The 144179-nt window shown below is 44.7% G+C and overlaps 1 protein-coding gene across 1 annotated transcript; it reads left to right on the top strand.

Annotated features, from left to right (window-relative positions):
- The first annotated feature begins 45160 nt into the window (after positions 1-45160).
- LOC311237332 (glutathione hydrolase 5 proenzyme-like) lies at positions 45161-127220 on the top strand. Its single transcript, XM_084325152.1, has 12 exons — positions 45161-45394; positions 82221-82348; positions 84390-84485; positions 89541-89736; positions 97176-97336; positions 105726-105872; positions 107087-107217; positions 108178-108362; positions 110306-110397; positions 110957-111066; positions 121223-121333; positions 125621-127220. The coding sequence occupies exons 1-12, from the start codon at positions 45219-45221 to the stop codon at positions 125765-125767; spliced, it is 1680 nt and encodes a 559-aa protein (XP_084181278.1). The 5' UTR covers positions 45161-45218; the 3' UTR covers positions 125768-127220.
- The last annotated feature ends 16959 nt before the right edge of the window (positions 127221-144179 follow it).

The following is a 144179-nucleotide window of genomic DNA, read 5'->3' as shown; positions in this document are numbered from 1 at the left end:
GTGTTGATTTGACATTAATTCCATGATTTTACTCAAGTAAATATCTGTTACAAGCTTCAGTCTTAAGTAGAAACATGCCATTTTTAATCTAGATTAATCTAGATTAATTACAGAAAATTGTGAGATTAATTAGTAAAAAAAATAATGTATCTATTGACAGCACTAAAAAAATACATCATTGTATAACATAATAATATTGAAATGCTTTTTTACAAGTTACAGAGTAATATTTAATAACAGTTTGCAGTAGAAATACATGATATTTGCCCCCCCCCCGGCAAGAATATAGGCTAGTGTATCTCTTAGGAGATCAAGAGTTAACAGTGAGTATTCATGCTACTGCTGGTGAAGCTTGTATCTGTTGGTATGACTGGCTGTATGACCTCCCCTTTCTTAGGTTGTGGGGGTTTGAGTTTGTAATAAGGGTCTGGATTAGTGGGCTAGATTTACACAGAGATACTGGTATTCTGTTCTGTGTTTTGATCACCTGAGGTTGTAAAACAATAACATTTCCCCGTTTGTATTTCAGGACATCAGTATGGAAGGGTTGACAGAGGATGATTATGATTCTTATGATTACGTGCCAGACAACAAAACGGAGGACAACTCTTCTGGTGGTCTGGCAAATTTCACCAGTAGGCCTACTAAGTCCCTTCTATACACTCTGGTGACAATCAACATCATTATAGCTGTGCTGGGCCTGGCAGGAAACGCTGTGGTCATCTGGATATGTGTCTGTAAGATGAGGAAAACGGTGAACACCACCTGGTACCTCAGCCTGGCCATCTCAGACTTTCTGTTCTGTGCCTGTCTGCCATTGGAAATAGTCTATGCGATCACCTCCCACTGGCCCTTTGGCCTGGCGCTGTGCAAGCTAACCTCCTCCGCCCTGTTCCTCAACATGTTCAGCAGTGTCTTCCTGCTGGTCCTGATCAGCGCAGACCGCTGCCTGATGATAACGTTCCCTGTCTGGTCTCGGAACCGCCGGACGGTACACAAGGCCTCCGGGGCGGCAGTCCTCATGTGGGTCCTCGCCGCCGTCCTGACCGTCCCGTCGATGGTCTACCGCCAAACCAAAGTCCACGGCTCTGTCACGCAATGCTACACTGACTACGTGAAGGACTCCAGACACAAGGCGGTGGTGCTGACTCGGTTCACCTTTGGGTTCCTGGTTCCCTTCTTAGTGATCCTTTTCTGTTGCTCCATCCTCTCCGTCAAACTGAAGAGGTTGACCATCAAGTCCACGAAGCCGTACAAGGTCATGGCTTCTCTCATCCTCACCTTTTTCATCTGCTGGTTGCCCTATCACACCTTCGTCCTGTACGAGTTTGACTTCAAGAAACACAGCCTGGAGGTGGTCCAGGCAGGGCTGAAAATAGGGGGCGCGCTGGCCGCAACCAACAGCTTAATTAACCCCATTCTCTACGTGTTCATCGGTAAGGACTTTCAACGCACACTGAAGAGGTCTTTCATGTCGAGGATTGAGAATGCGATGGCAGAGGACGGCCGGACAGGAGGACAAGACCCCTCCCGAGGCTCCCGGTCCAAATCTATGGATATGTCTCCTGTAACATCAATTTGCACCGAGAACGATATGAAAAGGATGGGGTGCAGTACCCCAGTGTCCGCGCAGTAGAAGTTCAATACTGTGGTAAAGGGGAAGCCAGTTTCCTTATCCTTCTAGCCTTGCTTACTGAGTCAACATTCTCCAACAAACAGCTACAGTACATCCAAAGTTGTCAGTCTTTGGTTTTAAAATTCTGCTGGTTGAGGATTTGACTATACAGTGGTAATAACGACCAGCCCTGTGGCTGGTTAGCAGAAAAATAATCACAGAACAGCAAGCAATGTGAAGAAACTGTAACGTAGTGGCAGTAGGTGTAGTAACATTATATTTGTTTATGTCTTAACTTAACATTAACGTAACCGGGAAGCCTTGTTTGAAGCATCGGTTAGCCAGTAGCTACTATACACTCGCTAGCAGCTGAGCTCCCATGAGTAGTACAGAAGACGTCAACATTTTATAAAGAGATGGTCGCACTCAAATCATTCACAAAACATTTTCGGCCATCCGGCCTTCATCAGAGTGTACATTACATTAGTACAGAAGTCAAGTCAACAAACTGCCCGGATGCTAAGATTAATGCTAGTTAGCATTGAAGGTTGCTGCTACAGTAACTATTAGCAGGCCGAGCAACAAACTGCACGTTGATCCAGATGTGGCTTTTATTGGGATGATTTCTTAGATGGTTAAACATCATGACATGAGGTTGCCATTTTTTAACTGAGCATATTGTCACATCCCTAGTATGTACAGTATACTGTATTCACCAGTCAAGCTGATCTCAGACCAGTGAAATATGTTGAGTTTTTCATTGATGAGACTGAAAGGTCAGATTATACAGGATGTCCACTCGAAGGAGTATCACCTTCTTCCATCTGTACAACCAACTTACTTACTTGCGGATGACCTTAGATAGAGGGGTAAGACTTTCTTTTAAGACTACTTAAACTTGACAAGTACTACTAAAGTGAAATGTCCCTTTAAAACCTGGAATAAAAAAAAACTTGAAAATGAAGTGAAACAGCATATCCCTGTACAGTACAAACAGACTCAGTCAAACTGGCCAATACGATGTTCAACGTTCTGATCTTATACCTTTTCTCCTCTGTCACTCCTTCTTAATTATATAAGACAATGGGGAGCATTTTGTTTGTTCAGAAATCTCTTTTCAAACATTTATTTTCGGTATTAAAAAAATACAAAATACATGTATTTTAATTAAGTACATTCATTCTCACTTTTTTCATTTATTTTGATACATTTGTTGAATGAGTATTTTGTCATTTGTAACAAGATACATTTTCATGTAATTTTGCCCATCTCTGCTGTCTATATATAATATACCCGTTATATATTTTTGTGACATTGCTTATTTCTAACAATAATTTATGAATTGAGTGAGCCATTTGAGTGAGTCATTTGAGTTTATAGGGTCCACAGTTCCAATCCAGCAACATTGTGATGTAAGCTGGTATTGTTCTCTTTTACCCAGAGGCTTTTGAGGAGGAACTGAAAATTAATGAATGCGTCAGGTCATGTTAGTCATGGCATGCTGTCAAAGCAAAAACAACGACATCTGTTCCTCCTCCAAGTATCACAAAAAAGTGATAAGTTGTCTCAATTTATATTTTCAAGTAACCTTTTTGCTTTGCTTTAGTTTAATCAACTAAACGAAAATACGAGATGAGACAACCTTTTATGGTGTATGTGGTGAAATATCCAAAAGGTACTATAGAAACCTACTGTAGTACGGTATAGCCACTTGATCTCAGTGAGGAATAATTAGCCATTTTAGGTTATAAATGAAGAACAACAGATGAGGATTTCTTTCTACAAGGTTGTGGCATCTGGTGAAAGAATACATACATTTAAAATCCCTTAAGTATTTACGGTAGCTATTATGCAATTGACTAAACTCCATGTACTCATATCTTAACTTCCTCTACTGCTGTTGTGAAAGTGACAAAAGGTCAATATGGATAGAATATTGTGAAAGAGTGTCACTAAATTGACCTTCACAAAAGAGTATCATGGTATGTCCATCATTTGTGGTCACTATGAAACGATGCCACAGTAGCATTTGGTATCGTGGTTTAATGTTTGCAAAATAGTCTCAGTTTTGGCAGCATCTATTGGTGATCACGATAATTGCTATTGCATTTTTTAATTCTATTGACTTTCTTTCCATCTTGAAGATACATGCTAGCTGAGTTAGTCTTCTATTCATTCCAAACAAACCTCTGTTAATGCTGGTGATGTTAAACATATCACTTCCCATGTCCTACCAAACACCAGTGTTTAGAACAGCCAAGAACATCAAATGTAAAAACATTAATTAACTGGGTATAGGTAGAACCACTATTGTATTATATCAGTTGGCAATAGAGAGTGGAAAAATAGACATGTATTAGAGATTATTACTTTAGATTGGATTATATCATGGTATTGTTTAAGTACAAAAGTGGTACTATGGTGATACATGACTTTTACCATGGCAGTACCATGGACAATTATTTAAATAATGGCCAGCCATAGTAAAACTGATTTATTTTTTTACATTTTACATTATTAATAACATTTTACATTTTTGAACTGACCCCTAAACCTGTAACCTAATCAAGTGATTAAACCTAATTAAAACACTAGGCAGAGGTTTAAACAGAAGTAGAATGCTTAGTATTTAGCAGTTTATGTGAGAATACATTTTATCCACAACTGGTGCAAAAATCTGGTCAGCTTTTTCTTCCTACCAGGATGTAGAAAGCCAGCATACCGCCTCCATCTAGTGGTGAGGTTTGGAACAACAAAGAACCAGGACTGGAGAGAGGATGGAGTGATCTGACAACACAACATACCATGTACTATCCATACCAAGAGTGTTATATTCAGACTCAGTGCCAAAACATTTATGGAAGTGATTGAGGAGCCTGACACCTGGAAGGAGTGCTGGTGTTGACAGCGGACGACAGGGACAGCAGTGGTCACTAGCTTACTTGTAGATGCACTTACATAGAGGGTAAGACCAAAGTCTTTCTAAAGAGTGTCTCTGGTAAGATTGCTGAAATACCCCTTTAATCTCAGCTCAGCTACTGCTATGCCATGCTTATTATGGCATTTTTATAGCAGAGCTTGCTAGATCTTTGGTTAGTGTTAAAAGTATATTTCTACCCATATGTACTTTCATGAGTGTGGTTGCAATTAATTATTGGTACTTTGTATGTGCTTTCATGTACTAATTCAAAGCAAATGTTTTGTATAATAGTAATGTATATGTTATCATATTGTAACGTTTTACGTTATTGACGACTCTCGAGGCAGGTGTTATTTCTCACTCTTTGGTTAAATTCAACACTTCAGTTACAGGTTGCAGTATAAGTGACTCATTACTTCCCATGCCCCAAGAGAGCACACCATAGGTGCCACATCCTCTTATACCCTTTCCAGGTCAGCCCCTGCCCCCTCGCCTCTGCCTATCCCCGGCCTGCGCGACCAATAGCGTCGCCGCCAGCCCCAGGTTGGCAGAGTGCAGAATGACAGCTTGGCTGACCAACCGACCCAAATTCCAGGGTTGCTACATTATTAATATATAATACTTAAAAAGAACTGAGATGTTTACCAAACCTAAGTTGTACTTTAGTAGACTTATTAAAAGTGTACTCATTTGGTAGGCAAAAGTAACCAAAAATACATAAAAATATATAATTTCAATATGTTTAAGTACATCTTAAGTACAGCTTTTAACACAGCAAGTACAATTCAAATGTGTTATAGATAACATTTAGCCATTAGATGTCACACTAGAGCACCAATCAGGTGGATTCCACATGGGACCTGCACAGAAAAAGAAGAAAAAATATGAATTAATTAATCAAACCTATTTTGGAGGGAAAAGCAATACTTTTATTCTGCACCTTTCTAAAAGCTCTGTGGATGTATTATATAAATAAAATAAAAACAGATTACTCTACATAAAATGTTATCTATAGCACCTTTAAGTGGTTTCAATTCAACACAACTATAGCATACGCTCTGAATACATAAAACGTATATACAAAGTATTCTTCCAGAAAAAACACTTAATATTCTTTTTGTTTTACTTGGTCTGAAGTCAAAAAGAGGTTTCTGAAGCATCTACAAGTCCTCAACTCTAACAACCTCTTCTCTGTGTCATTGACACAGATGTCAAACAGCACCCTCTGTCAGAGCAGAGCAGAGGCTGCTCGTTAGTGACCTCTCTCTCTCTGTTCTGTACGGAGACCACTCCACAGATCAGTGAGATTTTCCATTTTTTTCCCCCCTATTTTTATTTTTTACGAATATTCGTGTCAAGGTTTTTTTTATTTTGTGTATTTATTTGTAATTGCTCTCAGAGCCCATTAGTTTCAAAGGAAATTATTGACTTCATGTCAAGAAGGAGGAATAACCCCCCAGGGGTCCTTGAGGGGGTTCCAGGGGGTCCTGAGAAAAATGGGGAGTATTTTAATGTCACTATTGTACACAATAATACATAATGTCACTATTATTACATTAACTTGAAGTTATAGTCCAATGAGCAATGTATAGTAATGACTATTCTGTTAGGTTTCACTCTCTTCTCAATGTGCCCCCCTCTACAGTATAAACAGTTATGGAATAGCTAAATCTTCTCACATGAGGGTCCCTGAGACAACATATTATTATCAATAGAAACGGTGCTGCATTGACATCACTGGACGTCACAGACAGAGGACGCTCTTTCTTTCCCAATGTTTTTAGAGTGGAGCTGAGTTTGTAACATGATGATGGCTTTGTGAATTAGAACACTTTCCACCTTCCAGCTTAGAGTACAGCTTAGAGTCTGACTTTAATAGCTACTCAAAAAGAGAGAAACGTGTTAGAATGTAAACACACTTAAAGTCCCGGCATGCTATAAATCTGCCATAGTCATACCTGTGCCCAAGAAATCTAGCACTGCTTGTCTGAATGATTACAGGCCCATCGCTCTGACCTCTGTTATTATGAAGGTGTTCGAGCGGCTTGTCTGTGATCATTTATCTAGTATTGTTAAATTAGACATGTATCAGTTTGCTTATCAGCCCAACAGGTCTGTAGGGGATGATGTATCTATGTGTTTACACACCATCCTGCAGCACCTGGAGGCCTCCGCCACTTATGTACGAATTTTGTTTATTGATTTCAGTTCAGCGTTTAACACGATTGTGCTTTTTAAACGATTTGAAAAACTTAAATTGCTAGGAATTGACGAGTCTCTGTGCTATTTTATTCTAGATTTTCTCTCAGACAGAGAACAAGTGGTTAAAATAGGTAATTTGTTCTCTAGATCCAGGACCTTGAACACCGGGGCCCCCCAGGGCTGTGTCCTCTCTCCTCTGCTCTACTGTAGATACACTAATGACTGTGCCTCCCACTCTGATTTTTTAAATACGCGGATGACACAACAGTAGTGGGATTAATTAAGAACGGGGATGAATCGGCCTATAGAGCTGAAGTTGATAGCTTTGCTGTATGGTGCAAGGAGAACGACCTGCTTTTAAACATTGATTGATTGATTGAATTGATTGATTGATTGAAAACTTTATTAACAGATTGCAGAATGGGTACAGTACAGTACAGCTCAATACATACAATTGTTAAGGGGATGCAGACCAGAGAAAGACTTTCGTCTTGTTTACATCAGGGTCCCCCATTTTCAATTCATCATAACATGACACACACGACATACAGATACACTGTACATTGGAATTGTCAAACCATAACAGGAATACTGACAAAGCCATACTTGGTAATTTATTGTACAACTGAGTTAGGACATTTGTGGGGGCCAGTTTCGAATTGCAGTCTCCTGTAGGTGTTCTTTGAGAGTGTTTTTGAAAGTGGGTATCTCTAAGACAAAGGAAATGATAGTTGACTTCCGGCACGGGAAGGCAGTCCACCCTCCTCTGTACATAAACGGCCAGCAGGTGGAGAGGGTAGACAGTTTAAAATTCCTTTGCATCACCATATGTGATAATTTAAAATGGGAAGTTAACACTAGCCTCATAATTAGCAAAGCCCACCAGAGGCTCCACTCCCTGCGCCAGCTTAAAAAGTTTGGTGTGTCCAGGGAGGCGATGCTCAGCTTTTATAGAGCCACTGTGGAGAGTGTCCTTACCTTCTCAATGACTGTGTGGCACTGGTACGGAAACACCACCGTCCATGATAGGGGACATCTAGAAAGAACTGTACGCACAGCGTCAAAAATCATCGGCTGTGATCTCCCCTCTGTGGCCTCCATTTATGCCACACAAATCAGGCAGAAAGGGGAGAAGGTAATCAGGTACCCTTCTCACCCTGCTTACGACCTCTTTAACCCCCTTCCCTCTGGCAGAAGACTCCAAAGTCTCAGGTGCAGGACATCCCGTTTTAAAAACAGTACATATCCCGAGGCTGTCCGTCACCTGAACTCAAGTACAAATGTACAGGCACTTTGCACCACAAGGGCTAGCACCAGCCGACAGGCACTTTAAGGCAAATATGCACTTTATTTTTTATTTTTTTTTATATATTTTTATTTGCGTTTTTTTTTATCGCTTTATTGCTACTGGGCAGTCCAGTAGAGAGAGACAGAGGAGGAATGGGAGACAGAGTGGGGGGAAGACATTCGGCAAACAACGACGGGTTTGGGAGTCGAACCCGGGTCGGCCGTGTCGCGGCTGAGCGCGCTATGTGGTTCGCCACTGGGGCGCCCCGGCTATATGCACTTTAAACTGGAACACTGAGCTATTTATTTTAGGTACTGTAGAATTTTTTCTTTTTAATTGTTTGTGTAAAAGTTTTATTGTGGGGATTGTATTGCATGTATTCTTGTGTTTTTATATTGTATGTTTTTATAATGTATGTACTGTATGTGCTGGCACCAAGACAAATCCCAATCAACCATGTGTTGAAATGGCAATAAAGTTTTCTATTCTATTATACGTATTTAACATTGAATGTAAATGTATAATATAACTTAATAATTAGGGAGGAAAGTAACCTTAATGTAATAACTTTGTTATTGTTATTGCAATTCACTACCTGCTTAAAATGCTGTCAAGACTCATTCATTAAATAGTGCTTTAACTTGTGTGGCGTTTTTTCTTTTACTTACCCAAAGTTCACAGGCCTGATGGACCCACAACATTATTGGAATTATAAAACATGCCATAACAATTTATGTAAAAAAACAAAACAGTTAACGGATGTTAACTTTATCTCAATTACAAGCAATCTAGACAATATATACTGTATGGTTAATATTTCCCATTTACCTCTGCTAGATCACATTTATCAATACAATGCTATACATTTTTGTGATGAACTGTGATATCTGTAAAACAAAATGTATCCACTATAATCCAGACATTAATGGAATAAATCACGTTCATCTTGGAAAAATATAAATTAAACAAGGTGGAGACATTGAAGGTACACAGTGAACCGTTTAGAAAATAATTTACCATATTTACTCGTTTTCACCTACAATTTACACACTTACATTACAGCACATGTATACATGTGTACAGTGTGCACTCAATGAAAATGTTTTCATTTATATGTTCTTCATATAAAATGAACCAAGGCCAACGAGTCTCATTGTATCATCTCTCTTGAACATTGAACACAGGTCCCACAGACCCAAACACCACACAAAGGGTTAAACACACAACTTCCAGATTGCATTCCAATGTTCATAAAAAAATTAAAAAAAAAGCTGGAAAACCAATACTCTGTAATCTTCATAATCTTATCACATTACGTTCGGGAAAAGGATGAGAAGGTAAAAACAAGCTGTAGCCTGTAGAGTAGTAGAAGATTATAAAAAAGAATTATCCACTTTTTCTTCCCATTTTCTATTTTTCTCCCATCCCAATTTCGTATTGTCCAATTCCTCCGTCCCCTGTCTTGAACGTTGCTAGACTATGCCTCCCACAGGTCGGTTGTAGTGAGGACAGAAGCCTTGCATCACGTGTCCCCTCCGGTACACGAGGAGGCAGCCTGTGCGCATCTTTTCACTGCAGCAGCTCAAGCTCTCAGTGGCGAGGAGTAACGCGTGGGAGGCTCACGCTGCCCCCGTCACTTCCTGCTACTGTTGCACCGGCGTCACCAAACCGACCTGTAGGAGTCGCTGTCCACAACGTCAAATCCCCACCCACCAGCTTTCCCACCCTCTAACACTTGCCAATTGTGTTAGTATGAACAACCGGCCAGCCGGTAGCAACGCCGAGAGCTGGGCTCGAACCCAGCGTCTCCTGCGTTAGAGGCGAGCGCCTTGCCCACTGCGCCAATAAGCCGCCCAGTAAAAGATTATTAAAACACCAACATGTTGCCTTGGTCTACAGCAGGGGTGGCCAACCCGCGGCTCGCGAGCCGCATGCGGCTCTTTGCCCGTCAATGTGCGGCTCTTCCATCCATAAAAAAAAATAAAAAATAATATTTTTTTTTTTTTTTTTTCCTTTTTTCTTTTTTTTTTTTCCTTTTTTTTTTTTTATGTCACTCATTCCATAAGGACGTAGAATAAACATTTACAATTTTTTTTAAATGGTCCATTTGCATGTTCTTGGTATCTGAATCTAGGGACATATATGGATCAGTGTCAGAAATAGTGTGTCTGTTACTAGGCTTGAGTAAATTGTAATGAACCAAAGGATAATATCAATTCTATTTAAAAAAAAATTTTTCTTTGACTGTAAATAACACCATGCTAAAATTGACCAGACCTGAAAAATCTAAGCAAATGAATAAAGGGAAGATGATTAAACAGAAGGTTTTGTAGATACAGTACTGAATTCTGCCATCTTTTTTATAATGTAAATTTCTCCACCATTTTTCATCATATTGCAACACCGTTTTTTGCAAGACGTTCACAGAAAGGTAGAGAAACTAACTGCGTTCTGTTTTATGGCAATAACGTTCAGGTTTGTGGGAGATAATCCCAAAAAATAAGAGAAATTAAAAAGTAAATCCAGAAGTCAGATGATTGACAGGGGCTGGTGTGAGCTGGGTAGGGTAGTTTTTCGAAATTTGAAAGCCCTGAGTCTCTTCCTTCAAAAGACTACACTCACTTTTGGCTGTGCCACTTCCTCCTGTCAATATGCGCCGGTTTCCGACTCAATGCCCTGAGATTTCTATAATCTTATATTTCACTAATAACAGTTAAAATAATTGGTAAACAAACATAATGCTGAAAATATACACTTTTACTGTATATCTCGGGCTTAAGAGGTTAACACTGTGAGGCCCAAATTAAAAAGAAATTAGCAACTTCAGAGGCCAGAGGGTGGGACATATAAACACATTTACTATCAAATAGCATTGTGAGGCTGAACAACAGGACCAATTGACTATACATGTGCTTAAAGGGGAACTATCTTATAAATGGCTTTTTTCAGTGTTTACCATTGTTTCTTAGCTATGTGGACTTATATTAATAGGATATATGTCTCTAATTCTCATATTGGCGAATTCTTCCAATTCTCCTCTCACAATATTCACCCTCACTGAACTGAGTCATCTGAAAATGTGCATATCTGTGATGTCAGAGATTTCTCAGCTGCATAATAATGTGGCAGTTGATGTGGCAGTTGGCACCAGGCCACACAGTGGTTGGAGCCCAGCCTCAAAACGGCTTAAGATCTTGAGGTAGAAAAATGCGGTTTTTAGTACTTGATTAGAAATACAAAACAATGCATTTAAAAAAAAAAAAAACCTAGGTGTTCCATAGACTCACAGGAATTGTGTAAAAGTGCCCAAATAGTGAAAGAAATAGTAAAATAGTTCCCCTTTAACATTTTTTAAATAAACATTATTTTTTTAAATGGCTAAAAGTGATTTTGTAATTTTGCAACCGTGGGTCTCACAGGGTACTTTTAACCCTGTGAGGCCCAAATAAAAAAGACATTAGCAACTTCAGAGGCCAGAGGGTGAGACCTATAAACACATGAAGGGTGCCATGACTGAAAAAAAAGTTGAGAAACGCTGGTATGGTGTGGCTCTTTGTGGTACCACAGTCATTTTTTGTGGCTCTTAGTCTCTGACTGGTTGGCCACCCCTGGTCTACAGTATGGCTGTCAGAATACCATTCCATTATGTTCAGCTGAAATTTGGCTAATAGAAATTAAATTTGAATATTAATTATAAAATGTACTTATTATTACCACATTAACACATTGACTGCCACGCTTCTATCCATCAATGTATGATCACTGCCACCAGTCTAAGCCTATGGAGATGTTCACCTTCTTTGCAGGGCTATAACTTTTTAAATTGTATTGCTAAATTGACTGTTATGGTTTGTAACCGACCCCAATCGCACAACACAAGACAGGTATGAGAGTAAGCCAAAACAGGGCAAATATTTATTATAGAACAAAAAACGGCACAGTCCCTTTAAGGGAAAACACAAAAACACAAGAGTCAAGGAAATATGGAAAATGCGGCACTGTGCCTTTAAGAGGCGAACAGGCTAAGGGACTAAGGCTAAGGGCCAGGGCTAAGGACCAGGGCTAAGAGTCAGGGCCAGGACCAGGGGCACTGGAGAGGGGGACAGGGACAGAGGCCCGGAGAGGCGGGCTGGAGACAGGGACAGAGAACAGGGTTAAGGCCTTGGACAGGGCGAGGGCCAGAGCTGCTTACAGGGATGAGGACAGGGTTCCGACGGCGGAGGCCTGGCACGGGGACAGGGGCCCGACGGCGGAGGCCTGGCACGGGAACAGGGGCCCGACGGCGGAGGCCTGGCACAGGGACAGGGGCCCGACAGCGGGGGCCTGGCACGGGAACAGGGGCCCGACAGCGGGGCCTGGCACGGAGATCCTCCTCCTCCTCTTCGGATGCTGCAGACGGGCAGCGCAGAACAAAGGGGGTCCCAGGGGACCGGGATGGGAACACGCCGTCCTCCCGTGGAATACTAGGGAGCGACAACGAGCCTGGGTCCAAGGGGAACGGGATGGGCACCAGTGCATGTGAGCGGATCGGAGCGTGAGCGGCGCGGGGCGCGGAGCGGCCGGTTTTGACGTGAGCGAGGAGTGGGTTTTAAAATGAGTCGGCGCGACGTCCGGAGCGAGAGTTCTCCTCCGCTCCAATCCACTCCAGGCCGCTCACAGTGGTTTAACACTGATGTAATATATACATGCAGTACAATGCCAAAGCAACAGATGGCGATGTACAAACATGAAGGCCATTTTCAACCAATGAGAAGGGTGAACCTGTGATAGGCTGTTCGTTCAGGCTTTGTCACTGTAGAGACGCCCACACTCACTCCAGTTAGAAAAAGTATATCGACGCCATTGTTGTTGACGTTAGCTTACATGCTAACGTTAATGGCAGCGACCATAGCATTGTGGCTCGGCTAGCCTATCATCGCTTAATAGAGATAGTGAATGGATAAACAACGTTATTTAACATTGCAGAATGGCTACAATTACAATGCGGCTCAATACAAACAATTGTTAAGGGGCCCAGGGGGTGTAGACTGTTGTAGTTTGAGCTCATTTACACCATGCTCCAAAAAAAGAAGAAAAAAAACTGCCGAGCGATCTGGCGCGGGGAGCGGGGAGCGCTCGATTCAAGGTGAGCGGGGAGCGAGCGGAGAGCGACTTGGGGGCGGGGTCAACATGAGTGATTAGCGGAGCGGACCAAGCTTTAAAGAGCGAAGAGCGGATTTCTCGGCCGCGCCGATCCGCTCACGTGGTCTGATGGGCACACACCGTCCTCCCGTGGAATACTAGGGAGCGACGACGAGCCTCACCCCCAGGAACGAGGATCACGAAGAGACGCCTTCCTCCCGTGGAATCGGGAGCGATGACGAGCCGGCTTGACGTCTGGAGTGGGAACACTGGAAAACCTCCCGTAGAGAATTAGAGAGCGAAGACGGTGTCCCACTCCAGGCAAACGGCGACAGGTGGTGATGGCTGGCACGTCGTCTCACGCCGGAGACGCGGCAGGTGATGGTAACGTACAGGATGGTAACGTACAGAACTCCATGAACACAGAGTGTACACAGATACAGATACAGAACGAACACAGAGTCCAGAACACAGAACGACCCGACAAGGACTGGAGGGGAGTCTGCAACCTATGTACTCTCCCGAGGTGATTGCAAACTCCCAACAGGTGCGTGAAGGTAGAGGATCAAGGATGTCCAAGGGTGGGGGCTGGTGAAGAGTAGAGGAGAGTAAATCATCGCAAGGGTGGGGGCTGTTGAGGAGAGTAGACAGGGAAAACACAGGAAAAAGGGTCCAGGGAACAGGCGAATCCTCACAGTACCTCCCCCTCCACGGGAGCCACCGGGCGACCCAAAAAATCAGACAGCGGGGCAGGGGACATGACAAAGCAACAAACAAAAAAAAACTGGGCCATGCTAGCAGGGGAAGCTACACCTAAAGTGGGGCTAGCAGAGGGACTGGGTAGCTGCCAGAGCATTGCTAGCTACAGGGCCTATGCTAGCTGTACTGCACATTAGCATAGAGGCTGTGCTAGCTGCCGGAGCTAGGCTAGCAGACAGGGCTGGACTAGCAAAGGAGAACAAGCTAGCTGGAAGGACAGTCCTAGCTGTGGGGAACAGGGTAGCCAACAGGGGAGCTAACGAGGCTAACAGGGGAGCTAACAGGGGAGTCAACAGGGGAACTAACAGGGGAACTAACAGGGGAACTAGAGGGAGCTAGAGGGAGCTAGAGTGGGTTAGAGGGAACTAGAGGGAACTAACAGGGGCTAACTCACATACACTGTCTGTGCTGACTAGGGTCGTCGACTGGTCGGGTCGTACTGTTATGGTTTGTAACCGACCCCAATCGCACAACACAAGACAGGTATGAGAGTAAGCCAAAACAGGGCAAATATTTATTATAGAACAAAAAGCGTCACAGTCCCTTTAAGGGAAAACACAAAAACACAAGAGTCAAGGAAATATGGAAAATGCGGCACTGTGCCTTTAAGAGGCGAACAGGCTAAGGGACTAAGGCTAAGGGCCAGGGCTAAGGACCAGGGCTAAGAGTCAGGGCCAGGACCAGGGGCACTGGAGAGGGGGACAGGGACAGAGGCCCGGAGAGGCGGGCTGGAGACAGGGACAGAGAACAGGGTTAAGGCCTTGGACAGGGCGAGGGCCAGAGCTGCTTACAGGGATGAGGACAGGGTTCCGACGGCGGAGGCCTGGCACGGGGACAGGGGCCCGACGGCGGAGGCCTGGCATGGGAACAGGGGCCCGACGGCGGAGGCCTGGCACGGGGACAGGGGCCCGACGGCGGGGGCCAGGCACAGGAACAGGGGCCCGACAGCGGGGCCTGGCACGGAGATCCTCCTCCTCCTCTTCGGATGCTGCAGACGGGCAGCGCAGAACAAAGGGGGTTCCAGGGGACCGGGATGGGAACACGCCGTCCTCCCGTGGAATACTAGGGAGCGACGACGAGCCTGGGTCCAAGGGGAACGGGATGGGCACACGCCGTCCTCCCGTGGAATACTAGGGAGCGACGACGAGCCTCACCCCCAGGAACGAGGATCACGAAGAGACGCCTTCCTCCCGTGGAATCGGGAGCGATGACGAGCTGGCTTGACGTCTGGAGTGGGAACACTGGAAAACCTCCCGTAGAGAATTAGAGAGCGAAGACGGTGTCCCACTCCAGGCAAACGGCGACAGGTGGTGATGGCTGGCACGTCGTCTCACGCCGGAGACGCGGCAGGTGATGGTAACGTACAGGATGGTAACGTACAGAACTCCATGAACACAGAGTGTACACAGATACAGAACGAACACAGAGTCCAGAACACAGAACGACCCGACAAGGACTGGAGGGGAGTCTGCAACCTATGTACTCTCCCGAGGTGATTGCAAACTCCCAACAGGTGCGTGAAGGTAGAGGATCAAGGATGTCCAAGGGTGGGGGCTGGTGAAGAGTAGAGGAGAGTAAATCATCGCAAGGGTGGGGGCTGTTGAGGAGAGTAGACAGGGAAAACACAGGAAAAAGGGTCCAGGGAACAGGCGAATCCTCACAGTACCTCCCCCTCCACGGGAACCACCGGGCGACCCAAAAAATCAGACAGCGGGGCAGGGGACATGACAAAGCAACAAACAAAAAAAAACTGGGCCATGCTAGCAGGGGAAGCTACACCTAAAGTGGGGCTAGCAGAGGGACTGGGTAGCTGCCAGAGCATTGCTAGCTACAAGGCCTATGCTAGCTGTACTGCTACATTAGCATAGAGGCTGCGCTAGCTGCCGGAGCTAGGCTAGCAGACAGGGCTGGACTAGCAAAGGAGAACAAGCTAGCTGGAAGGACAGTCCTAGCTGTGGGGAACAGGGTAGCCAACAGGGGAGCTAACGAGGCTAACAGGGGAGCTAACAGGGGAGTCAACAGGGGAACTAACAGGGGAACTAACAGGGGAACTAGAGGGAGCTAGAGGGAGCTAGAGTGGGTTAGAGGGAACTAGAGGGAACTAACAGGGGCTAACTCACATACACTGTCTGTGCTGGCTAGGGTCGTCGACTGGTCGGGTCGTACTGTTATGGTTTGTAACCGACCCCAATCGCACAACACAAGACAGGTATGAGAGTAAGCCAAAACAGGGCAAATATTTATTATAGAACAAAAAGCGGCACAGTCCCTTTAAGGGAAAACACAAAAACACAAGAGTCAAGGAAATATGGAAAATGCGGCACTGTGCCTTTAAGAGGCGAACAGGCTAAGGGACTAAGGCTAAGGGCCAGGGCTAAGAACCAGGGCTAAGAGTCAGGGCCAGGACCAGGGGCACTGGAGAGGGGGACAGGGACAGAGGCCCGGAGAGGCGGGCTGGAGACAGGGACAGAGAACAGGGTTAAGGCCTTGGACAGGGCGAGGGCCAGAGCTGCTTACAGGGATGAGGACAGGGTTCCGATGGCGGAGGCCTGGCACGGGGACAGGGGCCCGACGGCGGAGGCCTGGCACGGGAACAGGGGCCCGACGGCGGAGGCCTGGCACGGGGACAGGGGCCCGACGGCGGGGGCCTGGCACAGGAACAGGGGCCCGACAGCGGGGCCTGGCACGGAGATCCTCCTCTTCCTCTTCGGATGCTGCAGACGGGCAGCACAGAACAAAGGGGGTCCCAGGGGACCGGGATGGGAACACGCCGTCCTCCCGTGGAATACTAGGGAGCAACGACGAGCCTGGGTCCAAGGGGAACGGGATGGGCACATGCCGTCCTCCCGTGGAATACTAGGGAGCGACGACGAGCCTCACCCCCAGGAACGAGGATCACGAAGAGACGCCTTCCTCCCGTGGAATCGGGAGCGATGACGAGCCGGCTTGACGTCTGGAGTGGGAACACTGGAAAAGCTCCCGTAGAGAATTAGAGAGCGAAGACGGTGTCCCACTCCAGGCAAACGGCGACAGGTGGTGATGGCTGGCACGTCGTCTCACGCCGGAGACGCGGCAGGTGATGGTAACGTACAGGATGGTAACGTACACAACTCCATGAACACAGAGTGTACACAGATACAGATACAGAACGAACACAGAGTCCAGAACACAGAACGACCCGACAAGGACTGGAGGGGAGTCTGCAACCTATGTACTCTCCCGAGGTGATTGCAAACTCCCAACAGGTGCGTGAAGGTAGAGGATCAAGGATGTCCAAGGGTGGGGGCTGGTGAAGAGTAGAGGAGAGTAAATCATCGCAAGGGTGGGGGCTGTTGAGGAGAGTAGACAGGGAAAACACAGGAAAAAGGGTCCAGGGAACAGGCGAATCCTCACATTGACATTACTATGGCCCATTCAACATCGATTATCTATCGTTCAGGATGTAGGAACGTTATACTTTTTCATTCATAGATTCTTCCAAAAATACCGTCTAGAATATAAGTATGTTTTTATCGTTTTCTGCAGTAATTCCTAGAACGTGAGTTATAGGCATAAACGCATATATAGATTATCAACTGCCGTTTGTTGCCGATACACGCTATATTAAAATTTTCAACTGTACATGATCCTAAACGTTATGACTCATCATGCGCAGATGAAAGGGGGGGGGGGTCATTTATAATTACGTGATCGTCAGTAAATGCTTTATGTAGTATGGGTTGATTTATTGATCAGATGGTTTGTAAATAAAGAAATGTACAATCGCCTTGAAAATAACGTTACTGTCCTCTTACCGTTCGCCGATGAGACTGGAGGAAAAAGATCCCACTTATTTGATGTCGATCGACTGGATCCATTTCCGGTTTGAATGGCACAATAAATGGCCAAATCATATCGATTATTGAGATATGGCAGCGATCCATATACACGGATGTGTGTCTAGAGTCCCGCAACAATATGTGACTGCCGGACGGATTTCCCAGATGCACCGAGATCACCAGATCCATTTCCGGTTGTAACTCGCCCGATCATCCACCAGGCGGCGGTATTGAAGCGTTGCACTGTTGTGCAGAGTCCCACTGTCTCAGCAGAGGCTGGGTGGCGGAATTATGAATACCATGGCGAAAAAATGAAATATGATCTCAATAACGTCGTACGCCGTGGCTTGGCAGAATTCGCATGACCAGCAAACCCGTCATACTGGAGGTCGGGGGTCAAGGACTACAGCCCCCTCAGCATCGACGGGGCACCGGTTGAGAGAGTCAACAGCTTTAAGTACCTCGGAGCCTACATATCCGAGGACCTGACATGGACCACACACATTGACAGTGTTGTGAAGAAGGCACGACAACGCCTCTACTTCCTCAGGCGCCTAAGGAAGTTCCAAGTCAGTCAGAAGATCCTTAAGAACTTCTACTCATGTACAATAGAGAGCATCCTGACTGGCAACATCACCTCCTGGTTTGGGAATAGCACTGCACAAGACCGAAGCAGACTACAAAGAGTGACACGTTCAGCCGAACGCACAATTGGAGGGGGGCTCCCCACCCTCCAGAACATTTACAACAAGCGGTGCAGGGGCAAGGCTAAGAGAATCATTAAAGACTCCAGTCACCCGAACAACTGCCTCTTTGAACTGCTGCGGTCAGGCAAGCAATACCGGAGTCTCAAGGCGAGCACAGAAAGACTCAGATGAAGCTTCTATCCCCAGGCCATCAGGCTGCTCAACGAACAATGAACACTACACAACAACAACCATCAAACGCACATAGCACACACATCCACACTCACTTTAAACAAACACACTGTAGCACCCACTCCCCACACTTTATAGCACACACTCACTTTAAACAAACACACTGTAGCACCCACTCCCCACACTTTATATTTATTGATGAAGGATTGCACTACAACTCGTACACCTTACTGTAAATTGTACCTAAATTGTACCTCATCCCATTTCTGCTTTGCACTATATAGTATTGTACATTAGTACACTGCATAGTATTGTATATTATATGGTAACTCAGTTACGTCTATTCTGCATCGAACATTGTACATATGTCTATACTGAACACTGTGACCTCATTTTCTATTTCTAATTTACATGCTATACTATGTTATTTGATACTATCTTGTCTAGCACAGTCTCTGGAGCGTAACAGTAAGAATCATTTTGTATGAAAGTATTCTGTACTTCTGTATGACAACTATTAAAGAAACTTGAACTTGAAACTTGATACAACGTGATTGGCGGTCAATGTGTTAAAGCAGGCATTAAATGCTTAAAGGTGCTATAGATAACATTCCGCCACTAGATGTCGCACTAGAGCACCAGCATGTGATTCCAATCAGGTTTATTTTTATTTGTTTATTGTTATTTTCACTTACAAACATACATTCTGGAATAAAAAGAAGTAAAAGAAGAACAATTCAAATGTGCAGGAAAGGTCATAAAGCCCAAGCGACTCCCCCTCTTAAACCTATAGAATAACTACACCAAAAATCCCCCCCACCCCTCCTGCCCACACACATTATGCGCAAACACACATGCGCATATACCTCTCATACACAACAGATACATACAATACAGCATTATACAACAATTACAATGTTAAAAAAAAGAAAAAGAAAAGGCTACTCACAAATACACAAGGAAACTAAAGACTTCATGGGATCTGTAGTTCTTTTTTAAGCTTGCTTTTAAATGTATTTAAAGTTAAACATGTTTCTGTTAGATCTTTTATATCATTCCACATCGCACCTTGATAGACAAATGAGAATTTGGCAAGATGTCCTACAGAAAGGAATGCGTAAGTCATTATTCTTTCTTGTGAGATGTGCATGATAATGACAATTAAACTCAAAATAACTTTGAAAGAAAATAGGTAAAGATGAAAGAAGACCAATTACTTACATAAGAACCCCTGTTTGGTACTTGTTGACCTCATAAATTGTGAGTAGTTGCAGTTGTTTAAATAATGAACAGGTGCATTCCACATGGGAAAATGGAAAGTAGGGGGGGATACATGCACGCAACGTGTAAACAACAACATTCATTTTGGAATTAATGCACCTTTCTGCACCTTTCTAAAATCTCTGTGGATGTATTATTATTATTTTCTTTTTTATTATTATTACTGTAAAATAACGGTATTTATAGCACCTTTATGGTTAACACGTTAATTGTGTGTTGTATCTGCTATTAGTACCAATAAGAAACAATCATCAGGCATTGGGCTGTGCTTTGCCTCATATTGCTATACTGACAATAGGAGTAGAATGCAAATAGGCTGCATTTAAAACAGATATTGAGAAGTTACAACTCAATTTAGAAAAGTTACTGCGTTTAGCTTCTGCAGGGCAGTATAGACCTGGGGAGTCACATGATCATTTTAAGACCCGCCTGGTCAATCTTTTTATATTGTCTTTTATCATAGGAGTTATATATCATCTGGCAATCGCGTCTCGCTCTAGCCATATTGAGATATCATCTCCATGCACCTATTGTGCACGTGAAAAAGTTGACACATGCACGTCACTTGCACATGACCACGCCTGCTCCTGTGTTTCCCTACAAAACACAGGGTGTGGTCACGCTCACGCCCTTCCTTATCTTTTTCCATGTGTGAGCTTGTTCATATGCACTTTCAACCAGTGGAACGTTATTATGAAGCGAAGGGAGAAATTGAAGAATATTGGACTTTCGCCGGAGTTTCTCCAGCCCCCGGATCCTCTTCGGCGCGTCCAGACGTTACGGCGGTCCTATACCAAACGTTCCTCGCATGACAGTGGACCGATGGACTTCGCGGCGCGTTCGGCGGTTGAGCCGAGCCGCGCACGGGTAGGGCCGGCATCGGCAATTCATAGTACTAGCGTTTTCACTACCGCTTGTTGTCCCGTGAGACGACCGGGCGGTGTAATAGCGCGGGGGGCTGTGTATTTGGGTGAATGTGGTCAATGTTGTTAAATGTTTTTCCAAATATCATGGCGCGTGCAGCTACTGCTAATTCGATTGCATTCGGGATGCCGCTCCCATGTGTCCCGCCTGGACTGTGTCCAGTTTCCCCCCCGCTTAGCCATTACATTACTGAAGGTCAAACGGTGTCTAATGTTGCGGGTTTGGCTGAGGCTTATCTACCCTTTACATGGGTGGACGGTCTGATGGCGGGGCTCAGGACAGGTGTGCCGTGCTTAGAGAAGCAGGTGGCATCGGTCCTTCGCCCTGACATGGTAGAGCGGTATCCCGCCCGGAAGCCGACGCCAAGGGGCGAGTCGGCCCGGCAGGTGGCTGAATGGGCTGATAAGGCTTATATCGCCACGGTACAGAATTTAGCAGCAACTAATAACATTGCTCAATTGGCTGCTTTTCTGTCAAAAATGGTGTCGGCGATGGGGTCAGCCGACGTCAAAACCCTCGCTCAGGGTTTTGAGGTTAATCAGCTTTTGACCCAGCCGCAAGCTATAACTGCAGGGAGGGTTAGGATGCTGTCGACTCTTATTCACAGACATCTGTAGTTAGAGCAGTCTCCCCTGGAAGAGGAGAGGAGAATTCTCCTCCTCAGGGCCCCCCTCTCCGTGGATGGACTTTTTGGTTTGTCAGCGGAGGTGCGGGCGGCCTTTAACCGGGGCCCCACACTGCCCCACACCTCACAGCCAGAGGTGAGAGCACGGTCTTGCCAGCGGCTGCTGCGAGACCCCCGACTGGTGGCCATGTGTCCCCCGCCCAAGATAACCTGGAAACAAAGAGACAGGCTCTCACGGTGCCGACAGACCTCGGCGGCCGAGGGATCGGCTGAATTATATGGGCACGCCTCCGCGAGGAGTAACCGTCGCCATCTAGCTGTGTCTAGCACGCTCTCCGTTCATTCCCCCCCGCTACACTACGGGATTCAGGGCTCTGTTGTGTCCCCTCTGGCTGCGGGCCGCGTTCTTCCAGTGAAGCGCAAGCGGCCCGACATATCGCTTCTCATGAAGACAGGGGCTGACACCCAGCTGCTAGCTAGGCCTGGGTCTGTCCATGAGAATGCTGTACTGTCAGGAGGCTCCCGCACCACACGTCCAGCGTGTGTGTTTGGTGAGCCTGGTGTTGTATGTGACGACGGAGCAGGGTTCCCTGTATCTAAATTTTTTTGTCAGAGTGGGAACCCTAGGCCCAGGAGGTCGCAGCGTGGGTTCCCCCAGCCCCGCCCTCGCCAGGCCGAGTATTACGTTGGTGCCTCCCCCGTCCGGACTACCAATCCTAGCAGCGGTAGTGAGTCAGACACGCATAATTTGGGTGGTAGTAATATCACTACAGGGCTACGGTGTGTAGGGGCTCACCCTAGACAGCGTGAGGACCACACACCATGCATGTCCAGCCGCAGAGCAGGCCATCCCCAGCAAGTTAACTGCTTTGCAAAAACGGGACAATGCTCAGCGGGGGAACTACCTCATTCACCAGGAGTGTTGACTGTCGTTCCCCCCGTTTCAGACCGCCCCTTTCTGTTGGGGTCCCCCCTTGGGTGCAATTGCCTCGTTGGTAGAGTCAGGGTGCGAAATCCCGACTCCGCAAGATACCTTGCTCGCGCGGTTGGCGAAATCAAGGTTTGCAATGCACATCGGGAGGGACCGGGCCACCTATCTACGATTCTTAGCGGGCCAGCACCAGTTGGCAGCGAGGGCGCTTGCGATTTTTACCACGTATGGCTACAGAAGTGCCATATGTCGGTGTGGATGGAGAGAACGCTGAGAGCGGGGCTTGTGTTACAGTTTGCACACCCCCACCCTCCGTTTTTGGGTTTGATACAGACTCTATTGTCAGAGTCCGCGGCAGTGACAGCCCTGGCCAACGAGATCCGATCTCTGTTGGCGAAGCAGGCCATCGTCGTGGTCCCATGGGAGGACGCAATGAGTGGCGTTTACTCCAGATATTTTCTGGTGCCCAAGAAATCGGGGGGTGTCAGACCCATACTGGACCTGTCCGTGTTCAATCGGTTGATTGTGGCGAGAAGGTTCAGAATGTTGACCGTCAAACACCTGTTATGCGCTGTCAGAGTGGGAGACTGGTTCACCTCCATAGACCTGAAGGATGCGTATTTTCACATCCCGATCTTCCCTCCTCACAGGAAATACCTACGCTTCCTGTTTCAGGGAATAGCGTACGAGTACCAGAGGCTGCCGTTCGGCTACTCTCCGGCTCCTCGCACCTTCACCAAGTGCGTGGCGACCGCACTGGGACCTCTGCGTCGTCAGGGGATACGAATTTTATTCTACCTAGATGACATTCTGGTCCTGAGCCGGTCAGAGGAGATCGCCAGGTCTCATACCACGCAGGTGGTGGAACACCTGTCACCAGACCCCAATGAAAAGCACCCCAGTCTACAGCTAGGAAGTGCAAGCGCACAGGTGTACCCGGGTCGGCCGTGTCGCGGCTGAGCGCGCTATGTGGTTCGCCACTGGGGCGCCCCATAATAATGGTATTTAAGCAAAACAGGCAATACTTTAATACATAATATACAAATTCATAAATCTACCTAAACACTATTAGACTAGATTAAAATACCCACGCCCCTAGGCCTAGGGTAATTAAAATGAGGAAGCGCTCAATGCACTGACGGCCAACCCCCAGAGCTATTCCCAATTGCCCACCCACACTTCCTGTCCCCGCCCCTAAGGCACTACACACGTGAGGAAGAGTACTCACACTGCACACAGGTCTGGGACTTTCACACAACTAGTCCAGAATCACACACACTACACCTTAAAACACAGTTCACTGCAAATAGCCTGAAATATATATATCACACCATATCTCAGGGAGTTACGGCAAATGATTATAGAGAACACATGTTATGGCAATACACACTGGGTGTCACACAGCAAAATAAGGGGGCTTGTATAGGGTAGTGGGTGCTGTTCACCACTAGGGGTTATGGCCAGGGCTAGAATGCTCCTCTCACATCCTAACCTAGGTTTTGGCAGTGGAAGCGCCAAAACACAGACAATACAAAAAGGTTAATTATGAACGGAGCCCGAAGGTGAGAGCAGGGAGGACTCCTTCACCTCCCTCTCTCGTAGCCCCTCAAGCCTTCGGGCTAAAAAAGAGTTCAGTCATGAAACGGGGAAGCAGTGCCTTCCAGGCACAGGCCTGTAATATTGTCCTCCTGCCTGCAAGGGAGAGCACAGTTCAGAACAAGCCACACTCCCACGTCCGTGTGTTAGAGAGAGTCAGAATGCGCACATTCAATGCTCTCCACAGAGAAGGGCAGTTCACAGAATGAAATGTGTTCAGAGCACTGCACTCCAATCCTCCACCATTCAACTAATACTGTTCATATAATTCACAGTTCCAATAACAGTTCATATGAATCCACAATTCCAATGCAATCACAGTTCTTCTATTCCTCCACTGACAGCTCTGGAAACAGTTCACTTGTCAGGCGCTGTGTTTGAATATCCGATACAATGTATATCCACTCACCCTGGCGCACAGTGTTGCAACAATGTATCTAAATGGCCCGATGCTCCGTTCGTTCCGCAGCCCCGTGGGCGCTGTCTGCAAAGGTTCGGTAATGACAATCCCACTGGCAGGAAGCAGCAATAGCGCTGTGTGTACCAGCAATATCACCAGTCGGCGTCCTCGGGTTTCTCCTTCCTCCTCTGCTCCGGGTTTCGTTCTTCTGTGTCTCGCGCCCAGCTGTGAATATTCGCCACCCCTTTGAGCATGTTCGCGGGGTTCCAGGGCACCGCCCCTATGCGCCAGCCAGCCAATCAGCTTCCTGCCCCCTCCAGCGGCACACCCCGGCTGCGTAAGAAAGAGGGACCTCATGTGTAGACTGTACGACTGAAAAATCCCAGTTGCAGTTAAAACGGCCAGGTAAGCATCTAGGTCCTCATCAGGACCATCACTGGGCGTGTCCTCCTCTTGGGGTCCCGCAGGTACATCACCACACATACATACAGACACACACATACCCCCACCCGCGACACACCTCACCAGCCTGGGTTTTGCTGTGAACTGGGAGAAGAGTACTCCTCTTCCCAGTCAACAGGTGGAGTACTTCGGCTTAATTCTAAGCTCAAGGTCTATGAGGGCAATCCTCTCAGAGCGGCGGCGAGAGGATATTCTCGGCACGCTCGGGAGGTTCCGTCCTGGCAGGACGGTTACGGTGCGTGGTTCGTGATGCGCCTGCTCGGTATGATGGCATCTGCTCAATCTGTGGTCCCACTTGGCCTCCTCTTCATGAGGAGGATACAGAGGTGGTTTTTCAGTATGAAAATAGACCCTGTGAGAGGCAAGTGAAAGCGGCTGAAGGTCCCCACGTCAGTACTGTTGGAATTGAAGGCAGTGCTTCTAGTCCTCAAACAGCTCGGCCATCATGTGGTGGGCAAGCATGTTCTGATCAGGACGGACAGCACGGCGTCTGCGTCGTATATCAACAGCTCGAGAGTGGTGTGAGACTGGGGGCCTGGACCCGGTGTCGTGCCCCCTGAACTCGGTTCTGTCCTTCCTCCAGTCTATCCTGGATAGGCTGTCGGCCTCGACAGTGAAGGTATACGCCGCAGCTATATCGTCTTGTCATGTGGGCTTTGAGGGCAGAATGCTGTTCAGCCACCCTCTCGTGAGACGTTTCCTGCTGGGCGCACGGCGTCTCAAGCCTGTGGAGCGTGCTCTGTCCCCGAGCTGGGACCTCCAACTGGTCCTGGAAAGGCTGTTGGGGGCCCCGTTTGAGCCTCTTGAGCGGGCGCCATTGGATCGACTGTCTTTCAAGACCGCGTTCCTTCTGTGCTTTGTTCACAAGCGGTCCCACTTGCGCTGTGCGTTCTAGGGTGGTTGGACCTTTTTTCGCACATTGGTCAGAGTTGACTGCCTCCCCCCCCCTCGTTAGGACGGGGCAGGTGGACGGGGCTCCCCTCCTCCCTGTTCAGGGGCTTATGGGCCCTCAGGGGGTGCATTTGACATGGCCACACGTCCGCTCTACCCCTTTTGATCTCAATATGGCTAGAGCGAGACGCGATTGCCAGATGATATATAACGAAGGTTATCCTATAACCCTTTATATGAATACTGGCAGAGCATCTCGCTCTTCAGCGACCTGAGGACCCTTGGATGTTTTTCACGCATGAAATTCAGACTTGGAAGGGCGTGAGCATGACCACACCCTTTGTTTTGTAGGGAAACACGGGAGCAGGCGTGGTCACGTGCAAGTGACGTGCATGTGTCAACTTTTTCACGTGCACAATAGGTGCATGGAGATGATATCTCAATATGGCTAGAGCAAGACGCTCTGCCAGTATTCATATAACTAGGGTTATAGGATAACCTTCGTTTTTCAAGGTAGCAGGTTTAGGATCCACTTATTAAATTAATCTGACAATTGACGGGAGCAGAGTTGAGCATAATTAACTGATCTACGTTTTTACATTTGACAAAAACAATGAAAAAAAAAGTACAAGACTGTGTACATAATGCAATTCAATCTGTACTTGTTTCCATGGTAACTACAGTACCCATATGCCTCGGCATTTGAAGACCTGTCTCAAGTAAACACTGTGAAGCTGAGCAAATTACCAGAATAGTCAAAACAACAGACAGAATACACGATTGGAATTATACACTCATGATTACTTGACTTGTTTGTTTTTGAACGTTGTACGTTTTATTCATAGCTACAGTATAATAGCTATAATGAAAACAAACATGGCGGCAAATGCTGCAAAAACAAACGAGAATGACCGAGAATGACACAAATGTCAAAGTATCCTCCTAGTTGTGTTCTTGTTATCGGTACAAATCTGCTGAGGCATATGGGTACTGTAGTAGTTACCATTGAAACAAGTAAAGATTGCAATATAAAACACATTCTCTCAAAGATTAAGTTAAAACATTTACCTTTATTGGTTGTAACAGCATAAGAATGAAATTATATATATCTCCGTCAAAGATTATGAACCTAGACAATACATTTAGGCTGTAATACTTGTAGTTTTGATCTTTAATGGGTGGCTACAATGGAGGAAAACGACAGGTGGAACCTCACCCTTAGCCTGCAGCTATTCATGAAGTTCATTACCCCAGACTCAGCATTATTCACAGAGTTCTCTATTCCAAATGGTTCCAAATTCCAGTACAGTGGTTCTTGCCTGGTTCTCCAAATCTGTTGAGAGAGTTACAAGCCGATACACAGTGGTCGAAGATCATACTTTTAAATGCAGCAATAGAAGGAAGAACCTCCAACTTCTGAGTCAGTTGGAGGGCATTCCAGGTGTTGGAAGCATCAAAGGAAAACAGTTTTTCCTAGTTCAGAGCAAATTCAAGGAACTCTAACAACCAACCAGCTATTTAAACGTGTAGAATAGGTTCCAAATATATATACAGAATTAAATTCCAACAGTGTTGTGATGTAAGGGGGAAGCTTATCAATAAGAGCTTCACAAATAAACAAATACCAATGATATAGTGTAACACCAGCAGACCAAGATGGCGGTGCAATTGACACGTAAATTGACAGTTTTTGCAAATTAGCAGTAATAGCCCTACTTGCAATACAATCGTTAATGGCAACTGTGCTTTTGGCTCACAGAGCATCCAAATAAGACCAGACAATGAATCAGAATGAATAATGAATAGTTATAAAAAAGCTCAATTTATATAAAGCTCAATTGGAAAAATACTAGTAAATGGTAAAAACTACAATTGATTAATCTAATGTATAAAGCAGTGGCTCACACACTTCAGTCAACAATAAAGCCTACCCCACCAGACATGTTGTGCTTCTCCACAACTTGCACGGTGAGAACCCCCCGCCCCCACATAATCCCATTGCCTGTCAGATGTAGCTGAAGATGCAGGCCCAGCTACTCGTGTCCCTGCATATCAGTGGTAATGCAAACAATGGATTCTTATCACCAAAACTCAGCTGCCAGGGTTCTCACCCGCACCAAGCCCTGGCAGCACATCACCCCCACCTTCATCCACCTCCACTGGCTCCCCATCAAATCCTGCATCACCTACAAAACCCTCCTGCTCACTTACAAATCCCTCCACGCTCTGGCACCTCAGTACCACACTGACCTCCTGCACCCCTACACTCAGTCACGGTCCCTGCGATCCACAGACACTGGTCAGCTCTCAATTCCCCGAACCAGACAGCGGACTTTCGGGGACAAAGCTTTCAGTGTGGCAGCTCCCACCCTCTGGAACTCCCTCCCCGCAGAACTCCGCAACACCCCCCAAAAACTCCTCAAGACCCACCTCTTCAACTTGGCATGTAACCCCTAATTTCTCACTTTGTCTGTTGTGTCTACTATGTTTGTTACTTTTGTTCTTTTTCCCCCCTATGTAAAGTGACCTTGGGTCTTCTGAAGGTTTAGGATCCACTTATTAAATTAATCTGACAATTGACGGGAGCAGAGTTGAGCATAATTAACTGATCTACGTTTTTACATTTGACAAAAACAATGAAAAAAAAAGTACAAGACTGTGTACATAATGCAATTCAATCTGTACTTGTTTCCATGGTAACTACAGTACCCATATGCCTCGGCATTTGAAGACCTGTCTCAAGTAAACACTGTGAAGCTGAGCAAATTACCAGAATAGTCAAAACAACAGACAGAATACACGATTGGAATTATACACTCATGATTACTTGACTTGTTTGTTTTTGAACGTTGTACGTTTTATTCATAGCTACAGTATAATAGCTATAATGAAAACAAACATGGCGGCAAATGCTGCAAAAACAAACGAGAATGACCGAGAATGACACAAATGTCAAAGTATCCTCCTAGTTGTGTTCTTGTTATCGGTACAAATCTGCTGAGGCATATGGGTACTGTAGTAGTTACCATTGAAACAAGTAAAGATTGCAATATAAAACACATTCTCTCAAAGATTAAGTTAAAACATTTACCTTTATTGGTTGTAACAGCATAAGAATGAAATTATATATATCTCCGTCAAAGATTATGAACCTAGACAATACATTTAGGCTGTAATACTTGTAGTTTTGATCTTTAATGGGTGGCTACAATGGAGGAAAACGACAGGTGGAACCTCACCCTTAGCCTGCAGCTATTCATGAAGTTCATTACCCCAGACTCAGCATTATTCACAGAGTTCTCTATTCCAAATGGTTCCAAATTCCAGTACAGTGGTTCTTGCCTGGTTCTCCAAATCTGTTGAGAGAGTTACAAGCCGATACACAGTGGTCGAAGATCATACTTTTAAATGCAGCAATAGAAGGAAGAACCTCCAACTTCTGAGTCAGTTGGAGGGCATTCCAGGTGTTGGAAGCATCAAAGGAAAACAGTTTTTCCTAGTTCAGAGCAAATTCAAGGAACTCTAACAACCAACCAGCTATTTAAACGTGTAGAATAGGTTCCAAATATATATACAGAATTAAATTCCAACAGTGTTGTGATGTAAGGGGGAAGCTTATCAATAAGAGCTTCACAAATAAACAAATACCAATGATATAGTGTAACACCAGCAGACCAAGATGGCGGTGCAATTGACACGTAAATTGACAGTTTTTGCAAATTAGCAGTAATAGCCCTACTTGCAATACAATCGTTAATGGCAACTGTGCTTTTGGCTCACAGAGCATCCAAATAAGACCAGACAATGAATCAGAATGAATAATGAATAGTTATAAAAAAGCTCAATTTATATAAAGCTCAATTGGAAAAATACTAGTAAATGGTAAAAACTACAATTGATTAATCTAATGTATAAAGCAGTGGCTCACACACTTCAGTCAACAATAAAGCCTACCCCACCAGACATGTTGTGCTTCTCCACAACTTGCACGGTGAGAACCCCCCGCCCCCACATAATCCCATTGCCTGTCAGATGTAGCTGAAGATGCAGGCCCAGCTACTCGTGTCCCTGCATATCAGTGGTAATGCAAACAATGGATTCTTATCACCAAAACTCAGCTGCCAGGGTTCTCACCCGCACCAAGCCCTGGCAGCACATCACCCCCACCTTCATCCACCTCCACTGGCTCCCCATCAAATCCTGCATCACCTACAAAACCCTCCTGCTCACTTACAAATCCCTCCACGCTCTGGCACCTCAGTACCACACTGACCTCCTGCACCCCTACACTCAGTCACGGTCCCTGCGATCCACAGACACTGGTCAGCTCTCAATTCCCCGAACCAGACAGCGGACTTTCGGGGACAAAGCTTTCAGTGTGGCAGCTCCCACCCTCTGGAACTCCCTCCCCGCAGAACTCCGCAACACCCCCCAAAAACTCCTCAAGACCCACCTCTTCAACTTGGCATGTAACCCCTAATTTCTCACTTTGTCTGTTGTGTCTACTATGTTTGTTACTTTTGTTCTTTTTCCCCCCTATGTAAAGTGACCTTGGGTCTTCTGAAAGGCGCTATATAAAACAAAGTTATTATTATTATTATTATTATTATTATTATTATTATTATTATTATTATTATTATTATTATTATTATTATTATTATTATTATTATTATTATTATTATTATTATTATTATTATTATTATTATTATTATTATTATTATTATTATTATTATTATTATTATTATTACCTGTGGGAATCAAAGAGTTACATGCGCTACAAGCACCCGCTACATGCAGGAGGTGTGCTAATTAAGGAATTATAAATCTGAGGCAAGGTGAAAACAGGGAAAAGCAATCAGGAGGAGAGTATGCAAAGGCAAAACTCTGTCAAACTGGCAATGCCTATGGGATTAAAACAACAAGCAGTAATTGTTCCATTTCATTGCTGATAAAGTTACGGAAATTAAAACGCCAATATAGTCATTGTGACGAAGGGGGAAGATGCTGTTAGCAACCAAGCTGCTGCTAACATGGATGCAGTAGCCCTGTGTAGTCATGAAGAGGCAGACACGCGTATTTTCCTTCATGCCCAGCATGCAGTGAAACAAGGAGACAAATCCCTGATGATCGATGCCAATGACACAGACATTGTAATCATAGCCACTTCTGTTATGCCCTGTTTGATGCAACTTGGCCTTGAGAAAATGTGGGTGACTTTTGGCAAAGGAGAGAAGACAACATGAGGTGGTTTCAGCCATAGGACCAGATAAAACATGTGGTATCCTCTTCTTCCATGCCTTCAGTGGTTGTGACATTGTGTCATCCTTCCATGGCAAATCAATGAAGTCTGCCTGGAAAAGATGGGACGTGTGTGATGAGGTCTCAAACACATTCGCAACACTCAGCGAATGTCCCTCTGCAGTGGAGGATAGTGACCTGCAAGCTTTGGAGAGATTTGTTGTGCTAATGTATGACAGGTCCAGCCATGTCACAACGAGGCCAGGCTTGATCTCTTTGCCAGAAAGCAAAGACAATAATGACTTGATCCCACCCTTCTCAAGCAGCACTCAAAGAGCATGCCAATTGTGCTTCTCATGAGGCTGGATATGTGGGGGAACAGGTATTGAAGTGACATCCACAAATGCCGAGCCCATCCGACTGGGGCTGGGTGGACCAGGACGAGGAGTGGAAAGTCTTCTGGACTCCACTTCCACCTATTGCAGAGAGTTGTTGGGAGTTCACCAAATGTGGGTGCACCAAGGCATGTACTGGAAGTAGGGGTGTAACGATGCATCGATTAATCGAAATTCATCGATTATATTGTGACGATTCAACTGCATCGATTTGAAAATGTTAGAATCGATTATAATCGAATATTTTTTTTTTTTTTTTTTATCTTTTTCTTCAGTGCCACTCACGAGATTTCTCGGGTTTTTTATAGGTGGTTGCATGCCACTCACGAGATTTCTCGGAATTATTATTATTATTTTTTTTTGCGATCTGAAAAATTATTGCATCACCCGAGCCTACCCGAGTATAGCCGAGCTGCGCCGGTGATCACTGTGGAAAAAAGCGCCCCCTGTCGTCTCCCAGATGACATAAGTGATTTTGGAATGGACTCAATGAAAATGAATGGGGAAAAAAATCCGGTACTCCACATTTTCCAGTTCACTGATCCAGCCGGGGTTACCACAGTTCATTCTGGAGCCTCAGATCCCCGCGGATCATGGAGATCTACTGTGTCGCGTTGGATCCATACACGTATCGATTTTTTCGAATGGTGATCAGGAATTGGAATATACCAGTTGGATACCATCTGATGTCAGGTAAGGACTCTATGTTATCAGTGGTAGGATAATCGGAGTAAGTTTGATGAAGTTATAAGCTGTTTTGTGAAATGTCTTCTTTCGGTTTCACTGTAAAAGTCTGTGAGGAAATCAACAGAGCGATTATCAGTGCGCGGCCGTAATGTGCTTGCGTGCACGTATAATATTGATCATCTAGCGTTTATTTGAAAACGATTCATAAAAAGGCCGACTGTAACTGAGGGGTACAATTCCCTGACTGTATTGATAAGTATGGTATCATTAAACCACTACCGCTTTATGTACTTTAACTACTGGCCACACAGTACATGATATAGATATGATGAACACTTTCCCACCTGATGAAACCAAGTCCACACAAATGTATCCGTCGAATCTTTAATATATAGCAAAGGGTATATACAACGTTCACGTAATGACATTTATGATTTGAATGCACTTGTAAGGCAAATGAGTATTCGTAGGCAAATCAACATTGAATGTCCAATCTCTGGTTACGCAGGAAGCAAGTATACAACCTGGTTCTTTAGGGAACTATAGCGATGGTACTTAATGATTATAGCTGGATACACTAAAGGGGGTCCCGCTGGTTGTAAGTCAGTAGGGGGGGGGGGGGGGGGGTTAGGAGAGCCGCTGGCGATATCCCATCTGGCCAACGATTTCTTGGGAGAATTCAGAGTGCTGAACACGGTGCCCACAGAACCTTGGTCCACAGATGAATACAGTTGGGCCCTCTTGTAGACGGTAGCTGCCGGTCCACAACGAAGAGACGTGAGGCGACCTCACTCGGGTTAGAGCGCCGTCTCACCTGGACTCCTCTCGGGGGTAGTTCCAACACTTACCAGTGTTGGCTGTTATCCATGGCATAATCAAAGCACCCAAAGCAAGTAGATAATCCAAGCCGTGTAGGGCTCGCCGTCGTCCGGGTAAGGTAATCCAATGTGCAGGTCCAATCGTCCTTGCCCAGAACTCCTCGGATGAAAGCACCACACGTGGTCTGCCCAGCCTGGTTAAGACTCTAGATAACGCGAGGAAAACGATGGGGGTACTGCTCACTTTATAACTCTAACCGAACGATGCACCATACATAATAGACTATTATTAACTTAATAGAAATACGTCCCACTCGACGGTATAGTGCCAAACTATGACAATTCAACTATTAATCCACACGATGTCTCAATGCCATTCTGAGGCCAAGTTGACCATACTGCACCACACGTGTATCGTGGGTGAGGCTTAACGTCTTGCCACTAGGTTGGAGGGTAAAGAACTAAGGGCTAAGGGAAGTTCTACTTTACTTGCGCCATATATATATATGCGCTGTGAACAAATAGTACCATTCGTATTTCGGCAGACGTATTCCTACGCGGAACCGGGGCTAGTAACGACATGTTCGTCGGCACGATTGAACTTGAACCAAGGGGCTTGGCTGCTGGCGCCAAGTTCTTGTCCAATGAGAGAATGAAACTATTATGGGCTGTTAGTAGACCAAAGGGATATTCAGTGTATATGTACAAGGAATATACAAGGGATATCAAACGATATACAAATACTATTAAATATATATCCATAAATAAATATATATATTCGGTTTAATCTGATCCTTCACAACAGCCGCCCCTAATTAGTCCCACCTAATTAGCTAAGCAGAGACAGATTGACCGCACTGTCTACCACTCAAGGTCCGCTGTAAGGGTCAGTCAACTCACAAAGTCATGGGGTCATGGTCGTCATCGATAGTGTCTGGGAGTCTGGGCAGTTCTATTAGCCTCGCCACGGGTCGTGTGTAAGTTCGCCCTTGGACGAGCACCTCAGCTGCTCGGACCTTGCCATCGGCACCGGCGATCACTTTGCTTACGCGGCCAGCCGGCCACATAGCTCTGGGTAGTGACTGGTCGATAATCATGACGACTGTTCCTTCTGTCAAATTGTCTCTCTCTTTTACCCACTTCTGGCGGGTCTGTAGAGACGGTAGGTAGTGGAGTAGAAAGCTGTTCCAAAACTTGTCAGCTAGTACTTGACTGTACCTCCACATTCTTCGGCCGTTCGCTTCTTCAGGCCTGTACATTGTCTGGGGTAGCGCGGGGTCCAGCCGCCCCATCAAGAGTGTGTTGGGGGTGACTGGGTCGACATCTGCTATTTCACTGGAGACGTAGCCGAGGGGCTTGGAGTTCAATACTCCCTCGATCTCCGTGAGGACTGTCATTAGGACTTCTTCCGCTACAGTCTGGGCCCCAAGCACGGCGTACAGGGCTGTCTTTATAGAACGTACTTCTCGTTCCCAGGTTCCACCGAAGTGGGGTGCGTTCGGGGGATTAAACTGGAAGTCAATCTGGGATGGAGCGAGGTGGGTCTTAAGTTCTGGGCCCATAGCTTGGAAGCTCTCTCTCAGCTCTCTTTCTCCGCCTTTGAAGTTTGTCCCGTGATCAGACAACAATGTAGACGGTTTTCCTTTCCGTGATGTGAATCTTCGGAAGGCCATAAGGAATGAGTCTGTGCTCATGGTTGGAAGGAGTTCGATATGTATCGCTCTGGTGGTCATGCATTTGAATACAATACCCCACCGCTTCTCGGTTCCTCTTCCTTTCTTTATATACAACGGGCCAAAACAGTCCATGCCTGTGGAGTGGAATGGCTTGTCGCCGAGTCGGAGGCGACAGGGAGGTAGGTCAGCCATCCGGGGTATGCTGGGCTGCGCGCGCCACTTTCGGCAGTCTAGACAGGTTCGCTGGAAGCGTCGCACTGCTTCTCTCCCTTGAAGTATCCAATAGCGACGTCTGATCTCCGCGAAGACTCTCTCTGCTCCTGCGTGGTGTACATCCTCGTCGTATTTCTTTATGATCAGCTCTGTGACCTTGTGTCGGCTGTTCAAGACTATCGGGTACTTAACGTCATCCGGTAGATCGGGGGCTCTCCGCAGACGACCACCCACTCTGATGAGATTATGGGCGTCACTCTCGGGTGCCAGGTGGAGCAGTCTGCTGTCTGATGGGACGGGCTTTCCTCCCTGTAGACAGTCTAGCTCATCGGGGAACGAGTCTCTCTGGGCTCGTTGTAGTAGAAGAAGTTCTGCTTCTTCGTAGTCAGCTGCTGAAATGTCAGTGGTGGGCTGAATCTCTGGGTGGTGCCACAGAAATGTCTTTAGTTGCGCACTCTGTAGGGTGAGGCAGTCATCTATGTTGGGGTCTGTGGAGGCGACTGTGCTCAGTCCACAGAACATAGGTTTCTTGTTCTCAGCCTCCTCTTTACTCGCCTCCCGTGGGGTGGGCGTAGGCCACTCTCCTTCCGGGAGCTTGAGGAACTCTGGTCCGTCACTGTAGATGTTGTGACGGGTGAGGTCATCTAGGGACATTCCCCGGGTGATGACGTCAGCTGGGTTGTGTTTGGTGTCCACATACCGCCAGCTCGCTGCTTCTGTTAACTCTTGAATCTCGGTGACTCTGACTCCCACGAAGACTTTGTATCTGCATGAATCAGACTTGATCCATGTGAGTACTGTCGTGGAATCTGACCACAAGATTGTTCTGTGCACCGGAATGGTGAGTTCACGTTGGATTAACGTGGCTAGATGCGCTCCTGCTAGGGCTGCGCAGAGCTCTAGACGTGGGATAGATTGTTGCTTTCGTGGGGCTATTCTTGAGCGAGCCAGGATGAAAGCGGTGTGTATCTCTCCTCCCTTCTCTTGGGCACGCAAGTAGGCCACAGATCCATAGGCTACTTCGGAGGCGTCGCTGAAGACGTGTAGATCCATCTTGCATGTCTCTGGCCTCACTGTGGGTGGGAAGTAGCTGCGGCGTATGTTGACGCCTGGGAGTGAGCGGAGTTCCGTCTCCCACTCTCTCCATGTGGAGGCAAGGTGTGCGGGTATTGGGTCGTCCCAGCCCTGGTCCTTGTCCCATAGTGCTCGTACAATCATCTTTGCCCTGGTGGTGTAAGGTAGAATACATCCCAACGGGTCATATTGTCTGGCGAGTGTTCTGTACACACTCCGTCTGGTGGTCGGTATCGCCGTCGACCTTCCCTGCTCCGTGGTCAGGGGTTTGTGTCTATAGTGGAGCGAGTCTGTTTTGAAGCGCCAGACTAGTCCTAGTGTCATTTCTTGGGCTTCTCCTGGGATGGTCGCCATCCAGGTCTCGCTGCTGGCAGCCTTGTCCGCGGGGGAGAGGCTGCGCAATACGTGCGGTCGCTGCTGGCCCACTGCCTGAGATCAAAGCCGCCTTTGATCAGGGAGGCGCGTAGCTTGAGTAGGAGAGCCTCGGCTTCTTCTTGGGTCGAAACGCTTTGTAAACAGTTGTCCACGTAGAAACTGTTCTTCACACTGTGTCGGACCTCTTCATCTGCTGCTGGGTCCTCTGCGACGTGTTTCTGCAGTGCAAATGTAGCACAGCACGGGCTGCATGTGGTTCCGAAGGGGAGGACTTCCCATTGGTAGATGGCTGGGTGCTCATCTCCGATCCTCTCTCTCCATAGGAACCGCAGTAGGGGCTTATCCTCCTCCACTAGTCTCACCTGCAGGAACATCCCTTTGATATCCCCGCTGATAGCCACCTTGTCCTGGCGGAAGCATAGTAGCACGCCTAGTAGAGAGGGGCCGAGTGTGGGGCCGGGCAAGAGCTCTTTATTCAGATTCTGGGATCCGATCTGGTAGCTGCAGTTAAACACAATGCGATCCTTGCCGTTGTGGTGGACCTTGTGGTGCGGCACGTACCATGATTCGGTCGTCTGATCGGCCTCTTTAATGTCAATCTTCATTACGTGTCTCGCTGTGATTAGCTTCTCAATCTCAGCGCGGTACACACTCTCTTGAGCGGGGTCTTTGGCTAGGCGCCGCTCTGTGTTCAATAGATACCGCTCCGTAGCTTCTTTCGTGGCGTGAAAGGTGGGCATTCCCTCTCGCCTCAGGAGTGGAGTTGCGTATCTCATCACTCCGCCGACTGTGACTCTCTTTGTCCCTTGCTCGAGGAGGTTTATGGCGTAAATGTCTTCTTTAGAACGAATGTCTTTCTTTTCGTTCTTAAAGGGCATTGTCTCTAGTGTCCATAGCCTCTCGACATGCTGCAGGAGAGTGGTGTCTTCTTCTGTCACTCTGGAGTGGAGGCAGCTAGTGGCTGCTGTTCGGTTAAGAGATTTAGCGAGGGGGCCTTGTAGTGTCCATCCTAGGCGGGTCTCGACTGCTGCAGGACAGCCTCTGGGTCCTGTATGGACCCGGTCTATCGGGACTATGAGGTCTGCATGGTCGGAGCCTATCAGCAGGGTCGGGGTGGCGCCGTCTATGAGCGGGATAGGTAGTTGACGCAGGTGCACATATTTATCCATCAGCTTGGCGATGGGGTAGGTGTACTGTGATAGTCCTATTTCTTGGCTGGTGAAAGCATTTGTAATCCTATACCGTCGCTCTGGCTGCCCGCTTGCTGCGATAGTGAAGGAGACATTCTCGCCTTTTATCGTCTTTAAATCTCTTCTTATTGTCCGAATCGTCATTTGGTTCTCGCTCCCCCGCAGTCCCAGCTGGGCCGCAGCGGACGCGAGCAGAAGGGTCTTCTCTGACCCGTCATCAAGGACGGCGTAAGTGTCCATGACTTTATCTTGGTAGCTCAATGTTACACGGACTACCTTTAAGAGCACTTGGGCGCCGCTGCTGCTGGCGGGGTCAATGTACATGACACTTGCCTTGGTGCTGCTCGATGGTGCAGGTGCAGGCTTTCTTCTGTTACTGTCGTGTAGGACATCTAGGTGGGCTCCGTCACACCGACTGCACCTCTTCTTTAGGCGGCACTCGGCTGCCATGTGACTGCGCGCACATCGGTAACAGCGCCTGTTGGACTTTATCCATTGACTCATTTCTTCTGCATTCATCTTTGTGAACAGGTCACATTGTGACAGCCAGTGTTCCTTCTCGCAGTACGGGCACACCATCTTCCACTTCTCTTTTCTCGAGGGGGTACTGTGGTTCTTACTGCTCGGTACTGATTCTGATTGGTGCATGACAGTCACCGATCTTCTTCCATCGTTTATTCTCCTGGGTCCCTCTCTGGAGCTTGGTGTGCTCCGCACGAACGTATCCAGTCGTAAGCTGCTGACTTCTCTCGCCAGGAAGTCGGCTAGATCGAGGAGGGATGGTTCGGGACCGTTAGGATCACGGTGGTCTCTCTGCCGCCTAAAGCGCTCTTGTCTGGCGGGTGGCAGCTTCTCTAAAATCCTGTCGACGTTAGAGTTGGCGTATAGCTCGTGCATACCCTTTTCTCGTTGCGCTCCCAGCATCCCTACCAGGGACTGCACTTTTATAGACAGGTCGTCTAATGAGCGATTGTCTGTTGCTGGGGGTAGGCGGTCAATATGCCTTATCTCTTGGATTACGTAATCCCATATACGTCCATATCTCTGGTCCAGCGCTGCTAGAGCCGCGGTGTATGGGGTCGTAGAGGTGGCATAGGCTAGCGCTATATTGTGAGCTCGGGGTACTTTCAGGTGCTTCAGTAATATTGCATACTTGTGACGTTCATCAACGACATCCACCATCATTGTCTCTAAGCACATTCGGAGCTCCGTGTACTGTGCCCGATTCTCATGGGTGAAGTCTGGGATGGTCGGTGTGGCAATGTATGACGCCGTGGATGGCTGATACATCGGCGAGCGTTGGGGGAGAGGCCTCCTAGGCGAGTCTCCTCTTGCGCCTCTCTGTGGGCTGGTACCGGCAGGGTACCATGGCCCGCTGGTCCAGGTGCTATTCCTCGGGGCTGGTCGTGCGTCATGCTCACCCGTGAATAGAGTCGGGGGTCTGTAGCGCAGCACCGCGGGGGTATAGCCTGGGCTGTACTGGACCTCCTGGTCCGGTGGAGTACTGTGCTGTCGTCGGGCTTGGTTCTCCTCCTCTCCCTCTTCTTCTTCTTCTATCAGGTCCTCTAGATCCTGTAGTCGTTTATTTAGCTTCTCCGCAGTGTATGCTGCTCCTTCCTTGTAGCTGGGTCTCGCTTGGACCGGTCGGGGAAGGGGGTCTGCGGGGGGTATAGGCTTGGTCTGTTGGTCAAGTTCAGGGTCGCTTGCTCGGTTAGGAGACGCTGCCCTTGACTGTTGTCTCGACGAGTTCCTTGAACCCCTGGCGGAGGGAGAGGGTGTTGCCTTGAGGATCAGCTGCTCCATTAGTTGCGCTTGTAGCTTGTCGCGCTCGGCTTGTAGTCTGTCGCGCTCGGTTTCGCGCTGGATGAGAGCGAGGTCGCGCTCTGTTTCTCTTTGGGCACCGGCAGCGGCACGCTGGGTGTCTGCTCGGTCTCTTGCCATATTCTCTTCCGTCTGAAGGCGTCTCATCTCCAGGCGTATGCGCTCTTCTTCGCTCCGTTGCTGTGTCTGGAGTCGATCGCGTTCACCCTGAAGTCGATCGCGTTCACCCTGGAGTCGATCGCGTTCGGTAGAGGCTGTCAGGCTGACGAGGAACGCCTGTGATAGCATCCTCTCCGCTTCGCTGGGGGAAGACGGTTGTAGAGGTGAGCCGCTCCTGGCGGTACTCGTTGGGGAGTCCTGGAGCTCTATTTCCTCGGCGCTCTCCTCCTCTTCTTCCGTGCAGAGTTCTCTCTCTGTAGGGTTGTCTTCCTCCCGGGGCTGGTCGGGGACTACTTCTCCGGTATTGGTGGGGGGTAAAGGCATGTCAGCTCCCTCCTGGTCCCCACCGTGAGCTTGGTCAGTTACATTAGAACCCACTAGGGCCTCTGTGGTCGGGGTAACCTGGTTGTTAAGGTCAGACATAATTTTACTTTCTACTTTTACCGCGTTTACCGTTTGTAGAAGGCTAGGTAGTTGACTGACAGCGTAATCCTCTAAGTACGGAGGTGGCTGTCGTCTGCGCCGCGGGCGTTCTACGTTAGGAGGACCGTTTCGTGGAGTGTTCATCATAGGCCATTTCAATATTAATAACACTATATTAATATTACACTAGTTACCATCCGGCTCGAAGGACCAATTGTAACTGAGGGGTACAATTCCCTGACTGTATTGATAAGTATGGTATCATTAAACCACTACCGCTTTATGTACTTTAACTACTGGCCACACAGTACATGATATAGATATGATGAACACTTTCCCACCTGATGAAACCAAGTCCACACAAATGTATCCGTCGAATCTTTAATATATAGCAAAGGGTATATACAACGTTCACGTAATGACATTTATGATTTGAATGCACTTGTAAGGCAAATGAGTATTCGTAGGCAAATCAACATTGAATGTCCAATCTCTGGTTACGCAGGAAGCAAGTATACAACCTGGTTCTTTAGGGAACTATAGCGATGGTACTTAATGATTATAGCTGGATACACTAAAGGGGGTCCCGCTGGTTGTAAGTCAGTAGGGGGGGGGGGGGGGGGGTTAGGAGAGCCGCTGGCGATATCCCATCTGGCCAACGATTTCTTGGGAGAATTCAGAGTGCTGAACACGGTGCCCACAGAACCTTGGTCCACAGATGAATACAGTTGGGCCCTCTTGTAGACGGTAGCTGCCGGTCCACAACGAAGAGACGTGAGGCGACCTCACTCGGGTTAGAGCGCCGTCTCACCTGGACTCCTCTCGGGGGTAGTTCCAACACTTACCAGTGTTGGCTGTTATCCATGGCATAATCAAAGCACCCAAAGCAAGTAGATAATCCAAGCCGTGTAGGGCTCGCCGTCGTCCGGGTAAGGTAATCCAATGTGCAGGTCCAATCGTCCTTGCCCAGAACTCCTCGGATGAAAGCACCACACGTGGTCTGCCCAGCCTGGTTAAAACTCTAGATAACGCGAGGAAAACGATGGGGGTACTGCTCACTTTATAACTCTAACCGAACGATGCACCATACATAATAGACTATTATTAACTTAATAGAAATACGTCCCACTCGACGGTATAGTGCCAAACTATGACAATTCAACTATTAATCCACACGATGTCTCAATGCCATTCTGAGGCCAAGTTGACCATACTGCACCACACGTGTATCGTGGGTGAGGCTTAACGTCTTGCCACTAGGTTGGAGGCTAAAGAACTAAGGGCTAAGGGAAGTTCTACTTTACTTGCGCCATATATATATGCGCTGTGAACAAATAGTACCATTCGTATTTCGGCAGACGTATTCCTACGCGGAACCGGGGCTAGTAACGACATGTTCGTCGGCACGATTGAACTTGAACCAAGGGGCTTGGCTGCTGGCGCCAAGTTCTTGTCCAATGAGAGAATGAAACTATTATGGGCTGTTAGTAGACCAAAGGGATATTCAGTGTATATGTACAAGGAATATACAAGGGATATCAAACGATATACAAATACTATTAAATATATATCCATAAATAAATATATATATTCGGTTTAATCTGATCCTTCACAACACCGACGAATATCAACGTTGTGGAATATTCCACTAAAAGACGATTTTCATAGAATGCTCCAGAATGAGCTGTTTTTTATATCAAAACGGGGGCTTTTCTAACTGCTCTGAAACGGAAACGACGCGATAAAAAAACAATCTGTCTTCACAGCACTGACTGGAAAATAGTCTTTGATAATGCGATGGGCAGAGTAGACACATAGCCATAATTTAAAACATAGATTAGGCGATATTAACGTTAACATTGGCGCCGATGGTGGCATTCAAGCGGTAAAACGGAAAACCAGGCGTGGCACTGTAAGAGTTAATGTTTTTATTTTTTTGGGTATTGTTTTTATTGACCTATAGTCCATTCATGCTGAGTGAATCAGTTCCCCCAGCCACATTTGTGTATTCAAATTTGTTTGGGGAATTAACTGATAGAAAATTTTGCGAAAATTAATCGAATCGAACCGTGGTCAAATGAAGAGATTTCATGATGCGTTGAATCGTTGCTTGAATAATCGTAATCGAAATTAATCGTTGTGAGGTCGCATCGTTACACCGGCCCCTAACTGGAAGGTGTAAGTGCCTCAGATATGGACTCAGTTGCACATGCCTATGTTGCCCCTGCTAGAACCTATTTGCATGTTTCTTTTGCCAGAGTTATTCCCTGTTGTCCTCTGTGTTTGCAGGTGTAGGCCTATGGCTCGGCTTCCCCTCGCCACATCATGTTTTACTTTGTCACCAGCCTATTACTGTGAAACTTTCCGTTGTTTCATTGCTTCCACTGCCTATCTAACAGTGAAGCACATTTTCAGTTTAGTTCCTTAGTATTGTTTGAGATATATTTCTGTTTGTCATGGTTCCGTGGCTGTGTCAGCCAGAGCTGCTGTTGCCTCTGGATCTGTCATTATTGCCATTCAGTATTAGCCATTGCTCAATTATTATTTTGGAGCACTGTCCATTCAGCACCACAAGTGTGCTAATTTATAAATTACATTTTTTTGTTCCCCCACCCAGGGGCGGGGCTAGGGGGTGGCTACTTGGGCTCAAGCCCCGAATGTTTTCTGAAAAGCCATGAATATATTTAAAAAAATAAAAATAAAAATATCATAATTTTTTTTTGACAATTAATCATTGTTACATGAAAATATGTTTGCAGCAGATTTAGCAAAAGCTAATTTCCATCTCTAGTCTATCCAGCTGCTAACTGTATTTGAGTGAGTTAAGTCTTGGTGTTATGGTAGACTCAGACCTAAGCTTTAAATCACAATCAACAAGTTGACAAAAACATAATTCTTCAACCTTAGAAACATAACTAAAGTACGGCCATTTATAAATCAAAAGGACGCTGAAAACCAGATCCATGCCTTTATCTCAAACCGACTCGACTACTGTAATGCACTCCTTACCGATGATAACCATTTTATTGCAATGCACTATTGCATTATTTTATTTTATTCTATTTTACTAACTATTTTATTGCACTGCACTATTTTACTTTGTATCAGTGATAATCAAACCGTAAACAAAGACGCATATTAACACTTTCAGCGCCAGATGGCGCTGTTTACTGTTACTGTTGAAAGGCCAGCGCCTTTTAACATGGGGATACGTGGCTGTCTTTGCAGGCCTAAAGCTATATTATATATTATATGGATCTAATAATATAGTCGATTGTCATTGAGTTTCTTCCGGTCAAGATGCAAAAAACAGATCATTTTCCCATCCATACATTTCCGTTTTATACCGTCGTGAATATGAGTGTAGTTTCAGGGTGGTCTGGTGTCATTTCCAAAATGACAGACACCAAGCCACATCGTTTCAAATGGAGTGCAATATCGGCCGCAAGGTGTTAGGCGGCGGTATTGGACTTTTGAGATCTCAGACCCATCCCCAGTGATAACACAGGCTGCCGGCATGTCTTTATGAATGGAAATATCGAATAAAAGAAACAACGATGAAAACCCGACTATACTCTGGTTTTCGGGGGTTCTGGAGCTCAGCGTTCGGCGAGTTAACCCTAGATCTTAGATCCTAATATGAAAAACGATGTGATTTAATGTTCTATGTCTTACCTTGACTTTGTCTATTTTACTGCTATCTATTTTATGCTTTATGTCTGCACTTTATGCATTGCTCTTGATCTGCCAATGTTGTGCTCATTTTATGCCTGTCTTTTTGTACTGCTGTGAAGCACTTTGAGCTGCAATTCTTGTATGAAAGGTGCTATACAAACACATTATTATTATTATTATTATTATTATTATTATTATTATTATTATTATTATTATTATTATTATTATTATTATTATTATTATTATTATTATTTATTTATTTATTTATTATTATTATTATTATTATTATTATTATTATTATTATTATTATTATTATTATTATTATTATTATTATTATTATTATTATTATTATTATTATTATTATTATTATTATTATTATTATTATTATTATTATTATTATTATTATTATTATTATTATTATTATTATTATTATTATTATAAATTATTATAGTTTGCTTCATTAATTAAAGGGTGTGAATTTAAGTGTTCTCTAGTGCCTTTTGTCCGCTTTAAGGTGGTGGTATAACTAAGCAGGCATGCGTTGTTCATGGCACGGGGTACCACGGTGTGGGACCTCACTCGCTATTTGCATATCAATAGCTCCGGTCGTCAGGTGTGTTAAATACGTTCTCAGACACATTCACACCTAACCTTGTTGTGAAGACGTGTTACATTCCATTCGTAGAGGCAATTAGGCACTGTCTTTAGTCTGTGCCCAAGCGAGGGGACATTAAATGCGCATTCGCGGGAGCGCGCGCACGCGCAGGGAGCGCGCATGCACGTGGTGCGTGTCACCCCAGATGATTTCAATAACGCACCACTGGGTATAAGTTAAAGGTTGTGGTGTCGAAGTAAAACAAATTTGTGCCCGCTGACGCGGGGACCTATCTGGGCTAAGCCCCGGATCTCCTACAATCCTAAATCCGCCCCTAATATTTATTTGCCTAATTGAATGGCTGTTAAAACCTCCCTTGTGACTGTTACCTGGTAAGGGAGCTGTATACCTCAGTTATTCAAAGAAGAATCAATATATATAATGAAATGGACACGACCCAGTACCGAACCTTGCGCACACCTTTAGTTATGGACAAAAATTCTGATTGAGCGATTTCACACACTGTCTAAAAGATAGATAATCCTGAAACCAATCACATGCACCCAAGCCAATAGGCCTACTAATTACTAGATAACATTTCTAAAGCAGTGTTTCCTCTTTATCTAAAGCCGAAATATATCCAATGAATGTGGTGGCTGAAATTGTGGTGGCTGAAATTGTGCTGTGATTGGCACTGAATCCAGTTAGATGTAGACTTAGTATTGAGTGATTTGAGATAATAAAAAATAAAAAAAAACGTGAGTTGATTATTTACCATTACCATTAGCAAGGCCTGGAAATAGGACGAATATTATCATTCCCTATGAATTCCCCACATACCCTCCTCCAAAGAGGGAGAGAGATCCACAATTTATCATCCTGAAAACGTGAAACTGAAACTGTAAATTCAATCATTCTGAAACCCCCACAGCGTGCACGCTTGGTTTCAGTTTACCGATAGACGAATTACACATTTCCCTGGGGACGATTTTGAAAGCTGGACCCGCATTTACTTTCACTTTATCGCTTAGCGGTGATGATGGAGAGGGCGGAGCTGTATGGGGCTCAGCGCGCCGCAGGTTTGGGCCACTTGGACTCCAGTGAGCGCACTGAGACGCAGCAACAGTTCCCTCCGCTTTAGTGTTCTTGGCAACGTTTCTGATATTTGATGATGGCAAAATATAAGCCGTGGCAGGTCGGCTGCCTCCTTTCTGTCGGCTTACTTTGTGTCGTGGCAGCAGTCTGTCTGTGCGTCGCCGTATTCTTCGACAAAGGATGCCCCCACGGTCACTTCAGACACGCGGCTGTTTCTGCTGACTCTCAGATCTGCTCCCAAATCGGCAGGTAGGACTGTTGACTGGAACACATTCATCTGATGGGAGTGGGACAGACAGTAATGTAACAAACTGTGACTTTGTAATGTGTGCTGTCTGATATATAGATAGACATACAGATTGAGCAACATTGTATACCACATAGAACCCGGTAGTAATAACTATTATTATTATTATTATTATTATTATTATTATTATTATTATTATTATTATTATTATTATTATTATTATTATTATTATTATTATTATTATTATTATTATTATTATTATTATTATTATTATTATTATTATATTATTATTATTATTATCATTATCATTATTATCATTACACGCACGCACACACACCACACACCACACACACACACACACACACACACACACACACACACACACACACACACACACACACACACACACATTGATTGATTGAAAAGTTTATTAACAGATTGCAGAATGGGTACAGTACAGTACAGCTCAATACATACAATTGTTAAGGGGATGTAGACCAGAGAAAGACTTTCGTCTTGTTTACATCAGGGTCCCCCATTTTCAATTCATCATAACATATATGACATACATGACATACAGATAGACAGTACTGCTACATCTATACATTTATGACATATCAGATTTGCAAATACAGTACTGTTTGTGATACAAAAGTGTCCAGAAAAAGAGTGTATATACATTTGACGTAGAAACTGTACATTGGAGGAGGTTGGGTGGGTGGGGTGGGGTTGGGTGGGTGGGTGGGGGCTGTACATTGGAGGTGGGGGGGGGGGGGGGGGGGGGGGTTGGGTAGGGGGGACACACACATTTTACACTGTACATTGGAATACTGACAAAGCCTTACTTGGTCATTTACTTAACAACTAGGTTGAGCTACAGTATACGCTGGAGTGAACAGTGCCTAAGCAGTTTAAGAGATTTGGTCGTCTGCGAAATGCAGACTGGAGATTAGTTGTTTCTGTCCCTTGGTTAAAGTGTAGTCTAATAATAGATAATAGTTTAATGTACTGTTAAGAGAGATGCATTGAAATACAACTATCATCACGTTAATTTCACGACATTAACAAGTATTATCAGGAGACATACAAATGTTTAGGCCATTTTTGGCATTGAGAGTGACCCATTTTGGAAGTTATTATTTTGAGTATTTATGGGTTAATTTACTCAAGCCTTGTTTAAACACGTACGAAAAAAAATATCATAGTAGTATGATGGTGATTTCAGTTTTACCATGGTACCGGCCATTGTATAAATACTTTTCCATCATGGTAAACATTAGCTATCTCTGGCCGCTATGAAAACCAGAGACAAAAAATGCTCTGAGTTTCGTAAAAGTCAGTCAAAGCTTACTAAAAGCACGAGCAGTGAACTCCAAGCCCACGTGACTGAACTCAAACTAGAAAGAAACAGACTAAGAAACGACGTAAACTCCATGATCAAAACTGCAAAAAAGAATTTCATCAATGACAAAACTGAGGAAAACAAAAACAAACCACGTGAACTTTGGAAATTACTCAATAATCAACTAGGATGCAGTAAAAAACTTAAAACCAGATTCTCAAACATAAACATAAAAACGGACAACACGCTCATCACAGACAAGCTGGATGTAGCCAATTACTTAAACATTTTCTTCACAAACATAGCCACAACACTGGTAAACAAACTACCCTCCCACTCAGGGCTTTATGGGGTAGAACACATAGTAGCTTACTACAAAAACCTAGGGGTCCGCAAGGACGACTTCAAGCTGGAAATGGTAACAACAGATGAGGTACTCAATAAACTGAGCGCCCTCCAACCTAACAAGGCCACTGGCCATGACAACATCCCCTCCAAATTCCTCAGAGACTCAGCAGCAGCCATCACCCCAATCATCACACACATAATAAACCTCTCCATAAAACAGGGACACGTCCCCAAGGACTTCAAAATTGCGAGGGTGACCCCTCTGCACAAAAAGGGCAGCAAATTAGACCCAGGCAACTACCGCCCTGTTTCTATTCTCACCTCCATCTCGAAAGTCATGGAAAAAATAGTCTACGAACAGGTCGAAAAGTACCTAGCGGAAAAAAATCTAATCTACGAATTCCAATCTGGCTTCAGAACATCCCACTCCACTGACACATGCCTTCTCTATTTGAATGACCACATCAAACAAGAGGTGGACGCAGGCAAATACTGCGGCATGGTCATGCTGGACCTACAAAAGGCCATTGACACGGTCAATCACTCCATTCTGATTGACAAGCTAAAAGCAATTGGTTTTGATAGTCTATCAGTGAGCTGGATGCAATCCTACCTTGAGGGGAGGGAACAGATGGTGGAGGTAAACGGTACCCTATCCCTAGAGCCATATGGAATCCGCGATCACGGAATCGCGGACGGAATCGCGGAATTGAGCAATAAAAATGGAATCAACTATAAAAAAAAAATTAATTAAAATTTTTTTTTTTTTTTTTTACTTTTTTTTTTTTTATGTTGTGGGACTTGTACAGCACTTTGTTCAACTTTGTCAGTGCTGTAAAGTTTAAACCTTTTTAAATCTTAGACAAACAAAACACTTTGCTTTCATGAAATATTGTAAGCAGTCATTTGAGGCTTCATAAAAGCAGCACAATGAACACAAATCTGTCAGTGCCGAGTCCGACCTCATCTTAAATAACAAACGGCATTGCTTGTTGTAGTTAACAAAGAGAGGCAGAGTTGATTTTGCTAAAATATATATACCTTTTTATTTTTATTTTTTTTAATAATCGAATTTTATTTTCATATTCGAATGAAATAAATGAATGAAGCTTCGAAGTATTTAAGACAGCCCTATTAAATGGACTGTTATATCTTATTAAATTGTGGACATTTATTCATTCCCACTTATTAGACACTATTTCTGATGGTAAAATGAGCGTACAAAGCAAAATACAGAATTCAGAAATATTAAAACGGAAAAAACGGAATTTGGAAAAAAATAAAATGGAATTTGGAAAAAAATAAAACGGATTTCATATGGCTCTACCTATCCCCCCCCCTCACAGTGAGCTGTGGTGTTCCACAAGGAAGCATACTAGGACCGCTACTGTTCCTAATTTATGCAAATGACATGTCGTCAGCTTGTGACTGCAACTTGTTCCTGTTTGCGGACGACTCAGCCCTGCTGGTCTCTGACAAGAACAAGTTACAGGTTGAAAAAACCCTCAGCTTGGAACTAGGCAAAATCTGCATATGGCTCGCCGACAACAAACTATCATTACACATGGGCAAAACAGAGTCCATTCTCTTCGGTTCAAATAACAAACTCAGCAAGACCGACGGCTTCTCAGTTACAGTGGGTGACAATATTGTCACAAGGAAAGATGAAATTACCTACCTGGGTTCCATCCTAGAGGCTAATCTCTCCTGTGACAAAATGGCATCCAATGTAATAAAAAAAGTCAACCAACGAACTCGATTCTTGTACCGGATCTCCTCTCTGGTAAACAAGAATACCCTGAAGACTCTGGCAGGAGCACTCATTCAGGGGTACTACGACTATGCTTGCACCTCATGGTACCAAAGCACCTCAAAGGCGCTAAAAACAAAATTACAAACATCTCAAAACAAACTGGTCAGACTACTGCTTGACCTTACTCCTAGAACCCACCTCACCCCTGCCCACTTTGACAACCTAGGATGGCTTAGAGTAGACGACAGAGTACAGCAACTTGCAATGGGCCTGGTCTACAAGATACACTACACGACCAAGGTACCCATGTACATGTCAAAATACTTCCCAAAGGTCAGTGAATACCACGATCACAACACCAGAGGGGGCTCCACAAATCATGTTAAACCCAGATTCGGCTCAAATAAGGGACTAAACACGTTTTGCAATTATGCCACATCAATGTGGAACGCCCTACCCAAAGCTGTAAAGGAATGTGGATCACTACCCACTTTCAAAACCTCTCTCAAGGGACACCTACGGGAGACTGCAATTCAACACTGGCCCCTGTAAATATCCTAACCCCCTCCAATGTACAGTCATTTACCTAGTATGGTTTTGTCAATAGTCCAATGTACAATTTTGTTTGTTTATACAGTGTGCCCCCCCCCCCCCCAACCACCTCCAATGTAGATTACCCAGTATGGTTGTCAATATCCCAGTGTACCCAACCCCCCCCACCCAACCTCCTCCAATGTACAGTTTCTATGTCAAATGTATATACTCCCTTTTCCTGACTCCTTCTGTATCACAAACAGTACTGTATTTGCAAATCTGGTATGTCATAAATGTATAGATGTAGCAGTACTGACTATCTGTATGTCATGTATGTCATATATGTCCTGATGAATTGAAAATGGGGGACCCTGATGTAAACAAGACGAAAGTCTTTCTCTGGTCTGCATCCCCTTAACAATTGTGTGTATTGAGCTGTACTATTGTACCCATTCTGCAATCTGTTAATAAAGTTTTCAATCAATTCAATCAATCAACCACTTTTGCACTTAGATAACACCATGGTATAATCCAATTTAAACCATGGTACCAATGGTAATGTCATGGTATTTCCATCATATTTCTGTTTGCTCATCGTAGGTAAGATTATACCATGATACTTTTTCTCAAGGGAGATGTTACTCACAATGTGAGCTTTTTACACCCATACTCTCTATTTAAGTGGTGTTGTCTGAACCTTCAGGGCACGTTTGCCCCACTAACTTCCTACTCTGACATATAGTCTAATCCAGTACAGAAACGTCTGGAAAGCATAAAAGGCTGTTACCAAGAGACTTCTGTTAGGAGTAAGGATAAGTTTGTTGACTGCGCGCGACAGCTGAACAGAGATGTTGAGACAGGAGTCAGAGGTGGAATTCAAGTTGGTAAAAGCCAACAATGGTTTACTTTTGAAGTCTGAAGCAGATGTAGAGTAAAAACAAGCCTGGACCAGTCACCAGAGCCTCAAGTGGAGACTCACGCAAGAGCACACCACTCGGCTAAGGTCCAGAGATATGATACAGACAGAGTTATATCCATTCTTGAATCACATTCTGATCATTGGTTGATGACTGATGGTAGATAGGTGGTGTCTAATGGTCATGAGTCTTATATGTCTCCTTTGTGCCCTACTGGCTAGTGATACCTTGTTGTTTCCCTTATGGGTATGACATCATTGCATGCATGTTTAAGGGCCAGTCTGTGAACTGGGGTCGAACTATGCCCCAGGGACATGGGAGTTGTTTAGGTCAAGCGATATAGAAGGGGAGAGATGAGGTATGGAGAGAGAAACAGACAGAGAGAAAGAAAGTGGAGAGATGCGCATGACACCATGTGAGCTGACATCATGCATGATATCATGCAAGCATGATCAGGACACGATACAGAGAGACAGAGACAGAGGGAAACAGAGTGGAGAGATGCGCATGACACCATGTGAGATGACACATGGTGGTAAACCCAGATTCGGCTCAAACAAGGGACTAAACACGTTTCGCAATTATGCCACATCAATGTGGAACGCCCTACCCAAAGCTGTAAAGGAATGTGAATCACTACCCACTTTCAAAAGCACTCTCAAAGAACACCTACGGGGGACTGCAATTCGAAACAGGCCCCTGTAAATGTCCTAACCCAACCCCCTCCAAGTATGGTTTTGTCAATATTCCAATGTACAGTTTTGCTTGTACAGTTGTACAGTTACCCCCACCCACCCACCCCTCCTACCCAACCCCCCTTTGTGGTACCACAAAGAGAAACACAATATATACCAGCGTTTCTCAATTTTTTTTTCAGTCACGGCACCCTTCATGTGTTTATAGGTCCCACCCTCTGGCCTCTGATGTTGCTAATGTCTTTTTTATTTGGGCCTCACAGGGTTAACCTCTTAAGCCCGAGCGGTCCGGTACTGGACCACAAATGACATCAGGCCATAAATCCATCTCTACAGAATGTATGAATTAATGTTGCGTTTTCATTTCAAATGTAGCCAAGAGTAAAGACCCTAACCCTGTCAAACCAGCAGTCAAAGTCTATATTTTCAGCATTACGTTTGGCAGAGACACAGTGCAGCTTGATGTGGAATGACGGAAAGGAAATGGAGGAGGACATGGACAGAACGGAGGTTGTCAAGGTCACAGCAGTTGTGTAGTAAAGGAAATGGGAGGTAGAGAGCGATGAGCTGGTGGAGTGAGGTAGAGAGTGATGAGGTGGTGGAGGTAGAGAGTGATGAGGTGGTGGAGATAGAGAGTGATTAGGTGGTGGAGTGAGGTAGAGACTAGTGATGAGGTGGTGGAGGTAGAGAGCGATGAGCTGGTGGAGTGAGCAGTGAGGTAGAGAGTGATGAGGTGGTGGAGTGAGGTAGAGAGTGATGAGGTGGTGGAGGTAGAGAGTGATGAGGTGGTGGAGGTAGAGAGTGATTAGGTGGTGGAGTGACGTAGAGGCTAGTGATGAGGTGGTGGAGGTAGAGAGTGATGAGGTGGTGGAGGTAGAGAGTGATTAGGTGGTGGAGTGAGGTAGAGACTAGTGATGAGGTGGTGGAGGTAGAGAGTGATGAGGTAGTCGAGTGAGGTAGAGAGTGATAAGGTGGTGGAGTGAGGTAGAGAGTGATGAGGTGGTGGAGTGAGGTAGAGAGTTATGAGGTGGTGGAGTGAGGTAGAGAGTGATGAGGTGGTGGAGTGAGGTAGAGAGTTATGAGGTGGTGGAGTCAGGTAGAGAGTGATGAGGTGGTGGAGTGAGGTAGAGAGTGAGGTAGAGAGTGATGAGATGTTGGAGTGAGGTAGATAGTGATGAGTAGGGGTGGGACAATACATCGATCCAGATCGATATATCGATCTATTATCAATAATCAAATAGGATCGATGCAATGTAAAAAGATCGATTCATATTGCGATACTCTTATTTTAAAAATCCGGCGACGGCGACGTCATCGCCCCGCGCCCAGTGTTGTGAAACTCCGTTTAACATCAACAGCACACAGCAGTAGCGTCTCTAGAGCGTCACTAGAGCAAGACTAGTGTGCCTATTCTGTGACCCAAAACATGTCCCTGCTGTTTTATTCCACAACGGGTCCAATGCATCTAACCTGCTTTGCAATCCTCGCCACTCCATTATGCCCACGTCGCGTTAAAGATCGAAGATAACGTTACGTTAGCATAAGCTAACAAGCTAACCCAGAGCCATAGACCACTGCAACACTTCCGGGATTCTGAAATCAGGGAGGAGATTGCGGGGGGGTCAAATGAATGAATGTGGACGAGAGCCGTGATGTAAGTGGTTGCCGATACGGCTGTGGGGGTGCTAGAGACATGATCGAATAGACGTTTATGCGCCTCACTCTCCTGAACACGGCGTGACCCATAACTAATCGATCAGAACTAAATCGGCAGAGAAAAAGGCCATTTTAAAGCACCTATTCCGCATGGACATGCGCAGAGTGCCCATGGAGTCTGGACGACGCGAGATGACGCTCGAATGAATGTGGACTGTTCCATCAGAGGGGGGAGCTTCGATGGTCATGTAAGTGGCTACAGACCGCTGCACTTAAATATAAACATTAGTCTACCTGGAGACTCAATGAGGTAATTGTAGATGTCGCCATAAGACGCGTCTGGCCATTTAGTGGGATAATTTTTTCATTATCCTGTTCGGCTGAAAGGACACTGGCCACCGAAGCTCCCCCCTCTCTATATATTTTTTTTAATCAAAAAAATGTTGGCAGGTAAGAAATATGCTTGGCGGGTAGACTCTTCCCATCTACCCGCCACTGGCCGGTGAGTCAAAAAGTTAATTTCGCTCCCTGGGTACAATACAGTACAGCTCAATAAACACAATTGTTAAGGGGATGCAGACCAGAGAAAGACTTTCGTCTTGTTTATATCAGGGTCCCCCATTTTCAATTAATCAGGACATAGTAGGAGGGGTGGGTGGGGAACACTGTACAACTGTACAAGCAAAACTGTACATTGGAGGGGGTTGGGTTAGGGCATTTACAGGGGCCAATTTTCGAATTGCAGTCTCCCGTAGGTGCTCTTTGAGAGTGGTTTTGAAAGTGGGTAGTGATTCACATTCCTTTACAGCTTTGGGTAGGGCGTTCCAAATAGCGGCACGGTGGTGTAGTGGTTAACACTGTCGCCTCACAGCAAGAAGGTCCGGGGTTCGATTCCCGCTTGGGGACCAGGTTTCCATGATGCCAGTTACCCAGGTGTGGTATCTCCCAGGCCTTTCTGTGTGGAGTTTGCATGTTCTCCCCGTGCTCGCAAGGGTTTCCCCCCCGATAAGATAAACCCAATGGAAAAACATGCACAACAATAGATCGCTAACGCTGTGGCGTCCTTGACGAAGACGGACAGGAGCACTTGGATTGGTCCCCTGGCACGGCTCACGTTGACGCCTGTCTGCTCCCGGCTGCCCTTGGGGGGGAAGGACGACGGGATGGGTTAATCGCAGATACGAATTGCATGCATGCATCGCATGTGTGCCGATTGATGACCTCTGAGCAGGTCCTAAATTATTATTATTATTGATGTGGCATAATTGCGAAACGTGTTTAGTCCCTTGTTTGAGCCGAATCTGGGTTTAACATGATTTGTGGAGCTCCCTCTGGTGTTGTGATCGTGGTATTCACTGACCTTTGGGAAGTATTTTGACATGTACATGTACATGTACCTTGGTTGTGTAGTGTATCTTGTAGACCAGGCCCATTGCAAGTTGCTGTACTCTGTCGTCTACTCTAAGCCATCTTAAGTTGTCAAAGTGGGCATGGGTGAGGTGGGTTGTAGGAGTAAGGTCAAGCAGTAGTCTGACCAGTTTGTTTTGAGATGTTTGTAATTTTGTTTTTAGCGCCTTTGAGGTGCTTTGGTACCATGAGGTGCAAGCATAGTCGTAGTACCCTTGAATGAGTGCTCCTGCCAGAGTCTTCAGGGTATTCTTGTTTACCAGAGAGGAGATCCGGTACAAGAATCGAGTTCGTTGGTTGACTTTTTTTTATTACATTGGATGCCATTTTGTCACAGGAAAGATTAGCCTCTAGGATGGAACCCACGTAGGTAATTTCATCTTTTCTTGTGACAATATTGTCACCCACTGTAACTGAGAAGCCGTCGGTCTTGCTGAGTTTGTTATTTGAACCGAAGAGAATGGACTCTGTTTTGCCCATGTGTAATGATAGTTTGTTATCAGCGAGCCATATGCAGATTCTGCCTAGTTCCGAGCTGAGGGTTTTTTCAACCTTGAAAAATATTAGGGCTGACCTTCGATTTTTTTTTGGAATTCACAGCTTCGGGCCGAGATTCGATTTTATTTCGAAGCTTCGAAATAAAAAAAACAATAATTTTCTTTTATATATTTTCTTTTTTAATAATTTTTTTCCACATTATTGTGGCATAATGATAGCAGGAGCCGTCGGCCAACAAAGATGTTGTTTCAACAAATTATCATCCAAACGTTATTGAAGCCTCCCATGACCAGTAAGTAGGTACTACTACTCTTAATAACCGCAGCAATATGCGCATATGCGCTACGTTATATGCGTAAATGTGCGCTATGTGCCTAAAGTCAAGACTCGACAGTACCAGAAATATTATTTAGGAGCAAATATTTTGCATGATTAAAAACGATGGTTCGAAGGTCCGTTCGAAAAGCCCTGGCGAAGTTTGAATCCCAAAAACAGGCTTTGGGGACAGCTCTAGTGGTGGAGATAGAGAGTAATGAGGTGGTGGAGGTAGAGATGATGAGGTGGTGGAGGTAGAGAATTAGAGATGATGAGGTGGTGGAGGTAGAGAGCGAATGAGCAGTAGTGTTGATGGTGGATGAAGATCAAGCAGGAAGTGTGTGAGGAGCGTGTCTGGGGGCTCGCGTTGTTCACTTTCTTAAAGGAAGTCGCCAACATTATGGGACATGTGCTTACTCTTTGGCCAACAGCTACGCTAGCTGGTCCGTATCCGCTTCCATTAATTTGTGCTAAGCTAGGCTAGTTTGCAGCCGGATAGCTTTCTAATGAACGAAAATTGGTATCTATCTTCTTGTCTGACTCTGGAGAAGACGATAAGTGCATATTTCCCATAATGTTGGTGTGTTCCTTTAAGGTTTGAGCATGTGTCATCGGCCTGACCCGGGAGGTGACCCTTGTGGAAGAAAGCGTCAACATTGGTAGTTGATTTTAAGATCAGCGGAATGTCTGTTGTTATGGTAAGAGAGGGGTCTTGAAATCTGATGCTTTGTAGCAGTAATTGCCCCAACGTGTGTCGCTTCACTTACCTTCCACTCCACCAAACCGGTTGTGTTCTTGCCACAATGTTGAAACACGTTTTATGTGTGGAACTGATGGACAGTTTTCTTAAAGGGGCACAACGCCCTTTAATCTGTGGAACATGTTTGTTTATATTTTTTTTGGCAAAGAAGTATTTATTTTCAAGCACCTCTTTCTTCTCTTGAATTGAAACATTTCAAATTAACTATTTCCTTCCCTGACTAGCTACCCCACTACCCACAAGTAAAGTACTGTTACAAACTGGGCAGTACATTAGGTAAGCAGTCTTCCTGGCTCTAAAAAGCACAACAAATTGATTAATTAAGCTTCATTTATAAATGTATATATGCGTGTGTTTTATTTAGGTGAAGTGATTCTAAACAGCTTAGCATGTTGATCTGAAGATGTCAAACCCTGGCCAAATGGCAAGGAGTAGCCTACAGTACATACATAATTTTTCACCAGCACCTAAATAATTCTGGTAAAACCCATTTGACAAAATATGTCCCTTTTCAAGTAAGTTCAAACGGCGGAAAACATCTGTTTTTCAATTGGTGTCAAAGGTCATTTAGTCATTTCTCCTAACTTGGCATCAACAGTTTGTACATTTGAGGGCCTTTCTGTGTATGTGCCTGGATTTCATGTTTGTCAAGTTCACATAATAGTATATTCAGCTCTACTTTAAAATAAAAATAAAAACTACAAGTCAGAACTTTCTAGAAGGAGAACATGCTCATACAGGGGCAACAAGAACTGTTTGGAGGTGGCTTTCCTGTTTCACACAAGTGACAGATTATTGCTTTCTTATTGGATGCACGATATGAACACTTTGGCCAATACCGATAACCGATAATACATTTACTGTTATCGCCGTTGACCGATATTTACAGATATCAATATAATGTGGTCTGTATAAAATAACGTTTTTAACAGTAATGTGATAAGACATGAAAACACTGTGAAATGGAAAATAAAATATAAATGTATTTTTGAACTACAGTCTGTTTCAATGCTATTGTGCAAAAGCAAGTATGCAAACAACAAAAAACAACAACAATCTGCACAGCTAGACAGAGAAATAATCTTTGTTTGTTCACATCTGCCCTTTCTGCAGATCTAGAAAAATCACTATCATCAGCTGATATATGTGGTGAGAGGCTGAGAGGGAGACAGAGTAGGGGAGACACATGCGTGAAGGTTCTTTTTAGAGATGGTAGGAAGCAGGGGAGGAAATTAGGCCACTTTACTCGCCAAATGCGAGTATTTTTAACGTTTGGCGAGTAATTCATGAAGAGCACTCGCCAGTCTGGCACAAGCCGAACTCTGACTCCCCTCTTGATTCCTCCCATTTGCGCCTCAATCCAACCATAACCAATGAACATCATCGTTGTACAGATGCGCTCTAAGCTCCTCCAATGAACACTCATTTTCTAGAAGATGCCGCCCATCTAGGGGAAGTGGACAGATCACTGCGCGCGGACCTACAGACTCCTGCCACCGGCTTGACAACGTAGACAAACTTAGACAAAAACACATCAGTGGATGAAAATAATTGCATGTAGAGTCGTCGCTTTCGGATATCAGTGCGGTCTGACATGGAGGCGAACAACAGCATGCGACGCGTCTCCTTCGAGTCGGATGAGAATGACAAGTCAACCAGCATTAGCCGGCTAGCTACCTAGCATGTAACAAGCTACCATAACGCGCGTTCAACAAAGTGGACTATACTGAGCGGCTTTGCTTAAATGCAGCCGAGTGACATTTTATTATTACCGGGTTTTCCCCCATATCACCACTCGCCCATATGCCCTTCACAACGGTGATGTTGTCATACTTGGCATTCAGAATACACCTGCTGAACCCCTAGCGTTGTCGATTCGGTTCCAATGTATTGTCATCTTACAGCACAAGTACAGTACAACCAGAATACATTTGGCATACAACCAGAGTGCAAATGTAACAAGTCAAGTTGTTTTATTTAGCTATTACATTACAGTGAAATGCTTGGTTCTTTCACTGCCCAACTCAGTCCAACCTAGACCAGTCCAACCTAGTCCAGTCCAGCCCAGCATCTTTCACTGCCTAGTTCAGCCCAACCCAGTCCAGAATAGTTCCCTCTTTCATGTTAATATGTGATATCCTAATATTTTGAAGAGTAGAGACAGTGTGATTAATACATGTTGTATGCTAATATTGTGAAGAGTAGAGACTGTTATTAATGTTTTATGCTAATAAATATTTTAAAGAGTAGAGACACGGTGTGATTTTTACTATGATTGAAAATCAATTTAGACAAAGACATACAAAGAAGTAATTATCACAATTAGCGATTTTTTTTGGCTGGTAAAAAATCAGTTTGTCTGGTAAAAAAAATCAGATACTCGCCAGTTGGCTGGTAAGCCAAAAAGTTAGTTTCCTCCCCTGGTAGGAAGGCTGAGAAGGAGACAGAGTAGGGGAGACACAGGAGATGAGATTCTTTATTGAGACAGTAGAGAGGCTGAGAAGGAGACAGAGTAGAGGAGACACAGGATAGCCCGTTCTTTATTGAGACAGTAGGAAGGCTGAGAAGGAGACAGAGTAGAGGAGACAGGAGAGAATATTCTTTATTGAGACAGAAAGGCTGAGAGGGACCGAGTAGAGGAGACACAGGAGATGAGATTATTTATTGAGACAGAGAGGCTGAGAGGGACAGAGTAGAGGAGACACAGGAGAGAAGGTTCTTTATTGAGACAGAGTAGAGGACAGAAGGTTCTGGTGGGATTCGATTCTAGTCCAGCAGGGATACATGTGGTTCCAGATACTGCGCTCTTAATCACTACATCATCTCTGGGCAACAAAACTAAAAGTTTTAAACATTTCAGAAATCAAAGTAAAGTGACTTGATTTATGGAATTGTGGCACATGTTGTTTCTAACAAGAATGTTAGAAATTAATTTATTTCAGCTGTTTTTAACCAGTAACCCCAAACTAATGGCAAAACACTGTACACAGGGAGCGAAATTAACTTTTTGACTCACCGGCCAGTGGCGGGTAGATGGGAAGAGTCTACCCGCCAAGCATATTTCTTACCTGCCAAATTTTTTTTGATAAAAAAAAATATATATATATATATTTTATATAAAAAAAAAATTTAAATAAAATATATATTATATAATCATACTTGTAGTTGTATTATCTGCGAGACATAGCCACCACGCAATAAGTCAAAATGCTTGCTATCTGCAAACAGCTCCACTGTCTGTGTGTATACTAGAGTTGTGCCGATACCGATACCGGTATCGGAAATGCCGCCGATACTGGCTAAAATGGTAGTATCGGTATCGGCGAGTACACGTAAATTCTAGCCTCCGATCCCATGGCGTCATTTATCACGCGCAGCTTTTTTTTTTTTTTTTTCACAGGTAAACAACACGAGCGGCGCTAGCGGTGTGTAACATGAGAAGCTAGAAACACGAGCGGCGCTAGCGGTGTGTAACATGAGAAGTTAGAAAAATGTCAGTCATTTGGGAATATTTTACACTGGAAAACCCCACCACTAAAACGGCAACGTGTAAAATATGCAAGACTTTAGTTTCGAGGGGTGGCACAAGTGTTGCCAAATTCAATACGAGCAATTTAATCAAGCATTTGAAGACTCATCACGCGAACGAGCATGCGGAGTTCATCAAAACAAAGGGGAAAAAAAGTGAAGAGCTGCAGCAACAAACGCTGGTAACCGCATTCCAGCGACGTGAAAAGTACCAAAAAGACAGCCCAAAAGCGACAATGATAACCGACAAACTCATTGAATTTATTGTTCTGGACGACCAACCCCTGTCGGTCGTTGAAAATGTGGGATTTCGCCGCTTAATGGAACATTTGGAGCCACGGTACAATTTGCCAGGTCGCAAATATATCTCTGAAACTGCCCTCCCCAAACTATACGAGACGGTGAGGGAACACATTTCAGCAACGCTAAAAGACGTTCATGCTATTAGTTTCACAACTGACATTTGGAGCTCCGACGTGTGCCCAATGTCTTTGCTCAGCTTAACCGCACACTGGGTGGACACGGCTTCGACAAGTTTTGCTCTTAAAAGTGCGGTGCTGCAAGCTAATGAATTCCGTGGGTCACACACTGGCACTGCAATTGCTGAAACAATTGAAGGGATGTTGGCCAAATGGAACATCCCCAAGTCCAACGTTCATGTTGTTTTGCGCGACAACGCAAGCAACATGAAGAAAGCGATGGACGAGCTGGACGTGTCAAGCTTGGGATGCTTTGCCCACTCGATCCAGCTGGTGGTGCATGAAGGGTTACTATCCCAGCGAAGTGTGAGCGATGCGCTGGCAAATAGTAGGAAAATAGTTGGGCATTTTAAACATTCGCCACTGGCTACTACACGCCTGGAGGACATCCAGAAAGACCTCCAAGTGCCCACCAAACGTCTGCACCAAGACGTAGCGACGAGGTGGAACAGCACGTTCTATATGGCCCAGAGTCTACTGGAGCAGAAGCGGTCTATTTCATCGTATGTAGCTGACTACGACCTGCCAGCGACCCTGACAGCCAACCAGTGGGCATTGCTGGAGAAAACCATCGCTGTTCTGGCTCCATTTGAAGAGCTGACGAGACAGGTTTGCTCCTCCACCTCCTCTGCAGCTGAAGTGATCCCCTCTGTCACAGTGCTGAAAAGGCTGCTTGCTCGGGAGAACCCGGAGGACACCGGTATAAAAACAATGAAAACTACCCTTCTAGAGGCTGCCAACAAAAGATTCCGAACCATAGAGGATGAGCCATTGTATGCAGTTGCCACTCTCCTGGACCCGAGTTTCAAAGACAGGTATGTCTAATAGTATGCTTATTAAATATAATAGTTCTTGTGTTAGAAATGAATGTGGATGTAAATATGAATATTTAAATAACACAAGTAGTAACAGGGCTATATTTTGGCTAGGCTAGAAAACTTGCTAGCTAAGTATGAAACATGACATTTGTGTAACTGCAGCTGTGTCCTAGTGTAATTCAAGTTAAGCTTCAGTATGATGTCATAGTAGCACCGGTTAGTAACTTAGAACAGGCTAGAACGTTCTGGAACGTTGTGATGTCATAGCAGACCCTTCCAGACTTGCGCTCCACAGTGTTTAAATAAAGACAAGTGTTATTGTTGTTTGAATCACATCTATGTCCATACACTGGCCATGTTTTAGATTCACTGTAGGCTACACAAACAACAACCTATAAAAATGTTGCATCATAGTCTACTCTATACAATAACAACAATAATCCTAGTCTACATTTAGAAAACAAACAATTGTAAATATTATAAACAAAAGTAAAACTTAGAAATGGTGTTCTAGGTAATAGACATTGCATTGTTATTATTTTATGCACATGCATCATTCATATACATTACTATTTATTTACTAGTGCATTAACCTATGTGTCACCATCAAGAGCTACTGGAGGAGGTTGTTGTTTATTTTTGACATTTATTTAATTATTAATTATGTTTTTATATTATTTCAGATACTTCACAAGTGCAGGCAGCATCCAGCATGCAAAGGAGGCACTGAACCAAGAGGTTGACAAGATGGAGGCGTCACTGAGGACGAGGAGGACCACAGCTGAGGCAGCAGAGCCAGTGGAAAAGGCCCCACGTATGGAGGCACAGCCAAGCAGCAGCTTCAAGGGCCTGTTTGAGGAGATCCTGCAGGAGCATGATGATGAACGTGGGGGCAGGGCAAGTACTAGCTCAAGCACACAGGTTCAAATACAGACATATTTGACAGAGCAAACTATCCCGCGCTCAGACAGCCCATTCCAATACTGGGGAGGCAACCAACTTCGGTTTCCCACCCTGGCTGCAACTGCTGCAAAATTTCTCTGTGCTCCTAGTACCAGTGTGGATAGCGAGAGACTGTTCAGCACAGCCTCCAACATTGTAGATGCAAAGAGGAACAGGCTAGGAGGAGAGAGAGCAGAAATGCTCATCTTCTTGAAGAAGAACCTGCCATTGCTCTTGAAATTAAAATAGTGAGCAACACTGAGCATTGCAATACTCAGTTCAAGTGCAATGTGAACTTATTTTTATTTTACTGTGTAACTGCTGCACATTTGATTTGATTTGATTTAACTGCTGCTATTTTTTTTAACCAGACTGTTATTGAGGAGGTGAGAATGACCCCCAACCAGACTGTTGTTGATGTTGCACTACTGTTTTATACTGTTACTATAAAAGAGCCATTGCTCTTGAAGTTTGTGAGCAATGTGAACTTATTTTTTTTTACTGTTTAACTGCTGCTCTTTTCTTAACCAGACTGTTAATTGAGGAGGTGAGAATGACCCCCAACCAGACTGTTATTGATGTTGTACACTGTTAGTATAAAAGAGAAATTGCTCTTGAAATTTTAAATTGTGAGCAATACTCACTCAGTTCCTACTCGATGTGAACTTATTTTTTGTTTACTGTGTGTAACTGCTGCTCTTTTCTTAACCAGACTGTCTGTTATTGAGGAGGTGAGGATTACTGATCAGACTGTTATTGAGGAGGTGAGGATGACTGATCAGACTGTTATTGAGGAGGTGAGGATGACTGATCAGACTGTTATTGAGGAGGTGAGGATGACTGATCAGACTGTTATTGAGGAGGTGAGGATAACTGACCCCAACCAGACTGTTATTGACGTGAGGGAAATTTATTTTACACTGTAATTGTAATTCGTTTATTTTGAACGTTTTGTTTTTAAGTTGATGTAGCACTACTGTTTTACTGTACTATTTAAATCTTATTTTACAAAATTGTGGCTGCACTTTAACAGTTTTTTAAAGGAATTGTTATTCCTATTTATTTATGTTCTTTTTAGCTGCGACCGCAGCTCTATAGCTCTGTCAGTCGGTTTGTCCACAAAAGTGTCCCTGGCACATACGGGTACATGGTCGCAACTCGCAACTTATCACGTGCTAAGTGCTAACATGCTTGTTCATTTATGACTGACTGTCAAACTTGATAATAAAAGAAAGTTCTATCATGTCATTCATTCTCTGTATGTATTTGTTCATGTTTTACAAAGGGTTTAACTGAGCCAGGCCATACAACAATGATGGCAATCATATCACAGGGTTAGTAGTATACTGTAAAAAAAAACAACAGTATATGTAGTAGTGTCTAGCTGTAAAAAAAAAAAAAAAGAAGTACAAAAAAAAATTTACAATTTTTTTTTTTTTTTTTTTTTTGCACTGGTATCGGATTAGTATCGGTATCGGCCGATACCCAAAACTCAGGTATCGGTATCGGATCGGAAATGAAAAAATGGTATCGGAACATCTCTAGTGTATACTTGAGTAGCCTCCAGCTCCAGCAAGGATTCTCCGGCCCTGCAGCTAGACCCTATATTCAGCTAGACCCTACATTCAGCATGCAAGGATTCTCCGGCGATGCAGCTGGACCTCATTTTAACGTTACGGTTCTTTTGTCAAATCACATTCAACATGCCCTCAGCTAGAATACGCATTCAATCAATGTTATAAGACATTGATATCAGGAGCTATCTGTAGCTACTGCTAGCCCGGTAGATAACGTTAAGACAATTTAGTTTACTGGGACAGGTGGATCTACCGTGAGCTAGCTAAGCTAGCTAACGAGGGAACGGAGGTATTATGCACTCGAGTAGACTATTGCTGGAGCATTTGTTGATATCAGCAGCTATCAGTAGCTAGCCAGCTAGATACCGTTAGACAATGCCTCGTCATGTATTAAACTAAAAGTGAATAGTTGACTGGGTCATTGTTTAAACAGTAACGTTAGTTCATGGAGGTCCGATATAGACTAGAGCAGACGGAAGTAAACAAGCCAAATGATAGCTTCCGATTGGTCATTTGCTTTTTTTCCTCATGAAACCAGTCACGTCACTCTACTGTGATTGGACCGTTGACTTGAGTGAGATGTGGGACTTGTAGTTTTTTAACGATCTCGCGGCGGAGAAAAAAAAGACGAGCGGCTATAATCTGTACTCGCACAAGAGTATCATTATGAACTACACGTCTACACGCCACACGGCGGGGCAGCCCTCTAAGTGTCATGCGCCAAAGGTAAAAACAGACCGCCCCTGGCGGGCGGCGGGCTTTAGTTTCGGCCCCTGACTGTACAGTAAAAGTAGTGGATCAGATCTGATCTCTGTATCAGCTGCTCTATGGAAGACTGGCACCTTGTGGCCGTGAGATGTAACTGCACCATGTTTAAACATGGAGTATAAAAGAAAACAGCAACACAAACTCATGTGGTGACAGACAGAGAAAGAATACTGAGGAGTAACTTTATACTGAGTAGTCCTCACAGTGTACTGTTGACAGACACAGAGCAGATTTATGAGGAGTATCTTTATACCCAGTAGTCCTCTCAGTGTAGTGCAGACAGACACAGAGTAGAGTTAGGAGAAGTATCTTTATACTTAGTAATACTCACAATGTACCACATAGAGACAGAGTAGATTTATGAGGACTATCTTTATACTCAGTAGTACTCACGATGTAAAGCAGAGACACCAAGAGCGTGTTTTGTTTGTTTTTCAGTCAGGCCAGTGATTCTAGTTGCGACGGCGTGATAGTGATGATGAGTTGGTGGACCTCTCAGCAGGACCTCTCAGCAGGACCTCTCAGCAGGACCTCTCAGCAAGCTCAGACCTAATCTGCTAAATGGCCTGCAGAAAAAAGAATTCTTCCCATGCTTAAAAAGTGGCCTGACTGGTGCTATGTTTCACACTATATTTCCCGGCCTGATTTTCTCAGTCCATAGGGAGCTGACTTTTCAAAAAGCTTGAGAGAAGCGACTTGGTAAATTCTCCTGAAGTAACACTTCCTTCTATCCTTTTTTTTCTTTTCTTTTTTGCTCCACCGGTTTTTATCCATGTTGAGCTATTTGAGCTAATTGCACCAAATCCGACGATGGTGTCCTTGTCCTGTTTCCTTCCATTGTTCTTTAAAAATAGGAAAATGTCGGGAGATCTGAAGTCACACACACACACACACACACACACACACACACACACACACACACACACACACACACACACACACACACACACACACACACACACACACACACACACACACACACACACCTACACACACACACACACACACACACACACACACACACACACACACACACACACACACACACACACACACACACACACACACACACTCACACAGACACACACTCACACAGACACACACTCACACAGACACACACACACACATAACTTTTCACACACACATATGTACACATGAAACACATACACATGCAAGCACACACACATCTAGAGCCTTGTTCATATGCACACATAGAGCTGCCGCGGTTACCGCATTACCGCGGTATCGCTGTTACATCACGCCCACCGCAGAGTTAAGCTGAATACCGCATCACCGCTGTTTTTTATAATAATAATAATAAGAAGAAGAAGAAGAAGAAGAAGAAGAAGAAGAAGAAGAAGAAGAAGAAGAAGAAGAAGAAGAAGAAGAAGAAGAAGAAGAAGAAGAAGAAGAAGAAGAAGAAGAAGAAGAAGAAGAAGAAGAAGAAGAAGAAGAAGAAGAAGAAAGGGTCGGGGGGGGGGGTAACCGCCGGGCGCTACAACCCCTGCCCGCGACACCGAATGAACGGCGCACGACCAGAGGGGAGACTTCGAATCCCCCCCGCCTCTCCCCTTGAGGGAGAGGGGAGTTGGGAACCGCGGCGGCGCGCGAGGGGCTGAAGCCACACCGCGCTCAGGTTTTATGGTTCTCGTTAAGTCGGGCTCGCCCGGTCTTCCCCGGCCGCGGCTTACCCATCCTTTCGGGGGGGATCCGGACACCGGTCGGGAGTCTCGGGACAGAGCCCTGGGGACTACAGGTATTCACTCTTGGTCGACGGGAAGGGGAGAGAGGCGCGCGCCTCAGCTCCTCAACAGACCCGTCCACCGTCTACCTCGAGAGAGCCTCACGTTGTACCTCACTGCAAGTGTCAATAAACAGTGTTCACTGTTCAGTAGCCTATGTTGTCTGTGTTTCACTTTCAATAACGAATGCATGCTTGCCGAATCCCAAACAATATTCATGCTGCAAAGTCATCCTCTAAAGATAGACATTTAGACTAGAGGCAGGCTATATGCTATAAAGAATAGACTACTAAAAAAAAAAAAAAAAATGCATTCAAACTTTTCTTTTTTTTGGTTACCGTGGCGGTTTCAATAGCTTCGCAAATTTGTGTGGTAAGGAAAAAATCAATACCGCGGCAGCCCTATGCACACATACTGTATACACACATACAGAATTGAATGCACTCTCACATACACACACACACACACACACACACACACACACACACACACACACACACACACACACACACACACACACACACACACACACACACACACACACACACACACACACACACACACACACACACACACACACACACCTACTAAAATGCCTCAGCTTCTGCCCCAGGAGGCTGAAATTTGGCATGGAGGTCAAGTGTTTGTATGTGTGTGTGTGATTGATTCAGGTTTCTCAGAGGCTTATCTGAAGCATAATCTTTTTCTATGCCCTAACTGTGGACAACTTGACTACTGTATTCCACCATAAACCAGCAACTATGCCCCCTTAATGCCCCCCAACTCTCAGGTGCCCCTGGCCTCTGCTCCAAGTTCCTGGACTTCTTCCAGGCCTCAGGGTGTCACTCTCTCTGCTGCACACCTGCCCATGCTGTCTTTCTTCCTTCTTCCCTGTGGAGGCTCCTAGTGGCTAGACTGGTCACTATATTGGTCAGATATTTTAGACATAATGGAACAGATGTTTGAGGAAGTGGGTATAGAAAAACATGATATACTCTTAGGAACACGCCCCAAAAACCTACAAAAAGAAGAACTATACCTTTTTATTTTTATTTTGAGAGCTCCAGCTTGGAAGAGCTTGGAAGAGCTTGGAAAAAACTTGAACCCCCGAAAGTAAACAAATGGTTAGAAACTGTAGAGGACATATATAGTATGGAAAAGGTAACCTACAAAATCAATAAGAATGAAAATATGCTGGGAAAAAGATGGGGTCTCTTTAAACTATGGAGGGGTACTAGATGACAGACAGATCAGTCTTTAAGGAAGATTTTAAGTAACATGAAACAGTGATGATCTACTGATCAATTGTTGGGGAACACCCCTTGGGCCTACAGCTATACCTACAATGAAAATTCAAGCCTTTTTACTTATTATTATTATTATTATTATTATTATTATTATTTTATAAATTTTTTTAGTTTTTTGGTTGGTTTCCTTTTTCTATTAATTTCTTATTTGTTTGCTGTTATTATTGTTGTTGTTGTTTGTTGTTTTTCTTGTGTGTGTGTGTGGGGACGGGTAGGGATGGATGTTGGATGTGTGCCGGTCCGGGATCTATGCTGGTGCTCGCCCCTTTGTTTGTGTTTTTGTCTCTTGTTTTTTGTATGGGTGATGGGTAAAAAAAAATTAAAAATTTCAAGATTTGGAATATGCGTATGTACATTTGTGTGTGTATGTACGTATGTAAGTATGGACAGGTGCAGTTGTGTATGTGTATGTGGGTACACATACTATACCTAAATGTAAAATGATTTTCTTTGACACAATAAAGTATAAAAAAATAAAATAAAACATTTCCAAAATACTCACCCTCAAAAAACAGATCTGGAACAACCTCAACCACCTCCGGCTGATCTCCAACCTTCCTTTCCTCAGCAAAATCCTGGAAAGAGCGGTTGCCGCCCAAATCCATCAACACAGCTCTTTGAACCTCTTCAATCTGCCAGACCAATGCACGCCCTCATCAAAATCACCAACAACCTTCTCACTCCCGCTGACTCACACACATCAGCATCCTCCACAACCTCTCTGAAGCCTTCAACACTGGATTCCTGTCTGGGGTACCCAGTAACACCCTGGACAGGCTCCAGTATGTGCAGAACTCAGCTGTCAGGGTTCTCACCCACACCAAGCCCTGGCTGCACATCACCCCTCACCCTCATCCACCTCCACTGGCTCCCGGTCAAGTCCTGTCTATCATATAAGATCCTCGTCCTTACCTACAAATCCATCCACGCCTTTGTCGCAAAAAAAAAGCCTATCTGACCTCCTCCACACTTACACCCCTTCCTCCCGGAGGCTGTGATCTTCTGACATGGATCTGCTCTCCATCCTTCACACCGACTACAAACTTTTGGGGACCTTCAGCGTGGCAGCCCCCACCCTCTGGAACTCTCTCCCGGCTGAGATCCGCTTTGCCACATACTTGAACTCCTTCAAGACAGCCTGAAAGCCCACCTGTTCACAAAGGCATATGGCCTCTAGTCATCTCCCTGTCATATATTGTTATTATTATTTATTTTGTTTATTCCTTATGTGTCTTTTTTAGTTGCCTGTAAAGTGTCCTTGGGTTTCTTGAAAGGCGCTATTAGGAGGAAGGCTAGCTCCTATATAGGTGAGGAAGGCTAGCTCCGTGGTGGGAGTCGAGCTGGTCAGACTAGAGGTGATGGCAGAGAGGGGGATGAGAAGGAAGCTGGCTGCTATCCTGGAGAATCCCTCCCACCCCCTCTACGACGAGCTAGTCAAGATGAGAAGCACGTTCAGCCACAGACTCATACCCCCCTGACACTCAACTAACCGCCTCGGACAGTCCTTCATACCAGCGGCCATCAGGCTCCACAACAGTGGGCAGGGACTGCTGCCAGACATCCAACTAGAACTAATAGGAACCCAAGGAGGACAATAACACCACCCTATGCATACTGCATCTTATGTGAATACTGCACCTTATGTGAATACTGTGATACTGTGAATACTGTATATTTCAGTTAGTTAGACAGTAAATTATAACACTACCTTATGCATACTGCACCTTATGTGACACTGTGAATACTGTATATTTCAGTTAGTTAGATAGTAAATTATATTGACTTATTTGTTTACACAGCTTGTGTTGTTTTTACTACCTGTTTTACTAGCCTGGTTAAATACGCCTGTGCTCTTAGTCAACTAGCCTGGTTAAATAAGACTGCTCTTAGTCAACTAGCCTGGTTAAATAAGACTGTGCTCTTAGTCAGCTAGCCTGGTTAAATAAGACTGCTCTTAGTCAACTAGCCTGGTTAAATAAGACTGTGCTCTTAGTCTGAGACTGGGCTCTTAGTCAACTAGCCTGGTTAATACTAGAGGTGTTCCGATACCGATACCAGTATCGGAAATGCCGCCGATACTGCCTAAAATGCTGGTATCGGCGAGTACCCTCTAATTCTGCGCTCCGATACCATATGACGTAATTTATCAACAACACTGCGGTTTACTGAGTGAGCATTATAAAACAAACGTGTTTTTAACCGACCGTGAATTAAAGTGTCAATGCTGTTTGTCATTTTAACAGCAGAAATGGGATGTGACGTCAGAGGATACGATCCGGTCAGTGTTTCACAACACAGACTGGAATGTGTTCCGCGACACAGATAACATTAATGCCTACACGGAGACAGTGCTGGACTATGTTTGTACTAGGGTGAAAGAAACAATCCCCACTACCAAAATGAAAGTTTACCCAAATCAAAAACCCTGGGTAGACAAATCCGTCCGTGAAGCTCTGAGAGAGCGCACCAAAGCATACAACGACGGCCTAGAGGCAGGCAACATGAATGACCACAAGGTGGCGCGATACAACGTAAGGAGGACTGTGTCAGAGGCCAAACGACGCTACAGGGATAAAATTGAACTCCAGTTTGAACAAGCTGACTCTAGAGCTATGTGGCAGGGGCTCAAAACGATGACAGACTACAAAGGCGCCTCCCTCAAACTGAACAGTGACATCTCCTTAGCAAATGACCTCAATACCTTCTATGCAAGGTTTGATGCTGGTAATAACAACACCAGCTCACAAGCCTCGGCAATGGGGGGGGGGGGGTCGGCTGCTGATGGAGGCGCAGTGTTCAGGGTAACAGAGCATGAGGTGAGGCGGACCTTTAAAAAAGTGAATATCAGGAAGGCAGCAGGTCCAGACGGCATCCCCGGCCGCGTCCTAAAAGTCTGTGCCGACCAACTGGCCCCAGTATTCACTGACATATTTAACCTGTCCTTAGAACAGGCTGTCATCCCCACCTGCCTGAAGAAGTCCACTATTATCCCTGTACCCAAAAAATCCAAGCCTGTGACCTCATTTTCTTCTTCTAAATTCATGCTATATTATGTTATTATGTTATTTGATACTATCTTGTCTAGCACAGTCTCTGGAGCGTAACAGTAAGAAGCATTTTGTATGAAAGTATTCTGTACTTCTGTATGACAACTATTAAAGAACTTGAACTTGAACTTGAGATACTTTCTTAAATGCCATCCTCCCTACAGAGCGGTGTTGACGGGGAGCTCTGATGCGTTCGCTTGGTGGTGTTATTAGCATTGAACAGCTAACCGAAAGCTAGCGTTAACTAACGTTAAAGGTTTAGCTTTAACGTTACCTTGGCTAAAGTTGGGGCTATTCATAATCCAGCAATAATGGCTGCAGACCTGCAAGCAAAGTACAGCAAGTTGGCAAAGGAGTATTCCAACGTATATCACATTTTCACCAGTAAAGTTAGTCTTTCCATCTACCGGTAGCCAATGTTCCCTCTAATTTTTTTTCGGTCTGAGCAAACACTCAAACCTCCTGAGCAGACATCAGCAACTACTGAGCAACATACGTCACCTGCCGATTAACTGGTTAGTTGATAAGCGGCGGTTTGTAAAAAATCTGAGAATCTTAATTTCCCTCAATGTCTAACATAAAAATATATACATTTTGCTGATACACAGAGAAATAATACAAAAAGGCATATTATATTCCTTAATCAAATATTTATTTGACCATTGATTGACGATAAAGAGCAAAATCCTTACTTTGGCGGCGGCGGTGTGAGTCGCGTCACTAACTTTTGTCTTTTTAGGAGGCTGACTCGTCATTATTTTAGTGAATTATAATGCGACTTCAAGGGTGACCATATTGTGATTTTTTTTTAAGAGGACACTCTGCCTTCAGCCTCAAGATACTTAATCAAAGTTTACTCAAAGATGCCTTATCATTATAATATATTTAAAGTATGCCTCCTCTGTATGGATATACAATTATTGTTTATATTATTTTATATAACAAAATAATATCTCTCTATAACCAAAGTTACTCAACATGCTGTATTATGCCTAAAGTAATCTATGTGACAAATCTCAAGAAAATAACTAAATCAACCTATGACAAAATAATATATATTTTCAAGTCTTACTGGACAAAATAAACAACAAGAAAAATATGAAGCAATGTTCTAAATAATACTTCTTCTGTATTAGAAAATCCAGCTTAAAAAATATATCTTTGTATCTTTTCAATGTAATGTAAATTATAAAACAGTAACCTCACAAAGATACTAATTTAAAAGTGCACTATGCAGTTTCAGATTTGTTGCAATTAGTGTACTAAACTAATTTATTACACACATAATCCTTAGAATGATTGTATCATAACAAGCAAACCAAAACATCATTTTAAGGCATCAAAATAGTTTTCAATTATTTTCTTTCTCCCTCTGTATAGCTGCATACTTCAATCAATTCGGTCAACTTTGCCATCAAACTCTCGCCTTGCACTGCTTTGTTTGTAATGTTTTTCTGTGTCCATGTGAGCTTTGAGATCGCCACCACTTTTATTAGACACAGAAACATATGGTCAAGCTTTGCACGCGTTGCACTCCGCTTCCAATTAGTCTCGACCGGGACGATAACTTGGGAATTTTCTCTGGAGTTAATCTGTAATGTACATTTTCGCGTTGGCATTGGAGGAGCCAGTGATGCTGGTCGGATCTGTCCACTTCCTCATCTGTTTTGTGTGTCTGTGTGAGCGCGCAGTAGCGACGCCCACAAAGCACTGAAAGCGAGGCTTCTCTTGGTGACGTCACACACAACAGGTTACCGTAGTATTCGGTGCAACGCGCCAGTCAATTTAACTACATGCATATTTTACACAAACGCTTCTGTGCGCGACAGATCTCAGATGTGCGCGGGAGCATTTTGCCATGTGCGCGCGCGCACGGGCGCACCTTAGGGGGAACATTGCCGGTAGCTCATGCTAGCTAACCTAGCTCACGTTAACGTCGTCAGTGATCGACCACCTCGCGTACACAATTAATGACATGTTGCGGACAGCCATATCGGTGACAATGTTTAGCTTTTAGTGCCAAATGATAAGAGTCTGAGGCGGAGTCTCAAAAGAGAATGTTGAATATTTATTGTGCAAAAATCACAACAGATCCTCTGCTACTTAAACGGAGCCTTGTGGAAGCAAGTGCAGCAACGAATAATGTCCGTGTGAAACTAATGTGCCAACAATTTTTCCGTGGGTGAACTCATTGAGATAGTTTTCAATTACTGATACTAATACTAATAGGGCTGTCTTAAATACTTCGAAGCTTCGTTCGATGGCACAAGCTTCGAACATTAAAAAAAAAATCGAAGTTAAAAAAATAAAAAATAAAAAATCAATTTTTCTTTTCAATTTTATTTTTATTTTTTATTTTTACTTCGGTGTGTGTGTGTGTGTGTGTGTGTGTGTGTGTGTGTGTGTGTGTGTGTGTGCATGGGGCCATTGGGTGGGGCCGGGGGACAAATACACTGGAGGAAAGTAACCCAGCTCAGCACTGCCCAAATTATATCATCACTATTGCCTGTTTGAAGGATATCATCCTCAAACACATATACACCACCTACACGCCTATTCTCAGTCCTTGCCCCACAATGGTGGAATGAACTACCCACCCCAGTTAGGACAGCCGAATCCCGTCCAATCTTTCGCCGTCGACTAAAGACGCACTTCTTCAACCATTATCTGAAATAAAATTAAAAAAATCTAACCCTAACTAACCTTACTGTCATGCACTTGTCCTAATAAACTAACCTACACTGTAACACGCAACACTTTGATGAATATTGTTACTCAGCTGATAGAGTTGTATCCTTCCTGATGACCTGTCGTACAGAACTTGTAAGTCGCTTTGGATAAAAGCGTCAGCTAAATGACTAAATGTAAATGTGAATGTAAATGCCTTGTAGAATTCCACACATAAGAAAGAAAGATACTGGGATGAATAAACAAAATAGGAAATAAAATGTAGAAATGCATGCAATACATAAATAAATATGAATCTCCATATATGAAATAGAACATTTAGATAAGGTGCTACTGAGATGTTTTGGTGAGTTCTTTGTTTTTTTGTGGAAGTAGCCCTTCTTAAAAATGCATGAACATTCACTGATAATTGGTCTGTAGTGGAGTCTACAAGGTCTACATTGCCGGACCATGTAGAATCCGGACCTTGTAGACTGACATAATTCTGTGCATAGTTTAGTCTACACAGGCCATATTTCAAATAATCAAAATCTTACTTCATTCATCTTAAACATTCTTGATTTGGGGGATTGGTAGTTCCCATGAAATCTGAAGTTGTTCAAACGACAACAGCGATCCACCTTGAATTAAATCACACAGCCGTGTTGGCTGTGTCACAGTCACGAAAGGGGCTACTTAATTCATTAATCCAATCCACTTTATTTATAGAGCACATTTAAAAACAACAAAGTTTACCAAAGTGCTGTACAAGTCCCACAACATAAGATAAAAAAAAAATATATATATTAAAAAAAAATATTAAAAAAATTATAATAATAATAATAATTAAAAAATATTTTTTAATTCGAAGCTTCGAATTAAAATCGAAGCTCGGCCCCAAAGGTAAAAAAATTTGAAGGTCAGCCCTAAATACTAATCTATACAATCACCTGTTGTTGAATAAATACCATTACTTTATAGTTATTACTAAAAAACAGTATATAAAACAGTAGCTGTATACATTTTATCTTTTTTTCTTTTTTTTTTTTTTTTTTTTTTTTTTTAATTTTTTTTATTATTGCAAAACAAAACTTATTAAAAGTCAGTACTCAACACACAATGTATAATGAAACTTTCAGTAAAGGTGGTTAAAATATATGCAAGTACAGAAACAGGATAAAACAAAAATAGTCAATAATAACATTTTAACCGTATACAGTGTATATCCAGCGAAGTTACAATTATATAAATGTTAGTATATAATATACCCCTAATACCTATTTTCTAAAACCCTACACACATATGCTCCAGCTCAAACCCCCCCCTCCCGGACCCCCTCTTGGATAGTACCTCCATTATCCCTCACTCCTAACCAGACACCACCATTATAGGCTAGCTTTTATTCTCTCCACCACTTCTAACCACATTGACATTTTGGATTCATTGAGCCCCAGAATTCTTGCTGTAGATATTTCTTGATATATCACATCGAGATATGTAAGAAACCACACTTTCCGGCACATTTTTTCCGGTTGAAACCAACGTGATGCGATCAGTTTTTTAGCTACTGTGATACCCGATCACATTTTATCTTTTAATTTTTTATAATTTATAAAAATATAAAATTATGTATGCACTGGTATCGGATCAGTATCGGTATCGGCCGATACCCAAAGCTTAGGTATCGGAATCGGATTGGGAAGGAACAAATGGTATCGGAACATCTCTAGTTAATACGACTGTGCTCTTAGTCAACTAGCCTGGTTAAATAAGACTGCTCTTAGTCAACTAGCCTGGTTAAATAAGACTGTGCTCTTAGTCAGCTAGCCTGGTTAAATAAGACTGTGCTCTTAGTCAACTAGCCTGGTTAAATAAGACTGTGCTCTTAGACAACTAGCCTGGTTAAATAAGACTGTGCTCTTAGACAACTAGCCTGGTTAAATAAGACTGCTCTGTTGATCACGTTGTCGGCATGCAGTTCAGCGAGGCAGCCGTCATGCTGTCTGTGTGGACATAGCGTTATGCTTGACAAGGGAAAGATACTTCATTAATTTTAAACTCTGCTCTCAAACTCTTGACCTTTTTCCATCAATAATAGGCATGACTGGGTGCCAGAGTGGCGCACCACGTAACGCACTGCAGTGCAACGTGGCCGTCTCGGGTTCGACTCGTGGACCCGGCCACCTTTGCCGAATGTCCTCCCCCAATACCTTCTCCTATCCTTCCTCTCTGCCGGTCTGTCCAATAAAGCAATACAAAAAAAAAAAAACGAATAATAGGCACGACTGCTGCTGAGCTAATAATGAATAGGCCCATTCAGATCATTACAGTAGACCTAGAATCCTAGATATGACTTCATCTCGTGTGACTGAGTTGGATAATCCAACCCGTGATGAGAACATAATTTTGAAATGTTTGTTCTTCTACTGTTGAGGTGCCCTTGAGCAAGGCAGTGAACGCCCCAATATGCTGCTAACCCTAATATCTATAGATGACAGCAGACATCTCGTGTGTGTGTGTGTTCCACTCAGGACCGACAGGGAGACTGGGAGTTACAGACAGGGGCCGAGGAGAGATATAAGACGCTGGGGAGCAGATAAGACGCAGGGCTGGTGGGCCGAGGTCATCAGAGAGAGAGAGAGAGAGAGAGAGAGAGAGAGAGAGAGAGAGAGAGAGAGAGACGTTGCTATAGTAACGAGCCACAGCAGAGAGAGAGAGAGAGTTCGACATCGCGAGAGATAGATAGACTTGAAGACATTAAGCTGTGGGTTCTTCCGGGAGACTAGTCAGACAAGCAGACGCGTTGACAGGGAGACAGCAGAAATCCCTCCACCTTCCTCAGCTGGAGGATGGGGAAGGAGAACGCCACGAAGAGCTAGCTTCGGCTAACAGGAAAGGCTTCGGCTAACATCTAGGCCGCAACAACCACCGAGTGGATAACAGGAGAGATCATTCGAATAATGAATTTAGTTTCTTCAAAGACTTTCAAACTGTTTCCATCTTGTACAAGTCTATGTTTATGAAAATAAACATCACAATCTAAGGAAAGAGATCATGTTTCCAGTGTCGATTCTTCTTTGATTTTGATTTGGACACATCATAAAAACAAATTAGCATGACCGATTTGTTTTCCTGAGGATATCATCTAAAAGCATTCATTAAAACACTTATTTCCAAGGTGGTCCTCGATGGAAGACATAAACACATAAAAAAATTTAAACATAAAAACTGTTTAACCCTTTCTCCGCCGATGACGTGTTTACACGTCATTCCTCGCCATGCGTAATCTGCCAATGACGGGTTACGGCGTCTTTGAGATCAATATATATTTTTGTCATGGTATTCACATTTCACCCACGGAGTCTTTGCTGGTGTTGTAGGACTCCGCTCAACTCTGCAACGCTTCAATACCGCCACCTGGTGGCCGATCGGCGAGTTGCCAAAACCGGAAGTGGCCGGAAGTGCTTAGTCCGTCCCCTATTCCGTCCGGCCACTCGCTATCGCTCGCGGGACTCTATCCAGACACCGTGCATATCGATCCGTTGCCATAACTCAATAAACAACATGATTGGACGTATATTAGTATTATACAAACCGGAACTGCATAGATCAACATCCCATAATAGCGATCTTTTTGCTCCACGCTCATCACCCAACGGTAAGAGGAGACTGGGGTGAGTTTCAGCGTTTTTCTTTTCCATTTTCGATACAAACTGCTCTGATCTATATATCACCCATACTACATAAATGATTTAACGTCGGCCACGGAATTATAAACGACCCCCCCCCCCCCCTCCGGTCAACCGCAGATGATCAGTCAACACGTCTAGGATCATGTACAGTTGAATTTTTTTATCTGGCGTCGATCGGTATCAAACTGCATTTGATGATCTAATATATGCATTTATGGCTATATCTCACGTTCTATGAAATACTGCAGAAAACGATAAAAACATATTTATACTCTAGACCGTATTATTGTATGAATGTGTGAATGAAAAAGTAAAACGTTCCTAACTACATCCTGAATGATAGATAATTGATGTTGAATGGGCCATAGTAATGTCAATTTAGCAATACAATTTAAAAAGTTATAGCCCTGCAAAGAAGGTGAACATCTCCATAGACACATAGAGCTGGCAGAGAGGCTACAAGGATGGATATAAGCTCCGGCAGAGAATGGGTAAATAAGAATGTGTTCTTGCTAGTCAGCTAGGCTGTTTAAATAAGAATGTGTTCTTACTAGTCAGCTAGGCTGTTTAAATAAGAATGGGTTCTTACTAGTCAGCTAGGCTGTTTAAATAAGAATGTGTTCTTGCAAGTCAGCTAGGCTGTTTAAATAAGAATGTGTTCTTGCTAGGCAGCTAGGCTGGTTAAATACTAATGTGTTCTTGATAGTCAGCTAGGCTGTTTAAATAAGAATGTGTTCTTGCTAGTCAGCTAGGCTGTTTAAATACTAATGTGTTCTTGATAGTCAGCTAGGCTGTTTAAATAAGAATGTGTTCTTGCTAGTCAGCTAGGCTGGTTAAATACTAATGTGTTCTTGATAGTCAGCTAGGCTGTTTAAATAAGAATGTGTTCTTGATAGTCAGCTAGACTAGATAGTCAGTCGTCCTTACTAACACAATTGGCAGTGGTAGCGGGTGGGGTGTGTGTCCTGGTCCCGTAAAGATTTTGCCCAACCCACTTTCAGTTCCGCGTTCGGGATCCGCGATCTGATTGGCCACTGACGTTTCTCCCAGCGCCAATCGCGTTATGCCTAGTTCTGCCTCTAACAGCAGAACTAACCCTAACGGCCCGGGCACATACAACGCGCACAAATTTCACGCACGGGTTCCTAGCGGGATCACGCGCCTGGCCAGACACACCTCAACACTTGAAGAGCATAGACGAGGCGGCGTGGGGAGCAGCCGCGCCGCCTCGTCTATCCAACCAAAGCGGAAAAGATAGCTTGCCGCCCGCGAGCCGCCCACGAGGCGCGCTCCCGCTTGCGGCCAGTGTGCACAGTAACGTCCGTTAACATGGGAGCGGAAGTGAAGCGGCAGCCGCCCGTCCGTCCGTCCGTGTTCATTCGCGTGCTGTGTGCCCTGGGCGTAACCCTAACCCTAACGTTAGCTAGCTAGCAGGCTGTTAGAGGCAGAACTAGGCGTAACACGATTGGCGCTGAGAGAAACGTCAGTGGCCAATCAGATTGCGGATCCCGAACGCGGAACTGAAAGTGGGTTGGGCAAAATCTTTACGTGTCCTGGTCATTGTAAACTGCGACTCCTACTGGTCGGTCGGGGCGCCTGTTCAGCAGGGAGGGGATCTGGGGGAAATAGCATGAACCTCTGCACGTGTTACGTTCCCCCAGTGAAACTCCTCGCTGTCAGGTGAAAAGAAGCGGCTGGCGACTCCACATGTATCAGAGGAGGTAGTTCTACACCCTCCCCAGGCCAACAGTGGGGCAATGCACGTAACGATCAGGAAGGGAATTGGCATAATGACTAAATTGGGATGGGTGAAAAATACAGAAATCCCAAAAATAAATAGAATACAAAAAACTAATAAAAAAAACAGTTGCTTCCATATACAGGTTTAGATCAGTGATCACATGAATGGTTTGTCTTGAGCCATGTTTTAAGTGTTGCTTTGAAAATACTGAAGCTTGTGCTTCTTTGATGAGGGTGGGAATTGAGTTCTATTTACCTGCTGCTCTGACTGAAAATGCTTTCCTAAAATGCGCTGAGCAGTCACCTCTGACTGATGCTCTGGTCTCTCTAGCATTATCCCTGTAGAATGATGCTCTGGTCTCTCTAGTCAAGTCAAGAGTTTTATTTGTCACAGCATACAAGTATACAATGAAATGCGGGTGGTCTTGCCCGCAACGATGTGCAATACAGTAGTACAACATATAATAGAATCCAATAAAAACAACATTGTGCATTATGCCTGCAGAATGATGCTCTGGTCTCTCTAGCATTATCCCTGTAGAATGATGCTCTGGTCTCTCTAGCATTATCCCTGTAGAATGATGCTCTGGTCTCTCTAGCATTATCCCTGTAGAATGATGCTCTGGTCTCTCTAGAATGATCCCTGTAGAATGCTGCTCTGGTCTCTCTAGCATTATCCCTGTAGAATGATGCTCTGGTCTCTATTATCCCTGTAGAATGATGCTCTGGTCTCTCTAGCATTATCCCTGTAGAATGATGCTCTGGTCTCTAGCATTATCCCTGTAGAATGATGCTCTGGTCTCTCTAGAATTATCCCTGTAGAATGATGCTCTGGTCTCTCTAGCATTATCCCTGCAGAATGATGCTCTGGTCTCTCTAGCATTATCCCTGTAGAATGATGCTCTGGTCTCTCTATTATCCCTGTAGAATGATGCTCTGGTCTCTCTATTATCCCTGTAGAATGATGCTCTGGTCTCTCTAGCATTATCCCTGTAGAATGATGCTCTGGTCTCTCTATTATCCCTGTAGAATGATGCTCTGGTCTCTTTAGCATTAGATACAGAAAGATGCTCTGGTCTCTCTAGCATTAGATACATAAAGATGCTCTGGTCTCTAGCATTATATGCAGAATGAGGCTCTGGTCTATCTAGCATTAGATACAGAAAGATGCTCTGGTCTCTAGCGCTAAAAACAAAATTACAAACATCTCAAAACAAACTGGTCAGACTACTGCTTGACCTTACTCCTAGAACCCACCTCACCCCTGCCCACTTTGACAACCTAGGATGACTTAGAGTAGACGACAGAGTACAGCAACTTGCAATGGGCCTGGTCTACAAGATACACTACACGACCAAGGTACCCATGTACATGTCAAAATATGCTCTGGTCTCTCTAGTCAAGTCAAGAGTTTTATTTGTCACAGCATACAAGTATACAATGAAATGCGGGTGGTCTTGCCCGCAACGATGTGCAATACAGTAGTACAACATATAATAGAATCCAATAAAAACAACATTGTGCATTATGCCTGCAGAATGATGCTCTGGTCTCTCTAGCATTATCCCTGTAGAATGATGCTCTGGTCTCTCTAGCATTATCCCTGTAGAATGATGCTCTGGTCTCTCTAGCATTATCCCTGTAGAATGATGCTCTGGTCTCTCTAGCATTATCCCTGTAGAATGATGCTCTGGTCTCTCTAGAATGATCCCTGTAGAATGCTGCTCTGGTCTCTCTAGCATTATCCCTGTAGAATGATGCTCTGGTCTCTATTATCCCTGTAGAATGATGCCCTGGTCTCTCTAGCATTATCCCTGTAGAATGATGCTCTGGTCTCTAGCATTATCCCTGTAGAATGATGCTCTGGTCTCTCTAGAATTATCCCTGTAGAATGATGCTCTGGTCTCTCTAGCATTATCCCTGCAGAATGATGCTCTGGTCTCTCTAGCATTATCCCTGTAGAATGATGCTCTGGTCTCTCTATTATCCCTGTAGAATGATGCTCTGGTCTCTCTATTATCCCTGTAGAATGATGCTCTGGTCTCTCTAGCATTATCCCTGTAGAATGATGCTCTGGTCTCTCTATTATCCCTGTAGAATGATGCTCTGGTCTCTTTAGCATTAGATACAGAAAGATGCTCTGGTCTCTCTAGCATTAGATACATAAAGATGCTCTGGTCTCTAGCATTATATGCAGAATGAGGCTCTGGTCTATCTAGCATTAGATACAGAAAGATGCTCTGGTCTCTAGCGCTAAAAACAAAATTACAAACATCTCAAAACAAACTGGTCAGACTACTGCTTGACCTTACTCCTAGAACCCACCTCACCCCTGCCCACTTTGACAACCTAGGATGACTTAGAGTAGACGACAGAGTACAGCAACTTGCAATGGGCCTGGTCTACAAGATACACTACACGACCAAGGTACCCATGTACATGTCAAAATACTTCCCAAAGGTCAGTGAATACCACGATCACAACACCAGAGGGAGCTCCACAAATCATGTTAAACCCAGATTCGGCTCAAACAAGAGACTAAACACGTTTCGCAATTATGCCACATCAATGTGGAACGCCCTACCCAAAGCTGTAAAGGAATGTGAATCACTACCCACTTTCAAAAACACTCAAAAAACACCTACGGGAGACTGCAATTCGAAACTGGCCCCTGTAAATGTCCTAACACAACCCCCTCCAATGTACAGTAAAAATTACCAAGTATGGTCTTGTCAATATTCCAATGTACAGTTTTGCTTGTACAGTTGTAGTGTCCCCCACCCACCCCTCCTACCCAACCTCCCCCCCACTCCTACCCAACCCCCCCCCCCCCCCCCACCCAACCACCTCCAATGTACAGTACCCCCCACCCCCCACCCCCCCCCCCCCCCCACCTAGCCAACCTCCTCCAATGTACAGTTTCTACGTCAAATGTATATACTTTTTCTCTGGACTCTTTTCGTATCACAAACAGTACTGTATTTGCAAATCTGGTATGTCATAAATGTATAGATGTAGCAGTACTGTCTATCTGTATGTCATATATGTTACGATTAATTGAAAATGGGGGACCCTGATGTAAACAAGACGAAAGTCTTTCTCTGGTCTGCATCCCCTTAACAATTGTATGTATTGAGCTGTACTATACTGTACCCATTCTGCAATCTGTTAATAAAGTTTTCAATCAATCAATCAATCTAGCATTATCCCTGCAGAATGATGCTCTGGTCTCTAGCATTAGATGCAGAATGATTCTCTGGTCTCTCTAGCATTATATGCAGAATGATGCTCTGGTCTCTAATATTATCCCTACAGAACGATGCTCTGGTCTCTCTAGCATTAGATGCAGAATGACACACATTGTTTAAGTGGTGGTGGCACATATCTGCAAAACAAATATAACTGTCAATGGTCATTAAATGATGTGTTTGAAAAATATGTATGACTTTCTTATGTCTATGTATAATATGGGGGATGCTATAGGTGCTAGAACAGTAGTGCTTGCCATCAAATCGCGGAGAAAAAAAAATGAACATTTCTATTGTGTTCTTCAAGGTCTTAATGATTACATTTTGCACCAAATCAGTAAAAAAAATGGCACCAACCCAGAAAGAGTATGGGAATGGACATCATACACTTCCATCATAATGTTCTATGCCCGTATACACTAAACTTTCAAAATTTGAATGGGCGCCTAACCAATATACAAAGTTTATTACAGATTTATGACTTGACACACAGTACTGAGCTGCATCTCAATTCAATCATTAGGTTCTCGGCTTTCATATGATGAATACCACTTATATGTGGTATCTACTGTTGACCTACTATCTTCCCCTAAATATCCCTAGTTCCCCTAAGCTTCCAGTGAATATGTCAGAGGCCTGGAGGGAGTTGGTCAGTGTGTGTTGGTGTGTGTTGGTGTGTGTTGGTGTGTGGTTTAATGCCTGGAAGCGATGTGTCAAACATTGATACTAGAAACCATCTGTTCCACAGAAATATGACATCAATGCACACTACACGATACACATACACATTGTGCGTGTGTGTGTGAATATGTGTGTGTGTGTGTGTGTGTGACGTCACTGACGTGTGTGTGTGTGTGTGTGTGTGTGTGTGTGTGTGTGTGCGTGCGTGCTTGCGTGCGTGCGTGCGTGTGTGTGTGTGTGTGTGTGTGTATGTGTATTGGAAGTGAGTGAACTGACAAATTGCCTACCTAACTTTATGACCTAACCACTTCCTGGCTGGTTGGCTGGCTGACTGGCTGACTGGCTAAACCTATGTTTCTATCTCTAGAGACATGTTGCAGCAGGGAGGCTCAGCAGTAGATGGCGCCATTGCAGCTCTTCTGTGCACCTCTGTGATCAACCCACAGAGTATGGGCCTGGGAGGAGGAGCCATATTCACTATAAAGGATAAAACAGGTGATATTTTATTCTTTATATACATTTCTTTATATAATACTACTACTATGCATTGGTTTTAGGGACTCCCGTAAAGTCCTTTGTTTTTAGAAAAAGTGCTATGTTAGCATAATGATGATGAACAACAGCATCAACAACAACAATAACAACAACAACAACAACAACAACAACAACAACAACAACAACAACAACAACAACAACAACAACAACAACAACAGAGATATCGTAATAATCAGTTTGCATGAATACACGTAAGTGAATTGTGAGGTATCATACTGTATGTGAATTATAAGCATATGTGCAGAATTAATTCCCTGGGCCCCACGTTGATAACCACTGCTATAGAGCCAGGGTTCTTAAAGGACCCAAATTGAATGAATTTAGTCTTACCCTGCGGGTATTCAAATTCACTATTACTCTTGTCACATGGAGACCCAAAAGAAACATGATCGCGACCTCACGATTTCCGGTTGCGACCCATAGTTTAATTAACACTCCCCTAGAGTAATCACACATTGTGTGTGTGTACTCCCTCAGAACATATGACACAGTATATGTATGTAATGTATGTATGTATGTATGTATGTATGTATGTATGTATGTATGTATGTATGTATGTATGTATGTATGTATGTATGTATGTATGTATGTATGTATGTATGTATGTATGTATGTATGTCTGTCTGTCTGTCTGTCTGTCTGTCTGTCTGTCTGTCTGTCTGTCTGTCTGTCTGACTGTCTCTCTCTCTCTCTCTCTCTCTCTCTCTCTCTCTCTATCTCTCTATCTCTCTATCTATCTATCTATCTATCTATCTATCTATCTATCTATCTATCTATCTATCTATCTATCTATCTATCTATCTATCTATCTACCTACCTACCTACCTACCTACCTACCTACCTACCTACCTACCTACCTACCTACCTACCTACCTACCTACCTACCTACCTACCTACCTACCTACCTACCTACCTACCTACCTACCTACCTACCTACCTACCTACCTACCTACCTACCTACCTACCTACCTACCTACCTACCTACCTACCTACCTACCTACCTACCTACCTACCTACCTACCTACCTACCTACCTACCTACCTACCTACCTACCTACCTACCTACCTACCTACCTACCTACCTACCTACCTACCTACCTACCTACCTACCTACCTACCTACCTACCTACCTACCTACCTACCTACCTACCGGTATGTATAATGTATGTATCTATTAGGGGTGGAACGGTTCACAAAATCGACGGTTCGGTTTGTATCACGGTTTTAGGTTTACGGTTTTCGGTTCGGTTCGGTATACGTTGTTTTTTATTTTTATTTTTATTTAACACTCCAAAAATACCATACATCAACATAAGATATATAGCCTAAAAATAATCCAACTTTTCAGTTATTCTCAAGCTTTTGGTACAGCAAGAGGGGAGGCATTGCTGATTTAAACATGTTTCTCATTTATTTGGTAAAAAAAAAGTTTACCTACAGTATCTATCTACGTATATATGTATCTATGTATGTATTTATGTATGTATATCTGTATGTATATATGTGTATGTATTTATATATATGTATGTATCTATGTATCTATCTTTAACTTGCTTAGGGATAGTTCAGATTTTGGGAACGCTAGCCCTATTTCTTACTTAACAATGATGATGTTGATCAGTCCTTTCTCAGCACAATAAATTCTGTTCCTCATACTACCTCCACATAGTTAGCCACAAACCAATACAAAGTCAATGGGGTCAAGTTCCTGTCTGTAGAAGCTGACTGAGGCTCAATGAAATTTACTCCACAGTCACACAAATTAGATTTCAGTAAGCCTCAATCAGTTTGTACAGACAACTATCCAGAGTTAATATGAGGAACAGCGTGGATTATGTTGAGAAATTACTTTGGTAAGTGAGAAATAGGGGCAGGGTTCCAACCATCTGAACTGTCCCTTTAAGGTCATCTACTGTATCTGTAGTGACTGTTGGTCAGTTGGTCAGTTGTATAGCCTGACTTCCGTCTGTGATTTGTTCCAGGCCAGGTTAAGGTGTTCAGCTCCAGAGAGACCGTCCCAAAGGCCTTCCCCCCTGACCTGCTCAAACACTGTCCCACCTCATTTGGACTGGTCCCAGGTAGGGCTTTTGATACTCACTGAGCTACACAGGGAATGGATACCCTAACCCTGGCAGTGTTAGTAAATGTACTGCATTTATATATAGTTAGTGCTATGCTATGTCCATTGAGTTACACAGGGATTGGAACCCCTAACCCTGGCCGTGTTTGTGCCATACTCTACACATTGAGCTACACAGAACCACCCTTATAATTACAAGCAACCCCATAAAGCTAACCCTAACATCTACAGTGAAAATATATATTTTTTTCTAAACACAAATGAATGGTAGACTTTAATCGAAACTGGCCACCGTAAATGTCCAACCCTCCCCCGTCCTAATAGTCTCCTCCCCACCATATGTATATATTTTCTCCCCACCATATGTATATATTTTCTCCCACCCACCCACCCCCTCATAATGTACAGTCTCCTCCCCATTATGTATATATTTTCTGTTAGGATCTCTGGGTAACAGTACTGTATATTTGCATATCGTATATGTCACAAATGTAACAGTACTATATACCTGTATGTCATGTATGTTATATGTCATAAATGTCACTATGAATTGAAAATGGGGGACCCTGATGTAAACAAGACAAACGTCTTTCTCTGGTCTGCATCCCCTTAACACATTCTGGGCCAACCACGTATATGTTTCGGATCCAACGCTTGACAGCCAACCACGTATATATACGCGGTAAGGTTGTTTTGGCTTTTATTCCATGGTAATATACTACTCAATGTCACCGAGCGGCACTGCTGATTTACCCTACTCTTGGAATTCGGAAAAGTGCATTACCGGCCAGATCCTCGTAGGGGTGCTGTCTCGATAATGCAGTGTTCCCTGTTACAGACCGGTGTTTTTATTTTTTTTAGTATGAATGGACTTTTCTGTTAGCCTAAAGCTATGCGTGTAGCCGATGGCCTGGAATAGTTTTTGGGACGCTGAATTCAGTATGCAGTAAAGGAATATATCATCAGCCAATGGACATATGGATCTACCAGATGGCGATCGATAACTGGGAAATCCTTTTTGGGATCCAACCGGCCACAGGTAAGAGGGATTTGACGTCAATTACAGCCCGATCGGGCCTTGCTCTCATAGCCATCCACCCGGTCAGCGAATAAGGCTACTGAGGCTAATGCCGTTATTGGTAATCAATAATCAGAAACTACGTCCCCCGCCCCCCCCCCTTTCATGCATTCATGGTGGACCATGATACCGACAATATGCATTTTGAGTTTTAGCTCTAGCTTGTCTATAGCCGAAACGCCATTTGATTTAACGTTATTAGCTTAGCGCCCTGTATCTCGTGTTCCAGGAAATACCCCAGAACATCCTGCTATAACGTTCATATTCACGACGCTATAAAATGGGAACGTATTGATGAATTTCTTTTTATTTAAGGCATATTGAAAGGACGGTTTATAGTGTCAATTGACAATGAGAATGGACAGATATATATAACAATATAAAGTATAGATTTAGCTCTACAAACAGCCTCACGCACAATTTGTTTTGATATGCTGGCCGTATAGAGTGGGCCCCGTCTAATCCCAATGGCCCCGAATGTGTTAACAATTGCGTGTATTGAGCCGTACTGTATTGTACCCATTCTGCAATCTGTTAAATAAAGTTGTCATTCATGTGAATTACCTTTTATTGGCATGTTTCTATGTAGCAATATGATTCCCATTCTTCATGAAAAGAATCCAGGCATCATCAAATATGATCTTTTGACCATAGTTGATTTAATGCCACCCAACCTTTGAACTGTAATTTGACTCTGGTTTCTGCTTCATGTAGTTAGTACATATAGTACCTTGTAATTTTATTTGCTTGTTTGTTGTGTGTTTTAATAATTGCCCTTGCCTTTGTGATGTATCATCTGTCTCTTTTCTATTTTATATTATTTATTTCCCTGTCACCCTTCAAGATGACCATTTGTCCTCTTACCAGGCTGTCATTGTAAATAAGAATTTGTTCTAAATTGACCTAAATTGCACGGAATGTTTGTGTGCACTGCCTACCGAGCCGATAGAACGGTGGACTCAGGTAAGAAGATAGGAGGAGGTCTGTGCATCTATATTATTAATGACTTGTGGTGTACCAATGTCACAGTGGTTGATAAACATTGTTGCCCCGATGTGGAATTTTTGCTGCTAAAATGCAGACCGTTTTACTTACAGAGAGAATTCTCTTCTGTTTTCATCTGTGCTGTTTACATACCACCGGATGCCAATGCTAAGCTAGCGTTAGCTGGGCTACAGGACACTGTAAGCAAATGCCTGGGGGCACATCCCGACAGTATGATCTTTATTGCGGCAGGGGATTTCAATCATGCCGACCTAAAGACTGTACTTCACTCTTTCCACCGAAATGTGAAATGTGCCACCAGAGGGAGAAACACACTTGATCAGGTTTATACCAACATAGCCCATGCTTATAGAAACACGGTGTACCCCCCACCTAGTTCTCTCAGATCATGTGTTGCTCCTCCTGCACCCTTGGTATACACCAAAAATCTGATCCAGCAGACCCAAAGCCAGGTCTGTCAGGATTTGGCCTGAGGACGCCATCCCTAGGCTCCAGGACTGCTTCAGCACCACAGACTGAGACATTTTCGGTGGCCTGGGAGTGTTGACACGTAGGTCTCTGAATATTTTCTCTCTCTCAGTGCTCGATTACATCACTTTCTGTGTAGACATTGTTACATCTTGGAAGCATATCCGTGTCTTTCCAAATGTCAAACCCTGGATGACACCGAATATAACTTCAACAGCGCCTCAAACCCCTGGCAGGTATGGGAGGGTGTCAGGGCTATATCGGACTACAAGGGAAGAACATCCCCCCCTGTCAACGGCAGCGCCCCCCTTCACGTTTTGACAGGGACAACAAGGACCTGGTGTTGCCCCCTCTCCCCTCTGACGGTTCCACCTTAGTCCTGAGCACTCATGAGGTCAGACTCAGTCTACGTAATATCAACACAAGGAAGGCGGCGGGGCCTGATGGAGTCCTGGGACGGGTGCTCAAGGACTGGGCGGCTGAACTAGCTCCAGTTCTCACCACCATCTTCAACCTGTCTCTGGGCTCATCCTGGGTCCCTGCATGTCTCAAGGCAGCAACAATAGTCCCGGTTCCCAAGAAACCAAAAGTCACAGGCCTGAACGACTACAGACATGCAAATGCTTTGAGAGACTGGTCGTGAAACACATTAAAGCCTCCATACCGCCATCATTAGACCACAACCAGTTTGCCTACCGGAAGAACAGGTCAACAGAGGATGCTAATGCCATTGTGTTACACACTCTGCTTAAACATCTAGAGCACAGGCACACATATGGAAGACTCCTTTTTGTTGACTTTAGTTCAGCTTTTAATACTATTCTACCCAACAAGCTCCACAGCAAACTACACAAACTTGGACTGAACACCACACTATGTAATTGGATCTTGGACTTTCAAACAAATCGCACACAACATGTTAGGCTTGGCAAGCACATCTCCCCCACCCTGCCCATTAGCACCGGGCCCCTCAGGCGTGTGTGGTGTGCTTAGCCCACTTCTCTATACACTTTTCACTCACAACAGTTGCTCCTCCTCTCCATCTAACCTCATAGTTAAATTAGCAGACGACACAACAGTACTTGGCCTCATCAAAGGAAATGATGAGACCTCATACAGGAGGGAGGTCGAGAGACTAGTGGAGTGGTGCCCTCAGCCACTCTCCACTCCTCATTGGAAGCGAGGAGGTGGAGAGGGTTTCAAATTTTAAGTTTCTGGGCGTGACTATGACTGATGACCTGTTCTGGGGGATCAACATTACCTCTGCTGTGGGGAAAGCACAGCAACGCCTTTTCTATCTACGGAAACTTAAATGGGCAAAACTCCCACAGGGACTGATGGCTAACTTCTACCACTGCGCATTAGAGAGTGTGCTCACCTACGGACTACAGGTGTGGTTCTCCAGCTGCACCAGGGCAGAGAAGGAGGCCCTCCACAGAGTGGTCAAGGCTGCGAGGAGGATCACTGGAGCTAGCCTTCCAGATATCTCCACAGTCTTCACCTCCCGCTGCCTACGTTGTGTGAATAACATCCTACAGGACCAGTACCACCCAGCACACCATCTTTTCCAACTGCTGCCCTTTGGTCGAAGGTACAGATCCATCCAGTCCGGTACTAGCAGACTGACCAACAGCCTCTATCCACTGGCTGTCAGGCTGCTCAACAATCAACTTGCCCCCCCCCCCCCCCCCTGCACCTGCACCCCCCATCCCCAACCCCCGGTGACATAACTCCCACTTCTATATTACAACAATAACTGTGAACCAGACTTGCATTGCTGCACTATACACTATACACTATTCAAGCCCCCCCTCCATCCATTAACTCAACTGGACTGTCACTGTACTATTTACTATTTATTGCACTAGCACTATTGCACTTGGGACATTGTTATTATTGATATTATTATTATGTATATGCTATATTCAGTATGTTTGTATGCCAGTGGTGATGCTCTAAACCAAATTTCGTTGTACCAACAATGACAATAAAGATTCTATTCTATTCTATTCTAGTTGGCAGAAACATTCTGTGTAGAGTAAGTAAAACACTGGAAAAACATATGACTGTTCTATTGTGACTTATGACTTGTACCAGATCCAGTAATAAGACACACAATTATCACATCTATTTGGTATATTTCTCATATATAAACACACATTGTCTCTTCCAACATGGAGGACAAATGGGCATTCTAAACATTCCGTGAAAGGCCTCTATTGTGATGTAATAGGTACAGAAATGTGATAGTAGTGATTCAGGGAGCAATAATTGAATATTAGCAATTTAAAACTTTACAACAGTGTATTGATTCTAAAGGGATCGATGCAGTTGGATTTCTACAGTTTAGCTGATGCATCATATGGACCATATGAGTTCTTTGGCTTATGAATGATGGTTGGAGTCAAGCAGTAGAGAAGATAGAGTGCAACAATGATATTATTCTTCTTCTAAATCGGTAGGCTTTAGACCGTGTGAGCTATACTCTCTACATTTCTGTAGGCAGTCGGTGGATCGGCGTGCCGGGGGAACTGTGTGGTTACGAGGAGGTGCACAGGCGCTACGGGCGGCTGCCCTGGGCCAAGCTGTTTGAGCCCAGCATCCAACTGGCCAGGAAGGGCTTCCCTCTACCTCCCTTCCTGGGTCACCTCCTAAATGAGCCCATCATAGGAAACCTGGTGAAAGACACCTCTCTATGGTAACAGCCCCCCCCCCCCCCCCCCCACACACACACACTGCTGATCTGGGACTCAGGGTTAGGAAGTGGATGTTCAAACATAATAACACATAATAAGGCTGAATCCTGGCAGTAGCAGCCCCTTGGTGTAAACTCATTCCTAAGTTATTGGGATATTTTACTTGTAAAGTTGTTTCAGCAGTCTTACCTCTAAAGTAATCTACAAGTAAGCTAATGACCACTGCTGTCCCTGTTGTGTGCTGTCAACACCACCACTCTTCCCCAGGTATCAGGCTCCTCATTCACTTCCATTCCTTTTGGGGAGTTAGTCTAAGCCATGTCCAGATGGATACGATTTTGGGTGTATCCGCCAAAGTATTTTATTTTATAGTATGCACGTTTCGTCCACATGGTACCGCGTTCTGGGAGCCTGAATACGCTATTTTCTGAAAACGGGTAACAGAGTGAACTAATCTGAAGACGCAATCAATCAATCAAGCAACGCCACCCTTGCGTTCCCGTCTTTACAAGCCAGTACGCATCTTTCCTGAACCGATGACGCGATAGCCCACCTCTCCCTTAATCAAATCAAATCAAATCAAATTTATTTGTAAGGCCCGACAACACACGTTAATGTCCCCATGGGCCGTACACGTCTTCTTTAAACAAGTCAAGAAGAAACATCACAATAAGTCAAGAACAAAACAAGAACACCATAAGGTCCAAAATTTTTTAAATAAATGCAAAATAAATAAATGCAACACTCCCAGACATACCCCACGCGAAGGTAAGGAAAAACTCACTAAAACCTAGCAATAGGAAAAAATGCACCACAGGCAATGTGGAGGAGAGAAACCTTAGAAGGGCCATTCAAGTTTCAAGTTTCAAGTTTCAAGTTTCTTTAATAGTTGTCATACAGAAGTACAGAATACTTTTGTACAAAATGCTTCTTACTGTTGCGCTCCAGAGACTGTGCATGACAAGGTAAGTATGAAATAAAAACATAGTAAAAATTAGAAGTAAAAAACGAGGTCACAGTGTTCAGTTTAGACATATGTACAATGTTCGTAGACGTAGTTACCATACAATATACAATACTGTGCAGTGTACTAATATACAATACTATATAGTGCAAGGCATAAATGGACGAGGTGCAGTTTAGGTACAATTCACAGTAGGTGTACGAGTTGTAGTGCAAATCCTTTATCAATAAATATAAAGTGTAAGTGTGTTTGTGTGATCTAAAGTGTGGAGAGTGGGTGCTGCAGTGTGTTGTTGTTTGAGTGAGTGTGTGCGTGTGGGTGTGTGTGCTGTGTGCATTTGATGGTTGTTGCATAGTGATTATTGTTCGTTTAGCGATTATTGTTCGTTTAGCAGCCTGATGGCCTGGGGATAGAAGCTCCTTCTGAGTCTTTCTGTGCTCGCCATAAGACTCCGGTATCGCCTGCCTGACGGCAGCAGTTCAAAGAGGCAGTTGTTCGGGTGGCTCGAGTCCTTAATAATTCTCTTAGCCTTCCCCTTGCACCGCTTGTTGTAAATGTTCTGGAGGGTGGGAAGCCCCCCTCTAATTGTGCGTTCGGCTGAGCGTGTCACTCTTTGTAGTCTGCTACGGTCTTGTGCAGTGCTATTCCCAAACCAGGAGGTGATGTTGCCGGTCAGGATGCTCTCTATTGTACATGAGTAGAAGTTCCTAAGGATCTTCTGACTGACTTGGAACTTCCTTAGGCGCCTGAGGAAGTAGAGGCGTTGTCGTGCCTTCTTCACAACACTGTCAATGTGTGTGATCAAGGGGGGATCTCCCTTCTTAGATGTCGGTGATAGTAGTGTTGCAGTAAAAACAGGCGAACAGTTGCACTCATGTGTGTAATGAAACACAGATGAGTGCATGCGATAGCAACTGAACATTTTGAAAGATTAAAGATAGAGCTGATAGCGGATCTATTTGAGGCACAGGGGCGGCGCAAAGAGGGTCGCGTCCTCCCGGTCATCATCACGGGACGTCCAGCACTCTGGTCATCACTACGAGAGAGCCGGAGACAGGGGGGCACGCAGAGAGGGTCGCATCCTCCCGGTCTTCATCACGGGGGGTCCAACACTCCGGTCATCACTCCGGGACGCGTGAACACTTAAGGCAACCTACTTGCGTTCAGCGTTTCTCTGATTGGCCACGACGCCCATGTGACCGCGGCAGAGAGGCAGAGCGGAAATAGGCTGCTGCTCCGGCGAAAGAAAGACAGGCATTCTTTTTTTTAAACTTTATTTTTTAGCGTTTATCGCTTTTCTGGTCAAGCATGACCGACAGAAACAGGTTGAAATGGGATGTAGAGCAGGGGAAGACATTCTGAGAAATGACGGCGGGTCCGGAAATCGAACTTGTGTCCCCCAGATCCGTGACGAGCACAGTTTTCCCCGACGCAGAAATAGCGCCGAGATATGCAGTGAGCTACGGGAGCTCCCAAGACAGGCATTCTATTGCCATGCTCTGCGACAAACTCTAACCTTAACCAACTCCGAAAGAATGCCTAAACTTAACCGGCGAAAGAAATATTGCCATGCTCTAAGACAAACTCTAACCTTAACCAACTCCGAAAGAATGCCTAAACTTAACCCTAACCTTAACCAACTCCGAAAGAATGCCTAAACTTAACCGGCGAAAGAAAGACGTTTATATAGAGAGGCGATAAATTTATTAAACGTAAAAATAAAAAAAGAAAGAAAATTAAGTGATTCGAACTTGTCACCAACTGGACTGCAGGCTCCACAGCAAGCTGGCGAACGAGTTGAGCTAACCGTCGATGTTAAAACAGGGGGGATTGCGTGCGGCAACCTGCGTGCCGCTGCCGCTCTGCCGCTCCGCTCTGGCGCTGCCGCGGGGCGTGGTCACGTGGGGCGCTGAACGCAAGAAGGTTGCCTTAAGTAATGAAGCCTCCGGGACAGCCACTCACAGGGAGACAGGGAGATCCGCAAACCCAGCCAACAAAAAAGAAACATGATACATATGTCTTATATGTCCAGATATGTCCTGGCTAGAAGTGTTTATTAAACACCGGGAGGCTACTGTGATGAAATACACGATACGATACTAGCTAGAAATTAGCGTCACATAGCGGGACTTTTCTGAAAACCCAAATAAGATAGCTAAGTAGCCAAGCACATAGACTGTTCCATAGGATACGCCTTCTGTTGATCATGACAAATCCTCTCTTACCTTGACGATTAAAAAGCCTCCATAATTTAGTAAACAGTATTCCCATGGCTGGTGTTGAGATTTTACGATGCCAGCTTGTGAGCATTCATTGTAGCCAGCCAGCTAGCATTGATGCTATTCAATGCTATCAACATTAGCTAAATAGCTAACCAACTAAATACAATGACAGTGGTATCCTGAGGTAACGTAACTAAATAGCTTTGTTTGTCTGGACTATCATACTAGCTAACATACGCAACTAACGTTAATGCCATTCAGAATGTATTAACATAGCTAGAACACACAGTACCATTAACACTTTAAGTGCCGAAAACGTGTTTAGGCGTCCTTCCCCGCCATGCTCAAGTTGCCGAGGACGCCGTAACTCGTCTTTAATATCAATATTTCAAAAATCTGTGATCGGAATCATATTTTCCATCCGCAGCCTTCACACACAGTTCTGAGCTCCTCTCAAAGCTCTAGCGGTTCAAGAGCGCCATCTGGTGGCCGATCAGCAGAAGCGCCAAACAGGAAGTTATGTGGTTGAAGTGCTGATCGTCCATATTACTTCCGGGCACTCTCTATAGGTCCCGGGACTCGATCTCGACACAATACATAGCGATCCGTTGCCAATAACTCGATAAACAACATGATTTGGACGTATATACTATTATACAACCTGGAAATACATCGCGTATTTCTACATCCCATAATAGGAATATTTCAATTCCACGCTCATCGTCCAACGGCGCGAGGAAGATACGGTAAGATTCAGCGTTATTTTTGAACGTGTTCGATATAAACTGCTCTGATGATCATATCACCCACACTAGATGAATGATATAACGCTGCCCACGGAATTATAAACGATCCCCCGCCCATCCGGTCATCATCAGATGATACGTAGAAACTTCTAGAAGTACGTCCAATTGAAATTTTTGATCTCGCACAGATTCCTACCAAACTGTATTTCATCATCAATATAATGCATTTGGGGCTATAAATCACGTTCTGGAGAAAGCTGCAGAAAGAGATGAAAACATACTTATACTTTAGACCATATTTTACTATGAATATGTGAATGAAAAAGTTTAACGTTGCTACACAATGAACAATACATATAGGACCTTGAATGGGCCCTAATAATGGCAATTTAGCAATAGAATTTAAAAAGTTATAGCCCTGCAAAGAAGGGGAACTTTTCCATAGACAAATAGAGCTGGCAAGGGATGGTATATCATGAATTTAGCCTTAGGCAATCAAAGTGTTAATACAATTACATGTGTAGCGACCCTGGGATTTGGGTCGGTTGGTCAGCCGAGCTGTCACTGCACTCTGCCAAACTGGGGCTGGCGGCGACGCTATTGGTCGTGCAAGCTGGGGGTTGGCAGAGGGAAGGGGGCAGGGGCTGACCTGGAAAAGGTATAAGAGGGTGTGGCACCTATAGGGTGCGCTCTCATGAGGCATGGGAAGTTGGGAGTCTTACAATGGCAGGCAGAGGTGATGTACCCAGACTTGTATACCTGAAGTTGCAATAAATACCTGAGTGAGAAGAACTATAACAACTGCCTCGAGAGTCGTCAATAACGTTGAAACCTTGAAACGTTACACATGCATCATTGTTTACAATGAATGGTTGGGGCTAGTCGAAAGGACTGGACACAGGGACAAGTTAAACATCAATCAATTAATTTAATACAACAGGTAGTTCGATTATATATGGCTTTGACGCGCGCTCTCTCTCCTGCCGATTAAAATCAGCAGCACTTCCTCCTCATCATCGATTGCCTGTAGCTGCATTTGCACAATGGCATCCATCCCTGCTGCTAGCTAACGTTAACTTATCTAACGTTAAAACTAACCTAAAGTTAGTTGTTCACCAACAATCTCAACATTTGTATTAGTGTTGGCTCAAAAACACAGAACCGGACGACACAAGTTGTTCCGCTCATAGATGGCATGCCATGGCAACGGCGCTCTTGTCACCTCTGACACACTTTAATGCTGCTATGATTCAAAAGGCTCTCTCTCTGCGATGACCTTGGCGCACAGCCCACGTCCTTATCTGTTCTCCGCTCTGTCTGTTTGTGGCTCCCCAGTCTAACTTGAAAACACACGAATGAAAGCTGCTGTTCCTCTATAGATCCATCAGAGTAGATGCTGTCATCTACATATATTTACATTATGTACACATTGAAAAACAAGTGGATCTCACACCATGCACACTCAACAAAGGTTGTCCATAGACACGATAGTTAGAGCGGTCGTCTGGTAATCAGAAGGTTCCCGGTTCGATTCCCACTCCTCCCTGGCAGCCTGTTGAAGTGTCCTTGAGCAAGACACTTAACTCCTAAGTCCTAATTGTTCCCGCTGAGCAGGTTGACACCTTGCATGGTTGCCTCTGCCATCGGTGCGTGAATGGGTGAAAACGAGGAACAAAATTCTAAAGTGCTTTGTATAAAAGTGCCATTTACCATTTTAAGCTGAAAAATATTCGCAATAAATATTACAATATTCACACAAAACTGTGGAGGGTGGTGATTGGCTACCATATTCAACCCTGTTGGGTACATTACTACTCACACCTCACACCATACACTTCTCACATTAGCTAGCTAGATATCAGGATTACAGAGGTACTATAATAATAATAATAATAATAATAATAATAATAATAATAATAATAATAATAATAAATGTTATTTGTATAGCACCTTTCATACAGGAATTGCAGCCAAAAGGGCTTCACAGCCGTAAAATAGACATAGAATGAGCATAAATAGACAGAATAAAAAGCAATAAAAGCAGAGAATAAAAAAGGTTAAGAGCAATGCAGGTAATAACAATACATAATTTAAACTCACACAGTTTAAAACCTCTTAACCTAAATATGTCTTTCTTCCCCATTAGATGGTCATAAAAACACTACAATTTAGTTCCAAATGTATATTACCCTGTTTTCTTTTTTCTCATTTGGGAAGGACAACACCCGTCCTCCCTTTAGGGTACGCCAACCCTTTTATATTTTCCCACTTTTGGACACACAATGGAAATCTCAAATTCGAGTTTGCATTACATTTACAAATATCTGTGGTGCTCTGTACTTTATGTACTAGGTAATGAGAGAGAACAGCTGGAGAGAACTGCAGGAACCTCTTCCCAAAGACAGTCTGTTATCGTCCACGTGGCTCTGCAGCACAGTGAGACTGCACAGGCTGATGCACAGCTCTGAGATTTCACTTCAAAGGCAGCAATCCCCTCAGCTCTGGGACCCTCTCTTCTCCTCTCCTTCTCCTCTCCCCCTCCACAGAATCCCCTCCCTCCTCTCCTCCTCTGCATAATGTCCCATCCCTATTATTCCCCTCCTCCTCTCCTTCCTCTCTTCTCCCCCTCCCCACAATCCCCTACCTCCATCCCTTCCTCTCCTCCGCAGAATCCCACCTACATCATTCCTCCTCTCCTCTCCTCTCCTCTCCTCTCCTCTCCTCTCCTCTCCTCTCCTCTCCTCTCCTCTCCTCTCCTCTCCTCTCCTCTCCTCTCCTCTCCTCTCCTCTCCTCTCATCTCCACAGAAAGTCTTTCTCTGCTCCTTAACCCTCCCCCTCACCCGGCCGACACCCACCAGAAAAAAGCCCTCAGCACCCTGGAGATGGGAGACTAACATTAGTGATTCCCACAGACCGCATTTCAGATTAAAATGCAGTTTCATAGGCTCCTGAGTGACAGAGATGTGTGTGAAAATAGGTTATAATAAACATCATTGTGTTTCTGGTGGGTCTCTGGTCTCCCCTGTTCGACCACTGCTCTGTTGTCTTCCTTTGTTATTTTTGTCAGATTTTATTTGCTAATAAACCTGAACCAAGGTTTTACATGTAACTTCTGTGTTTATTTGCAAGTTATTTATTCATAGTTATGTTATACTCAAACTGCAGTAATTTATTACTATGAATGAATTAGTAGCAGCAGTTAGATTGCTTAAGGACCGATTTGCCTCGGAAATCTATAAATATCCAGTTAATTGAATGATTTATTCTGGGTTATATGTTTAAGGTCGTTGTCAAGCCTTCAGACACATCATATCTGTTGACAGGAGCTAATTATACTGTTTACCTACTTTCATTGTAACATATTGTCTAAAGATGACGTGTAATTATTTCTGTTCACTGATGTGTGGTCATTCAGTCATTGTGGTCTGTGTATTTTTATCATCTGTCATCAATTATAATAATGTCTCTATAATGAGCGTGTTCCTCTGTTTGATGTTCCTTTTCCCAGCCAGTTGTTCTGTAACGGTAACAAGACAGTTCTGAGAACAGGGGACCCGCTGAAGTTCCCTAAGCTGGCAGAAACCATGGAAACCATCGCAGAGAAAGGGGCCAATGCCTTCTACAATGGCAGCATAGGGCTCAGCTTGATACAAGACATAAGAGATGCAGGTGGGTGGAGGTAACATCGGCTGACAGAAAGAAGAGATTATGACAATGGAAAGAACATTTCTATCAGGGCTGCCCTGGTGCATCGGCTGAATCGAATACAGTGATAAAAAATTACTGGAAATGACGCTTCGAAACATTTAATTGGTGGCTGTCACATGTTCCAAAGTGTCTAGGAGTTTGATGGAAATACAAAAAAGGAAAAAGCACTAAGATTGTTTCGAAACACTAATGTGCTGCTTCAGCTCTAAAAAAGACCATGTTAATGTGCTGCTTCAGCTCTAAAAAGACCCTGTTAAAGGGCTGCTTCAGCTTTAAAAAGACACTTAATGTGCTGCTTCAGCTCTAAAAAGACCCTGCTAAAGTGCATGTTTCAGCTCTAAAAATACACTGTTAAAGTGCTGCTTCAGCTTTAAAAAGACACTGTTAAAGTGCATGCTTCACCCTGTTAAAGTGTGCGTTTCAGTTCTAACAAGACTGTTACATGTTCGAAAGTGTCTAGTCTGATGGGAATACAAAAGAAGAAAACATGTTTCATTCAGAAACACTAAGATTGTTCAGAAACCCTCTAAAGACCCTGTTAACCTTTTCACTGCCGCACTACTGTAACAAACGGTTAACCCTTTCACCGTGACAATACAGAAGGTTAACCCTTTCACTACCACACTACAGAAGGTTAACCCTTTACTATCACACTACATAACCGTCTGTAGTGTGATAGTAAATGGTTAACCTGTAGTGTGGTAGTGAAAGGGTTAAAGTGCATGTTTCAGCTCTAAAAAGACCCTGTTAAAGTGCATGTTTCAACTAAATTTCAATGTAGGACAAATAAAATAAAACACAAGTAAACTTCAATGAAAATGTTCATTTGTCTGTTTTTTTTGGAAGAAAACGAATCATTTAAATGCACTTAAATTAATCAAAATAATCGTTGGATGAAATGATTACTTAAATAATCAGGGATGTCCGATATTATCGGCCTACCGATATTATCGGCCGATATCGGCATTAAAATGTGATATCGGAAAATATCGGTATCGGTTTTCAAAAGAAAAAAAAATATATATATATATATATATATTTTTACATTTCTATAACCTTTATTTACCCAGTCAAGCAAGTAAGAACAAATTCTGATTTTATTTATTGTCAAAAGTATGCATAATGTTGTGTTAATTCCACAACAAGAGATATGTAATGTTAATTACCTGAAATTATTCCATTTTTTGGGGGGGCAAACCCTGCATATATCGGTATCGGTTGATATCGGTATCGGAAATTAAGAGTTGGACAATATCGGTATATCGGTATCGGTAAAAAAGCCAATATCGAGCATCCCTATAAATAATCATTAGTAGCAGCTCAGTTATTGATCAAGTTCTGCTGGTGAAAAGTCCAGGGTCATGAAAATTTGTCTGCACATGAATTCACATTTGTTTTCAAATAAACCATGAATCCGAAAAACTAAATTGGATTAACAAGGTTTTCATCCAAAATCTGCAGTAGAAAATGTAGCTAGTTATTTCTTCTCAGTGTCAGGGCTGTTAGTTACAGTTCCATAAACTACTTTGACTGTTGAGACATCTGATTGACTGGAGAACGAAGGTTATCCTATAACCCTAGTTATGTGAATACTGGCTGAGCGTCCCGCTGCGCTCCAGCCTATGGGAGATATTCGTCTTTCGAACACCTATTGTGCACGTGCTGAAAAAATGTACATTTTTTTAATTTTTTTTTTATTTAACCTTTATTTAACCATGAAGTCCCATTGAGATACAAGATCTCTTTTGCAAGGGAGACCTGGCCAAGATGACAGCAATAACACCCGAAAACATCAGACAGCAATAAAATGTGCGGTACATCACACAAGAACATAATAAAAGTGCATGTACACAATACACAATACATCACACGTAAACATAAAAACACAAAACAGAACAGTCTACATAACAGTAAAAGTGTACGACAGTAAAATACAGGGCAATACAGTAACTCTGCAGTTTTGCAGCTGGGACCCGACTAGAGAAAGCAGCGACACTCTTCCTGTAGGAAGTTATGTAATACAGACCTAAACTCGCAGAGGGAGACATGCACCTGCATTCGCCCGTGGCCACGCCTGCTCATGTGTTTCCTTAAAACACAGGGTGTGGTCATTTCCATGCCCTTCCGAGTCTGAATTTCACCCGTGAGAAACAGCCAAGGGTCCTCAGGGCATGAAGAGCGGGACGCTCAGCCAGTATTCACATAACTAGGGTTATAGGATAACCTTCGTTATGCTTCATCACTGGCTAAGTGTCCCGCTCCAGCCTATGGGATCAAAAGGGGGGAGCGGACGCATAGCCATGACAAATACACCCCCTGAGGGCCTGCACCCCCATCAAAAAGGGGGAGGTGGGGAGTCTCGTCCCCCGCCCGTCCTAACGAGAGCGAAATAGGGAACAGTCACCCTAGGACGCACAACGTGAGTGGGACCATGTGTGAAACATACTCCGTGGTCCACACCCACACACTCACGCTAGCCCACCTGGTGGCGTGGTGTAGGAGAAGTCCCGGTACTCAGGACTGCCTGGGAGATGGAGCCCCCAGTCATGTCCATGAGGTAGGGCTGTCCCGACTAAGGATTTGGATGGTCGACTATGATTGGCAAAAATGTGCCGTTAGTCGACTATTGGTAAAAAAAAATTAGGGCTGTCAGTTTATCGCGTTAATTAGATTAATTAATTACACAGCAAATAATCGCGTTATGAAAATTAACTCAAAATTAATTACAAAAAAAAGTTTTTTTTTTTTTTTTTTTTTTATAATAATATTTTTTTTGTATCTCATTCATTCCATAAGCATGTAGAATACACATTTACAGATTTTTTTTTTAATATGGTCCATTTGCATGTTCTTGGTATCTGATTCTAGGGACATCTATGAATCTCAGGGAATGTATATTCCCAATTTCCCAGTGTCAGAAATACTGTGGGCTAGATCCACAAAGAATGGATTGCACGGTGCAAGTTGCACCCTTACTTACAATTCATTATGAATTGAAAATGGGGGACCCTGATGTAAACAAGACGAAAGTCTTACTCTGGTCTGCATTCCCTTAACAATTGTGTGTATTGAGCCGTACTGTATTGTACCCATTCTGCAATCTGTTAATAACATTTTCATTCAATCAATCAATCTGCGCTGTGATTGATTGAATGAACATTTTATTTTGAGTAAATTGTAATGAACCAAATGAGAATATCAATACATTTTTTTTTATCTTTGACTGTGAATAACACCATGCTCAAATTGACCAGACCTGAAAAATCTAAGCAAATTAATAGATGGAAGATGATTAAACGGAAGGTTTTGTAGATACAGTACTGAATTCTGCCATCCGGACACATGCAATTTGAAATATGATTATAGAATATAGAATATGAGGCATAAAATGGTAATGCGATTAAAATGCGATTAATTAGATTAATTAATTACAAATCCTGTAATTAATTAGATTAATTTTTTTAATCGCCTGACAGCACTAAAAAAAATATATGTATGTTCATTAGATGGGTGAAATCCTCTTGCAGTGCCTCTGTGCCTGTTTTCGTAGGCAGTTAGCCTCTGGTATGCGTGCCATTAGCGTTAGCCACGCTTCTAGGCCTCTTTTCTTTTGGGAAGAATGATACAAAAATAAAAATTATAAATTTGTTTTTATTTTAATTTCTTTATATTCGACTAAGAGGTTGGCCAGTTGACTACGGCTCCTTTCGACCGATTAGTCGACTAATCGACTAATAGGGGTCAGCCCTACCATGAGGTAAAACCTGACAAAAGGACCCGGGGAGGACCAGGAGGCCGCAGCACAGATGTCCTCCACTGAGGCCCCCCCAAGCAGGGCAGCAGAGGCTGCCACTCCATGATGCTTGGACAGCGCCTTACCCGCGTTGAGGCCACCATAACAGACAAGCAGTTGGCCGGTAGCCCTGAGGTCCTGTGTGCGCCCAAGGTACACCGACTCACCTGCGTGAGGGGGAGGGTGAAACGCCTGTAGGACAATATCCCTGGAGCGATAAGAGCTCCGGATATTCTTTGGCACAAAGGCTGGATTGGGCCTCAGACTCATGCTGCTATCACCCTGTATAGACAGACACTCGGGCCGAACCAAAAGAGCACATAGCTCACCCACGCATTTAGCGGAGGTGATGGCCAGAAGGCATGCCATCTTGAAAGACAGCCAATCCAACGGCGCCTGCTCAAGAAGTTCAAACGGGGCCCCAACAGCCCTGCCAGGACTAGTTGGAGGTCCCAGCTTGGGGACAAAGCACATTCAACAGGCTTGAGGTGCTGTGCGCCCAGCAGGAAACGCCTCACGAGAGGGTGGCTGAACAGCGTTCTGCCCTCAAAGCCCACATGACAAGAAGATATAGCCGTGGCATATGCCTTCACCGTCGAGGCCGAAAGCCTATCCAAGATAGACTGGAGGAAGGACAGAACCGAGTTCAGAGGACATGATACCGGATCCAGGCCCTCAGCCACACCACTCCCGAAACATACGCCACTTCCCTGCATAAACCGCAGTAGTGGACAGAACGCGTACGTTCTGGATGGTGTTAATCACAGTAGTGTTAAGACGCATCCCCTCCAAATTCAACCTCTCAGCAGCCAGGCCATTAGAGGCTGCCCCAGGACAGGCGGCAGAAACAACATGCTGTGTGCCTGAGAGAGGGCCCGCGGCGACCATGGGACAGGCCACGGTGGGGCCACCAGGAGTTGAATTAAGGCCGGGAACCACACGGCTGAGCCTCGGTCCGGCGCGACCAGGATCAAAGTCCTGCGCTCCTGACTTACCCGCTCCAACAGCTGGCCTATCAGATGTATGGGGGGGAACGCATATAGGATCCCGGGCGGCCACGGATACGTCGAGAAGGCATCCACTCCCAGAGGGGGGTCGTCCCTCCGACTGACTGAGAAACACAGGGGGCACTGGTAGGACTGACTGCTCGCAAACAGGTCCACCGCGGCCTCCCTGAATCGGTTCCAGATCCGTCTGACTATGTCTGGATGTAGTCCCCACTCATCAGGGTGGGGACCTCCCCGTGACATCAAATCTGCACCCACATTCTCCCTGCCGGGGATGTGGAGAGCCCTCAGGCTGCGCAGATTGTGAGACGCCCATAGCCAGAGTTCGACTGCCACCCGGTGGAGACGGGGGGAGCGCACTTATCCCTGTCTGTTGATATAAGACGCTGACGCCATGCTGTCTGTCCTGACCAGAACGTGCTAGCCCACCACATAAGGGCGGAGCCGTTTGAGGACTAGAAGCACTGCCTTCAATTCCAACACATTGATATGTAGGGCAGACTGAGCAGGCCAGCTGCCTCCTACCGCGTTGGTCAGACACAGAAGACCGTCATGTGTTATGTCCTGCTGCCCATGGGGACCCCGCCGGTAAGGGCCCCCGGCCCCCGCCAGTGGTCAAGGTCCCCCAACAATGAAGCAGGGACTTTCAGACGCTTCCACTTGCCTCTCACAGGGTCTATTTTCATACTGAAAAACCACCCCTGTATCCTCCACATAAAGAGGAGGCCAAGCGGGACCACAGAGTGGGCAGATGCCATCAAGCCGAGCAGGCGCATCACGAACCACGCCGTAACCTCTCGAATATCCTCTTGACGTCGCTCTGAGAGTGTTGCCCTCATAGACCTTGAGCTTAGAATCAACCCCAAGTACTCCACCCGTTGGCTGGGAAGAGGAGTACTCTTCTCCCAGTTCACAGCAAAACCGAGGCTGGTGAGGTGTTCGACCACCAGCCTGGTGTGAGACCTGGTGACCTCCTCCGACTGGCTGAGGACCAGAATGTCGTCCAGGTAGAATACAATTTGTATTCCCTGAAGATGGTCCCAGCATGGCCAGAGAGTAGCCGAATGGCATGAACCTTCTCACCGCAATCAAACGATGATACCCCCCGTTTTCTTGGGCACCAGAAAATATTAGGAGTAAAGCCCAATCATTGCATCCTCACGTGGGACCGCGACGATGGCCTGCTTCGCCAACAGAGATTGAATCTCGTCGGCCAGGGCTGTCGCTGCCACGGACTCTGATAGCAGAGTCTGTTTCAAACCCAAAAACGGAGGGTGGGGGTGTGCAAATTGCAACACGAGCCCCGCTCTCAACGTTCTCTCCATCCACACCGACATGTGGCACTTCTGTAGCCACACATGGTAAAAATTGCAAAGCGGCCTCGCAGCCAACTGGCGCTGGTCCGCTAAGAACCGTAGATAGGAAGCCCTGTCCCTCCCGCTGTGCATTGCGAACCCTGACTTCACCAACGAGGGGTCCCGTGGGGTCGAGGTTTCTCCTGACTCAGCCAGCAAGGTATCTCTTGGGGTCGGGGTTTCGCAACGAGGCTGGGGTCGGGGCAATTGCACCCATGGGGGGACCCCGACAGAAAGGAGCGGTTTGAAATGGGGGGAACAGCCGTCATCACTCCTGGACATGTGTGTTTGTGTGTTAATCTGATGACAAATAAAGACTTATACTTGTACCTATACGTATACGTACTGTATAGTGCAAAATAAATCGTTCCAGCAAAGTAGGCTTTGTCAAAACTGAACGACTGGCTGCGTGCTTGTCAAGAACCAATCGCGCAGTACTGATATATGCCGCTGACAGATGACAGATCCGGTATTTCCGAACCTATAGGTGTTTGTGGCTAAAACTCTGAGTGCGCTCAGAACTTTAGGTGTGGAGCAGAGTTTTGATTGATTGATTGAAAATTGTATTAACAGATTGCAGAATGGGTACAATACAGTACAGCTCAATACACACAATTGCTAAGGGGATGCAGACCAGAGAAAGACTTTCGTCTTGTTTCCATCAGGGTCCCCCATTTTCAATTCATCATAACATATATGACATACTGTACATGACATACAGATAGACATTACTGCTACATCTATACAGAGAAGGAGAGGAGAGGAGAGGTTGTAAATATGCGTTATATGCGTACGGCCTGGGCAGCCAGCATCTAACTGTTCTAACAGCAATATATAATCCATTTCAGAAGCAGAACGCATGCAATAAGTTATAATAATAATAATAATTATTGAAAAGTTCTGGGTTTATAAAGTCGTATTTGGGGGTACTGTATTTGGGGGCAATTGACCAATGGTTTGCTTTCAACCCATGAACTCCTTCCTCTCACCATTTTATATATATATATATTTTCTATATTTTAAAACTGTATTGTATTATATTGTTTGTTTTGTAAAGTGTCTTTGAGAATTAGGAAAAGCGCTATATAAATCTGATGTATTATTATTATTATGAATGGTAGGCTTTTTTTTTTTAATGTTTCTCATCTGGGTAAGAGTTTCTTATCTGGGTAAGAGTGCTCTCGACCACTCTTAGAATTTGGTCTTGCCTGAGAGAAAAGCAATAATAAGAAAACATTGCTGAATCCCAGGTAAGAACAAAATAAGAGGAAATGCTAGTTAAGAACGAAATCTGTTCTTATATCGCTTCATGAATGAGGCCCATTGTGTGGTCTTCACTCTGTCTTGAGTAAAAGCTCCCCACTCACGTAGCCCTGTAGTGATATTACTATCACCCAGGCCCCTCAAATTCGCCTGGCTATAGGCCGCCAACGCCTCCGCTGACAAACCAAAAAGTCCATCCTCGGAGAGGGGGGCCCGGAGGAGGGGAATTCTCCTCTCCTCCTCCAGGGGGGACTGCTCCAACCACAGATATCTGTGCACAAGCGTTGAAAGCGTCATCCCCTTCCCTGAGGTTATAGCTTGCAGCTGCATTAAATGCTGTATAACCTCAAAACCCTGAGCGAGGGTCTTGGCGCCGGCCGGCCCCAAGACCCCACCGCCTGACACCATTTTCGACAGAAAAGCAGCTAACTAAGCAATGTTATTTGTTGCTGCTAGGTTCTGTACTGCAGCGGTATAAGCCTCATTGGCCCACTCAGCCATCTGCGGGCCGACTCGCCTCTCGGCGTCGGTTTCCGGTCTGGGTGCCACTCTACCATGTCTGGGCAGAGGACCGAGGCCAACTGCTTCTCTAAGCTGCACGTGCTGCCCGGTTGTCTCACGGGACAATGGGCGACAGTGGCAGTGCCAACGCCGCAAGTTGCCGTTGCCAGCCCTACCTGAGCACGGTTCAGTTCGACTACCGAATGCTGTGTGACGTTCTCCAGTCCTCTGCCACGGGAATCTGAAGAAAGTCCAGCGTAGGGCCGATATCCCAGCTGGGGAAAACCCGGGGGCTCGGGAGATCCTGGCGGTAGTCCGACGTTCTTTAATTTCTCTTTTCTCTTCATAATGTGTCTGTTTTTTGGGCTCTTGTCTCATGGACTAATATGCAGTGTACATTTCTACATGTTCTCTACATGTCTCCCTGTCAGGTGGGACGTTGACCATGGAGGACCTGAGGTCGTTCCAGGTGCGGGTGCAGGATGCCTGGAGGGTTCCACTGGGAGACACTGTGATGCACATCCCACCGCCTCCTGCTGGGGGCGCCATGCTGGCCCTCATTCTCAATATCATGAAAGGTGTCCCCTTTTAACACTTTAGAAATGTTGTATATTGTTGTACACAATATACAACATATACACAATGTACACATTTGCCCTCATTGAGAATGCAAGGATCTATGACCACCCCGTCCCTCTCATGTCTTCCTCCAAGCCTGTTCACCTTCTCTTTTTCCACCTGAAGAGTTCACCGGAAATTAGTTTAAACCAAAAACAACACCTCTTAGCTACACAATCTTGTTAAAACTTCTTAGCTACACAATCTTGTTAAAACCTCTTAGCTACACAATTTTGTTAAAATGTCTTAGCTTACACAATCTTGTTCAAACTTCTTAGCTACACAATCTTGTTCAAACTTCTTAGCTTACACAATCTTGTTATAACTTCTTATCTACACAATCTTGTTAAAACCTCTTAGCTACACAATCTTGTTAAAACGTATTAGCTTACACAATCTTGTTTTAACTTCTTAGCTACACAATCTTGTTAGAACTTCTTAGCTACACAATCTTGTTAGAACTTCTTAGCTACACAATCTTGTTAGAACTTCTTAGCTACACAATCTTGTTAAAACCTCTTAGCTACACAATCTTGTTAAAACCTCTTAGCTAAACAATTTTGTTAAAATGTCTTAGCTTACACAATCTTGTTCAAACTTCTTAGCTACACAATCTTGTTCAAACTTCTTAGCTTACACAATCTTGTTATAACTTCTTATCTACACAATCTTGTTAAAACCTCTTAGCTACACAATCTTGTTAAAACCTATTAGCTTACACAATCTTGTTTTAACTTCTTAGCTTACACAATCTTATTATAACTTATTAGCTCACACAATCTTGTTAAAACATCTTAGCTACACAATCTTGTTAAAACTTCTTAGCTTACACGATCTTGTTATAACGTCTTAGTTTACACAATCTGTGTGCATGTGACATGTGCATAATGAGTAGGTGTAAAGTATTGGTCCTAGAAACAGCAGATATATAGGAGGTGTACAGATCATACAACACAGAGTAGACAACAGGACCAGACCTCTACATCCTCCCAGCTGGTGGAGGCTAGGGCTGGTGTGGGAGGAGGCACTGTAGAGGCAGATGGTAGTTGGTACTGAGGGATGCTTTAAGTGCTCCTTGGCCCACACCCCAGTGGAATCCGTCTTAGGCTAAGGCATCTCCTTGTGTCCCTGAAGTTAGGTCAGTCCCTCTCATGCTGTTGTGGTGTGTTCCCAGGGTTCCAGCTGTCACCCAGCTCACTGGCGGGGGACCAGAAGCTACAGACGTACCACCGCTATGTTGAAGCAGTGAAGTTTGCTAATGGACAGAGGATGGCCGTCCGCGACCCTGTTTTCAGTTTCAGACAGGTGGGCAACTGAAAAAACGTATAACTATTAGTGATGAAATGAAGCATCTCAAAATATGAACCTTTCAGGGTTTAAAGGCGATCTCTAGGCAACAGAGCCCTGCTTGGTATTGCACTTTGTTTAAATATTTTGGTTTGGTCTGATGTGCTGGTTGGAGTTGAGTGGGGATAGGGGAAGGGTTGCTCTTGCTGGCCACAACTCAGGCTCTGCCAAGAGAGGTCTAAAGAAATGCACAGTATAATAAGTTACTAAACTCCCACGCACACATCAGACCAAAACCAAACATTTAAACAAAGTGCAATACCACTTAGGCCTAGAGGTTGCTGTTTGACAACATTGCAGATTCTACCTTCAAGTTGCAGGAAGAAAGATTTTAAAGGCCCAATCCATGTTCTACATGTAAACAAGGAATGGAGGAGTGAAATGGATGGGTAGAGACGTAGTGGAGGAATGGAGACATATTTTCATAAGGATTAAGAATATACAAAAGATAAAAATTGCTTTTAATTTCATATGTAGTTTTTAATTTGCTGTAATATGTGTCTGTTAAAAGGTTTGTCCACATTGGTCATGTTTGTAAAACAGATCTATAACCTGATAACCCTAGTGGAAAAATAGTTTCTGAGACATTCCCTAGCCTGATTTACATTGGGTTAAGAAAGTTTCTTAAATGCGTATCCATCTACAAGTCAAACTCTTCACTACATTATGTAAATGTTCACCGTGCAGATTGATTGATTGAATGAAAATGTTATTAACAGATTGCAGAATGGGTACAATACAGTACGGCTCAATACACACAATTGTTAAGGGGATGCAGACCAGAGAAAGACTTTCGTCTTGTTTACATCAGGGTCCCCCATTTTCAATTCATAATGAATTTTAAGTAAGGGTGCAACTTGCTCCGTGCAATCCATTCTTTGTGGATCTAGCCCTAAATATCTCTAACTTCCTGTCTAGAATGCATCTCATTTGATTGATCCGTTCTTCGCTGATGGTGTCAGAGCCATGATAACCCCTGACAGAACCCATAACAACTCCTACTACAACGTCATGCCGTCCTTCGACCGCCTGGGGACCACTCACGTATCTGTCTTGGCTGAGGACGGCTCTGCTGTCTCTGTCACAAGCACCATCAACCAGATGTAAGCCTAAAGCTAATTTTTAAGTGAGAGTGGGTAAGTCCATGCCCCTTAAACACAATTTATACTTCCTCTGGAATGTGCCGCGCCCACGGCATCAACAGCGATATGACGCAATTCTTTGCCATCGCTTTGTACTACAATCACATTTAGAGATTGTTGTGAAGCTTGAAATCACTAAAGCGCCAGCTTCCTGCATGTAGCCTAGGAAACAGAAAAGGGATCATCTTGACATTTAGAATTTTTGTTGGGTATTGTCACACTGTGTGGGAAAGTATTCTATATCTGGCCTCCAGGTTCCCTAAGAATAACTAGCTAGCTAGCTAGCAAGTGGTGACTTGTAGTTCCAATGAGGATGGCTAACAATGTTAACAAGCTCTTTTTAGGGCAAACTGAGGGATAGACGTAGTGTAGATATTTTTTCCTCGCAATGTGACATGTGTCTGGAGGAGAAGGATAGCAAACTAAAAACCATCTGAATTCCATTCCTCCCATCAGCAGGCTGACAGAGCACTACTGTGACTCTGCTGTTAGAATAGAAGACGATAGTGGCATCATCACCAATAATTGGAGATACCCACCATTCTCTTTTTACCATACAGTGCTCCTTTTCAGTTTGGTAGGTAGTTAGAACTTAGCTGCTGTATTTTTAGGAGCATTATGCTACTTGAATGGTAATTATGCTGTAGAACCCTGGTTCAACTCGAAGTCAGTGATCCCTTGAACACTTTTTTAACCATTAGAGCTGGAAGTCCAATTGAGATAGACAGTTTTCTTTTACAAGAGAGGCCTGGCGAAAGTAGCAGCCATACAAAGTTGCAATATAATGATAAATGGACTGCATTTATATAGTACTTTTGTCCAAAGCGCTTGACAACTTATGCCTCACATTCACCCATTCACTCACACATTCACACACTGATGGCAGAGGCAACCATGCAAGGTGCTGACCTGCTCATCAGGAGCAGTTAGGGGTTGAGTGATTTGCTCAAAGACACTTTGACACACTACCGGGAGCAGCCGGAATCAAACCGGGAACCTTCAGATTACCAGACGACCACTCTACCTATTGAGCCACTGACACCCCCATAATAAAATACAGCATACACAACATAACATATAATACATAAGACGTACCTCAGTCACTACGTTCTTTATGATGCATTTCAATTCATTCAAGGATATAAATGTGTCTAAATTGAGATCCTTTTGCACATTATTCCATGCCCATGGTGCATCGTAGGTAATGCAGTTTCCCCCAGAGCTGCCAGAGCCAGTAGAACATTGAAACCTCTGAAGTTGAAATGATGAAAGCCCATCAGAACAGCCTTCCACAGCCTAGAGCCAGAGGTCTCTCCTCTGCTCACCCATGCTATCAGCTCTCTCCTCTGCTCACCCAGCTATCAGCTCTCTCCCCTGCTCACCCAGTTATCAGCTCTCTCCTCTGCTCACCCAGCTATCAGCTCTCTCCTCTGCTCACCCAGCTATCAGCTCTCTCCTCTGCTCACCCAGTTATCAGCTCTCTCCTCTGCTCACCCAGCTATCAGCTCTCTCCTCTGCTCACCCAGCTATCAGCTCTCTCCTCTGCTCACCCAGCTATCAGCTCTCTCCTCTGCTCACCCAGCTATCAGCTCTCTCCTCTGCTCACCCAGTTATCAGCTCTGAGCTCTGCTCACCCAGTTATCAGCTCTCTCCTCTGCTCACCCATCTCTCTCTCTCCCTCTCCCTCTTTCTCTCTCTCTCTCTCTCTCTCTCTCTCTCTCTCTCTCTCTCTCTCTCTCTCTCTCTCTCTCTCTCTCTCTCTCTCTCCCCCCCCCCCCTCTCTCTCTCTCTCTCTCTCTCTCTCTCTCTCTCTCTCTCTCTCTCTCTCTCTCTCTCTCTCTCTCTCTCTCTCTCTCTCTCTCTCTCTCTCTCTCTCTCTCTCTCTCTCTCTCCCCCCTCTCCAGATTTGGTTCAGCTGTCTACTCCCCCAGAACAGGCCTCATCCTGAACAACGAGCTGCTGGACTTCTGTGGCAGAGCCAACAATGTGATGGCAGGTAGAGTCACCACCAGGCTTCCTCTGTCAAATAACCTGTTCACTCTAATTATTTGTAGGGGGCACAGAACAAATGTGGAACTACACGTTACAAACTGTTAATTGACCATCAGTCACTCTCAGACCTGAGGTCTTGGATTTTAAATCCTTCCAGAACGGCTTCCACTTCACTTCCCAATGACACATTCAGTAAACTATCCACCCGACTCTCAAATCCTTATTTTCTACCTGTTTACCTCTAATTCTAAAAGTTAACCATCATAACCATCATTCATCAATGTTTACTTTACTTTTTCCTGAATACAGCCCCAATTTTTCAAACCTTAGATTATTTATGTATTTAGACTATTTACTTATTGTTATTATTAATAATAATAATTCGTATTAGTATTACTATTATTATTTATTTCTGTATTTGATTTCTGTATTATTATTATTATTATTATTATTATTATTATTATTATTATTATTATTATTATTATTATTATTATTATTATTACTACTACTATTTATTTATTTCATCATTTAAAATGTATTTAAATGTGTTTGTTTTGCCTCAGGTGAGCAGCCTCCCTCCTCCATGGCTCCAGCGATCCTGGACTCCAAGACGGGTGGGACTCTGGTGATAGGAGGATCAGGGGGGAGCATGATCACTTCAGCCATGGCCCTGGTATGCATTGAGCATGCAGATCATTTACATTTGCAATAGTGCAGAGAATACATAATAATAACATAATGCATCATACAAAAAGTTAAAATATAATAATAAAAAAAAAAAAACGTAATAAAACTTCATAGAACAAGATCAAATATACACAAAAAGAGGCCTTGCACGGAATGCTTGTGTAATTATCTTCCTTCCCACAGTCCTACGCAGAGCTGTCTCTATGCATGTATGTCACAGCCTGCTAAACACCTCTGCCCGAGAGAGCTAAAATATTGTACCAAATCCGGAAATCCATGACCAAAACCAACAATAACTTTGAATTGGGTGTATACAGAGTATCACTAATAACCAAAAATTAAGCTTGTCTGCACATTTATGAGTTATGCAGTGATGTAGTTATCAGAAAAGTAAGCAAAAGTAAGTAAAGACCTCTTCAGCAACAGTTTGAATGAAGTAACGTCACGGTGACCAAATGCGTCCACATTTTTATAGGATTCTATCACATTTTCATAACAATAGCGAATATAATTTACCCTGCGCCGTTTTCATTGAGGTTTCTTACAAATTAACGATGTTTTATTTGTCCTTTATATGCGGATAACATTAAAATACAATCATCAAATTTGCTGACGACACAGTGGTGGTGGGCCTGATCTCTGCAAACGATGAGAGGGCCTACCTGGAAGAGGTCAAGGTCCTGGCGGGATGGTGCCAGGAAAACAGCCTCTCCCTGAACATCAGCAAAGCAAAGGAGATGATTGTGGACTTTAGGAGGTCGGGGGTCAAGGACTACAGCCCCCTCAGCATCGACGGGGCACCGGTTGAGAGAGTGAACAGCTTTAAGTACCTCGGAGCCTACATATCCGAGGACTTGACATGGACCACACACATTGACAGTGTTGTGAAGAAGGCACGACAACGCCTCTACTTCCTCAGGCGCCTAAGGAAGTTCCAAGTCAGTCAGAAGATCCTTAAGAACTTCTACTCATGTACAATAGAGAGCATCCTGACTGGCAACATCACCTCCTGGTTTGGGAATAGCACTGCACAAGACCGAAGCAGACTACAAAGAGTGACACGTTCAGCCGAACGCACAATTGGAGGGGGGCTCCCCACCCTCCAGAACATTTACAACAAGCGGTGCAGGGGCAAGGCTAAGAGAATCATTAAGGACTCCAGTCACCCGAACAACTGCCTCTTTGAACTGCTGCGGTCAGGCAAGCGATACCGGAGTCTCAAGGCGAGCACAGAAAGACTCAGAAGAAGCTTCTATCCCCAGGCCATCAGGCTGCTCAACGAACAATGAACACTACACAACAACCATCAAACGCACATAGCACACACATCCACACGCACACACTCACTTTAAACAAACACACTGTAGCACCCACTCCCCACACTTTATAGCACACACTCACTTTAAACAAACACACTGTAGCACCCACTCCCCACACTTTATATTTATTGATAAAGGGTTGCACTACAACTCGTACACCTTACTGTAAATTGTACCTAAATTGTACCTCATCCCATTCTGCTTGCACTATATAGTATTGTATATTAGTACACTGCATAGTATTGTATATTATATGGTAACTCAGTTACGTCTATTCTGCATCGAACATTGTACATATGTCTATACTGAACACTGTGACCTCATTTTCTACTTCTAATTTACATGCTATACTATGTTATTTGATACTTATCTTGTCTAGCACAGTCTCTGGAGCGTAACAGTAAGAAGCATTTTGTATGAAAGTATTCTGTACTTCTGTATGACAACTATTAAAGAAACTTGAAACTTGAAACTTGAAAATCTTAAATTGTACTATTATGTTCCCCCTTTAGACAACAAACATAATGCTAATGATGCACTTTTGTTAAGATAATTAGGTGACCATTCTCGGTCACTATATTCAGGTCGCATTAATATTTAACGCTCCTCAGATCACGTTTTCCTAATCCGGTGCTGACCTGTGAACTAGGTGCTAAAGGTCTTGGGATTTGTAGTCATTTTGTAGTCATAACATTTTCAAACCAATGCTGCCATCTACTGACAACAGAAAGTGTTGTGTATAACGTTAAGTTGAGAGGCTACCCGCTCTTGTAAACAGCATCGCCCAAAACACATTATAGAGATTCCCACTTTTTACTGGTACAAATCATATCTAATAGTCTTTAGATGACAAAATATAGATGAATACTCATGAAATTTGATATATATATATTCTAAAATAAGTATAATTTCACTTCACCTACCTGTCGACATGAAATTCCCAAACGCTGACAGTAAAAAAAACCTGGATGTCGCGCAAAATGGGGCGTGACCGAATTTGGTTTTGGGCGTTCCCAGACAAAGAGAGTGACCGAGATTTGTTTACGTTCCGTTATCTGGAAACTAATCAACCACTGCTCTCAGATGTGGAGCCTATAGACCTGGGTGAGTCAAGCCATAGTTTTAAGACCCACCTGGTTCCGGAAGATTTCTTATGGTCTCTACTAGAGGGAGTTTCTCAAGGTAGCTGGGTTTATGGTTATATATCATACTGGATTTCGCGTCTCGCTCCAGCCTTATGGGATATATCATCTTTCGTGCACATATTGTGCGCGTGTTGAAAACGTTCACATGCACCCTTATCTGCTTGTGGCCACGCCTGCTCCCATGTTTCCATAAAACACAGGGTGTGGTCACACTAATACCCCTTTCATCTGTTTTCACGGGTGACTTCTTGCTCATAGGCACCTGTCAGCAGTGGACATGTTTGTTGTTTAGTTAGGGATTAAGGCACGTCGGATTACCACCGGAATTCCCCAGCCCCCCGGGTGTTCCTCAGCGCGTCCGGGATATCGGCTCAACGCTGGACTGTCTTCACAGTTCTGTGAGAGTGGACGGGTGGACTTCGCACGACAGTCAGTTGTCGCGCTGAGTCGTGCTAAGGTAGGGTCGGCAACGGCATTCTCTAGTGTTAATACTGTCACTGCCGCCCGCTGTCCCGTGAGACGGATGGACGGTGTGTGTGCAGCGCGGGGGGCTGTATAAATGCGCACAACGTGTAACGTTATTGAGTGCTTTTCCCAGTATCATGACGTGCGCCACTAATGCTAATGCTGTTGCTTTCGGGGCTCCACTCCCGTGTGTCGGGGAAACGTCGAGGCTGTGCTCTGGGTTTCCTCCACTTAACCATTACATTGCTGAGGGACAGTCTGTGTCTAACGTTAAGCGTTTAGCCAAGGCTTATTTACCTTTTACACAGGTAGACGGCCTAATGGCGGGGCTTAGGACCGGTGTGCCACGCTTAGAGAAGCAGTTGGTGTCGGTCCTCTGCCCAAACATGGTAGAGTGGCGCCCCGCCTGGAAGCCGATGCCAAGGGGCGAGTCGGCCCGGCAGGTGGCTGAATGGGCTGATGAAGCTTATATCGCCGCAGTACAGAATTTAGCGGCAACTACTAACATTGCTCAGTTGGCTGCTTTTCTGTCGAAAATGGTGTTGGCGATGGGGTCTTGGAGACGGCCGACGTCAAGACCCTCGCTCAGGGTTTTGAGGTTATACAGCTTTTGACGCAGCCGCAAGCTATAACCGCAGGGAGAGTGAGGGCGCTGTCGACCCTCATTCACCGACACCTGTGGTTAGAGTAGTCTCCTTTGGAGGAGGAGAGGAGGACTCTTCTCCTCAGGGCTCCCCTCTCCGTAGATGGGCTTTTTTGGTTTGTCAGCAGAGGCGCGGGCGGCCTATAGCCAGGGCCCCACGCCCCGCGCCACACCTCTCAGCCAGGGGTGAGAGCATGGTCTCGTCAGCGGCTGCTGCCATGTGTGGCCATGTGGCCATGTTACCCCCGCCCGAGACAACCTGTACACAGGGTGACAGGCTCTCACGGTGCCAACAGACCCCGGCGGCCGAGGGATCGGCTGAATTAGATGGACGCGCCTCTTTTCAAGGAGTAACCATCGCCATCTCACTGTGTCTAGCACGCTCTCCGTCAGTTACGCTACGGGACACAGGGCTCTGTTCTGTCCCCTCTGGTGTCGGGCCGCGTTTTTGCGGTGAAGCGTAGGCGGCCCGACATATCACTTCTCATGAAGACAGGGGCTGATACCCAGCAGCTAGCTAGGCCTGGGTCTGTCTATGAGAATGTTGTACTGTCAGGAAAGGTAGAGAGGCTCCCTCGCCACACACTCGGTGTGTGCGCTTTGTGAGCCTGGTGTTGTATGTGACGACGGAGCAGGTTCCCTGTCTAAATATTTATTTTTTAAATAAATAAAATGTCGTCAAAATGGGAACCCTTGGCCCGTGGGGTCACAGCGCGGGTTCCCCCAGCCCCGCCCTCGCCAGGCCGGGTATTACGCTTGTGCCTCCCCCCATTCGGACTACCAGTCCTAGCAGCGGCAGTGTGTCAGGCACGCGTAATTTGGGTGATTTGGGTCACTACAGGGCTACGGTGTGTGGGGGATTTTCACCCTAGACAGAGTGAGGGCCACACATCATGTAGAGCCGTAGAGCAGGCCATCCCCAGCAAGCTAATCGCTTTGCTAAAACGGTTCAATGCTCAGCGGGGGAGCCACCTCATTCACCAGGAGTGATGACTGTCGTTTCCCCCGTTTCAGACCGCCCTTTTCTGTCGGGGTCCCCCCCATGGGTGCAATTGCCTCGTTGGTGGAGTCAGGGTGCGGAATCCCAACCCCACGAGATACCTTGCTCGCGCTGTCAGCGAAGCCAGTGTTTGCAATGCGCAATGCGGGAGGGACCGAGCCACCTATCTACGAATCTTAGCGGGCTGGCGCCAGTCGGCAGCAAGGCCGCTTTGCGATTTTTACCATGTGTGGCTACAGAAGTGCCACATGTCGGTGTGGATGGAGAGAACGTTGAGAGTGGGGCTTCTGTTACAGTTTGCACACCCCCACCCTCCGTTTTTGGGTTTGATACAGACTCTATTGTCAGAGTCCACGGCAGGGACAGCCCTGGCCGACGAGATTCAATCTCTGTTGGCGAAGCAGGCCTTTGAAGATGTCACAGGCTTCGCGTTTTCTTATTGGCCAAGAGATGTATCCGTGAGTTACGGGACCTGCACTGCAGGCCACTGACATTGTGAATGGTAACACGGTGCAGTCGAGGCTGTTGTCCTTTTGCTCTGCTTTCTTTTAACGGTTGTGTATATTGGGCTGTTATGCCCATTCTCCAATCTGTTAAATAAACCTTTTTCAATTGTTTCAGTCACGTTGAGGTCTCTCTGGGATAAACCTGACGTCTTCCCCTCTCACATAAAGAGCGGAATTGACGCAGTTTGTTCCCAGGCTCGTTATGTAGAAACCCATGTCTGTGTCTTTCGGGACCAGGGGAGAGACATTGTGGGTGGCCCAGGGTGTTTTTCAATGATTGAATCCAACTTCGGGACCGGTGTTTTTTATGTGGTCGGCCGGGAAGGAGGTTTTTATCTCTACCGAGCGCCAGCGCACTATAGGTTAGACTCGAAGACTCGCATGTATCTCCGGGGGGAAATGCCAGGGTAGATCAAACATTGGCGGGGGGTTTCACGCACGTTAGGTGGGCCACCGGGAGCTGTACGTTCGCATGCTGACCGTCTTGGTGGCGCCCCTTGTGATGTTTTGATCGACACGTGTACCTAACCCCCTCTCCTATGGAGAGGTGCAGCGACGTGACAAGGGCGTGGGACTCGTCCTGGTCGCGCCGGACCGGATCAGTCTAACCCGTTGCCCGCCGGGTCGCAGATACATTCTGATTGCCCCGAAGGGTCCTGAGCTTTTCCGGGGGGAGAATGCCAGGGCGGGCCGAACGTCACGGGGGTTGATATCATGAATGTTGTGTGTCATATAAATGCCACTACGAGTTGTAAACTCCATTCTTTTCACCCCTCCCTCCCTGCTCGACCGGGGGATGGGAGGGGGCTGTCGAGGGGCTGCTTGTTGTCAGTCAGCTCCTCTATGCATCCCTGTGTAGTTCTCGGTCCTCCAGGCCCAGGTCGGGCCTTGCCCTCGTTACCTGTTGGCTTGGGTTAACCCTTTTTTGAGCCTGAAACACCTTGAACTGCATTGTATAGCCTGTGTATACGCACAGTTGTGTTTTAGGGTTCTTTAATGGGTTAAGGGAGCAACCCAGGGTTCGAAATTAACGGGGGCTTGGGGCAAAATGCCCTAAAAAATTTACCAAATGCCCTCGAAAATCAGTTAAGGGGGGCAAAAAAAGCCCAGACAGTTTACTAATTATATATATAATTATATATATGCTCTACAGTGCGAGCATTTCCCTCGTATTGCCCCTAATAATATGTGTGTGTGCAAACCGGAAAAATCATTTACTTGCAGTGTGCGAGACAGACGAGTGATTGTGAAGATTACAAAACAGCTCCGCTGTTAATAGTTCAGATTGAAACTGGACTGAAATTCAGTTTTTGGGTGGAATGTTTGTTCCAAGGAGGAGGGAGGCGGGGCCCGCTGCGTGTTACAGGCACTTGAGAGGTGCTGCGAACACAGAGAGAGCGCTCTGCTCTCATCAAGCATTACACTGCTATCTTAACGTTAGCAAGCTAAGCATCTGCATAGCGCGACCTGTGTAACATTAAGTTACTTGTGTTCGGCGGGGAAAGACCATTCCATTTGTAACACAACTCCAAAAGAATAACATCCAAATCCGATCCCGATGCGCATTTCCTTCATTCCACAGCGCTGAGCGCGCAACGTATTTCATTGATCGATCTGGCCAGAGCCTATACTCACAAACGTTGAGTGTGTGGGGTTTTTCATCAATTTGAAACAAGCCTCTTGACTGTTGGAATTAGGGATGTTAAAAATAAAATATCTAATAATATTATTCAATATTAGACATTCATTGATCCAGAGGCAACCGGTTATTATATCAAGACAACAACACAACTTGCCCTCACTCAGGGACAATAATATTTAATCTATTTAGATAGAGTATGTATGTATTATTTACAGATAATTGAAGGTACCTCAAAACATGAAACCAAGCCATGATGTCACACATCGTGTGCGTGTGTGTGTGTTACTTGAACAATTGTCACTGTGCTCCTAAATTTCTGTGTGCTCCTAAATTTGTATTTAGATTTTATTTATTAACATTTTATTTAGGAGCACATGTGCTCCTTGGGAAAAAGGTTAGCGTAGAGCCCTATATATGGAGACATTAACATTACGTTATCAAACATAGGGACGAAGACTGTAAAAAAAAGTGTCAAGAATGTTTTATAATCTTTATGTTAATTTTCATTATAAAAATGTTGTGCCCCCGAAATACAAAAAAAAGCCCCCGAAAAGCAATTAAGGGGGGCAAAAAAAGCCCTTGATTTTATTTTTTTTTTCTAACCCTGGAGCAACCCTTTTCTGTTGGGATGGTTGTCTCCCCGGTGTGCCGATAGCGGAGTCAACTCTCTGGTAGAGCCCGGGTTTGACCCCGGCTCCCTGAGAGTATGCCCCTGCATGTTTATGATGTCTGCCGATTGTGTCAAACTCTTTCTCTGAAACCCCGACCCTGCAGGATTAATAAATTGGCAGGGTCAGGGTTCGTGGCGGAGTCAGTTCGCTGGCGGAGTTGGTGGACCCCGACTCTGCGAGGTTCATGGCCCCACGAGATTGTGACATTGTGCGTGGCATACCGAACACCCTTCCCGCCGGGATAATGTTCTTGCAGTCAGCCCCTTTAGGCGTGCCTGTGTAGTTTGCAGTCCTCCGGGCGCAGGTCGAGTTCTGCTCTTGTTACCTGTCGCCTGGATTAAGGGATCAACCTCCTTGGAGCCTCTGAGGGCCTCGGAGCCTCCTCTGAGGGGAGTTTCACAGCCTCCTCTGGGGGTTCTTCAGGAGGGGACCTCCTTACAGAGCCTCCTCCGGGAGTTTTCAGAGCCTCTTCCTCAGGGGGTCTTCACGGCATGCCAGGCGGAGAAGGGCCTTCACCTGTAGGGTGTAGTACCTGTCCGATACGCTGGCAGTGTAGAGGGTGGTGTCACCAGTGAACACCTGGAGAGGTCTCGATGCCGCGGCCTCGTTGACCTCACCAGGCCCCTTTTCTGGGGGTCCTGGCCCCCGGACTCGGCGGTAAGTCCGCCTTGTGTGGCCTGGGGCTGGGACCTCCTCTGCGCCCCGCTGCTACGACAACTGGTTAGCAGCGCGACTCTGAGGCCTACTCCGGCTTTTGTGCCAAGGGATATCCGGAGCTCTTATCGCTCCAGGGATATTGTGCTACAGGCGTTTTACCCTCCCCCTCACGCAGGTGAGTTGGAGGCGAGCCTTCGCCTGTTGTGTCCTGTCCGTGCGCTGACGGTGTGCCTTAGGTGCACGCAGGACCGTTGGGCTACCGGTCGACTGCTTGTCTGTTACCGTGGCTCCCACGCAGGTAAGGCGCTGTCCAAGCAACGCCTGTCACATTGGTTATGCGAGGGCATTGCCCTCTGCTACACTTTGGCCGGACGGGTTCCCCCCGCAGGCGTCGGGGCACACTCCACTAGTGGAGTGGCAGCCTCTGCTGCTCTGCTGGGGGGGGGGGGGGCTCGGTGGAGGACATCTGCACTGCGGCCTCCTGGTCCTCCCCGGGTCTTTTTGTCGGGGTTTACCTCATGGACATGGCTGGGGGCTCTGTCTCCCAGGCAGTCCTGAGTACCGGGACTTCTCCTGCGCCCCGCCACCAGGTGGGCTAGCAGGAGTGTGTGACGTGGTGCTGTCTGAGCAACACCTGTCACATTGGTGGTGCGCGGGCATTGCCCCTGCTGCACTTTGGTTCTCTTGCACCCCGCCATCGGGTGGGCTGGCAGGAGGGTGTGGGTGTCCCACGCAGTCCCACTCACGTTGTGCGTCCTAAGTTGGCTGGTCCCTTTTTCGCATATTGGTCGGAGTTGACTGCCCCCCTCCTTAGGACGGGCGGGTGGACGGGACTCCCCTCCTCCCTGTTGGTGGGCATATGGGCCCTCAGGGGGTGCATTTGACGTGGCTGCGCATCCGCTCTACCCTTTTGATCCCATAAGGCTGGAGCGAGACGCGAAAGCCAGTATGATATATAATGAAGGTTATCCTATAACCCTAGTTATATGAATACTGACTTTGACCCTTGGATGTTTTTCACGCATGAAATTCAGACTTGGAAGGGTATTAGTGTGACCACACCCTGTGTTTTATGGAAACATGGGAGCAGGCGTGGCCACGAGCAGATGCGGGTGCATGTGAAAGTTTTCAACACGCGCACAATATGTGCACGAAAGATGATATATCCCATAAGGCTGGAGCGAGACGCTCAGCTAGTATTCATATAACTAGAGTTATAGGATAACCTTTGTTCCACTTATTCAATTGATCTGGACGTTGACAGGAGCAGAGTTAAGCTTAATTAAATGAGATCCTCGTTTTGAAATGAGAGACATTGGAGGAAAAGGTCATGGGTACAAGACTGTGTACCTTTTGTCACTAAATGCTAACTAACTATAATTTCCATCGTACACAACAAACCCAGTCTTGTTACACTGTGTAGCTGAGAGGACAACGTTAATAAACCAAAATAGTCAAAACAACAGATTGAATACACTATTACAGTACATACTCATGATTACCTGACGATTGTTTTTCAATGCTGTAGTTTTCGTGTTTTGGATGTGGATGTTCATAGCATTCAATGAAAACAAAGATGGCGGTGAATGCCATGATAACGCATGAGAATGGCAAGCGATACCAACATCGGAGTAGTTGTGACCTGTGATTGGTGGAAGATTGGTGAGGCGTATGTATAGGGGAGAACGGGGATAGTTGTTACACTTTTTACTCTAGTGTGAATTGCTCATCATCAAAACATCTTTCAATGTCATTCCTACAGATTAAATTGAAGCTTAAGATGTTGGCTTGAAATGTGTATCCCTCTCATTTTCCAACGTATTGTAACAAAGAGTTAATCACCTATCAAAGACACTCTGACACATTGTGACAACCAACCCCATCATGGACCTTACCTTAATCAGAAGGTACTCCAAAATGAATAATCCATGTAGTTGAATAATCCATGTAAAGGATCTAAAAACGCTCAGCGTTTGGATTTGAAACACGAGAATTCTCATTTTTCGTGCAGAAAGACTTAACAGGGACAACACATTCAGTGTTATTTTAAGACATCTTTTTAGGAGTGTAATCTTTTCCCCCCCTTTTTTCCAGTCTATTATAAACCACCTGTGGCTGGGGATGACTCTGAAAGACTCCATCGCTGCTCCCATTGTATTTGTCGATGCCATGAACAACTTGAAGTTTGAGCCAAGCTTTAATGAGGTAATCTAGCTGCATTTTTATAGTCTCTGTTCAACAATAGAAGCTGACAGATACAGTCTCTGTATGGCTGTCTCTCTATAACAGCAAGTTTATATTTGAACCATCAGAAAAATTACACATGTCTTTTACTTGTGTACAATCTGCAATGACATCAAACAGCGACCTCTATGCAAAATAGCCCCTCTTGGTATTACACTTTGTTTAGGATAGGGGAGGGTTTGCTATTGCTGGCCACTGTCTGAGGCTCTGCCAAGAGAGGTCTGGATAAATTCACACTATAATGAGTTTCTATATATCTATAATATAGTATATATGTATCATATAAAATAAAATAGCTATAATATAGCTATATATTTACTTATTATACAGTGAATTTTTCCCAGACCTGTCTTGGCAGAGCCTGAGGTGTGGCCAGTAATAGCAACCCTGTCCTACTCAACTTCAGCCCAAACACCATACCAAAACAAAAATGGGAAACAAAGTGTATAAAATAATATAAAGTGGGGCGGTCAGGTGGCGTAACGGAGATTGCGTTCGTCACCAAACCCCGGAGCGGCTAGATTCGCCTGTTCGAATCCAGCTCACAGCTCCGGGGTTGTCACCAGCTTGGCTGGCCGTTCACACTAATACAATTGGCAGTATTAGAGGGTGGGAGAAGCTGGCGGGGTGGGTCCGGGTCGTTGTAAACAGCGACTCCTACAGTTCGGTCGGGGCGCCTGCTAAGCGCGGATAGGACTTGAGTGGGATAGTGTGATCCTTCCACACGCTACGCCCTCTCAATGAGAATCCGCGCTGCCAGGTGAAAAGAAGCGGTTGATTGGCTGGACGTGTGTCGGAGGAAGCACGTGATAGCCTCCACTCTCCCAGACCGACTGTGGGGGTAAGTGCGCAGCGACCAGGAAGGGGATTGGGAATTGGCATAACGACTAACATTGGGAAAAGATCAATAATAAAAATAAAATAATATAAAGTGTTATTTTTTTGCCTAGAGGTCGCTGTTTGATACTGTAGCATTACATATCCTACCTTTATAGACATATATGACTAGATGTACATTAATACTTCATAATTCAAAATACTCCTATTATGCTGCCTCTGACTACTTAAATTGTGAAAATGGCCTTTCCTGTGTTGCATTGTTTTTACAGAATGAGGGGTTGTCCCAACACTGAGAAAAACTCAGCTGTGACAAGAACCCTCCCTCTCGAAATAAGCCATTCAGAATTGCAGCCATAGACACAGTAGCCATAGTTAATAACGTGTGAAGAGATCTGAAAAATATATTGGTACAAAATGGCAGATCGCTTGTAAATCCTTTTTTTCACCTTTGTTGAACCTAAAATATGTTTCTGACAAAACAATACATTTGATATGCTATTGCTGAGTCATACTTGATCTGCAACGTCTAGTTTGACAGTTTGATCTGAATTTCATTTGGCAGTACAGGCTTGCACACCACTGCTAGATATACAATAATTTTCGTATTTGTACGATAGAAGCGGCTCACTCATTACAGGCACAGAAACAGCCCATTGAGAACAGGACTGAAACAGAGAGGTATAGAGGCTGCTAGGATAATAGTGTTTTTTTAACCGCTTAACCTGCGCCCCCAAAAGTGGCTATTTTAGTTTTAGTTTTTGAGGACTGCATACTTCTTTTGCAAACCAAAACAACATACTTTATACGTATAGCACATGCATGAGCCTGGTCTCTTTTGAAAGATAACATTCTGAAGTTTCTCTTTTTTGTGTGATCAAATCTTTTTTATTTTCAATTTTCAAACATGAAACAACACAACTCACAACACAATAATAACAATAATACATAAAAAAGACATCCAAAAACATCAACTAACACAACAATGATTAGACAATAAATTAGACAGATTATACATTTAACACCCCAAGCCCCCTCCCTCACCAACCAGCACAGCCACGATCCCCAACCCTCGAGAGCCCCGAGTCCGGCACCCCAGCGAGTCAGAGCATCATGCCTCTTTAACACCCCGACCCGCCGAGGGCCGGAACCAAGGGCCCCCCCCACCCCGAGCCCGTGACCCTCCGACACAATCAAAGGGGCCCAGAACACATACATAACCAGTTAAAATAAGTTGTCACAAAGTATAAGGAAAATAAAACATTTACTATAAAATGGGCTTCCTGAGCCCCCTCCATCTCCAGGCCCGGCAACCGCGAACCCCAACCCCGGATGACCCGGAGTCCGGCGCCCCCGCGGGCTAAAGCATCACGCCTCTTTAATGCCTCGACCCGCAGAGACCCCGAACCACGCCCCCCCCCCCCCCCCCCCAGTCCGAGCCCACGACTACCAGACCTATAGCTAAAGGGGGCCCAGAAAATATACATAATTAAAATTACAAGAAAAACCAAAAAGAAAAAACAAGTGGACAATGGCACTCGCTCGCTCTCCCCCCCACTGACCCCAGGACCTCAACGTGAGTTAAGTAGATAATATATAATAGATTATCTAGCAATTGAACGTTATATGCACTCTTTAAGTTTTGCAACCGCTGCCAACCAGATAGCAATATTCGCTTCGTTAACCCCTAAAACTCGTGCAGTGGATATCTCCAGATATATCGCATCGCGGTACATTCTGAAGTTTCTGATTCCAGAAAGAAAATTCACTTTTAGTGCTAACGTAATAGAGTACCATAGGTCTGAACTTGAGTTGTAGAAAAACTGTAGTAGTTAGTAGTCCAGAGGTAGTATTTCCCCAGAATATCTGGAGGCTTAATAATATGGACCCATAGCCTGAAGATTTATGTAGTACATGTCCAAATTTCATAAAGATCCATTCAGAATAGAGTGATTAGGAGTGATTTTGGTAAACTGTGTACAAAAGAAAAACTCAGTTTTCTCATAGACTTCAATTCATTCGGCTGTTTTTCTCTTCCTGTTTTTGCTCGTTAGTTTTTCACCTAGATCCTAGAAGATCATACATCCCCAGATGGGGTATCATTGGAAAGCCACACTCATTGGCTACAACCCTCCACAATCATTTTCGAGATTGCCAAATGATTGACGGAACTATAGCCCCAAGAGTCAGGAGTGGTATTTTGCGCAATACCGTGTACTTTGCACAAGCCTCAAATACCGGCATGTAACTCGAGAACCGCTCAGTGGATTTTGTCTGATTTTGTCGCTATCGACAGGCAACAAATAAGCCTTTAATTCGATATATATATATTGTAGTACAAAATATGCACACCCGAGCCACTAGGGGTTGCCAAATTGCCGGTGGGCAAATCGTCCTAAAAATGGCCCACATGTGGTACGTTGCAGGCTAAGAGAAGACACCTCAAAGTCCTACTGTATATTAACTAGCTGAAAATGACTCAAATGTTTTCACCATATCACATTTATTATGTTTATTTCATTTAATTAGTAACTGCAGGATTCTTTTGATTAAAGTTACTTGAGGAAAAGTACTTGGCATTGTCTGTGTCCAACAGTGGAAAATGAAAGACAAGGCTGATCTTCTCTGAGTGTCATTTTAATCATAGCACATCTACTGTATATATATGGACCTTCAGCCTAATTGTAATAGCTGTCTGACAGAGAGCATCACATTGTAATCCTACACTTTCTGAATTAGTCTCCTGTACTCTGCAATCAATTAGTAATGTTGTTGAGGGACCGGTCAGTGATGTCATTCATGATGTCATGGTTTTTATGTTTTTATTTAAAGGATAAAGGCCCATGACATCAAATTGACTGTTTAATTTCCAAAATACATTGCCATCAATCTGAAATTAAGAATGAAAAGTTTTTAATTGTTAGAGATGAGCGGTTTTGATCAGGCGAGCAGTGTTTTTAGATACGAAGCACATCTATATTATTGGTAATGTCACTAACTCACTCATGCAGTAACTCACTTACTCACAGCTAACCACTCTGCCCCTAGTGGCAGCTCACAGGAAATGCATTTAGCATGTATGACACTGGGCTAGATCGCAGGTGATTGATTGAATGAAAATTGTATTAACAGATTGCAGAATGGGTACAATACAGTACGGTTCAATACACACAATTGTTAAGGGGATGCAGACCAGAGAAAGACTTTCGTCTTGTTTACATCAGGGTCCCCCATTTTCAATTCATAATGAATTGTATATAAGTAAGGGTGCATTTAGCACCGTGCAATCCATTCTTTGTGGATCTAGCCCTGTCAGTCTCCTTGTTGTCCTGCATGTGTGGTCCAGTCGGTGGTGAGGGGTCTGAGAGCTCTAATTCTATGTCTTCTTGTTGTCCTGTATGTGTGGTCCAGTCGGTGGTGAGGGGTCTGAGAGCTCTGGGGCACCGGGTGGAGAACTGGATGTACTTCTTCAATGTGGTCAACGCTGTGGCCAAGGAGGCTGGCTGTATCACCGCTGTGTCCGACCACAGAAAGATGGGCCAAGCAGCCGGCTACTGACCCTCATACCAGGGCTTCTCAAAGTCTCTTTGGGTGAAATGGTGAAAGGTTGATTTTTCATTTTTGGTATTTCCATCCGTTTTTGGTCACTATGTCTATGATCATGATAGTGACCAAAATATTATGGAAAATACCATCGGCATCATGGTTTAAATTGGATTGTACTTTTGTATTTAGATGGTAAATCATATACAATGGCCAGTACCATGGTAAAACAGAATTTACCATCAAGCTATCATGCTACTTTTTCATAAAGGTAATCTGTCTGTGTTGCCAGATGGATGGGGTATATGGGGGGATGGGAGTGCCTGAAGGGTTAGATGATGATAGTAACATTGAAATAACAATACTTTTTGTTAAAATTATTTGTGTGTTTAGCTTCATATTCTATATGGATTATGAATTGTGGAATTAATTGAAAGTAATTAATTAAATAACTAAATTGTTATCATCCAGTGGATTACCTTACTGATCACTTTTAAACAGCTATTCTGTAAGGGATTACATCTTGAAAGTACTATTTGAAGTGTACAGTCCTGTGTGTTAATATAACATATGATGTGATTGATACATGTCCAAAAATACCAATAAATGTGTTGAAAAAGAATGACATTCCTTTTAAGTGTCATTTCAGAGCAGCTATATTTTCTATAATGTGATAAATGTTTTTTTTTATATATAAATACAATTTATAAAAGTTATTTTGTCAATGAAATGTCAGCCTATTGTCTATGGATGCAGTTATGGCAGGTGTAATGAGGCAAGCCAGTACTTATTGCTAGCTCACTCCATGTACAGTCTTCAGATGGGTTTACCTTCTGAAGGCTTCCATGCTGTTTATCTACTGCATTTCACCTGCATTCTCATTACGTGTTTTGACATATAATATGACACAATGCCACAGCTCATTGGCCAATATTGTCATCTAATGATACATTAGTCTCCAGTTCCTAATGCACACCTTGATGTCACTACTTTAATGCCTTAAATGCTTCAAGGACAGAATTCAGCCCAATCCTTAGCCAGCTACAGTATATGTATGCTAATTACGACAGGACGGTTGTTTCAATTGCAAATCACCATGTGGCACCATTCATGTTTCTACACTAAAAGATGTGTTAGGAACTGGAGACTACTGTAATCACCTGCTGTTTGATTACTATGACCTGTTTGTGACCAAGATGTCTGTGATTGAATACTATGAATAAACCAAAACATTCTTCAGAGGCTCAGAGCATCGTGCTCTGAACACCAGTGTTATTATAGTTTTTATTTTTATTTTGTTTAACATTTTTGTTTTCAATGTAATATTGTTTTAGTTTCAGTTTGAGTTTATGTTGTAGAATTTTTTTTTTTTTTTTTTTACTTTTATTTATAGCATTTTCAGCTTTTTCTGGCCACGCAGGACCGATAGAGGGAGAGAGGGAGAACGGGAGGAGAGGTAGGGAAGACATGCGGCAAATGGTCGCCGGGACTGGGAAAACGAACCCGGGACGACCGCTTCACGACTCAGCGCGCTATGTGGTTTATTTAAAAGAAAAATAAAGTGTTTTTTCTCCAATCCAGCACTGCCTCTTTGTTTCACTTTGTATCTGTTTTTCTTTTTTGTTCAGACGTAATGTTACAGTACACTCATTCTTAGTATGTTTTCCTGTCAGATTCCTTTTTTAAATGTTTCTCTATGGGCAGACTGTGTGATGTGGAGACAGGGCCGCCTGGGAGAAATGCGAGGCCCTGTGCGAGATTGAAACCCCCCTAAAGGTACAGTCAACATATAGCAAGAGAGAGAGAGCGAGAGAGAGCTCCCGTTCTACAGTCAATATACAGTGTTATCGCTTTGTAACACTGTACAAATTTCTCCACAACACACATGTACAAGTGGCAGTAATGCAGAAAATCCAGCAAGGGAAGAAGCAGTGTAGAAAACAGGTGGAGTTTTTGCCTAGCAATGGGAATGCTTTGGCTGTACTGTGTAGATAGAAGTACACACTCTAGTGTTGATGTCTTTGTTTACAAGGCTTCAGGTATGGTTGCTCTGCTACAAACAGTAGAGCAGCTGTGTGCACATCCAACCTGTTTTAGGCCAGGTGCAGGATACAACTAAATGTGACTGAAGGAAAAATTGCAATGAACTGACCGACACAATTGACAACTATAAGCAATGCAATGCTCAGAGAGAGAGAGAGTCTGTGATGATCCAGACAGAGAGAGTCTGTGGTCCAGAGAGAGAGAGATGAGTCTGTGGTCCAGACAGAGAGAGAGAGAGATGGGTCTGTGGTCCAGACAGAGAGAGAGAGAAATAAGCAAGACAGCTAAGATGAGCCCCTAAAGGATATTCAACTTTTAATGGAAGAACAAAACAGAATGAAAAGATAACTTCAAAGGCAACATGAATATACATAGATCCAAAAGGACAAAGATCAACACTTAAATCCAAAGAGAAGAGGATCTATACCAGAGAAAACAAAGTAGCAAGGAGCCAACGGCCGACATCAGCTAAGGAGGCTAACTGCAAATAGAGTAGCCAGGTACTGACACCAGGTACACACCGTTAGCTACGACACCTAGCCGGCCCGTTTGGCTCAATATAACGTTAGCTACGTTAGCTAGCTGGTCCGCTTTGGCTCAATATAACGTTAGCTACGTTAGCTAGCCGGCCCGCTTTGGCTCAATATAACGTTAGCTACGTTAGCTAGCCGGCCCGCTTTGGCTCAATATAACATTAGCTACGACAGCTAGCCGGCCCGCTTGGCTCAATATAACATTAGCTACGTTAGCTAGCCGGCCCGCTTGGCTCATTATAACGTTAGCTACGATAGTTAGCCGGCCCGCTAGCTCAACATAACATTAGCTACGATAGCTAGCTGGCCCGCTAGCTCAACATAAGGTTAGCTACGATAGCTAGCCGGCCCGCTGGTCCAACAGAACGTCAGCTACGATAGCTAGCCGGCCCGCTGGCTCCACATAACGTTAGCCAACATAACGTAGCCACGATAGCTAGCCGGCCCGAGAGAGAGAGAGATATCTCCACGGCGGGAATAGAATAGAGTGCATTAAAAACTCACCAAACGTCCAAGAGGATGGAGACAACCGCGTGGAGTTGACGAAGTTCATCTGCCGAACAACCGTTCTCTTCATCTTGGCATAACAATGCTGCACACGTTAGGTTAGCTAACACTAGTTAGCCTTTAGCTAAGCTACTAGCCAACATGGCTATCCCGACTGAACCACACGTTAGCACTCGATATTATAACGTAGCTAAAGCTAACTAGCCGTCCCTGCCTTTAGCTAAGCCGACATGGCTAGCTTGACTGAACTTTCTAACATGCAACAACTTTCATCTTCAGTCCATCTGCCGAACGACCATCCTCTTCGTCTTGGCTGGCATAACCTCCAATGCTGCACGCGCGAAATAGTCAGACGCAGCTGACGCACGCCGGCCGACTGTACACATGTAACCCCTCCCTTCGTTGAAACCAATAGTATGTCTGCTGCAGAGCCCCAGAGCTCCAATAGTGTATCAAGTCAAGTCAAGAGTTTTATTTGTCACGGGCATACAAGTATACAATGAAATGCGGGTGGTCTTGCCCGCAACGATGTGCAATACAGTGTTACAACATATAATAGAATCCAATAAAAACAGGTAACAGGTAACATGGTGTGCCATCTCGGTATCTGTACATAAAAAATATTTACAGAGCATATAGGACATGCTAGGTAGCTTTGGTAGTGCAATACACAATACACACGTCACTGGCGCACCGGCTGTTGTGGAGGGGGGGGGGGCAACCGCGGGGGGGCGGGGGCGCTCTCTCGTTGTCGGAACACAGTGTGAGAAGAGCATTTATGCAGGTGAACACCAGGAAGGCTGCAGGCCCAGATGGTATAACAGGACGCATACTTAAGTCCTGTGCAAACCAGCTTGCCCCGGTGTTCACCGCCATATTTAATCAATCCCTGGCGGAGTCAGTAGTCCCTGCCTGCTTCAAGATGTCTACCATCATCCCTGTACCGAAGAAACCCTCCCCAACATGTCCAAATGATTACAGACCGGTGGCACTCACCTCTGTGGTCATGAAATGTTTCGAGAGGCTGGTCAAGGACCACATTTGTGCCTCTCTCCCCAGTGATATGGACCCTATGCAATTTGCATACAGGACAAACAGGTCCACTGATGACGCGGTCTCCCAGGTACTGCACAGCACTCTCTCCCACCTTGACCGTCAGAAGGGGGGCTATGTGAGACTGTTGTTCATTGACTACAGCTCAGCGTTCAACACCATAGTCCCCACCAGACTGGTGGACAAGCTGATCGAGCTAGGCCTGAGCTCCGCCCTGAGCGCCTGGGTACTGGACTTTCTGAGTGAAAGACCCCAGGCGGTCAGGGTGGGGGGTCAGACCTCCAACACCATCACCCTGAGCATCGGGTCCCCCCAGGGCTGTGTTCTAAGCCCCCTGCTGTACTCACTCTACACACACGACTGTGTGGCCAAGTTCAGCTCCAACTCCATTGTGAAGTTCGCCGACGACACGGTGGTGGTGGGGCTGATCTCGGACAACGACGAGAAGGCCTACCGGGAGGAGGTTGAGGTACTGGAACGTTGGTGCCAGGACAACAGCCTGCTCCTGAACATTGGTAAAACCAAGGAGCTGATCGTGGATTATAGGAGAGGACAGCGGGAGACACACACACCACTGAGGATTAACGGGGCTACCGTGGACAGGGTGAGCAGCTTCAAGTACCTGGGGGTCCACATCTCAGAGGACCTGACATGGTCAACACACATAAACACAGTAGTAAAGAAAGCGAAGCAGCGCCTCTACCACCTGAGACAGTTAAGGAAGTTCAGAGTATCGGGGAAGATACTCCAGTCCTTCTACTCAGGAGCTGTAGAGAGCATCTTGACCGGAAACATCACTGCCTGGTATGGGAACAGCACGGCACAGGACAAGAAGGCCCTACAGAGAGTGGTGCGCTCAGCCGAGCGTACCACGGGTATTGCGCTACCTCCCCTGCAGGCTCTATACAACAAGAGGTGCAAATCCAGAGCCTGCAGGATAATGAAAGACCCCCACCACCCCAATAACAGCCTGTTCCAGCTGCTGAGGTCAGGCAGACGCCTGCGAATTCTAGAGACTAAGACGGAGAGGCTTAGGCTAAGCTTCTTCCCCCAGGCCATCAGAGCCTTGAACAATGAACATTGAGAGACACAGAAACTGAACTATCCACACACAAGTACATACACGACACGCACGCTGAGCACGCTCACACACTAGCAGCCACTTTAACACTCATGACGCACACACGCACACTTATGGCCAGAGGAAAGGCCACTTAAAGTAGTATAACATCAGGAACAGTGTATTGCACTGCTAAAGCTGACTAGCATGTCCTATATGCTCTGTAAATACTAATGTACAGATACCGAGATGGCACACCATGTACCTGTTTATTGCACTGTTTTATTGGATTCTATTAATATGTTGTACCACTGTATTTTTATTGGATTCTATTATATGTTGTACCACTGTATTGCACATCGTCGCGGGCAAGACCAGCCGCATTTCATTGTATACCTGTATGCCGTGACAATTAAAACTCTTGAATCTTGAATCTTGAATCTTGAATCTGTTACTGTTGTTATACTAATTTAAAGTGGCCTTGCAGTCTGCAGAGCCGCAGAGCCAGGAACAAGTCAGACACATTCTACAAACGTGTCTAATGTGAAATATATAAGCATATAAGCAAAACTAGATTTTAGGTCTGTGATGAAAAAGGGCCTCGCGGGAAGGGGGGCCTCGCAAAACAAATAAATAATAATAATAATAAATAAAAATATTTTTTTTTTATTATTTTTTGTGCAAGGCCCCCCTTCCCGCGAGGCCCTGTGCGACCGCACTGCTCGCACACCCCCTGAGGCGGCCCTGTGTGGAGATGTGGAGGAGAGTCTGATGACAATTAAACACCAAATCATAACAACAGACACATATTCAGAACATTCTGCATCCTGGAGGTGCAGGCAGGGCTGTCCAATATGTCTCAGTTTTTTTGTTTGTGTGTTCGTCCACCAAGATATAACTGCATGACCTTTGCCCTACAGACAGTAATAGTTGGCTTAGAAGTTGCCTTAGTACATCGGCTGTCCCAGATGTCTGACTGTCTCTTCAACCATAAAAACTCAGAACTCAGTGTTGCTCACAAATATATATATCAAGTGATGTTCTGTATTACATCTGCCACTTAGTAGACACTTTCCCTTAACCCTGGAACCCCTAACCTTGGCAGTGTTAGTGCCTTTCTCTACTCATTGAGCTACACAGGGAATGGAACCCCTAACCTACCAGTGTTATTGCGATCTTACCCATTGAGCTACACAGGGAATGGTAGTTGCACAGGGAATGGAACTCATAACCCTGGCAATGTTACTGTCATGCTCTACCCATCGAGGAATACAGGACCATTTTATTGTAAAAATAAAAACAGCTGCTGTCATATTGTGTATAAGCCTGTCACGTACGTGGGTTGTTCATTATCATTATTGCCATATATTTTAACACCAAGTAACATCAGGGTAATATATTATTTGTGTTTTCTATGTGTGGTGTTGTGTCATCTCCTAATCGCTGTTTCTTTTTTCCGCAGATGCCACTCATCTCCCTGATTGGATTGGTTGCCCCTGATTGGTGCATCTTCAAGACAAGCAGTGGAGATGGGTGGTTAAGAGATTGGGAGGTGGCACACATCGGGGCGCCTCATTCTCTGTCAGTTGCCAGTGATCAGAGGATTGGGAGGTTGCCATTGCTTTGTTTGCCACTGTGTGGACTCCAGTAGCAGGATATATATACTATTGTTGTGGGCCTTAGAGCCATTTGCCTTCCTGCCTGGAAGTGAGTATATATATATATATATTTGTGTTGCTCTGGTGCTAAGTAGAATACTGTATATTATATTATATCATTGTATTATATATATATATATATTATTAGTATTCCCTTATACTGTAGTGCTCTATGGCTGGGTGGTTCCCAGTGTTTACTTTATATTTTGCTTAGTGTTGTTTGGTCGTATTTATATATTGCCTGTTTGTTCTCCAATTACCTTTTGCCCTTTGTGTTTGTGCTGTGGGTTTCAATCCCCACGATAATAAATATTTTCCCCTTTGGGAACAGTGGGTTTAAATCCCCGCTATAATAAATATCATTTACTATTTGGAACAACGCCTTGTGTTTATTTTCTTTACCTGCCTGGGACCTTGCTTAATGCACTACTGGAGGGGCTGGTTTTCACATACAGCCCGCTCCTGCTTATATTCTATATTGTCTTTAGACATTACTATGTGACATGGGGGCTCATTTCCGGTCTTTCATGTCCTTGTGACATGGGGGCTCAATGCCGGTCTGCTGTGTACGTTTGACATAGGGGCTGATGGTGTCAGGTAAAGTGGCGTTGTTGTTTATTGGTATTTATGTATCCATGCCGTGTTTTTGTATAATAATTAACCATTCGTGTATGCTCTTAAGCAGATCTCTTTTTTCTACCACATAGGTAACAGGGGGGTCACCTGCTTGGCTAGGGGGTGGGGGGCACGAGTCGTGATTCCGGTGGAGCGCGCAATGAAATCGGTAAGCGATATGTGTAGCCTTCATCCCGTTAGGGGAGTAGTTTAGCTGGGATAGGCTAGAGTGACACAGGTGACCCTAGTTGAGTGGTTAGGAACATTTGTTATTGTTTTCATTTGTAGTAGATGTGGTCAGTTGGATTGTTTTGGTTAAGAGGTATAAAAGCAGAATGTGTCTATTATTATTGCGCACGGTCATGGTTGGCTAAGTGAGGACGTTATATATTTTTTGGTGTATCATAGTCACGCATAAGGACATATTATGGCTGCGTCGGCGTTTGTTTTCGAGGTCTTTGTAGTGGATCCGTCAGAGGATCATTTGGACGGTTGCACTAAGGCGGAATTATGCCTTATTGCTGAACATTATAATATAACTGTGCAAAGTTCCCAGTCCAAGGCTGATATGAAGGCGGCTGTAATAGCGGGGTTAGTGGAGCAACAGGTGTTCAGCACGGCTCGGGGAGTGGTAAGTCATAGTGACTCACTGTTAGTGGACCAGGAGGTTAAAAACACTGGCGATAAATCTCCCTTGCGTGATCTTAACCCGGAGGGTGGTGCTATTAGGAAGAATGGTAGTACTCACAGAGCTGAAAGTGAGGGCGCGGGCGATTCAGATAAAGAATCCACGTCTTCTGGCCATACACGCTCTAGCCTGCGTTTTGCCCGTCTCCAGATGGAGGAGAGAGCGATGTTGCGCAGGGAGGAGCGAGACAGGGAAGAGAGAGCAGCTGTACGAGACAGAGAGGACAAAGCGGCTGTGCGAGATAGAGAGGAGAGAGTGGAGGAGAGAGACAGGGATGAGAGAAGGGAAGAGAGGGAGAAAGACAGGGAACTTAAACTGACCATAGAGAGGATGAGGTTGGAGGCTGGTAGTGGTAGTGCTATCTCCTCTCCAGCTGGGGTTTCCCCGGCTCACTTTAATATCGGCCAGCACGTTAATCTGGTGCCCATGTTCCGAGAGTCAGAGGTAGAGGCTTATTTTTCTGCTTTTGAGCGGATTGCACAGGCTCTGCATTGGCCGGAGGATATGTGGGTGATTTTACTTCAGACCAGGCTCACTGGCAAAGCCAGTGCAGCGGTAGCGTCATTAACTATGGCTGACAGTCAAAATTATGAGCGGGTGAAGAATGCTGTTTTACGTGTGTATGAGTTGGTGCCCGAAGCATATAGACAGCGTTTTCGCTCGCTCAGAAAATCCCCTTCTCAGACAAATACAGATTTCTCCCGTGAACAGAGGAATCTTTTTGAACGATGGTGCGCGGCGAGTAAGGTGCAGGATCTTGCAGCCATGAGCGAGTTAGTACTCATGGAACAATTTAAACTCTGTATGCCCGAACGAACCGAGCTGTATCTGAATGAACAGAAAGTGTCTACTCTCCAAGACGCTGCTGTTTTGGCGGATGAATTGGCGTTGACGCACAAACATGCTTCTGTGCGTAACGATACTGTGTATGTTAAAAACGGTGCGTTTCCCTCTCGGGAATTACCATTTCGGGGAAATGGCGAGCGTGCGTATCGGCCACGCTCGCCTCCGTCTGAAAAGAGACATTGTAATTATTGTAAGAAGCCAGGTCATTTGGTGGCGGACTGTTATGCATTTGTGCGCGATCGGCAGGATACTAAAAAGCCAGCTCAAAAACCAAAAGGGGTGGGGTTGATTAGCACTGTCTCACGCCCAGAGCAGGAGAAACCAGACAGTTGTTTTGAACCTTTTATATTTTCTGGTTTTGTGTCACTGTTGGGTAAAGTCTGTGACCAACGCGAGGTGAGGATTCTTCGTGATACAGGTGGTTCGCAGTCCTTTATTCTGGCGGATGTATTGCCGTTAAATGAGGAGTCGTCTTGTAACTCAAGTGCTATTGTGCGCGGGATAGAAATGGGCTTCACACCCGCTCCGTTGCATATGATACATGTGAGATCAGAACTAGTCACAGGTTGTTTTTCCATGGCGGTTCGTTCATCTTTTCCGGTAGCCGGAATTGATTTTATCATGGGGAATGATATAGCTGGGGGGAAGGTCATTCCATTTCTAGAGATGGTGGATGCCCCAGTGTCTGAGTTTCTGTGCGATGCGCTGATTAAAAGTCACCCAAATGTTTTTCCTATCTGTGCTGTGACTAGGGCTCAGGAAAGACGAGAGCAGGCGGTGACGCTGCGTGACTCCATCTGTGGCGACGCTCTCGCTGAGGACAGGTGGCCATCTAGTGACGAGATGAAAAGGGGTGTGAGTAGCGTTCAGGGGAAACTGGTAAATCCCCAGTTTTCCGACATGCCGTTGCCTCTAACGCGTCAAGCGTTGATTGACGCTCAGAAAAGTGATTCCTCCCTAACAGGTTGTTTTGCGGCAGTAGCCAGCACTACTGAGAGTAGGAAACACACCTTCTTAATGGAGGAAGGGGTGTTGATGCGAACTTGGGTAGCTAGGCCAGGTGTGACAGGCTTAGAGTGTGGGGATGCCTGGAATGTAGTGCACCAGGTTGTATTACCAGTGGAGTGTAGACGTCACGTTTTGATGTTAGCTCATGAACATATTTGGTCTGGTCATCTGGGTATTTCAAAGACTTATGACAGAATACTGCAAAATTTATTTTTGCCCGGTCTGAAGGCCGATGTGGTAAAAATTTTTAGTACTTGTAGTACATGTCAAATTGTGGGGAAGCCAAATCAGGGGGTTCCTTTAGCTCCCCTGCACCCCATTCCAGCGATAGGGGAACCTTTTGAACATGTGATCATTGACTGTGTTGGTCCCCTGCCTAAGACAAAGGCAGGTCACCAATACATGTTGACTATTATGTGTCTTGCCACCAGTTTCCCAGAGGCGATACCTCTGAGGAAGATTACTGCCCCAGCAATTACCAAGGCATTAAACAAGTTTTTTGCAACTTACGGTTTACCAAAAACCGTGCAAAGTGATCAAGGCTCGAATTTCATGTCTAGGACCTTTAATCAATCGTTACAGGCTTTGGGTATCAGTCATACGGTGTCAAGCGCGTACCATCCTGAATCGCAGGGGGCGCTAGAGCGCTGGCACCAGACGCTGAAGGCGATGCTAAAAAAGTTCTGTGTTGATACGGGTTGTGGTTGGGACGAGGGTGTGCCATTTGTACTGTTTGCTATTCGGGATGCTAAACAGGAGTCACTTGGGTTTAGCCCAGCAGAGTTAGTGTTTGGTCACAGTGTGCGTGGTCCGTTGAAACTGCTCAAAGAGAAGATGTTGTCTGGTTCTTCTCCTAAATCGACTGTGTTTGATTTTGTCTCCCGGTGCAAGGAGCGTCTCCGCTGTGCGTCCTCGCTGGCTAGGGAGGCCCTCGCCTCTGCCCAGGGGGAGATGAAGGTGAGGTTTGACAAGAAGGCGGTGGGGCGGCAGTTCGAGGCTGGCGATGAGGTGCTGGTTTTGCTGCCCATGCCTGGGTCAGCTCTCTCTGCCCGGTTTGCAGGGCCCTATAAAGTGGAGAGGAAAGTATCAGACACCAATTATGTTATATGTACGCCCAAGAGGCGCAGGAAGACACGGTTGTGTCATATTAACATGTTGAAGAAGTATCTCACCCGTGCTGGTGAGAGTGAGCAGGAGGTGCAGTCTGGCAGTCCTGGAGCTGTGCCAGCTGTTTTGTTGACATGTGTTAATCCCCTGCCGGACGACGATTTGAAGGCGTTGTCCGAGGGTCAGCAGACGGGGCGTTTGACTAACTCGGAGTTCATGAGTGAGGTCACTGCCCATCTGTTGTATCTGCCCGAGTCACAGAGTGATGATGTACGTCAACTGTTGTTGTCCTATCCTGTGTTGTTGTCTGATGTGCCTTCCAGAACGACCGTCCTGGAGCACGATATTGATGTGGGTGGTGCGACCCCCATTAAACAACACGCATATCGTGTCCGGTGGCGAAGAGGGAGGTGATGAGGAAGGAGGCTGAGTATCTGATGGAACATGGGATGGCTAAGGATAGCCGTAGTCCCTGGAGCTCTCCTTGCCTTTTAGCTCCTAAGGCTGATGGGTCTCCCCGGTTCTGCACTGATTACAGGAAGGTGAACGCGGTGACGGTGCCTGACTCGTTCCCGTTGCCCAGAATGGATGACTGCATTGACAGTATTGGTCCCGCTGTATTTATTACGAAACTCGATCTCTTGAAGGGGTACTGGCAGGTTCCCCTGACAGAGCGAGCATCTGATATTTCGGCGTTCGTTACACAAGACTGTTTTTTGCAGTACACCGTCATGGCCTTCGGAATGAGGAACGCACCGGCCACGTTCCAACGGTTGATGCACATGGTGTTGGGGGGTGTGTCTAAGTGTAACGTCTATTTGGACGATGTGGTGGTGTACTCGGACACTTGGGGGGAGCACATTGACAAATTACGGGTGGTTTTTGCACGCTTGGCGGAGGCTTCGTTAACTCTGAACCTCGCCAAGTGTGAGTTTGGGAAAGCCACGGTGGCGTACTTGGGGAAGCAGGTGGGTCACGGACAGGTCCGCCCGGTGGACGCTAAGGTGACAGCGATCCTGGCGTAGCCGGCTCCTTCCACGAGACGCGAGCTACGGCGTTTCCTGGGGATGGCAGGGTATTACCGGTGTTTTTGTAGGAATTTTTCTGTGGTGGTGGTGGCTCCCCTCACTTCTTTATGTAGTCCTATTGTACCTTTTGTGTGGTCCGAGGAGTGTCAGTGCGCCTTCGAGGCTGCTAAGTCTCTCCTATGCAGTGCTCCTGTTCTGGCAGCCCCTGACTTTGCGTTGCCCTTTCAGCTGGAGGTCGACGCGAGTGCTGCTGGGGCTGGAGCTGTGCTGTTGCAGGCGGGAGAGGGCGAGGTGCATCATCCGGTTTGCTACTTCTCTGTGAAGTTCAAGCTGCATCAGTTGAACTACTCGACCATCGAGAAGGAGACGCTGGCGATGCTCCTCGCTCTCCAGCACTTCGAGGTGTACGTGGGTTCCAGCGCTATTCCGGTGTTGGTCCACACGGACCACAATCCCCTGGTGTTCTTGGCTCATATGTATAACCACAACCAGCGGTTGATGCGTTGGGCCCTGTTGGTGCAGGGCTACAACATTGTCATCCGTCACAAAAAGGGGGTGGACAATGTTGTGGCCGATGCCTTATCCAGAGGGTAGGTCTGGGGGTACTGCTCTGATGTTGGTTGTATAGGAAATAATGTTTTGTTCACCCGGTGGGTTCGCTTCTATGGGGGGAGGTGTCACGTACGTGGGTTGTTCATTATCATTATTGCCATATATTTTAACACCAAGTAACATCAGGGTAATATATTATTTGTGTTTTCTATGTGTGGTGTTGTGTCATCTCCTAATCGCTGTTTCTGTTTCCGCAGATGCCACTCATCTCCCTGATTGGATTGGTTGCCCCTGATTGGTGCATCTTCAAGACAAGCAGTGGAGATGGGTGGTTAAGAGATTGGGAGGTGGCACACATCGGGGCGCCTCATTCTCTGTCAGTTGCCAGTGATCAGAGGATTGGGAGGTTGCCATTGCTTTGTTTGCCACTGTGTGTGGACTCCAGTAGCAGGATATATATACTATTGTTGTGGGCCTTAGAGCCATTTGCCTTCCTGCCTGGAAGTGAGTATATATATATATATCTATTTGTGTTGCTCTGGTGCTAAGTAGAATACTGTATATTATATTATATCATATTGTATTATATATATATATTATTAGTATTCCTTTATACTGTAGTGCTCTATGGCTGGGTGGTTCCCAGTGTTTACTTTATATTTTGCTTAGTGTTGTTTGGTCGTATTTATATATTGCCTGTTTGTTCTCCAATTACCTTTTGCCCTTTGTGTTTGTGCTGTGGGTTTCAATCCCCACGATAATAAATATTTTCCCCTTTGGGAACAGTGGGTTTAAATCCCCGCTATAATAAATATAATTTACTATTTGGAACAACGCCTTGTGTTTATTTTCTTTACCTGCCTGGGACCTTGCTTAATGCACTACTGGAGGGGCTGGTTTTCACATACAGCCCGCTCCAGCTTATATTGTATATTGTCTTTAGACATTACTATGTGACAAAGCCCATGTAATATACTGCTTAGAATTAACACTGTAAATCTGTCACTTCCAGGAGCCAGTGTGAGCTTGTCTTTTCTACTCTAAAGACTCCTTTGGCAGCTGAGAAATTAAAGACATTGTGAAATTCCAGAGTCCACTGATTGACTGGTTGACTTCTCTGTTTACATTCAAATAGAATAGAATAGAAAATAATAATTATTACCCTCAGGAGGAACATTCTGCATATCATCCAGAGACATCGGATTACACAGGCCTATATGGGTGATTAATACACCATCAAGTCCATCACATTTTATTGTATTATTCTATTCTATTGTACTTTTATTTTATTTGATATATTCCATTGTATTCTACTTTTAATTGTATTCTACCTTAATTGTCTGTCTGTTAATGTTGCAACAAATGATCAAAACAAATTCCTTGTATGTGCAAAACTACTTTGCAATAAAGACCTTTCTGAATCGTCTGATTCTGAGGCCTGAACTGAAAATGATCATTTATAATAAATACATGGGGATAAAAAAAAAAAGGGGGGATACCGTTTTCACCAACTTCCATTGAATAGGTCAATATTCAATTCAATTCAAAGAAAGAGGAAGGGGCTGTTAATTGGTTTACGTCGAAGGCTGCAGATGGGAAGCCCTTTCTGGACCCGACAAAGGAGAGGGTAATGAGATTGTTTTCAATAGCACCACTTGTGATTTCATAATGCTCCCCAAAGTGGATCTCTGGAGTGCTTCCCTCCAAGACACTGGATGTGAATTATGAAAGCATGCTAATTGTTCTCTGTGTGAGGCGCCCCTGTCATGGGAACAGGACTAAAGAGTTTCCTCAGGGAGGAGTCGCAGCTTCACAGCTCTACCGTCTCTAGTGACTTCATTAAACGAAGCAGCCCATCTAGCCCGTCTCTTTCAGAATGAGAGATAATCCAATCTATCTTGGTGTCCGATTCCAATATTAATCCCTGAGTGACAAATGCTCTTTTGATAAAGTGAACTATTTAAACCAAGCAACCCTCCCGACTGATACTAATATGAACTTTCCAAATGTTGCATTGAAATTGACTTGAATTCTCTTTTGACAAAGTGAATTACCTAAACCTTTTAGCTAATGGCTTTCTTTGTCCCTTTGTCGTACGTACGTGCATGGTGTGTGCATGTGTCCTTCCATTGTGACTATCACTGTGGTGTACTGTAGACTATCACTGAAGGTTACTCCATTGCAGGGTTCAGTCTGGTGCAGAAGTTGGTCATGTGACTGAGTCTGTGCTGCCAGACCCAGCAGGCGGTGGTACCTACCGCGTCGGTGGCCTTTTGAAGCTGTAACAGGCCAGCGCCGGCCTCCAGATCAGAGTGAGCAGGATGTTGAACCTTCCTCTGCTGCAGGACAGAAGCCCCCTGGATAGTGTGGATGTCAGGCCAAACTTTCTTTAATGTCATCGTGTCCGATGTTTAAAAGGCCCACTCTGCAATCCATATGTAAACAAAAGGATAGCCCCACCTCTGAACACAACATGTTGAGTAGAATGGGAGACCTTTTATTTAAAAAAAAAATTACACTCAAAAGTGATTGTATGAATGATTTATATGAGGACTAACCGTATGTGGCAGTTAGAATGATATGTGTTTTAGATTCATTTTGGAGGTTTGTTTACATTTCTAATGTTTGTGAACACTGGAATACAACAGACCCCCGTTCCCAGTACCTGGATAACTGAGTTAGCCGGATAACTTTCGGTTAAGTCTGACTTAAGCCGGACTTTCCGGCTCCCCGTACCTGGATTGTCCAAATCACCATGACAACAGATCCAAAAGTTTGAGCCTGGTCGAAAGCAGGGTTTAAGTTCAAGTTAGCCAGATGAAGCACAGCCACGCCCCCGCAAAGAAAGTGACAGCGCGTTTCCTGAAATTATTCCCACAGTCTAGGATCTGCTTTATACCATTCTGAATTACGTTTTTGTGCTCCATTCTTCCAGAGGGGGCTTTTGAAATGTAAAATAGACCCAAAATGCTGATACTAAATTCACTTTGTCCTAAATAATGCACGTTATATATACCGTGGCGCTCGCTCGGTGCGATGTACACATTATGTGGTTATTTTAATTGTAACTGGGATTAAGATGTCTGATGAGATGCGCTGTTTGACGGATTTGAGAAATTGAATGAGCCGTTGACGTCACATTAATGAATGAGGATAAAGAGAGAAAACTTCATTCAAAATAAAGAATATTCTAAACACGGGTCTCTCGTTCATTAATGTATAAACAATGAATTTATCCCATCTGGCACAGTGGCGCAGCGGTAGTGCTCAATCCTGCCAACCCAGCGACCGGTGTTCGAATCCCCGTGTTTCCAATATACTTTTTTGGAATATAATATTAATGATTATACGCCAAAGTAGCCTAGTTGTAAGTTAAAATATTATAAATCTACATGCATTAAGGATGTCATTCTTTATATAGCTCTCAACGTGCACCAAATTGAATTATTCCTACATCGCGAAAAGAAGGAAAAAACCGGGTTTCGAACCCCGGTCGTCTGCGTGAAAGTCAAAAGAAGAACCCGTTAGACCACAGTGGAGATAAATAAAAGATCGACCATACATCAATCAATGGGAAGAGAGCCGTATCGTTATTCTGTATAACAGTTCAACTAATTATTTTCGCTAGCAAGATCTCATTTGATTATTCAATCCAGCAGGCAAGTTTAAAGAAATATAATCTGATTGATTGAGGTAATGAGGGACTTAAAATTAGCCTATAGATAACGCATTTAACTTGTCGGCGAGGCGATTGAGCCGTACTGCAATATGTTACTAAAGTTTTAAATCAATTAATCAATCAATGCCGCTAGAGAATCAGGATCTCTGCTCTCGACACTTGCTGCCTTCTCGGCTGAGGCGGGCACGCGCACTTATCCTGGGTCTCAAGTCTGGCTTGAGTTAACAAGACTGAATCCACCTTCGAGGAACAGGAAAATCCCGGCTTCAAACATCGGGTTAACTGAATCTGGATAATGACATCTTGATCGACTTAGTTGGACCAGGTACGGGGAACGGGGCCCTGGAGCATGTCTTTTGATGGGCTGAGAAAGTTCCAAAAAGCTTATTTTATATCTATAAGTGCAACCCTTCAAGGAAATAATGAATATGCAAAAAAAGAAAGAAAGTTTAAATAATGCCAAATAAATACTGGATTAAACTTGTTTCTTGTATACTGTAACTAAATAAATAAATATAAATAATAATAATAATAAATATAGTGACGCTGAAAATCACAACAATTCTACAAATGAATGGAAGCGGATATGGACCACTAGCCTAGCTTAAAACTCTGAGAGAGGTGGTCCAAATCCACTTCCATTCATTTGTAGAAGTGTTGTGATTTTCAGTGATAGCTTTCTATTGAATGCACAGAGAGCGAATTGGTATCTATCTTCTTGTTTGATTCTGGAGGAGACGGTACGCACATTTCCCTTAATGTTGGCATGTTCCTTCAATATTTCCCTCTCCCCATTAGTGTTGGAAAATAAAGGACATCCGTAGCAAAGCTGTTGATTCTGGAAATGCATGCTTATGGACAGCAATACCTTACCTGAATGCATCCTACAAAATGTCCATCACAAAATGTCCATGTATGAATGCCCACCTGCGTGCAGTGGGGGGAAAAGCCTGAAAATATATGACCTATGTTTTTTACAATGTTGGTGAAATGTTCATAATTAAATCTTCTGAGAAAGGAACAAGAGTGAGTTTACTTGCCCAGCAGAAATAGAGCAAACTCTACATCACTTTTCAAGCCCATGCAGACAAAGGTTTTCCACAGACTCCCAGAGGCAACCTAGCTTGCTCTATTTCGTTTGGGAAGGTAAACTCACTCTTGCTAATTTCTCAGAAGTTGCCTACTGCAGCTTTAACAATGTTACAATATACAGTATAATGTACAAATTGAAATAGCAAGGTCTCACGTAACATTTTGATGAAACTCTCTGATCACTGACAGTTCTGTGATCAGTACTCCCATGGTAAAAGTTATGTATCACCATGGTACCACTTTTGCCCCGTGGTATGATCCAATTAAACCATGATACAGATGTCAAGTTGTACCTTCATTAATCCCCTTGGGGGAAATGCATCTTTGCATTTGACCCATCCTAACTATTTAGGAGCAGTGGGCAGCCATGGACCAACTCCAGTTGTAATGACAGTACCTTGATCAAGGGCAATGGCAGGAAACAATAAATATTTAGTCACTATATCATCATAGGGTCTCATTCCCCAAAATGTTCCAAAGAGTTCTCTTGGAAGACTTATCTTGGAACCGACTGAGACAGAATCAATGACAAGTTCACTCTGAGTCCCCAACGTGCTGGTAATATGACTTAAGTGGCTCAAACGGTCGCACCTGTGACATCTGCTTGAGGAATGACACCATGTCTTAAACACGAAAGCGCGTTCCCGTCTAGGTCATTTGCATACAAAACAACGCCTCCAGAGCTCCTTATAAGGAAACTAATGACGCAGCCGCGTGAAAATGGAATGGCGGAAGTGCGTTGCGAGTCTTGCGACGCATCAAAATTAGAGTAGATTAATGTATTGGCATCATATATAGTACAGCTCGTGGTACACCTGCCGCAGCGAGCGTGCGCGCAAACACACACACTTGCGTGTGCAGTACTGTATATGAATGAATGAAAACTTTATTTAACAGATTGCAGAATGGGTACAATACAGTACGGCTCAATACACACAATTGTTAAGGGGATGCAGAC

This window comes from Notolepis coatsorum, assembly GCF_963971535.1.
Source record: "Notolepis coatsorum genome assembly, chromosome: 11".
In the NCBI taxonomy this organism is placed as follows: domain Eukaryota; kingdom Metazoa; phylum Chordata; class Actinopteri; order Aulopiformes; family Paralepididae; genus Notolepis; species Notolepis coatsorum.
The sequence above is the reverse complement of the archived record's forward strand: the minus strand, read 5'-3'. Positions and strand labels throughout refer to the sequence as shown.

What these genes read in the sequence shown, in the direction of transcription:
- LOC311237332 (XM_084325152.1), top strand. Translation starts at nt 45,219, where the DNA reads ATGATGGCAAAATATAAGCCGTGGCAGGTCGGCTGCCTCCTTTCTGTC. An exon ending in ACAAGACATAAGAGATGCAG is followed by an intron (nt 97,337 to 105,725) that starts GTGGGTGGAGGT and finishes TCTCCCTGTCAG; the next exon opens with GTGGGACGTTGACCATGGAG. An exon ending in CTGTTTTCAGTTTCAGACAG is followed by an intron (nt 107,218 to 108,177) that starts GTGGGCAACTGA and finishes CTTCCTGTCTAG; the next exon opens with AATGCATCTCATTTGATTGA.